The sequence below is a fragment of the Ursus americanus genome, chromosome 21 (assembly GCF_024610735.1).
Source record: "Ursus americanus isolate L20-20 chromosome 21, mUrsAme1.1.p, whole genome shotgun sequence".
In the NCBI taxonomy this organism is placed as follows: domain Eukaryota; kingdom Metazoa; phylum Chordata; class Mammalia; order Carnivora; family Ursidae; genus Ursus; species Ursus americanus.
In genome coordinates this window covers 40099582-40235716 of record NC_142147.1, presented here as the reverse complement: position 1 = coordinate 40235716, position 136135 = coordinate 40099582, and the positions used below count along the sequence as shown (strand labels likewise).

The window sequence follows — 136135 nt, the reverse complement described above, 5'->3', positions numbered from 1 at the left end:
ACTATGCGGTGAACAAAAGTATGCAAGTCCTCCAAAGTCACGGAGGCGAGACGCGAACAAAGGAGAGAGGATCTGCTTACAGAAGCCAAGCTGCCCCTATGACTTTGATTGTGCCCCATCCCCCTCCACTCTCTTCTCAAGGGACCGTCCTCCACTCTGGACCTACTCACCACTTACAGTCAAGCCTCAACCAGGCAAGGCACATCACTCCTACTGGGCACCTAACTCCTGTGTACAGCACCACTTCTGGAGACGAGAAGAGGCTCAGCCTACACCCTCCTTTGTGGCATCTTTATTTTTCTATCCGGTACACGAACAAAGTGAACATGGTCAGAAAAATCAGCTGCACTGAAACCCTTCAGCCAATCGTAAAACAGAAGGCATGCGGACAGGGAAGGGCAGGGGTGGCAATTCCAGACCAGCTTCCCCCAAAGGGCTTGTGCTCCAAGCCCGCAACCAGAGGCGGCTCTGGGAAGGGCTGTGCAGTGCATCTCTGGTGAGGAGGGACAAGAAGGACCAGTCACAACAGGGACTGCAGCCGGGCATGAGTTTATTGGCTTCTGGCCTCACGCTCCTGCTTGATGAAGTTGATTAGCCCATTGGTGGAAGAGTCGTGAGAGGTCACTGGGCTACTGCCGTCAAGCTCAGGCTCGATTTTCTTGGCCAGCTGCTTTCCCAGCTCCACCCTGCCAGGACAAGGAGAAAGAATGGTAAGAGGAAGTTCCAGCACCGCGAGTCAAATCCACAAGCCAACCCACAGGCATTCTCCACCCTTCCCAGGAGAAGGAGCAACTCACCCCCACTGGTCAAAGCTGTTGATGTCCCAGATGACACCCTGAACGAAGATCTTGTGTTCATACATGGCTGCAGAGGTGGCAGATGGGGCACATTAGGGCTTTACCGGCCCAATCCAACCTACCCCAGGCCAGGTCCTTCCCTGCTCACTCACCAATCAAGGCTCCCAGAATGAATGGCGTGAGCTTGGTGAACACAATAGAGTTGGTTGGGCGATTTCCTTCAAAGACCTTTAGAAAACACCCAGGAATGTCCCCTAGTTAGTTATAACCCCTAAATCCCCAGAACGGATGTGCACCCTACCCCCAAAAGCTGGGATATGCCTATCTGTAAGGACAGTCCCTCCTACTGGGTAGGACAAGCCAGGCACTCATGAATCCCTACCCTGACCCCACAATTTTATCCTTCCAACTCCAGGATGCCAGCCAAAGCCCCCTTCAGGAGAAGTGCTGACCTTGTGTGGCAACAGCTTCTCCAAGGCCTCTGGACTCTTCCCCGCGGCCTGCAGCTCCTTGCGGGCCTCCTCTTTCGACTTCCCCTTCATCAGGGCCTCAGTCTGGGCCAAAAAGTTGGCCAGGAGGATCTGACAAGAGAGACACCCAGTTCCACTTGGAAGTCCTGTGTGAGCTTCATGCAGAGGGGCAAGACTGCCCGGCACATCCCTGGTGGAGCTAGTCCCAACCTACGTCAGGCTGCCAGCCCCTAATGTAGAGTTCAGGTGGAGCGAGAGGGGGACTGCAGGGCGCATCTGACGACACAGCAAAGTACGTGACAACAGTAACTGCCCTTGAAGGGATGGATACGCATGACTTGCCAAAGACCCTGCTAGGAACTTAGCAATATCTACCTTTTTCTTTTTCTTTTTTTTTTTTTAAGATTTATTTATTTATTTATTTGAGAGAGAGAGACAGAGACAGAGAATACCAAAAAGACTCCCCGCTGAGTGCGGAGCCTGACTCAGGGCTCCATCTCACGACCCTGAGATCATGACCCAAGCCAAAACCAAGAGTCAGATGCTCAACTGACTGAGCCACCCAGGCACCCCAGCAATATCTATCTTATCGTCTCGTGTGCTGCTGTGGTAAGCACGAGTTTGGCTCCATGACCTTTGCCCCCTCCCTGCTGTTACACCTCTGTGGGTTACATTACATGGCAAAAGGCATCTTACAGATGGAATGAAGGTAACAGACCTTGAGACAGGGATAGGTGGGCCTAACGGAATCACATAGGCCCTCAGAAGTGGAAGTCAAGACAACTGTGTCAGAGAGATGCAACGGAAGGGGCAGGACAGAACTGAGGCTGGAGCGGGACTCAACCCACCACTGCTGGCTCTGAGATGGACAGCACCACAGGCCAAGGTGGCTTCTTGAAGCTGAGAATGACCCCCAGCTGCCGTCAAGGAAATTGGACCTTGGTCCTACCCTGAGCAGACACCCAGTGGAGCCTGCTGGACTTTAGACCCACAGAACTGAGATAAAAATCGGGTGTTGTTTTAAGCCACTAAGTTTGTGTAATTTATTACGGCAGGAATAGAAAACTGGCATAAGTGCCCACTAATGCATCAGCTCTTAAGTAGCCTGGGCGTAAAGTGAACCTGAGAAAGTGTGAGGAGAGGCTGGTCAGGGCCCTTACCTTGTGATGCAAACCCTTCCTTATCGGGTGCTGGGTCTGGACTGGGATGAGGAAGTCACAAGGTATCATCTTGGTGCCTGCAAAGACCACAGTGATCAGCCAAGCACCTACCCCAGCCCACGGGAGCCACCCGAGGGAGAAGTCTCTGCTGGTGGGCCCTCCACGTCCACAGCAGCCCCCGCCCAGGCCAGAGGGCCCCTACCTTGGTGGATGAGCTGGTAGAAGGCATGCTGGCCGTTGGTCCCTGGCTCCCCCCACACAATGGGGCCCGTCTGGTGGTCCACGCGAGTGCCGGACTTGGTGATATACTTCCCGTTGGACTCCATGTCACCCTGGAGCAGGGACAGAGACCCAGCCCTCTAGCTGCAAGCCTTGCTTTTCTTCATGCACTGTGCCTAGATCCTGCCTGGGATGCACCACGCGTACCTGCCCTGCCCTGTGTGGTGTCCACAGGCAGGACCCCTGTATCTCCCCTCACCTGTGAGGACACAGGCTCTTAGCTTTCTGGCTTAGACCACTGCAGGAAGGACCCACGACCAGGAGAAGGTGGGTATGGAGGTCTGAGGAGGACCTCTGTAAGAGCAGAAATCAGTCACAGTATCTTTAACTGATACCTTTTTTTTTAAAGTTTATTTATTTAAGTAATCTCTACACCCCACATGGGGTTCGAACTCATGGCCCCAAGATCAAGAGTCCTGTGCTCTTCTGACCGAGCCAGCCAGGTGCCCCTCTTTAACTGACGTCTTAACAGAAAGGCTGGCTGGGGTCCAGGGCTGGTACAACCTTTGAGGTCTGTCACCTCAACCAGATGCTGGGCTGTGGGGGAGCCCTGGCCCCTTCTTTAATCAGCTTCAGGTGTTGGTGAAAGTCGACTGTGCCTGCCCAAGGGCTGCAGGCCAAAAACTAGGATCATGCTGAACAAACCAGGGACAGATGTGGAAGGGCTGCATGGAATAGAATCGGGACTCGAGAAGGGCTGCTTGGTCCCCAGGGGTTCTGGGAGATCTGCGGGGGTGCAGAGGGGCGTGAACAGCCCAAAGGGGCACCACAGACTGGGTGTGAACTTGCTTTCCTGGAGGGACAAAGGCAGTACAAGCCAGAGGGGTCCCAGCTGGTGGCCCCACCCTCTGGCAGGCACACAGGGTGATGGCCAAGGAAGAAATGACCCAGGGAAGACACATGCCCTGAGGGTCTGACTGGCCACCACGATAACTAGTCATGCCCTCCCATGGTGGTCAAACTCAGCTAACACGCACCAAATGGACCCTGGTAACAGAGATTCACCCTGAGACTGGAACACAAGTAGGCCTTGGCTGTGCCCAAGGGCAGTTGGGGGAAAAAGCCACTAGAGGGGCAGGAACCTGGGCTCCTGGGCCTCCCAGGCCCCCCACAGGCTGACCCCAAGTTCTGGCCTGGCCTACCTGCTGGAAGTAGGCAGCAAAGCGGTGCAGATACTGGTCATAGGGCAGCATGGCCTGCGTCTCACACCCAAAGCAGTTGATGTACCAGATACCCAGCAGAGCCAGCAGGACAGGGACATTCTTCTCCAGGGGTGTCGTACGGAAGTGCTCGTCCTGAAACGAGAGCAGGGTGGGTGGGAGCTGAGCAGCTGCCCAGGAGGGAAGGAAGATGGGAGCTGGACCAACCAAATGTCTCTGACAGAGAACACAAGCCTCAGCACTTACCATCCAGTGAGCCCCTGAGAGCAGCTGCTCAAAGTTGTCAAATCCTGCGACACAAAAGCAGCGTCAACAGAAATGGTCATGTCCAGTGCCCTCGTGGCAGTGGACACAGCTTCTTCTGGAACCAAGGAAAAGCTGATGTGCAGCCAGAAGAAACAGGACCTGGGAAGACTTGGGCCCACAGAAAGCCTCTCTAACCAGAGTCAGCCTTGAGCGCAAAGGCCGATCTAACTTCACCTTCCATGGGAAACAACAGGACGGCAGTTGTGAGGGGTAGAGAGAAAGGCCAACCTGCAAATCCCAGAGAAAAGTCAGGCCTGCCCTCCTGACCAGAAAGAAATGTTCCAGCCAAGGGGGCAGAGGCCAACGGCCTGTGGGGTCAGAAAGGTGTTCAGGGACATGCGACCCCCACCCCTGACCGCAGACTACAACATGGTCTCCCACAACTAAAACACACACTCACCCACATGCAGTGCAATGGAGAGTCCAATGGCTGACCACAGCGAGTAGCGTCCTCCTACCCACTAGGAGAGACAGGAAAACGTGCTGAAGAAGGGTTGGCACACCCCGCCCCCCTCCCTCCTGCCACAAAATTTGCCCCGAGAGCAATGTTCTTCCACAGGAGCAGCATGGAGGGCCTGGGCCCAACCCACCTCTGGGAAGCAAGACAGCAGGCCAGGCGCTGGCAACTCTGTGCTGACCAACAGGGAAGACTACATGAGACTGATCAGAACCACAAGACTCAACTGAAGACCTTACCATGGCTGGCCCTGTCTCCTCAGACACAGACAGACCCAGTGCGTCATACTTGCACCAGGCCCGGCCTCCTCCTCACACAGACAGACCCAGAGCCTCATACCCACAACAGGCCCAGGCTCCGCCTCTGACAGACAAACAGACAGACCCAGTACCTCATACCTGCGCCAGACCCCACCTCCTCCTCAGACACACAGACCCAGTGCCTCATACCTGTGCCAGGCCCAGGCTCCTCCTCAGACAGACAGACAGACCCAGCGCCTCATACCTGCGCCAGACCCCACCTTCTCCTCAGACACACAGACCCAGTGCCTCGTACCTGTGCCAGGCCCAGGCTCCTCCTCTGACAGACAGACAGACCCAGGGCCTCATACCTGTGCCAAGCCCAGGCTCCTCCTCTGACAGACAGACAGACTCAGTGCCTCATACCCACGCCAGGCCCAGGCTCCGCCTCTGACAGACAGACAGACCCAGCGCCTCATACCTGTGCCAGACCCCACCTCCTCCTCACACACAGACCCAGTGCCTCATACCTGTGCCAGGCCCAGGCTCCTCCTCTGACAGACCGACCGACCCAGCGCCTCATACCTGTGCCAAACCCCACCTCCCCCTCAGACACACAGACCCAGCGCCTCATACCTGTGCCAGGCCCAAGCTCCTCCTCTGACAGACAGACAGACCCAGCGCCTCATACCTGTGCCAGGCCCAGGCTCCGCCTCTGACAGACGGACAGACCCAGCGCCTCATACCTGCACCAGACCCCACCTCCTCCTCACACAAAGACCCAGCGCCTCATACCTGTGCCAGACCCCACCTCCCCCTCAGACACACAGACCCAGTGCCTCATACCTGTGCCAGGCCCAGGCTCCTCCTCTGACAGACAGACAGACCCAGGGCCTCATACCTGTGCCAGGCCCAGGATCCACCTCAGACACACAGACCCAATGCCTCATACCTGTGCCATGCCCAGGCCCCTCCTCTGACAGACAGACTGACCCAGGGTCTCATACCTGTGCCAGGCCCAGGCTCCTCCTCTGACAGACACACAGACCCAGCACCTCATACCTGCACCAGGCCTGGCCTCCTCCTCAGACAGACAGAAAGACACACAGACCCAGCGTCTCATACCTTTACCAGGCCTGGCCTCCTCCTCAGACAGACCCAGTGCCTTATACCTGTGCCAGGCACCATTTCCTCAGACACCAACAGACCCACTGCCTCATACCTGTGCCAGACCTGGCCTCCTCAGACACAGATAGACCCAGAGCCTCATACCTGGTACCAGGCTGTTTCCTCAGACAGAGACCCAGTGCCTCATACCTGTGCCAGGACCAGTTTCCTTAGAAACAGACCCAGTGCTTCCTACCTGGTACCAGGCCCCACTTCCTCAGACACCAGCAGACCAGCATCTCATACCTTGCCAGGTCCAGCCCCCTCAGACACTGAGAGATCCAGTGCTTCATACCTGTGCCAAAGTGTCTTCAAATACTGACAGAGCCAGTACCTCATACCTGTGTTTGGTTGTGCCTCATGGGACAATGACAGAACCGATGCCTCCTACTTGTGCCAGGACCCACCTCCTCAGTCACTGACAGACCTAGTACCTCATATCTATATCCAGACTCTCTAAACACTGACAGCCCCAGCATCTCGTACTTGTGACTAGCCCACCTACCTGGCCGGTAACAGGTCAGAATCTGCTGGCACAGGTATGAGGTCCTATTCCTCATACAAGGAAAGATACAGTACCTTCTATCTGGGTCTCAGCCCGGCCTCCTCAGATACCAATAAACCTGGGTTTGGCCTGCACCAGACAGACCCAGTGCCTCCCGGGACAGTGCCAGGCCCAGGGCTCATACCTGATAGATCTTCTCAGCCTCAGCCCCAAGACCCACCTAGTCACACTTGCAGACTCCACTCTGTATCACTTAAATCCTCAGACATCCATTCACATCTTCCTAACAGCTTTTTATGGAGCACCTACCATATTCAACAGAAGCAGCCCAGGGGGGCTCCCCAGAGATGTAATAATCATGCCAAAAAATGTGAAATGAAATACAAGTGCTTGGGAGAATGGAAATACAGCAATGAAATCAATTGTAAAAGGAATCTGAGGAGTGCTTAAGCTTGGATCTAAAGAATGACCAGGCATTACCCAGGAAAGCACTGAGGGGGGAGAAGCATTCCAGCAGCCAGTACAGCATATGCGAAGGTCCTGTGGCAAGAACAGCCTTTCTCAACTGAGAGAATTAAGCCCCACAGAAAACACTTTCAATGTCTTCACTTCTCAACTCTCCCAAGGATGGTCCAAGGCTAATACCCTCCTAGAAGCAAGGAAGAAATGCTAATTCATGACATCTCCTGGAAGCCTTGGGGTATGAGGGCTTAATTCTCTACTGGAAGCCCACTGAGACAGGCTGGGCAAGAGGAACCACAGCACAGTCTAGATGAAGGAAGGCGTGGGAGCTGGAGGGTAGAAGCTGAGAGGCAATGCCGGAGGATGAAGCAGGGAGCCCCAGTGGTCATCAGGAACACGACTCGACCCTGGATGGGGAAGGCAGAGGGCTCATTCAGGAGCTTCAATCAAACAGGATGAATTGAAAAGAAGAGAGAATCAAGTGTGACCCAGAGGTTTCTGGCTTGGGTAATGAGATGAATGGTTGGAGCCCTTCACCTGGAAAGAGTCCAGGTCTGGGAGAACCTTACCAGACAGACACAGTCCCAGGAGCCACACTACGCCTGACACAGGCTCCCAGATCTCACTGAACAGACTCAATTCTAGAAACTGCACGGCCAAGCTGCTGATTTTGGCTGTCCCGGGTCATTACACCTCACTTTTGGGAGTCCAGCAATGCCAGCGTCTGACCTCCACCTACAGACACGATCTCGAGAACTCACTTTACCTGCAGTGGCCCTTTCAGATCGCACCTCACAGAGGTAGTTCCTCATTGGTTTGGCATTCTGTGCCTCCCCTGTCCCAGCCCCCAGCCCCTCACTTTATCTAACCACTTATAATCTACTTTTTTCCCATGTGAGTAACTCAGCCCCTATGCCCATCAGACCACACCTTGGCCTGGCTATAGATCCTCGGGCCTCTGCAATACCATGAGCTCTGCCCATCATGCCTGACCAGGGTACTGAGAACAGGAGTTCTGGTTCAAGGCATTCTATCTGTCCTACGTGATCCTAAGGGTTCCCGAGACCTCCCCAGGCCAACCGTAGGGACATATACCTATGATGACTCTGGCTTTCCTGTGAGGAGAGCCCATGCCTGATCCTACCACCGAGGGCCCCACCTGCACCTGACCCACATTCTCAGGCCTCACCAGCCACACCGGTTATGCGTTCCTGGGCTAGATCATGCCTACTCATTTCACCTAACAAGCCCAGGGACGCCAACTTGTCCCTGAATCCAGAGGACAAGAACCAACCGAAGATCACATTGATAGACCTCTGTCCATGGACTCATGACAAAGCCAACACAGATGGACGGAAGCAATGGCTTTGCCCACGAGCTCAGTTCTGCCTACCCAGGTCCTCCTCCAGGACTCACACCACAGGGTCAGACCCCTGCGGAGCCAGGCCCCACGCAGCTGTGCAGACGCGCCGGCTCCACATCTGTCTGTGCCGGACCCGGACTCTTCACATCTCAACCGACAGACCCAGGCCCACCTTCCCAAGCCTAACTCAGACTCCTCACGCCTTCCTGAGAGACCCAGCTCTGTCTAAACAGGCCTGACCTGAACGCCTCCAGGCCTAACTTGAAAAACCCAGCTCTCTATCCTTGTCTGACATGGCTCTTCGCATCTTGCAGCCAGAGCCAACGCTAACCACCGCTGCGTGACCCGGCACCAACGCCTCACTGATGAGCCTCAGCTCACAGGACACAAATCTCTCTGCAGACCTGTGCTCTAGAGACCGCCCCACCCACCCCTGCAAGATGTGGTTCTCCCTCCCTGTGACTAACCCATGCTCTCCAAGCCTCCCCTCTAACTCTAAGACCTGGGTCAGCACACCTGAGCCAGAACCATGTTCCAAAGACGTCACCAACAAGCCCCAGGCAGGTATCTCTGGCTCCAAAGCCTTTGCTTGAAAGAGCCACGTCCACCTGCTCACGTCTGAGGGCTTGCAGACCTCCTCTGAGCCCCAAGGTGGTCTGTTTACCTTAAGACCCCAGAGCTGCGGGACTCACCTGTGGCCACTCCACCCACCCAAGCTTCGCCTTCCTTCTTCAGGCCTCACCACAAAAACCCAAGGATACGGACCCTTGCCTGAATCCAACACCAGAAAGTCAATCTACCTACCTCACTGACCTCCTCAGGCCACACCTGGCAGGCCGGCTCTATCTATGCTGGACCTTAGTTCCTCAGTTCAACCCCAACTCTTCGGGCCTCCTCAAGACATTACACTTGGTAGACAGGCTTTGCCTTCCTGCCTCTGACCCTGGCTCCTCAGACCACATCTGTCAGGCCAGCTCCACTGACCTGTGCTCGACTCTGGGTCCGGAGACCATCCCTGGCAGGGCGGTTCAGCCAACCTTACATGCCTGTGGCTCCTTACACTGCAGCTGCTGGGCCGGTTCTACTGAGCTACACTGGACCCTGGCTCCTTATACTGCACCTAGCAGGCCAGTTCTGCCAACCTGTGCTACCCTGACTCCTCGGACCATATCTAGTGGGCCAGTTCTGCCTACAGTGCACGACCCTGGGTCCGGAGACCATGCCTGGCAGGCCAGATCTGTCTACCTTACGTGCCCAAGTCCTTACACTGCGGCTAGTAAGGCAGCTCTACCCACCCTGTATGTATGTCCTGGGCTCCTCCTACTGTACCCAGTGGGCCAGCTCTGCCTACCTGTGCTTGACCCCAGTTCCTCAGGCTTCACCTGACCGGTTGGTTCAACCTACCTATGCTCGACCTTGGCTCCTCAGACCATACCCAGCGGTCCAGTTCTACCTACCTGTGCTTGACCCTGGCTTCTCAGACCTTGCTTGACAAGTCAGATCTGCCTACCTGTGCTTGACCCTGGCTCCTCACAGCTCACCCAGCAAGCCAATCTGCCTACCTGTGCATGACTCCAGTTCCTCAGACTTACCTGATAGGTTACTTCTACCTACCTCTGCTTGATCTTGGCTCTTCAAACCTTACTGGTGAGCCAGTCCTACCTACCTGTGCTTGACCCTGACTCCTCAGTCCTCACCTGGCAAGCCAAATCTGCCTCCCTGTGCTTGACTCTACTTCCTCAGACTTCACCTGATAGGCTAAGTTCTACCTACCTATGCTCGACATTGGCCCCTCAGATCATACCTGGCAGTACAGTTCTCCCTACCTGGGCTTGACCTTGGCTCTTCAAACCTTATCTGGAGGGCCAGCTCTACCTACCTGTGCTTGACCCTGGTTCTTCAGACCTCACCTAGCAAGCCTACCTGGACTTGACTCCAAATCCTCAAACTTTACCTGATAGGCTAATTCTACCTACCTGGGCTTGACCCTGGCTCCTCAGACCATACCTGGTGGGCCAGTTCTACCTACCTGTGCTTGACCCTGGCTCCTCAGACCTTACCTGTCAGGCCAGTTCTACCTACCTGTGCTTGACCCTGGCTCCTCAGACCTTACCTGTCAGGCCAGTTCTACCTACCTGTGCTTGACCCTGGCTCCTCAGACCATACCTGGTGGGCGAGTTCTACCTACCTGTGCTTGACCCTGGCTCCTCAGACCTTACCTGATGGGCCAGTTCTACCTACCTGTGCTTGACCCTGGCTCCTCAGACCTTACCTGTCAGGCCAGTTCTACCTACCTGTGCTTGACCTTGGCTCCTCAGACCTTACCTGGTGGGCCAGCTCTACCTACCTGTGCTTGACCCTGGCTCCTCAGACCTTACCTGTCAGGCCAGTTCTACCTACCTGTGCTTGACCTTGGCTCCTCAGACCTTACCTGGTGGGCCAGCTCTACCTACCTGTGCTTGACCCTGGCTCCTCAGACCTTACTTGGCAGACCAACTCTACCTACCTGTGCTTGACCCTGGCTCCTGAGAACTTACCTGGCGGGCCAGCTCTACCTACCTGTGCTTGACCCTGGCTCCTCAGACCTTACCTGGCAAACCAGTTCTACCTACCTGTGCTTGACCCTGGCTCCTCAGACCATACCTGGTGGGCCAGGTCTACCTACCTGTGCTTGACTCTGGCTCCTCAGACCTTACCTGGCAGACCAGTTCTACCTACCTCTGCTTGACCTTGCTTCTTCAGACCATACCTGGAGGGCCAGCTCTACCTACCTGGGCTTGACCCTGGCTCCTCAGACCTCACCTAGCAAGCCTACCTGGACTTGACTCCAATTCCTCGAACTTTATCTGATAGGCTAATTCTACCTACCTATACTTGACCTTGGCTCCTCAGATGATACCTGGCAGTCCAGTTCTACCTACCTATGCTTGATCCGGTTCCCCAGACCTCACCTGGTGGGCCAGTTTTACCTACCTGTGTTTGATCCCAGTTTCTCAGACCTCACCTGGTGGGCCAGTTCTGCCTACCTGGGCTTGAACCTGGTTCTTCAGACCTCACCTAGCAAGCCTACCTGGACTTGACTCCAATTCCTCAAACGTTACCTGATAGGTTAATTCTACCTACCTGTACTTGACTCTAGCTCCTCAGACCATACCTGGTGGACCAGTTCTACCTACCTGTGTTTGACCCTGGCTCCCCAGACCTTACCTGGCGGGCCAGTTCACCCTACCTGGGCTTGACCTTGGCTCTTCAGACCTCACCTGGTGGGCCAGCTATACCTACCTGGGCTTGACCCTGGTTCTTCAGACCTCACCTAGCAAGCCTACCTGGACTTGACTCCAACTCCTCAAACGTTACCTGATAGGCTAATTCTACCTACCTGTACTTGACCCTGGCTCCTCAGACCATACCTCGTGGGCCAGTTCTACCTACCTGTGCTTGACCCTGGCTCCTCAGACCATACCTGGTGGGCCAGTTCTACCTACCTGTGCTTGACCCTAGCTCCTCAGACCTTACCTGGCAGACCAGTTCTACCTACCTGTGCTTGACCCTGGCTCCTCAGACCTTACCTGGCAGACCAGCTCTACCTACCTGTGCTTGACCCTGGCTCCTCAGACCATACCTGGTGGGCCAGGTCTACCTACCTGTGCTTGACCCTGGCTCCTCAGACCTTACCTGGCAGACCAGTTCTACCTACCTGTGCTTGACCTTGCTTCTTCAGACCATACCTGGAGGGCCAACTCTACCTACCTGGGCTTGACCCTGGTCCCTCAGACCTCACCTAGCAAGCCTACCTGGACCTGACTCCAATTCCTCGAACTTTATCTGATAGGCTAATTCTACCTACCTATACTTGATCTTGACTCCTCATATGATACCTGGCAGTCCAGTTCTACCTACCTATGCTTAATTCCGGTTCCCCAGACCTCACCTGGTGGGCCAGTTCTGCCTACCTGGGCTTGACCCTCGCTCCTCAGGACTTACATGGCAGACCACCTCTACCTACCTGTGCTTGACCCTGCCTCCTCAGATCTCACCTGGTGGGCCAGCTCTACCTACCTGTGCTTGATCCTGGTTCTTCAGACCTCACCTGGTGGGCCAGTTTTACCTACCTGGGCTTGACCCTCGCTCCTCAGGCCTTACATGGCGGACCACCTCTACCTACCTGTGCTTGACCCTGGTTCTTCAGACCTCACCTGGTGGGCCAGTTTTACCTACCTGGGCTTGACCCTGGCTCCTCAGACCATACCTGGTGGGCCAGTTTTACCTACCTGGGCTTGACCCTGGCTCCTCAGACCATACCTGGTGGGCCAGTTCTGCCTACCTGGGCTTGACCCTGGCTCCTCAGAACTCACCTGGCAGGCCAGATCTATCTCCCCATGCTTGCTCCTGGTTCCTGACACTGTACATAGTGGGCGAGCTCTGCCTACCTGTACCTCCTCTCAGTTGCTTACATCTAAGACATTCGATTCTTACCTGGACTCAACTGTGACTTTTTAGATCTCACTGGACAGACCTAGTATTATGAACCTGCCCTCATCTTGGCAGCATAGACCTTACCTGACAAACCCTGCTGTACTCACCCATGCTTAACTCATATGGATAGTCCCAAGGATACAAACCCATGCCAGATACGGACCTCGTAGACCTTACCTGAGAAACTCAATTCCACATTATCTGTATCTGACCACAACTTGTCAGCCTTGCAAGACAACGCTACAAGATAGGTAGAGGTGCAATTCTATCTGCCTACGTTGACCTTAACTTAGAAGATCCAGATCTAGTCACTTACACTCAATCCTGGCTCCTGAGATCTCACCTGAGAGACTGAGCCCTATCCTCCCGACTGTCACTTCATTACTGCAGAGATCACCTAAGAGATAGAGTTCTTTCTAGATAAGCCTAACACGGCCTCCTTAGGCCTTACCTGACAGATCCAGTCTACCTACCTATACCTAAACTCAGTGGGAAGACAGAGTTGAATAAATCTAACCGTGGCTCTTCAGGTCAACCTACCTCTGCTTACCCTTGGCTTCAAAGATGTTACCCAAAAAACTCAGCTCTACCCACCTATGCTTGGCCCCAGCTCCTCAGGTTCAGAATACAAACCAGGGCCTGACCTCAGCAACTTAGACCTTACCTATTTGAGACCCAAAAGTACAAACTTGAAACTCACCTGCCCTCTCAAGCCCCACCTGACAGACCTGTTCTACATATCTGAGCCAGACCCAGAATTCATACACCTTCCGGATGCATGCCTCTGGGATGTTCCCCATCCCTCTGCCTGACTCCAGCTTCTGTCTTTCCCCAGGCGACCCAGGACCACCTCCAGGATCATCAACCTGCGCATCACCAGAACCGCTAGGTACCACCCGAGGGCACAGTTCTCACCTGGACCCGATCTTGGGTTTCTAGTCCTCACTTGTCAGACTCAGCGACGTCAGCCCGTCTTCGGCTCCAGTGTCCTTACCTGAGTAACCCACTTCTTCCTATACGTGCCTCATCTTGGCCCCCGAGGCCTCCCTAAGAAACCTAGTCATACACACCTTGTCTGCTTTCAGCTCCTGTGACCTCAGACAGACGAGGTTCTCCAGCCCTCCCACGCCGGCAGACTCCACTGTACAAACCTAACCCGAACGGACTCTTCCCTCAGGCCAGACTGCTCCTGGCTGCTTACCTCAGCCTGAGGGAAAACTGGTGAGAGCCTGTTGGTGCTGAGAGACTTGGCCCTAGACATCTCACCCCATAGATGTGGCTCTCTAGGCCTTCGTCCACCACGAGCTTCTCAGACTACACCTTACCGACATAGCTCCTGTCTGTTCTTCCCCTGCCCCCATGCCCCAGTCCTCACCTTTTATAACTCAGTGTATTCCTACCTTTTACTCCTCTGGGCCCCTTGAGCCCCACCCCAGCCAGAACCCAGTGCCAGAACCTTGGGCTGGTTGCGGGTCCTCAGAGGCCTCTGCAACCCGAGCTCTGCTTATCACACCTGTCAGGATGCCAAGAGCCAGGTAGCTAATGTGGCTCGGGGCACTTACCTAGGTTTGCCTAATTCTGAGTTTTTATCACTTCATTTGAGTGATCAGACACTCATTACCTGATATTCACTTTGCAGGACCAGTCGGACAGACCCCTATGTATATACCTGTCCCATGCCAGGGACTTCAACTCACAGACCCAGGTTAAAGTACCTGTATGTGACTCTGGCTCCTCAGACCTCACTTGACAGAACCATCCTGAAATAACCTGTGTCTCCCAGAATTCACAGACCTCATCAGTACCTTTACTTGTCCTGGCTCCTCCTCAGAACTCACCTGTGCCTATCCTGGTGCCTCTTTAGACGCCACCAGCCAAAGTTAGCTCTCCAATGTGTGCTAACTCCGGCTGAGCCCTGAGAAACCCCACAATGTACCACCGTATCTCTGCCTGATCCTGACATGAAGCTACCCCATAACTGACCCTAACTGATGAGCCCCCACCACTTACACATCCCCCTACCAGACTGGCCTCTTCTGATCTTACTTCAGAGCCAGCACAATATCCCTATGCCTGTCCTGACCCTCCATCTCACCTAAGAGATACTAGCTTCAGAAATTTCACCTGTCCCTGGCTCCTCAGATGTCACCTTCTTGATTCAAAACAATAATACACCCTTAGCGACCCAGGCAGGTCCCTCTTCCAGCCACTGTGTATGTGGTTTGCCGGGCCCGGCCCAAGAGGCCTTCACTGTGCCCACCTCGGCCACTCAGGCCTCACTACCCGGCCCCGGCCCCACGCTGGTGTGCCCAACTGTCATTCCCAGGCCTTACCTGGGAGGCCTGGGCCTTGCCCTGAGCCGCCGCCCCCCGCCCCATCACCTCTCCATGCTGGGCAGTCATGGGCAGTGAAAACCCACATAGGGCTTTGGCTAGCAGAAGACCCTCTTGCCCCTGACCACCACCTGTTGAGGCTCCGGATCCCAGAGAAGAGGCAGCAGGTGCCTCCCCTACTTTATCAGACATGCAACGTTTGTTAGAAGCTGCCCGATCTCTCTCGACCGGGGTTCCTCCTCTGAGCCACAGGATGCAGAAAATGATTTGAGTGACTTCTCAATTCTCACAAGGATGGTACATAATTAGTCCCATTCTAGAAAGAAGTTAACTCATGACACACAACAGATGCCTCAGGACATTAGGGCTTAATGTTCTCCCAGACTCCAAGGCCTTTAGACTTTTCAAAGGAGATTCCATCTGTGGATGCTGCCACCCAGCAAACAGCTTCCAGTCTGAAGGCCTGGAAACAGACCCAATAGGAAAACCCCCAACTGGACAATGCCCTCCTTGAAGCGCCTGCTACAGTCCCGTGTTAGCACAGCGCCCCCTGCGTTCACAGCGCCCACACTGCACCCCACAGACAGAGCCCTTCTCCCAAGGCCACGCGCAGGCCAGCCACAAGGCCAGGTCCCGCTCGCTGCCTGGCACCAGCCGTGGCTGTGGCAGAGAGGAGTCCGTGACCCCCGCTGCTAGGTTAGCCCGCAGCTCGGCCTCTCAGGCACAGTCTGCTCTGCAAGCTGCCTGACAAGGGCCCAGGCGGGCCCCAGGCCTGGCGCCTCCTCTCTGCTACCTTCCAGCTGTTCCTGTACCTCCTGACCAGGCCTGCCCAGTCACACCTCCTGCCTCACCCTGCCCTGTGGCCTTTACGGACTGTGGCTGCAAGTTCGGAGAAAGGTCATCACTGAGAATAACTCACAACCTCAGTTTAGTGAGGGGGGGTAGGGGTGGCTCCAGTTACCCCCCAGTGGGTGCTGCTGGCAGACAGCCAGGGGAGTGTTAGCCTGGCCCTGCAAGCTCAGCCCGCCCCGGTGGAAGTGGAGCCCTCATCCCAATGGGGCTGCTCCTGCCCCACAAGCCTCCCTGAGGGCCTCTCAGCCCTTCCCAAAGCCAGGCATGCAGCAGGTGCTCAATAAATGTTGACCTGACCTCACAGGCCCCTCATCTGTGTCACGGTGGTCATGCCTTGACCACGGACACATAATTCACCCAGCGCAAGGAAGTGCCTTTACTTACATCCCAGAACTCGAACATGTTTTGTGGGTCAATCCCAAACTCCTTCACTTTGGCCTAAGAAGGGGCAAAGAGAGAGAAGGAAGAAAACCTACGTTAGCTAGATAAGAATAGGAGCTCCAGGGTGCCCGGTGTCCCACTGTCCAAGCTGGGGACGGACGGGGTGAGCCTAGAGCAGCCTGTCAGTCCAGGGCAGGAACCGGCAGCAGCCACCCCCAGAATTGGACACGAGGCCAGCTCCCATCCAGCAACACCCGAGGCCCGGTGCCTGTGAAGCCCTCCGGCTGAGGGAAGCTGCCCAGCCCATGCAAGGGCCTGGCCCCACACACTGCCCTGTAAGAGCCGCTGCCTGGACCTGTCGGGGTACAGAGACTGGCCCATCCAGGACACATGGAAACTGAGCCCAGGGCTGGAACCCGAGCAGAGCAGGGGCCACCTCCCAGGCCAGGTGTCCCACAGCCAGGATACCTGTCCAGCCCTTCCAGTATCAGAGATGGTGACTCTGTCCCTGGAAGCCTTGAGGCGATAACCAGACCCACCCCACGGGTGCTCTGTCCCCTGGGCAGACAGGGTTAGCAAACCCTTATGCAGTCCCAAAGGAGGAGGCGCTCTACCGACCAGTGAGCTCTGCCAGCAGGAAGACAGTGGTGCCGTGGTGAGCCAGCCTGAAGATGTCTCCTGTCTCCCCACTATGGGCAGGTCAGCACTGGAGGCAGGGGTGGGGGACGGACAACAGGGGCGGAGGTGGTGGGAAGGGGTGCTCAGGACAATCTGAGTGTGGTTCCAGCTCTGACACGGCCCCATACAAAGCCCACCACACGGCAAGTGCTCACCTGGTTTGGTACTTCCGGCACACAGCTCCACCCTCCCCACCCCATACCTCGCACAGCCTCAGGCCAGGCGGACTGGGACAACTGGCAGGTAGGAGACCGCATTCTCATCCCAGCACCACTGACTCATGCAGTCACTCGGCAAAAATCCTTCACTGGGGCTTAACCTCCTTATGTAAGAAATGGGATGCACCCCCACCCCATGCATCCCATGCGGGGAGAGGGCCCGTGGCAGGCTGGCAGAGGCCAAAGGAGGTCATGTGTGTGGTGTTCTGGACATCAGTCAGGCCTGGGAGGTGGATGCAGCCAACCAGATCCCTTTGGAGCTACAGAGATTTGATGAGAGGATGCAAAAGGGATGGCTTGCAGCTCACATACCCACAGGCAACCCAGCCTTCCATCCCATCAGCCAAGCCAAGATCCCCAGACCTGTGAACCACACCTTCACTTGAGGATTCCCATTGGCTGTGACCTTGACGTGACCTGGGCCCTCCCAGGGAAGGAAGTCTGGGAGCCCACATGGGCACTTACCGTGTTAGTAGACAGGGCAACAAAGTGCTTTGCAACTGCAGAAGGCTACAAGAGACAGAGCCAGGTTACACCAAACCCATCCCAGGGGCCACCCGAGGGCAGCAAGCCTCCCATCCCTGGAGAAACCGAGGCCCTGGGAGGGACTGGCTATTCCCAGTCCTTGCCTCTGAGGCTGTTAAGAGGAGCCCCATGTCAAGGTCAAGAGGACAGAGGAGTGAGGCCCATCCTACCTCACAGGCCCTCACAGGCCCAGGTTTCCTCCCCTGTAAAGTGGGTGTGGCCATGGGTAGAGAGGATCCCTCCTGGGCCAAGGGACCTTGAAGTGCCTTCAGCTAGTTAGGGCAGGTTCTAGCTCATCTGACCTGTCTGGGCCTGGCAAAGCCCAATGTCTAAACTGGAAAAAGCAGGCACCACGAGAGGCTGCCTCCCGCTGCCAACTTAGGGAGAAACAGGGCGACGGCATTAGGCTTGGCCACTCAGGTGCACGGGCCCGCCCACCCTGTCCTTCCCAGTGCCCACCGCCCACGCCAACACTCACATCCTTGGCCGAGAGGAGAAACCACTCCTTCGCTGTCTCCGCATTCGTGATGGTCTCCTGGGTGGTAAAGGTCTGAAGCCAGAAAGTACAGCAGTCGGTCTCCAGCTCAGGCTCAGTGTGGCCTGGAACCAGGGCCCAGCAGCAGAGGCCATGTAGGTGCCCAGTGATCACGAGCAGGGACAGTCACCCCACATAACCCCTACCCACCTATCCACAAAGCCACAGTAAGTGTCTGTATCTGGGGCAAAGGCCTGGAAGGAGTAGTGCCATCATCCTGGGATCCCAGAACTTCATAGGCAGAGGAAAAGGAATCCTAGTAAAAGCCACAACCCCCACCCCACACCCCACTCCTCCACCACAGGTCAAAGGCCAGAGCATCTGTCAGGAAAGGGGCTGTGGCCATGCCTGGGGCTCCCTTCAGCCCAGGCTAGGCTCTGATCTCAGAATTCATATGGAATTCTTAATATTTTATGTGCACCGATGTGAGTAAACAGGGTAAATGACAACAGACAAAACCCTTACGTTATCTGGGCATGGCTCTGGGATCGGAAAGGCACAGACATTAAGCACAGGGGTCTCAGAAAGACAAGAACAGTCCCAGGCTGGGCACAGATCCCATAAAGCAAACAGATGTGGCTTTAAGATGAAGGTTCTGACTAGTCTGGGCTTCCATCAGGAAACTGTGTTTGCCGCCTGCCAAGGAACAGTCTGAGGGCGGCGGTGCTGACCCGATCCATAAAGCACAGTGCGCTCAGGAGGGTCCAATGCCCGGGACAGTGGCAAGGCATCCTCCACCACCCCCACCACCCCCACAGGGCTGGGGAGCCAGGCCAGGACCAAGACCCATACCTTGGAGGCAATGATGAACAGGGACGACTCAGGGTTCAGGGTGGCCAGAGTTTTGGCAATGTGGGTCCCGTCGATATTGGAGACAAACCAGACCCGGGGACCTCCTGAAGAGTAGGGCTTAAGGGCTTCGGTCACCATGAGGGGTCCCTGTGGGGAGCCGCAGCATCAGAAAACAAGATTCCAGGGCCCACAGAGGTGGGGAAGCCAGGTCTCACCCTGGAAAAACCAAGACTCTGGGTGGGCCCCCTTGCCCCATCCCCAGGGAATCCTCCTCACCAGGTCAGAGCCGCCAATGCCGATGTTAATGACGTCCGTGATGGGCTTGCCCGAGTACCCCTTCCAGTCGCCGCTCCGGACGCGCTGGCACAGAGCAGGGGAGATGCAATCAGCCCAAAGCCCCAGGTATAAACTGCTGCTCAATAGCATCCTCGTACCTCAGGCCCAACGTCCAGGTGCTCGTAGGCGCCTCCTGAGACCGCACTGGGAGCTCCCTGCGACACTCACCCCCCAGCTAGACCCTTCTTCATCATCAGCTAAGTGAGGGACACCCCCACCTCTCAGAATTCACAAAACAAAGGTGAACTCTCAGCAGAACCTAACGTATAAGAGAGCGAGAAGTGTGAAATGCCAACTATCGGGACTGGTCTGTGCCAAGGGACAGGACCATCAGACATGCAGGCAGCCCCTACATGGACCCCACCGATTCCCATCTCCTATCATTTACAACTCTGTACAGCACCCCCAAGCTGAGTAAGGAGGACCTATGCACCCACTGGGATACAATAACCCATTAGTCATGTTAAAGGAACCACCTGGCTTCTTGGTGCTTACAATAAAATGCAAGAAAAGAGAAATAAACTAAAGAACTTTCAAACAAACAAACAAACCCGGAATTGTTGGGTTTAGAATTCCCAGCTTCTGCAGGCAACAACAGATGCTAAAATTAAGAGATGGCTCCTTGGCAAAGATCAAACGCAAGACACTGTAACAAAAAGCACAGTATGAAGGAGAAGCAGAGAGTGTGGCTGTAAAACCTTCTTTTGTTTGGACCTCCCTCCGAAAGACCGAAGGTGATAACACAGAAAACATTTTGGTCAAAGATAAGGCTTCTGAGAAAATCTGCTCCGAAAGACAATGGTAGAAAAGGCCTTGTCCTGAAGAAACCTGTAGGTATGGCTTTTGCCTGATGGAGCGAACCTCCGTCCCCCAGTAAGCTTCATAGGAGACCTACAAAGCTGTTAAGATCACTGAACTGTCAGCAACACGACCAGCTTGGACTGGAAGGGACAGAGACATTATGAAAGGAAACGAGGGCTTTGGATACCCACATTTCCACAGGCAGTCAGCAGGCTGGGAAAACCGCACAGGTACAAACACAAAATACCTTGCAGGTAACAAGAATGAAGGAGGGCAAAGCCAAAAACCTTGAGAAATGATTCCGAGGCCTTGAGTCCTAACCAAGCAACTGCCAACATATGTCCTATTGGATTTCAGAATTGTTCAGACCAAGGACTCCTGTATGCCTCCAATGATCCCCCTCTTTTTGAAAAGGAAATTTTCCTACATCAATTACTCTACGCCTACCTCACCATTGTTCGTTAGGTGTGTGACATGTAAATAAACTGTTTAATTCTCAGGTCTTCAAATCAAAAGGAAGAGTGTCTGCGTTGTATTAGAAGAAACGCAGGAACTACTATACCTGCACCCAATTCACATGATGAGGCTCTTGACCTCTGGCTGATACTGTAATGGGATACGGCGTTAGGAGAAGGAGGAGGCCATTTCCATGTGGAAAGAACATGAACCACTGGGAGCCTGAAGGCAGACTATGCAGCCAGATGGGTCCCAGTGGTCCTCACCTCTTGGCATTACATTCATGTCCTTGTGCTGTCCCCTCCTACTTTGATCAGAGGTGACCTATACAACCAACAGGGTATTACGGAAATGACAGACATAATTTCTGATGCTAGCTCAAGGTAAGAAAGGACCTTGAGGCACTCTGCCTTGCTCTCTCTTGGGTCACTCATTTGGGGAAGTCAGCTGTCTTGTGAGGAGGACACTCAGCCTATAGAAGATGCACACGGTAAGGAACTGAAGCCTCCCAAAAGCCAGCACTAATGGCGAGTGAGTCATCTTGGAAGCAGATCCTCCAGGCTCCATCCGTCAAGCCTTCAGAGAAGTGCTACCCTTGGCCAACATCTCGTCTACAACCAGCCAGCACCACCACCGCAAATCCTGATCCACAGAAATGTCGACTGTTGTTTACAGACACTAAGCTGTGGAGCCATTTGTTATACATCAATAGAAAACTAGTATATATATCTTTCCCAAAACCAGTAACACCCAGCAACTTGGTTTTTTGGGGGTTGTTGTTGTTTTTTTTTAAATAAGGCAATCAGTTGCCATGGGAAATTTTCCATCAGTACAGAAATAAAGTTGCTCAGCTTCTCAACCCTTAACCTCACCATTAAACTTTTGTTACAATAAAGCATCCTGGAGAAGAAAATTGTAGGTCTTTAATATGATTACACACACCCTTTATTTGACCGGATGGGGTTTTACGACACATGCCAGTTCTGCAACTTCCATTTTCAACTTCATGGCATGGTGCCTGGGACTGCGATACACAAACACACGCTGAGCTCACTAATCAGTCCTCTGATAAATGGGCTTGGGTTCTTTATGTAATTTTTTAATAAAAAAATTTTAAAGATTTTATGTTTAAGTAATCTCTACACCTGACATAGGGCTCGAACTCATGACCCTGCGGTCAAGAGTCATGCTCCACCAACTGAGCCAGCCAGGAGCCCCAAGCTTAGACTGTTTCTGATTTTTGCCACTACAATCAAGATCATGGTGAACATCCTCAACCCAACCTTGGCGGACTTCTAAGAGCACATCCATGGGGAATGTTCCTTACGTGCAATGGCTGCCACTCAGCAGCATTTTCTGAGCTATAAATACCCTGTCCGTCTGAGTCAGGTATCCCGCAGCCAGTGGTAAGGGAAGGCTTTCCTGGAAATAGCTTCCCAGACAGCCAGGACCACGCTGTCCGCAGCAGACCTGAACACGCACAGGCTCGTCGAACACAGCAGCGGGCTTCCGACGCCTGTCAGCTCCACCACTCGCCACCAATGGCTGGAAAGGCCCATCCCTACACCCAAGGCCCATCACAAGTATCGACCACTGTTAAGGGGCATTCTGGAATCCAGATTCCCAACAGGATGCCAACCTTTCCTCACCCTAGGAAGTCCCACTCACCTGGCTATCAGGCCTCCAGGACTGATGGCCACATCACTCCTGCCATCCAAGGTCTGAAGTGGCTCTCAGCCAAAGCCACCAGACTTGGACCAGCGACAGACAGGGGCCGCTGGTCTCAGGGACAAGCTGACCAGAGCCCAGATTATCACTCCCAGAGCACGCATAGCCCATACATATGATGTGCACACACACATACACACACATCAGCCCTGTACCCCAGGCTTGAGGATGGCCACTAACCCTTGCAGAATCGCCCCTGGGACAGACACTGAGGTAACAGTGGTTGACGTGGGGAAATCTCTAGCTGGTTTGAGGCAACCCCTACACCCTCCTCCCCCACAGGAAAAGGGGGCGTGGTTATGAGCATCGACACAGACCCAGGGACATTTCTGACTTAGTTTAAGTACAAATAAGCTGAAGAGTAGGTAAAAATGAACCCGCATGTGTGAAAGTGTGTGCACGTGTGTTTCAAAGAGGAGGAGGCAGACGTACACATACACACAGAGCACACGCACAGGAAGCTCAGAAGATCTCGAAGGAACGTTGGAAACGATGCCTCTGGAGAGCTGGCTGGGGGTATGGCCAATCAAATGTTAGAACATTGATTTTATCTAGTTCCAGCCTAGAAAAGGAGGGCATATCGCTAAAGAGATTAGAAAAAGCAAGTCTCTCCTGTACCATCCCACCCCTCGGGGCCCTCGCTTTTCAGATCTCCACCCTGGCCACACTGTCACCACAAGCCCACAGGTGTCTGGAGTTCAGCAGGAGGCTGCTCTGTGGCCCCCCACAGGTACGTTCCCTCCCCACAGGGGCAGGGGAATCCCCTCAGAACACGGGGCTATCCCGCAGATCAGCTCCATGTCAGGCTGCGGTGAGGCCGTGGATCCTCTCCAAGCAGAGTGGAGGGGCGGCCCATCAGGGCCCCCAGACTCCCAGACCCACACACATACACGGCCAAGGGCACGTCCAGGGCCGCGCTGCCTACCTGGCAGAAAGACTTCATCTTCTCCAGGACCCTGTTGACCTCTGGCATGACATCCTTGCCATCCACCAGAATGGGTGTGTTTGACCGGTTCCGCAAGGCCACGTGCAGCACTGCCCGATCCTGGGGACGACAGGCAGTGCGTGAAGACCCCCCACCCCAGGGCCGCCACGCCGGCTGGGGCGGTGAGGGCACGGTGCAACATGGCCCAGGAGTCGGCTCAGCCCTTTCTCTGCTGGACGTGCAGGCCCCGAGGTCTGTTAGTACCACAGTCTACGGACAGTCACAGGGGGAGGGAGACCAGGAGAAGCCCAGGACAAGCCGAGAGGGCCCCTAGCTGGTCAGGGCATGAAAAGCCAGGGAAAGAGGAACAGAATGAGCAAAGGCAGACAACTAGGGGACAAATGGGGACAATACAGATCAGAGACAAGCAATCAACAGCTTCAGAGGACCGGGGCTCATTAAAGCTGATCTCATCGCCTCCCTGAAACTTCAGGGTGTCTTTGCCGGCACCTTCTAAAAAGCACCCCCAGCCCCTTGGATATGGAGCAAAGCAGACAACTCAAACGTCCCTCACCAAGCAGCCCCCTCACACTAACTGCCAGAAACCAAATGGAACTGTAGCCTGTGACAGGTGCCAAGAAGCTGGCCTTGTCACGTGAGAGCAACAGTCCCATCAAGCTGAAGCTGGCGGAGGAGTCCTTGAAGCAAACAGGTCTAAAGACCCCAGGTGGGCAGGAAAGGGGTGGTCACTGGGCTCCAAAGCAGGGAGAGGCCCTTTAAGGTGGAGGACTTTTTTTCTTTTTTTCTTTTTAAAGGTCTTTTTTTTTTTTTTTTTTAGATTTTATTTATTTATTTAACAGAGAGAGAGAGAGACAGCCAGTGAGAGAGGGAACACAGGTGGGGGGGCGGGGAGGGAAGAAGCAGACTCCCAGCGGAGGAGCCCGATATGGGGCTTGATCCCAGGACTCCGGGATCATGCCCTGAGCCGAAGGCAGACGCTTAACATGCCCTGAGCCACCCAGGCGCCCCTAAGGTGGAGAACTTCATGCCATGCCACTCTGCCCTCACTCTGCCCAACCTCACTCCTGTCCCCCATTCCACAGGAAAATGCACTCCTCCAGGAAGCCCCCCTTGACTGCGGCCTCCCTCAGCCTAGCCCAGCCGCGAGACAGGTTGAGTTTAAAACCTCTGTCTCTTACAGATGTGAGGTCTTGGATAAGCGATTTGCCTTCCGAACCTCAGCTTCCGGGAGTGTAAAAGGAGGATGCTAACCCTGTAAGGAAGAGACTCCGATCACTTAGTGATTATTATGCCTCCAGGCTGCCACTGCGATTCAGGAACAGGGCCCCCAAGCCCTGGCCTTATCGCTGCTTCTTACTGACGCCTATCACGGAGGAGGCTGAGCTTCTGTCCTCAGATTCCTCTTTTCACCAACAAATCTTGCAGCAAAGATAGACCAGAGTTACGTTCTCGGTGCATGCTGTGAGGAGCCGTCTCCCTGCAGGCCTGAGACGTGCTCTCCCTAGGCAGACACTGGCAGCCATTCCACGCTCACCAGATTGAGATGGCCAGTCCCGGGGAAGACGCACCCCAGGGCCCTGCAACCCGCGCAAAGAAACAGGCTGTCATGCCCCTCGTTAAGCAAAAACATTGCTTAAGAGGAAAGGTGAAGACAGTGTGAGGCTATCAGTCAGATGAACCCCAAAGGGAAGGAAGAGGCCCTGAAGGGTATGCAGCATCTGCTGTCCACAGGCCAGCTCACCTCTGTGAAGTTGATCTTCTCACCGCTGAACATGTGCTCCCGGGCAGCCTCTACACCCCTGGACTTGGCCTGAGAAGAGAAGATACTAAGGCCTGATCCCATCCACGCTGGCGACAAGAGCCCAAGCCACCAAGCTCTGGGCTTGATGGAGCCCCCAGTGGGGCTGACAGATGGCTGCAGCCTGGTGCCCTCCCCCGCTGCCTGTGAGGGGTCTGCCTGGGTCCCCTGAGATGCTGCTCAGAACCCGAGCCAGGGGGCAGGAGCTCAGAGCCCTACGTCGGCACAGAGGCAGTGACCCAGGTCCACCGAGGGAAGGGAATAAAGCTGCTCAAGGAGCCCAGCTCGCTTGCCAAGCTGTGGGTCACAGGTCAAGCCCCCCACAGCAGATCATTACCAGGTCCACCAGCATCTGCATCACAGTGTCGTTCACAAGGTTCTTTGAGTAATCCACCAGAATATGCCCATGGTTCGTGTTCAGGTTCAAGCTGCAAAAGGATGGCAGAAGCCAATGACCACACCCCAGTTCTCCCCAGCCTATTCCCTGACCAAAGCTGCATCCAGAAAAAAACATCCTCCCTGAGCCACACCCCAACAAGCCTCAGCTGCCCAGCACAGTGGCGCTGTCACCTGTCTGCCCATCAGGCTGAGCAGCAGCAGCAGCAGCACCGTGAAAGCGGCCATTCTCGCAGAAGGGAGGTGGCGACCCCTCCTGAGAAGCCATTCCTCCGCTGGACCAGCGAAGGCAAACAGCTGGGTGCACCGCTCCTGCCCAGCCAAGGGAGCGACCATTCCCTCCCAGAGCTTCCACGCTGCGACTCTCTCACGGAAGGACTCAGCAGGCAGGGCTGGCCATGGGGACTTCCAGTCCTGAGCCCCAGACCTCCCCTGCCCAACACACCTGCACCAGTCACCGGAGCACCCCGAGATTCCTGCCCCCCAAGATTTCCTCCAACAGACTCCTTTCCATTTTCTGATCGTTCATAGGTCTCCACACCGAGCCTCTTTCGCAGAAATCACTGTCCCCTCATCTCCCCCCTTCCTCCGCGGCTCCCTGCAAATCCCCCAGACCTGCCCACCCTGATCGCACCCCGCGGATGTCCCCACCCGTTCTGGGCCAGGAGCGGGGGGAAGGCGACAGCCCTTTCCTCGCCTGCTGCGTCAGCGAAGGCCCCTGCCCACAACTGCGGAAGGAGTCCCTTCTCAAATGGCAGAGGCTGGGAGGGCGGGGGGGGGGCAACAGGAGGTGGAGAGAGAGATGCGTGCCACTGCAGAGACGCAGCCGCGGAGGGGCCTGGTTCTCATGACTAAGCAGCTCGGGTTCTGAGACCACCGGCGAGCCCGCGAGCCCCCAAAGAACCTCCTTCAAGGAGGCGTCAAGGACGAACTGAGGCCTAGGCCTGGGCCCCGATCCAAGGCCGGGGGCGGTCGAGGACCCCCGGGGACCGCCGGGGACCGCCGGCCCGGCCGTCCCGACCCCCGGCCCGCACACCTGACCCGGTGCACCGCGCCCGGCGCGCCCTGATCCAGCTCCGGCCTGTCCGCGCCCCGCCTGCGGCCCCGCGCGCGCACCTGAAGTGGCTGAAGCGTTCCTTGTCCCCCTCGAAAAGGCGGCGCAAGTTGAGGTCAGAGCCGTGCTCGCGATACCATTTCTGCAGCTTCTGGAACTGCGGATTCTGGGTGAGCGCGGCCATGGCGAGAGCACTGGGGTACACGGGCTCGGACGAGCTTGCAGGAGGAAGACGAGGTGGGCGGCGCGCAGCTAGCGGAGACCGGGTACGCGCAGCGGCCTTTATGGCGCAGGCGCAGCGCCGCCCCGCCCCGCTCCCCGCCTCGCCCCGCCCCTCCCGCTATCCGCGCCCTCCGGGCGACCTTGACAGCATCTGCTGCTATGGGGCCTTACCTTTTCTCTCCCTGCGACAGGTCAGCCACTTGGTCTGCCAGCCTATGCCTGGAAGTGACTGGGGTGAAGAGGCCGAGCTCCCCATGCCCCGGCCTGCTTCCTTGGTCCATTCATTTATTCAGCACCTTCCACATCCCGGGTCGTGTTCCAGGTGTTGAGGATACAAAGCGATAAATAAAATGTATGGGGGGAGGGGGGCGGTCAGAGGCTGGTAGGTGCTGCTGACAAAAGGAAAGCTGGAAAGGGTGCTGGGAATTGGGGTTGCAATTTTGATGGCCAAGGGAAATGACTAGTGAGGTGACTTTTTGAGCAAAAGCCTGAAGAAGGTGAGGAAGACAGTCAATTAGATGTCTGGGGGGAAAGTGTTCAGGCAAAGGGAAGAACTGGAAAATCCCCCGGCGAACATGCTTAGGCGGAAGGAGGCATATGTGGCTGGAGTGCAGTGAATGAAGCAAAGAGACAGAAAGAAGTTGAGGTCAGAGAGGAAAGGAAGAAACAAAACCACATAGAACTTGTAAGTCCAGGTTGCCTGGGTGGCTAGTTGGTTAAGCGTCTGCCTTCAGCTCAGGTCGTGATCCCAGGGTCCTGGCTCCTTGCTCAGTGGGGAGCCTACTTCTCCCTCTGCCTGCTGCTCCCCCTGCTTGTGCTCACTCTCTCTCTCTGTGTCAAATAAATAAAATCTTAAAAAAAAAAAAAAAAGAACTTGTAAGTCCTTGTGAAAGCTTTTGTTTTCTGAGAGAGCTCCGAAGCCATCAAAGTGTTCTAAGCAGTGGAAGGACATCATTTAACAAGCTTTACAAAGGATCAGACCCACAATATAGCAGGAATGGAAGTAAGGACAACAGATAGGAGGCTACTGCATCAATGCAGGCCGGGGATGAAGGTGACTCGGGTCAAGGTAGCAGGAGTTAGGCATGGTGATCTAGACACACTGCATGAAGAACTGAGAGACAAAAAAGAACAGTCAAGGTAGCATCCAGTTTGTTTGTTTTTTAAAGATTTTATTTATTTATTCGATAGAGACAGCCAGCGAGAGAGGGAACACAAGCAGGGGGAGTGGGAGAGGAAGAAGCAGGCTCATAGCGGAGGAGCCTGATGTGGGGCTCGATCCCAGAACGCCGGGATCACGCCCTGAGCCGAAGGCAGATGCTTAACCGCTGTGCCACCCAGGCGCCCCTCCAGCATCTAGTTTTTAACCCAAGTTCCTGGAAAAATGGAATTGTCCTCACATCTTGGAGAGATTAAAGTTTTAGGGGGGAAGATCACAAACCCTATTAGACATCTAAGTGTAGGTGTTGAGTTGGGTATTCCTGACTGGAGTATGGGGAGAGAAGGTTTGAGCTGGAGGAAAAACTATCCATCAGTGGATAGATTGCATTTGAAGTCATGAGCTTAGGTGAGAGTCTGGAAGAGACAGTACATATGGCCACAGAGGAGAAGAGGTCCAAGAACTGAGCACCCAAATTGAGCTTCTCCATTGCCTGCTTCCCTTAGAGAGGCCAGCCATCCAGGAACATGCCCTGTCCTACTGCCACTCCAGCCACCTCCCAGTTCCATGCAGTTGCTACCCCCTCTGGCCTCTGCAAATGGCTTTTCCCTTCCTGCCCAGGAATATCTGGGGGTCCTAAAGATGCAGAAGGAAAACAGGGAAAGGCTGAAGACTGAAGAAATGAGTGGTCAATAGGACTTTAGAGGGAGCCACCCTGTCCACATGGGCCCTTACCCAGAGTTTTGGTGTTTTTTTTTAAGATTTTATTTACTCATTTGAGAGAGAGACAGAGATAGAGAGAGCACAAGCAGGCGGAGAGGGAGAGGGAGAGGGAGAACCAGGCTCCCTGCTGAGCTGGGAGCCCGACATAGAGCTTGATCCCAGGACCTGGAGATCATGACCTGAGCTGAAGGCAGACGCTCAACCATCTGAGCCACCCAGGCACCCAACTCACCCAGAGTTTTGGGTCAACTGTCAACTCTGAGATGTAACTGAACTTCCCATACTTGGCACTACCCTGACAGCACTGAATGGCATCTGTTCTCCTAAAGTCCTGAGAAATACTTCAACCAGAGTTTCCCATGCAAGCCAGTTACTTGTCTACACAGAATAACACTTCCACCCCTAAGTCCTGTGTTTCATAACCTCATCCAAAAAGAAGGCCAGCCTTAGTAGTCATCACCCCATCACTTGCCCTGTGATTCCTCAGATGGAGCTAGCCCAACCGTAGCCAGTGACTGCCTTTTTCTAGTAGGTTCTTTCTGGTGACCACAGTGGACGTCTGTTGTCTTTATCCGCTGCATCCCACTCCCGTGTCTCTTCCTTTGCCTCCCCGATTGCATCAGAGAAGAGCCCATGACCTAAGCCAGCCAAAAAGTGCCAGCAGGAGAAACTCAGTTTTGTATAGTGTTAAGTTGCCCCTTCTAGAAAAGTAAACTGAGGATCGGTCCCTGGTCTGAAGGAAAACAATGCAGAGAGTGACCCCCAGATACATGCCAGAGTCAACCTCCCAGGGCCCAAATTCCTGGTGCCAGGCCACCTCTGTTTGCTGCTGGAACATAAATCAGTGATTTCTCTTAATGTTGATGTTGTTTGGAGCTGGGCTATCATTTAACTGTAAGTCTTTCCAAAGGTTTTCTGGGTGATCACCTAAGTACTGCCACACTGCTTCTCTAATGTTGTCTCCTGGCCACTTGAAACCCACAGGTGCTGCTTTGGTTCCTGAAGAAGAGGCTGGAGGTAAGGCCTGATGATTGCCTTTCTGAAGGCTTCATCTTCTCTTTGACATTTTCTAATATGCACTTCCGACAGTTTGGCCTCTGTGATTCCCAGCAGGTCTACTCCAGATTTCCCAATGATATTTTAAGTTTGACATTGTGCTTTGAAAAACCCAGTTACATGCATTTTCTTTTTTTTTTTTTTTAAGATTTTATTTATTTATTTTTGCAAGGCACACAACCACACCAGTGGGGTGGAGAATGGGGGGGGGGGAACAAAGGAAGAAGCAGACTCCCTGCTGAACAGGGAGCCCAATGCAGAACTCGATCCCAGAACCCTGGGATCGTGACCTTAGCCAAAGGCAGACGCTTAACTGACTGAGCCACCCAGGAGCCCTGTATTTTATTAGCAGAAAACTATATTGCTATCTGGAGGGCCATAAGTCACAGTTGCTAAAGAGAGAAAACAAATAGGAAGAGACAAAGGAGATCATTATTACTTAAAGGTCATTCATCATCCAAGTAGTAGCATCGTAACGACTTCCGCTAGTTTACTAGTGTTTGGAGCTCTGCGCCAAATGCTCTCCCATGTAATCCTCACAGCAGCCTTGTCATCCTGCTGTCCTCCCCATTTAACAGACAGCTTAAGAAATCTGAAAATAGCCACTCTGTTGCTAAGGGGAGAATCGGTCCAAGGCTGCCTGATTTCTGAGCCCTGTTCTTGATCACAACCCCTGTCCTGCCTGCCACTTTCTGGCGATTCCCCATCATCTCAGTTGTTTTAACTTCAATTAGGCCTCTATGATATTAATTCCAATTGACAGGGTAGAATTTTACAAGTGGAAAAGGCCAAGAACGGCATCTCAGAAAGGGCAGGAGCTTAATCATGGAAACAAACTGAGGGTCGCTGGAGGAAGGGGGAGGGTGATGGACATTGGGAGGGTATGTGTTGTAATGAGCGCTGGGTATTATATAAGACTGATTAATCACAGACCTGTACCCCAGAAACAAATGATACATTATATGTAAATTAACTGAATTTAAATAAAATAAAAAGAAACCACAGGAGCATGGAAAAAGTCAGAGAGGTAGGAAAATCCAACCATTGTGTTGGTCCCTTTGTACCAGATCCAAGGATTTGTGTAGGCAAACAGGGAAAAACTGTCCAGGAAGGGTGCAGTTTGTGGGAGGGCGCTCAGTTGCTGGAGTGTGAGTTAGCATCCCGGATCAAATCTCCAGGGATGGTTTGGGATTTGGAGTTTGGAAATGTTTCAGTGTAAGGTAGTTTTACATTCTCACAAGAGTTAAACCCTACTGTTTTCTACCCCCATGACCACCAAATGTTGTGCCAAACCCTGTCTGCAACTACCTACAGTGTAGGGTGCAGATACCTGAGGATCCTGGGGGCGCTGAAGGTTGGAGGGCTGGACTAAGCCACAACCAAAAGAAAACCTGGCTCAGAGCCTATTGCAGCCTTGGAAAACCCGCTGGGTCCCACTAAGTATTTGTGAAACTAGCACTTCGTGAGCCTGTGGCGAGCGAGCAGAGTTCCTAACAAGAGCCCTGTTCTGTAGATGGGGAAACTGAGGCATGGGCATTTAGATAAGTCAGGCCTTAATTTGGGACCGCTGGACAGGAGTCAGGCAGGATCTGGAGGTTAGGAATCACCCGCTAAGGTCTGAGACCGTGCAAGGGGAGGAGAGGGGAGAGGGGAGAGGGGAGAGGCAGCTCTGCTGCTGAGCTGAAGGAGCCCACGGGAGGTCGGGCACGGGGCGATCCACGCCGAGGGATTTTCGCCAGCTGTTCCGGGGAAGCGCACCCACGGGGATGCTGAGTCATGGCGACCTGGCGAAGGCGAGAACTGCGCCTCCACGGAGACCCACGCAGCTCCTAACGCAGAAACCACCCTCGGGAGAGGGCGGTGCGCACGAGGCTACGCGCAGGCTAGGCGGGATCGGCGCGGGTTGGGGGCCGGGGCGCGCACGCGTCTGCGTGTGGGCTCGCACGTCCGGGGTGCACGTGTGCGCATGTCCCTGCGCCGGCTGGGGAGTTGGGGTGCTGAAAGAACTAGCAAACGCCTCCGTCCGCACGTCTGGGATGGACGTGCGCGCGCATGTGCGCAAAGTCCGAGTGGGGCGGATGTGCGCGTGCGCAAACCGGCAGAAAAGCGAGTGGGGTCGTCAGCGCCCCCCGCAGGCCGCGAGCTCGTCCTGCGTCGCGGTGTTTGCCTGCGCGGCAGAGATTTGTCTCTTTGGGATGTCGCCCCCAGATTTTCCCTGTGACTCCATTGTTAGGTGCTTAAAAAAAGTTCCTTACTGCATAAAGGCTTGGGTTTCCACGAGAATAGAAAACTATAGTTACTAAAAAGCTGCATAATCCTGCCTGCAGTTCCTAATGTCAATCTCACCTCACAGTTCTGGTACAAACTCTGGTCATCGTGCTTATCTTTTAGTTTGATGTGAGAGTTAAAGTCATTTTTTAAAAATTTATTGATTGTCATTAGAATTTGCTCAATAACTTGCCCATCAACACCTCGTTTGGTCTGTCTTCTCTGGAATTGCTTCCTGCTGTTCTGCACCCTGGCCATGTGGCCATGAACAAGACTTGCTCCTTTCTCGCAGGAGGCCTTCGTTCTAGTGAGAGGGACAAAGGCAAACTCGATTCCAGGGGAGCACTAAGTGCTATAACGAAAAACAAAGTGAGTAGAGGCTGGGCCCTGGCCCAAGGGAACAGATGGAGGCAGAAGCAGGGAGCACTGGTGGGAGCAGCAGGCAGGTGGGCACTGGGGGAGGGACACTGAGGTTAGCAGAAGTGTATGGGAAACCCTGAGGCCAGAGAGGCAGAGGCAGGAGCCAGGTGAGCACCAGGTTGTCGGTAGCATTTTTAAGAACACGATGGAATTCAAATGTGCTTGCAGATAGACTTACAAGATCTGCTAAATGAGCAGAGTAAAGAAAAGAAGTAAGAATGTCTTCTAAGATTTCTGCCAGAGCAGCTGGGTGGATGGATGTTGGCACCTCTTTGCAAGGATGGGAAAGATGGGGTCGTCTCCCCTAAAGACTGAGTTTTCTTCTCCAAAGAAGACATACGGGTGGCCAACAGACAGATGAAAAAATGCTTAGTACCACTGATCATCGGGGAAATGGAAATCAAAACTGCAATGAGATATCACCTCACACCTGTCAGAATGGCTAAGATCAGGGGTGCCTGGGTGGCTCAGTCGGTTAAGTGTCTGCCTTCGGCTCAGGTCATGATCCCAGGGTCCTGGGATCAAGCCCCACATCAGGCTCCCTGCTCAGCAGGAAGCCTGCTTCTCCCTCTCCCACTCCCATTCCCCCTGCTGGTGTTCCCTCTCTCACGGTGTCTCTCTGTCCAATCAATAAATAAAATCTTAAAACAAAAAAACAAAAAAAGAATGGCTAAAATAAAAACAAAAAACAAGTGCTGGCAAGGATGTGGAGAAATAGAAACCCTTGAGCACTGTTGGTGGGAATGCAAACTGGTACAGCTACTGTGGAAAACAGTATGGAGGTTCCTCACAAAATTAAAAATAGACCTACTCTATGATCAAATAATTGCACTAGTGGGTCTTTACTTAAAGAATAAAAAACTCGAATTCAAAGGGATTCTGGCACCCCTATGTGTTTATTGCAGCATTACTTACAACAGCCAGATTATGGAAGCAACATAAGTGTCCATTGATAGATGAATGGATAAGGAAAAAGTGGTATAGACAGACAATGGAATATTATTCAGCCACAAAAAAGAATGAAATCTTGCCATTTGCAACAACATGGATGGAGCCAGAGTATACCACTAAGAGAAATAAGCCAGAGAAAGACAAATACCATATGATTTCACTCATATGTGGTATTTAAGAAACAAAGAAAAAAAAAAGGACAAACCAAAAAATGGTCTCTTAACCATAGAGAACTAACTGATGGTTCCCAGAGGGGAGGTGGGTGGGGGAGAAGCCCCCTGCATCTTCCTTTCAGCCCTGGCCCCTAGCAAGGAGTCATCCCAGGTGACTTTAGATGTTGAAAGGAACATGACACTCCTGAAACAATCCTTCCTCCTCACTTAAGCCTGCATCCTGAACTCAGTCCCAGCACTAGCCACAGCCAGTCCCCCCACAAGCCACGCAGAGGCCTGAGCCCAGCCAGCTTACCCTTGTGGAATCAGAAGGCCAGCTGTGTTACTTCCAGGAGCCTGCCCCTGGACATTCCTCAGCATATGTGGCTGGGAGGCAGCCAGTCATGTTTTCATGGCTTTTTGGCATTTGAGGAGCTGGCCATCGGAAGGGTTATTTCCTGTTTCCAGATCAGGAAGCAGGTCACAGCAGTGGCCATACAATGCATGAAGGGCCATCCCCTCGGAGTGCCACGGTTGGCATGCTGTGTTTTAGCAACACGCCTTGAGCTGGATGCCCTACTTTGCCAGGATCCCCCAGGTGACAAAGGAGGGGTCCCCCGCATCACAGGGACCCTCCTGTAGCTCAGGTGTAACATTTATCTGTTCAGGTTTCCACGCTCACCCATCTGGGACTCCTCTTCTGTCTCCACCGCTGCTGAGAACTGAAGTCAGTGAACAGCATCACGTACTGGTGTTGAACAGGAACATGCTTGAATAAAAGGCTAGCATTTTAATATGTACTTCTAGTGTATTTCCTAGCACTCATGCAACATAGCTGTTACTAAGTAGCCTTGTCCTGGGGTGCACTTAGAAGGCTCTGGGTCTTGGTCCCCATGCTCAGCTTCTGGGCATTTCAGCAGAAAGAAGCCTGAATGGTACTTACACTGGTAGGTTCTAGATTAATGCTCATAACTGTTTTCCTGAGTTCATGAAAAAAAGTTTTGCATCAAGTACTGTCTTGTTGTAAGTGAAAAGAAGTTGAAATTCCCCTGTAATTCACCCTCCCTCTGTGGTTCCCACTGAACCAGCTTTCCTTTTGCAGAGCAGGATGACATCACCTAATGAGACTAGTCCTTGTCCCTGAAAGGTATGGTCTCTTTGTCAGATGTGGGGTCCCTGACAGAGCAGGGGGAGAGCTCATCATCCCTGGGTCTGCTCCTTGGAAAGGCTGGCTGGCAGTTCACAGTGCCCGTGGTTGGTGGAACGTGGGGGTTGGCAGACCACAACCCAAGGAGAGAACCTGCATCCTTTCAGGTGGTCTCCTTCACCATGACATTGGCTCTGCCCCCACAGAGACTTCTCCTAGCTTTGGCTTTAGGGAAGCAGACTGGAGAGGTGTGGTAGGTTGTCTGCTTTTCTGCCCACCCACCCCAGCTCATCCTAATACTCCCAGTGGTCTTTCCTCCGGCAAGGTCTCAGAACCAGAGGATGAGCTGACCTAAAACGCCAATGTGGGTGCAGCTTTTCAAAGTCATGAATCAGGCAGGGCTTCCGACGTGTCTGCTGCAGTTCATTTCAAACAGCGATACAAAATATTATTAAATGTATATTTTTAATAAAGCCAATAGTTATTTTACTTATAGGAGCTTTAAAAGTAAGATACAAAATGTAGAGTTCCAGTTTGGAAGCGTTGTAACTATTCACACGATGTCCTGCTGATGCCCGAGCAAGGCAGTCACGCCCGGCCATGCAAAGGACACACACACTCACACACGCACACACATGCGCTTTGGCAAGACCCCTCTGCCGAGCGCAGCACCTGGAATTACCAGTGTTCAGAGCAAGGCGGTGCCGAGAACACAGCACCTACAACAAGGAGACCACACAAACAGCTTCACACAGTCTCACAGCCCATGGAGATGCGATTACAAAATGTCCTGCTCAATCGAGAAAAACAGACTGGGAAGTGAAAATGTAGCGGTGCCAAGGTCACCAGCACTGGGGCATCAAGGGCTGACCTCTGTCCGGGGTGAGGTCTTTGGGGAGGCACTATGAAAACAAGAGTACTTCAGTATAATCGAACTTGAAATACAAGGTACTGTGGACACGTTACGGAAGGAAAACAGAAAACTATCTTACAAGGAAAACAGCCACAAACAACTCGGACAGATTACTGCACACACTGGGACAGCGAACAGAGACAAGAGCCACGCAGGGTCGGTGCAAAGCACGTGCCTGAAGAAGTCTATGTACAAAACAGTTCTCTGTAAACATGGTGAGGTGAATGTTCGGAACCCACGGTGAAAGGATCATAAGTACAGGCAGCAACGGCATCCCCGCACAGCACAAAAGACGACACCCGAGGCCTGGAAACAGCCTGGCAACACAGTACTAAAAATTCAGATGGCTGGGCTCAGACACCCTAGGGGGCCTCTCTCATTAGTGTGTATACATACATATACATATATATATTTTTCTTTTTGGTATTTTTAAATATAAATTTACTTATATCCGTAGAAAAATGAGAACATAAATGTGTTATTACAATCTCTGCTGGAAAAGCTTATATGGAGTTAGAAAGAATAAACCATTTATTAGTAGTTAACATATATATTAAAATGGTTTAATGATTTAAGAAAATATAAAAAAAATATTAATACTGTCAAACTTTCATACCAGAAAATATTATGGATTTTTCTCAATTAGACTTTTTCAAAGATGAAATATGAAAAATTTAAATAAGTTTTATATAAAGAACTTCTGTAACCTCAATTAATATACAGTGGGATATGTCTACTCTATAGAGATATATGTATCATTATTTCTCAATTTAAGCACCATTCAATTCTTCTGGATCCATTCTGGCTGGAAAATATCCCTAAATCCACAGGATGTTATCTCTTTAATGGCACATGTTAACTGAAAATGAGGTGGTTTTTTTGTTCTTGGGTTTTTTTTTTTTAAAGAAAAGACTTTAAATTAATTTCTATCTACATCTTAATTGGTTTGTCTTGAGCCAGCTCACAAATGTTACTGCAAGTTCAAGTGCAGGTGTCTCTGTGCAGCCTCTTGACCACACCCCCATGTTTGGAGACTGTGTCAAAGCCTCTGGCCATGTGTGGATAGGAGGGCAGCAGGTGCAACGTTATCCCGCACACGGACAGCAGCCAGCTGGCTCATCTCCATGCACCATCAGGAATATCCCTCTGACATCAGTTTTACGATCCTGGTTTTGTAAATCTGGTCAGGACTGCACCCCTTGGGTGCTGCTTGGGGTGGTGAGGGGCTGCCCACCCACAGAAAACCCAGGTGATTGCTTCCAATCACAAATATTCTATACTTTGCCCGTTTCGTATAAGCTTAAATAAAGATAGTGTTTAACAAACCTCCAGCCTGTATATTTGTTATCTTAAAATAGTCAATGCATTTTAGGCGGGAGATGTTTTAACTAAAAACCTATATGAAAAATAGCTATAAAATACAGTGATTGATGTGGTCATCACTCAATGTGTTAAGAAGGGGGAGGGGGAGGGTTTCAGAAGAATGGTCAGTTTTGCTCTCAGCCTTCAGGCCTGATGCCTTCCCAACACACACAGTAGGACTACAAACTTGAGAGCTGTGTTTCTCAAAGTGCAGCCTGTGGCCCACCTGCATGAGAATCACTGGGGGAGCTTATTAAACTCGAAGATCCCCCAGCATCTCCCTGAGGGTCAGAAACCTGTTTCCAGCTGGCCCTCCAGGGCTCTGATGCTTCTAAAGTTAGAGAAGCCAGGCCTTAAAGGCTTGGAGCTGCCAACTACCCCCATCCCCAAGGATCCCTGCCTGGGACAGGGGTGCACTGGTCCTCTGGGGGGCTGGTGCCAGCTAGTCAGCCCTGGGGTGGGGACACTGGCCCCAACAGCTCTAGGCAGGCGGGCAGGCAGGCCGGCCTCGGGTCAGTACTGGGGCAAGTAGGCCGGCCTGCGCTCAGCCTTCCCGGGGAAGGCCTTAAAGCCCTTGGGTGCTGCCTTGTGTGCTGGTGGGGGCGGGGGCTGTGGTGGGGTCTGCACATAGGTAAAGGAGGCGGCGCTGCAGTCGCTGGTCGCAGCCCACACTGGCGACTGCAGCATCTGCATGGTGTCATTCCACTGGCTGCCAGGGCCGGCAACTGCGTAGAGTGGTGCGTTCGGGCTAGGCAGTGTGCTGGGCAGCGGGGAAGGGTGTTGCCAGGGTGCTTTGGGTGGCCACGTTTTGGTTTTGTTATCCTGAGAGACAGAAGAGGGTTCTTAGTGGCATTTCTGGCAATTCATCATCTTTTCCCACCTCCCCAGGTCTCTGGTCCTTATTCCCACCTGGGAGACAGGGTAGGAGCCCCAGCCCTCTCCACAGCCCTGGAGCAGCACTGTCTAGCTGAACTGACAATGACAGAAGGGCTCTGTATCTGTGCTGTTCAATGCAGTAGCCACTCACCGCATGTGGCCAGTGCCACTAAGGAACTCAATCTGTATTTACATTTGATTCATTCCAATTTAAACAGCCACGTGTGGCTACTGGCTATCACAGTGGATGGCACAACCCCAGGCATCCTCTACATTTGGCTCTGAGTCAGAGGGATGGCTAATCATGGGGAAAAAAAGTTGTTCACCACAAAGAACCTGTCATTGCTTTGAAGCCCTCTTAAAACTTCAGCTCTGGAACCTCGCTTGTGGTCTGTACCCCATACAGCTGGCCCTTCGTGGCCAGAGCAGGGCCCACGGTACCTGGTTCATGTCCTCCACTGTGGTAAGAAGAGGTGGTGAGGGCAGTGTGCTGGTCTCCTGCTCTCCACTGCTGTGTTTCCTGAAAGAACCAAGAGCTCAGGGCAGTGGGTGCCTGGCTTGCTGCCCTGCTGACCTCGAACCGCTAGCCACCTGGTTCTGGGCGCTGGTTCTGGGTGGGGAAACCTTGGGTCCACTGCATGCTGGGGACTCGGTGGGTGGAGCACTCCCAGAAGCCATAACCAGGCTTGGGGAGGGGCGGGGTTGACAGGCAGGGGGGAGGGGCGGGGCTGACAGGCAGAAGGACAGGTGCTGGCTTTGGGTCTACCGGCTCTGGCTTTTGTTAATGTATTCAACAGTTTACCGTGCCCTGGGGAAGTGGGACTTAAAAGACTGTTAGTTTTAATGACAAACATGAAAAATTTCTATTATAATGTGGAATGAAAAAGGCCGGACAGAGCAGGCTCAGAGCCAAGTAAATCAGTCTACCCGAGCTCCCGCCTGCAGACAGCAATCTCTGGAGGACTGCAATCTCTGGAGGAGGGGCTTCCTCGACATCTGCTCGGCCTCTCCGATTTCCCTTGTCTAAAACAGACATCTTAAATGCTACCCCTGGCTCAATCCTGCTCCTCCTGCATCCTCCGGTCTCAGTTCATTGGCACCCCCTTTTATATAGCTGTTCCAGCCAAAACCTCACATATCATCCCTGACTCTTCTCTCTCACACATACCCCCTTGCCAATCTCTCACTAGTTCCTCCCTCATTTTGCTCAGCTGTCTGCTCATCAGAGGCCTCCCTGACTCCCATATATATATATTTTTTTAAATAGGCTCCCCACCCAGTGTGGAGCGCAATGTGGGGCCTGAACTCATGACTCCGAGATTAAAACCTGAGCTGATATCAAGAGTCAGATGTTTGAGCAACTGAGCCACCCAGGAATCCCCCCATATTTTTCTTCATAGCAACTAACCCAACCGGACATGTTTGGCTTTTTCTTTTCCTTTTTCCTTTCCTTTCTTTTTCTTTTTTTTTCTTTTCTTTTCCTTTCCTTTCTTTTCTTTCTTTTTCTTCTTTCTCTTTCTTTCTTTCTTTCTTTCTTTCTTTCTTTCTTTCTTTCTTTCTTTCTTTCTTTCTTTCTTTTTCTTTTCTTTCTCCTTCCTTCCTCTTTCTTTCTTTCCCTTTCTTTCTTTTCTTTTCTTTTTTCCTTTTTTCCTTCCTTCCTTCCTTCTTTCTCTCTCTCTCTTTCTTTCTGAGTAGCCTCCATGCCCAATGTGGGGGTTGAACTCATGACCCTGAGACCAGGAGTCTCATGCTCTACCAAATGAGCCAGCCAGGGACCCCTACTTTTAAAAACTTCTTAGACCTGAATATACTCTATTATGTTTTCTTTTCAACTTTGACGAAGAAACTAAGGATCAGAGAGGGCCAGGCCCTTGTCTGGAGTTGCAAAGCCTATTGGTGAGTCCTGATTAGAACCTAGTCGTCCTGATCTCCTCCCACAGAAAGGGCTGCCTCTTGTAAGGCACAGATCAGTATCAGCAGACCTCATCTCCAGAACCCTCCCTTGCCTTATATTGGTATTTTTGGCTACCACTTGCATGAGACTGTTCTGCCAGCAAAGCCTCAACCCAATGTTAAGTCACCTGGGCTACAAGCAAGCCTGCATGGTAGCCACAGAAGACTCAGCAAGGCTATGCTAGCAGAGGCCCTCTGCCTCTCTCACACCAGGCTGATGGGGAGCCATGGGGTTCCTGATCTTTCTGGAGCTGTTCATGCGCCCCTCTGCCTTTTATTTGCATTTAGAAAGCTCCTCATACCTTCTTTGCTTGACAGCAGCCACGAGGTCAGGACCTGAAAACATGGAGAACAAGCTGTCCCCATTGGCAGAGGATGTCTCATCACTTGAGCTGGCAGAGTCCCCCTGAGCACCCGACCAGCCGCTGTGCAGGCCGTCCCTGAAAGGCAGAGAGAGAAGTTGGCCCAGGCCTCCCGCAGCCAGCCCGAACACCAGCCGGACAAGCCCGAGGCTGCCCCCTCGCCCTCGGCCCTAAAGGAACCATCTTTACCCCGCACTCATCTAACAACCAGATCATGGTCTCTCGTCTCCCCTTCTAAAAACCTGAGCTTTTCTTCCTGTCCCTTATTTAGAAAGTAACATGTACTCTTTGCTGCCCTTTATTCTTCTCGGAAGTCTGTGCTTTGCATATGAAATTCACGTTAGAGCAAAAAGCTGAAATGGTCTTTAGCTGTCCAGATTTATTAACTGGGTAGCAGCAAGAGACATGAAAAATCAACCTCCCGTTGTCTGTGGGACGCAAATCTGCAGTTCTCTTGATACACTGGCATCTGAACCATACACCTGTGCTTCCTGGAGGCCACAAGGATCGCATTCCACGAATCGCATGGGTTTCACAGCCATGCGCATTTCAGCACGGAGACCGTGTTAAACATTCAGTGACCTCACAAACACCGTCAAGTAAGTTCCCGGTTCAGGGCAGAAGAGTATGTGTTGAAAATCATCAATTTCCACCAATGGTGTGTTCACAGGGACACATCATGCTACTCGGCATGTTTGAGTCTGTCACAAAACTCTGCCCACCTGAAGACTTGACCAGATGTCACTCTCTCACAGGGAGCCTTGGAATCGAGTTGCCTGGTAAGAGTGCAGGAGGGCCCCCTGGGGGATACCCAGGCCCCAAACTCTGCTTCCCTGACACAGCCAGCACTCACCCTTCTGTGAAGAACTCTGGGAAAGGCCAGGTCCGATGGGCATCATCCATGGGTGGCCAGTGGCCCCGGGGGTGGCCTGGGCGGCGGCCGTGTTGCACTTGCCGCTTCTGCTGCATTGCCTGGCTCACCCCTGCCACGTAGCGAGCAAACTCAGGGTCCGAACCCACTGTGTTAAGACAAAGGGACAGAGAGGGGTTGGGGCCACACTGGCCTCTCGTTTCCTTCCCTGCCTCCCGAGCACATGCTGGTCACACACACAGTGAAAAGTGGGGAGGTGCTGCCAGGCTTGTGGCCCCGAGAACCAGAGAGCTGGCTGAAGGACTGGGGCTGTCAGCCGGATGTCTGACACTGGGGTATGGGGTATGCACAGGGACTGTCAAGAAGGGTTATGCCTAGGACAGAGGCAGGCTGAATGGGACCGAAGACAGAGAGAGAGAACACAAAAGGATCATGATTAAAGCTTAAAGACAAATACCAGATACTTAAAAATGTTCCAGTGTCTGGTGCTACATACATAACAACTTAGGAAATCACAAGATTGATGTCTTTAAGTGAACTGATAACCTGAGAGTTATTAAAGCATCAGGGTCAGCCAGATAGAGGTATGGCATTTCCACTTGGCCCAACTCGAATCCAGGATTTCCCTGGATGTTGGATGGCAGACCTAGTTATGCAGTGTGAAGATAGTGAGAGTGGTAATGAATGAGATGAAATTTCAGAATTTCAGAGGTATTAAGAGGGGACTGGAAACATACTGGACAGAGCTGAGTAAGGGTGGGCAGGGCAGTATAAGCGGGAGAAAAAACAGCATAGAGGACATTGAGAGAAAAAGTCAAACGAAGATATGGCAGGGGGGCACCTGGGTGGCTCAGTTGGTTAAGCATCTGCTTTCAGCTCAGGACATGAACCCAGGGTCTTGGGATCGAGCCCCACGTCGGGCTTCCTGCTCAGTGGGGAGCCTGCTTCTCCCTCTCCTCCCACCTCATGCTCTCTCTCGCTATCTGTATCTCTCTCTCTCTCAAATAAATAAATAAAATCTTAAAAAAAAAAAGACAATATGGCAGGGAAGTATCTATGGCTCACAAATTGAATATGACTCAGCAGTGTGTACTTTTCAGCTTCAAGTTGGGAAAGATACTAGGGCAAAATCTCACTCTTAGCTCATCCTCAGGGCACCGCCCCAGCATTGCTGGTGAGACTGCGCACTGCACAAAGATGTCCACACCGGGGGGGGGGGGGGGACCGAAACCGAGGCCCCCTTCTCAGTGAGTCAAGCCATGCCTCCAGGGGTAAGCATGCCCTGTCTAGAGGGGGCACTCTGCTCTCACTGGCCCTGTCCAAGAGGGTGCCTTCTGTAATTCATCTAACCTGAGGACTGCCCTTCTTCATTTGGGGAAAGGGTGATATAGATCTTATGCCCTCAGGGCGGGGTCTGCAGGAAGGTACATTAAGGACCTGTAGGTCAGAAAGGAACAAGCGGAAGATAAAGCTAATAGGATTTGGGGTGCCTGGGTGGCTCAGTCATTAAGCATCTGCCTTCGGCTCAGGGCGTGATCCCAGAGTCCTGGGACCGAGCCCCGCATCGGGCTCCTCCGCTGGGAGCCTGCTTCTTTTCCTCTCCCACTCCCCCTATTGTGTTCCCTCTCTCCTTGGCTATCTCCCTCTCTGTCAAATAAATAAATAAACTCTTAAAAAAAAAAAAAAGCTAATAGGATTTGTAGCTTAAAGACATAGAGTCCATCCAGGCCTCAACAAAGATCAAAGATAGTAAAATTCTGCCAAACACTGTTTATACTCTTTATACTCTGTAATTAATTACATGACTATTAAAAGATATACAGACTGTTTAATAGCAGCTGAAAAAATGCACTGCACCCACCCCAGTCAGTGGCAGCCAGGTGGGGCCTGCTCTTCTGGAGTGGGGCGGAACCGTTTGCCCTTCCTGGGCTCCAGGGTTCAAGGTTGCCCGCATCTACCACCCAAGGGGAGCCAGAACAAGAAAGCGTGAGCAGCAGTAGCAGGGATTTTTAGAGGACCTAAGAAAACAATTTCCTTCCATTCGTAGCCAATGCTGGGTTGTTTTAGCAGGGAATTCCTCTTCTGCTGGTTATTTATATAAATATTTGCTATAGTTATTTATATATTTCACAGTATTCTCCTTGTAAATGAAATATATTTTCCACTCTGTATACCTTTCAGTAAATTAGAGAAAAGAGTAACAGATTTCTATGTATTTATCTTGCATCTACCCACCTTACCAGACTCGCTTACTAATTCTCCTTTTTTTATTGAGGGTTTCCCCCCCTCCAATTCTATTGCCTGCCAAGAGATGTGCTTTTCAATGTATCGTTTTCTAAAGCTTACGCGTCTTGCTGTATTTGCTAGGAAGTCCAAGACAAAGTTACATGCTATTGGTAGTAACAGCTGCCACCCTATCTGGGTCTTGATTTTAATAGTAATTTTGTTTCACTATACAGAGTTATACTTGCTACTGGCTTTTGGTAGAGTCTTTAATATTCAAGAAATTTCTATTCATGTCTTACTTGGAGGTTTTTTGGAATCACTAGTGTCTTTTATCGAATGTCTCTACAGCATCTACTGTTTCATGACTTCTCACGTAGTGGGCTGATACCACGGATTCCTGAGCAGTAGCAGAGTCCCTGATGCTGCCCCACCTGCCACCCCTGCAGTTTGCCGACTGTAGAAATGGGGAGCTGCTCTTCCGAGCGCGCCTCCGTTGTCCAGCCTCTATCCACACTCCTAAAGAGAGGACGACGGTTTGCTTTTTAAATAACCCTTATAAAGTTTTTATGGTAAAAACACGGCTTCATAATTACTGTTCCATTTTCTTCCACTGAAACAGATCTTGGCAGGTTTTCCAGTTTTTGGTACAATTTTGGTGATGTATATTTTATTAAGAACGAGCCCATTTTTCCACTCAGTTCTCAAATATGTTGTCATTGAGTCGTATGTAGTAACATCTTAAACTTCTCTTAATCTCTCCTATTTCTGGAGTGATATCTCTTTTCTCTTTCCTTTTTTTTTGGTTAAAGATTTTATTTATTTATTTATTTTAAAGTTTTATTTATTTGTCAGAGAGAGAGAACACAAGCAGGGGAAACAGCAGGCAGAGGGAGAAGCAGGCTCCCCGCTGAGCAAGGAGCCCGATGCAGGACTTGATCCCAGGACCCTGGGATCATGACCTGAGCTGAAGGCAGATGCTTAACTGACTGAGCCACCCAGGCGCCCCTCCTTTCTCTTCCCTTATCTTGTTTCTCTTTGCTCTCTCTTATTGAGGCTTACAACAAACTGGTTTATCTATTCTGCTGGGCTTTAAGAGACCCTTCTTTTAGATTTTATTTACAATTTCTACTATATTTTTCTTCTAAATTTAATTAATCTTGGCTTTTCTCCTTAATGAATTCCTCCTCCTAGTTTATTTTTGTTTGTTTCTAAGTTCTTTTTCTAATTTCCTAAGATAACTCTGGTGGTATTTTCACACTGTTCAGGCCAGGAGAAGCCATATTCTCTGAAGGCAGAAAGTACTCTAACACCTTTCATGGGTCCTAGAGTTTAAGCAAAAAAGAATCACAGGACAGGTTATGTAATCAGAAAAAGAGCAGCTCACAAGAGGCCTGCCATCTTGGCTCTCGTGACTAGGAGGGCCCAGACTCGAGCCCACTGGAACTATGGGACATGGAGCCATTCAAGCAACTTCTCTTAGCCTCAATCCCAGCCTCTGCACAGTGAGAAAAATAGTGGTCCTTACCTTCTTAGCCTCATTCTCACGACAGCTGCCTACCTTTGCTGGATGTGTCCCATACTTGCCATCCCACAGCGACAGAGGTCTTTAAAGGGAAATTAGGTCACTTGCCCTCACAAGTGAGGCTGTGTTGGATGGACCCTGTGAAGTCCTCAGTGATTACATTTATGTGAAAACCCCAAGTGTGGGGGGGTCCACATACCTGCAGGATCAAAAGGCAGAATCTCTCCCAACATCCCAAAGACTCCATCACTTTGGTCACGGTTTGGCCAGGTGTTATTTCTAGGTCCCTGTGGCTTCTGTCCCAAAACCTCCGACATCACATTATCCATATAGCTGCTCACCAGACCCAAGCTGTACAAGTCAGAACTGAGATCGGATATGCCCGGCCATTGGCCAAGAGGAGACAGACCTGCTCCAACAGGCTGTGCTGGCTGCTGGGCTGAGCCATGCACCCACTTCCCAGGGGCCCGAGGCTGGGGCGGGGGCTGCTGAGGTCCAATGGGTTGGAGCAGGTGTTGGTAATACTGGACCTGGGGCTGTTGCTGCTTTGGGGATTGCTGCTGAGGTGCCAGGCCTGGCTGGGGGGTCAGAGGTGTGTGGGCCCCAGCCTGGGATGGCCGTGGTGGAGGGGGCGCCGACAGTGGTTGCTGCTGTGGCTGCATGGCTCCTGCCTTCTGTTCAGTCGCCATGGCTGTGGCAGCAGAATTACGCCTTGTCACCAACGGGGAGCCCTGATGTGACTGGCCCATGTTAAAGCCCGAAAGAAAATCGATCACCTCCTGCATCTCCTGATCGGTTGGTAAGTTCATGCCCTTCTCATCCTTGCCATCATCCCCTTGCAGGAAGTTGTCACGCCTCTCCATGAGAAAACCATTGGCCATTTGATTACTGGAATTCTGCACTGACTGTGAAGGGTCTGTAGTCCTAGGGAAATTACCAATGTTCAAAATGCTTTGTAATCTTGAGTCAATATTGCTGGGCATTTTGGCCTTCTCTTCCGAACACCCAGCTATGAAGAGGTTTTTGGAAGGGGTATTTGGGATGGAATAATTTGTGCTGCTGCTAGAGCTGGCACATGAAGCTTTCTTGGTGAACCGGGATGTCAGTTTGGAGAACGTCTTCTGCAGGCCACCTGAAGATTTGTTTCCATTCCCAGAAGGCAGGTCAGCCTGATTCCCAAAATCGCAGATCTCCCTTTGAAGCTGGATCTGTATGCAGGGTAAAGCTTGTTCCCTATTAAACAGAAACGAAAAATTAAAAAAAGACAAAAATACAAATTGGACAAATGAAATGGATCTCTCTTCATCTAAGAAAGACTTTAAGGACAAAGACAGTCCCTAGTTGGTTGGCATCAGGCTCACCTATTTTATAGATAAATAAAATGAACACCCAAGACTTTTAAGTGTGTGTAAGAATGAAGCAGCAGAGGGACGTGGGTAAATCCACACGGGGGGGGGGGGGGTGGCGGCGAGTGGGACTCAGTGACACCATGCAGCACTGCTGTCTTTGGAAGGAACTTACAGACAGTGCCAACAACAGAAGATTGTTACCTCCAAGGTTTTCCGAGCACTTTCCTAGTACAGAAAGAGAGCCCCAGAGATGGAAAGAGTATGGGGCTGAGGCAGGCGATGGCTGCAGTGACCCAGGACAAGCTACTCAGTGTTCTGGGCCTTGGTGCTCATGAGTTAAGAAAGGGGGCACACGGCTAGATGTTCACGGTCCCTACCATTCTGAAGTTCATAATTCCCAGAGACAGTCTTGCGACTGTCAGCTGCTTTCAGAGATAAATAAATTTCATGTAGGATATAAGTAAATTTTCCACACATTTCTCTGGTCTTCGTTCCTAAGGAGAATAAGAGTTGGGCTAAAATCCTCTTGATGGACTTACTCTCAAATGATAAAACAAATGAAGGCAAACATGTTAAGTAACCGAGGAATCTGGGTAAAGGGCAGAGAGTAATTCTTGGTACTACCGCAACTTTTCTGTCAGTTTAAAATGATTTCAAAATTAAGTGACCAAAGAATTCTCTTTCTCGCCTTACTTCCTCACATACAATCAGTGATGTGAGCACACAGGAGACTGTCCGTGGGCACACTGTCCCTGAGTATGGGCCTGAATGTAAGCTACTACACCCACCTCCCTGCCCTCCAGCGGCTGAGGTCCAGCACGGCCGTGTAGAGCACGTCCACCAGCCCCAGGGTCTTCTCGGGATCAAGGCTTCTCTGCAGCAGGGACATGGTGGCAGGGTCTTCTTTCAGGCACCTAGGAAGGAAGCAGGTGTCAGTCTGGGCTGCACTGCTCTGAAAAAGTGTCTCAAGCAAGCCTCATACAAAAGGCTACAATGTTTACATGCTTTTGGCACCAAATAAAAATTCAGTAATTAAAGACCACTTAGAGAATGACAAGACTAACACTGGAATTTACTGCTCTGCAAAAGGAGGAGGAAGCAACAGGGGCCGGGATCTCCCTGGATTTCTAATCATCTAGAGTCTGTTTGGTAGGAAGAGAAGGGTTCAGTGGAAGGGTGGCCTTCTCGGGGCGCTGAGGCCCTCTCACTGTCCACCCCAGCTCTGGCCTTGACTTTCTGTCCTACTGTGTTCAGATTCTGGGATCTGACACAGCATCTACTCCTCTGCAAACCCTTTCCAATGTGCCCCTGCCCTGACTTCCTCCACAGCGCTTCACACCTGCAACCAAGAAACTAAAGGTCAATGGAGGAAAAACCCAGACTCACTGCAAATTTGAGGTAAGCAGCGAACACGGCCTTCCCATAAGTGAATGTTTTCCCTTTCCAAGCTGACCACTTCAGCTTGCAACCCTGACGCTTCTCCCCTTCTTTCCCACCACAACTCTCAAGTCACTGAGAGGAGATCTGCTCCCTCTCCTCACCACTAATCCACCAGCTTGAGTGCCGTGCCTGCACTCCCGGCCTGCCCCTCCAGTCATGGTCAAGGCAGAAGACAAGCCCTGCTGTGCCACTGGTTGACCCTCTAGCCGAGCGCTGCATGCTCCGTATCCTCCTGCTTTCCTGAGGACCCTGCTCATCTAATCACCCCCTCTCTCCCCGTGACATTCCCCTCCAGATACTGCCAAGTCCTCTGCTCCCCCTTTTAACAAAACACTGTCTCCTCCTCTTCCTGACCTCCTAATCTCCCCTCACCCCACTCCCGCTGGGCTTTGGTCCCCATAACTGCACTAGAATAGCTTTTATCAAACAAGTTTGGTCTCGCCAGTGTCAAAGGTCAATTACCTGTCTCCATCTTACTCAATCTCTTAGCAACGTTGTGCAATGCTTCCTTCCTCCCAGAGCATTATCTTCTGTAGCTCAGTGACCCCAAACTCGCTCACCTTTCCTCCCCCCTGGCAGGCAAGCTGCTCCCTGGTCTCCTCTGCTGACTTCTCCAGCTCTGCTTCCCCACCTCTGTATGGCGGCGTGTCCTAGGCTCCGTCCTTTCTCCCCACAGTGCTGCATTTGGTCCTGCAGCTCAGCTGTACAGACCATCCTCTGGTGAAGACTCAAATTCCCTTCACCAGCCAACCCCCTCCTCCCGAATCCCCCTCCTGTATCTAACTGCACACCTGACATCTCTTGGGCACACCTAACAGGCAACTTGGTCAGCACAACTGCTTCCTCTCCTCTCCAACAAAAACCACTCTGAACCCTATACACTTCCTCCATAAGTACCCAACACAGCCGTCTACCCCAAACCTATATGTCATCTCTGGCTACCTACAGCCCACACCAACCCATCAGCACACCAAGCACTTCTCGTCACCTCTCTTGTTATGGCTCTGCTTTTGTTGCCTCTGCCCAGACTGCTCTCCCAAGAGCTGCTTCCCACCATTCAGGTCCTCACTGCCCATTCAGGGTACCTCCACCAAGAGGCCTCTTCTGAGAGGCAGAACTGGGAAGATGTTGTCTGTCTGCTGTTAGCCACTCTGGGAGTTAAATGGTGAAATCAACACTTGCAAAGCCATCCGAAGGAGGCAGCAGCACTCCCCAGCATGACTTCGGGCTTGAGAAGAAATACGCCTGTGAGGATATGAGCCAGCCAGCCTCAGAAACACTGCTAAAGGCAAGCTTTGCCAGTGCCCAACCAGGCCCTGGACTCCTGGGAGAGAACCTTGGCCAGCAAACTTGGCCAGGGTTCATGTACCCGATTCTCTCAGCCTGGAATTGCCGACTATTAGGACATCCTTGCTCTGTGCTCCCAAGCCACTCCTGGGTGTGATTTGGCTGGTCACATATGTTTGCCCACTAGGAGAGCATTTGCTGGTCATGCGGAAAGAAGTACTACACTTGCTAATGAGAATAATTTCTCTTTCTGAAAATCAACAAATCTGTACTTTTATTTAATTCATCAGTCCTGAGAGTTGATCAAAAGAATCGCCTTTAGAGACTAAACCCATTCTTTTGGCAAATCACGTAGACTCGCTTAAAACCCTCTACCTGTTCTTAGATAAAAATCCAAGCCCCTCTGGGATCCGCAAGTCCTGGCTTTTATGACTCTCTTTCTTCACGACCACTTACCACATCTCCAGCCATGCCAGTTCACCCCCCAGAAATCCTTTCCCCATCTGCTCTCTGCATGGCTGGCTCCTCTCAAACGTCGTATCTTCAAGGAAGGACCCTTCACAACTGACCTCCTCATCCTAAACAGCCTCCCCTCTCCAGCACCACTCCTGTTAGTCTCCATCATATGACATCATTCAGCTCTTGTCCCCTCATATATGTGCTGGGGTTTGACCTGAACTCTTATGCTTGCTAGCTGTCCTCTCCACGCTCCCTCCCATTACAAAGTTGACTCTATTAGGGGCAGAGATGCCGTTTGTCTTGCTCATACTTAAATTTCCAGAGCCCAGGGAGTGTCTGCCACGTAGTAGGTATTTAGTAAGTATTTGCTGAAAGAAAGAATGGATGGACAACTTCAATAAGACAGTTAAAAAAAATCTAAATAAGGTATTACTTCGGGAAAAAAAAAACATAACTGGCAGTGGGACACTCCATTTTATTAAAATCATATAATAAATTCTTGACTGTCTGTGCTAACAGTTTCATTTTTCTGAAGGTGGAGTAAAGCAATCACTTCTGTTTGCATTCTTCATAACAATTGTGTAGTTTACACTTTGAAAGAAACAAAAACGTGTATTTTGAAAACTTTGTATTTTTACCAAAGCAACCAGCAGAGGGAGCCTCTCCAAGAAATTATAGTCCATAAGGTCTTTTGTGGAGGTTCAATGAATTAAAAAAGAAATCAATCATACATGGAGAGTTCCGGAAATAAACTGCAGTGTTAACCATTTTAGTACTAGTCGTTTATAGTTACCCAATTATTCAAAAGTTCAAACTATTTTCTCTAAATGAGAATCCTGGTTAAGTTATAAGAACCTGAATTGGAAAACAAATGAAGAATTCAGGGACACAGAAATCTTACAGAAAAGTGAGCTTCTGGTTTATTATTTGATAGGAGTGAAGATATGTATATAAATTAACAGTATGCCATCTCAATAATCCAATAAAAAACTTAGGGGGCGGGGAGGAAACTCAAAGAAGGGAGGTTTTGGGATATGAAGTGAACTGCCCACCTTACTTGATATATCAAGTCCTAAACTTTTTGGCAGTCTACCACTGGACCCTCCCATTTCAAGGAGAAATGGTTTAAATACAACTTAAATGCATTATCCAGCTGCCATTTCAGTCCACACAGGCACCAGGACTGCCATCATGCCTTACTATCTCTCTCTTCCTACCAAAACATTTCAAAATTTTTCTATATGGTTAAATACTCATTCATATCATAATCTTAACAACAGAAGTCTTCTGACATATGCCCAATTTTTGCTATTTATTAATAAAGTTATGATGCTGCTCCTTTAGCTGGATTTCTATGCACATCACAAGGATAAATCCCCAGAGGTGGAACTCTGAACTCCTGAGGTCAGACCTCTTATTTTAGGCTTTTGATACACTGAACTGCCCTTCAGAAAGGCTGTGTGATTTATCCACCTCCTGTGCCCATTTTTGTACAGTCTGGCCGAAATCTTTATTTTTTATTTATTTTTTAGAAATTTATTTATTATTCTGAAAACAGTTTAACAACATCTGGGCAAAATGATATCATATTGTTTCTTTATTCTGCCTTTATTAGGTGAGGTTACACATTTTCTTCATCTATTTGTTGACAGCTGTGTTGTTTACGATTATTTTTTGGTTACCTATTTATTCCCCTCCCCATTTTCCTACTAATTTGTAGGAGCTTCTTTTTTTCTTTTCCTTTTTTTTTAAGATTTTATTTATTTATTGGACAGAGAGAGACACAGCGAGAGAGGGAACACAAGCAGGGGGAGTGGGAGAGGGAGAAGCAGGCTTCCCGATGCGGGGCTCAATCCCAGAACGCTGGGTTCACCACCTGAGCCGAAGGCAGACCTTTAACAACTGAGCCACCCAGACGCCCCAGGAGCTTCTGTTTTAATAAACTAAGAAGAATACTTTATCATTTTAAGTTTATAAATGTAATTAAATAATTAAAAATAAAAATGGCTCAGCCTGTCCCCACATTTGTAATGGCATGAGCTCAAGATCATCAGGGCTGTTACTCGAACAAAGGAGGAGAAGGGATTCTATGTTCTGTGCTCAGCTTTAGAGAAACACTGGTGACTTAGAGAAAATGATGTTCAAAAGCTGTGGACTCAGTAACCAAGAGAAGATAATATTGCTCATTATGATCCATGAGTACTTAACATTTTACTTACATTATTGGTCAAAAAGACTACTTTTCAGACATCCTGGCTTCCTTATCGTGGACCGATAACCAGGACATATCACTGCCCGTGTACCTGCAAGACCTGATGTACCACCTAACACAGAATTAGTCCAAAACAAAGCAATCTTTCCAAAGATGTGCAAACTTCAATCAGAGCCTAGGCTTGTGTTAATATAAGAGTCATATTACCATGTGGATGGGACTTGAACCACAATTCTGGAGCCCTCTAAACTGATCTGGGGGGCATAGGCTTCTTTATTCTCAATCTGTGCTGTGTCAACTACCACCTGAGAGAGAGAGAGAGAGAGAGAGAGAGAAAGAAACAACAGTCAGCTTTCCGAAAGGAAAACGGATCACAAACAAATCTAATACATGAGCCTACTGATGCTGAGTGACTCTGGCAAGAATGATTCCCATGGCAAGACAGCTGTGCAGGGGCCATCAAGAGCCCCATGAAGACAAATCCAAGTAATAAACACGACTGAAGACAGTAATACTTCAATGAACAGAAACCAAATTCTGGGTGCCGGATGTACTGAACTTTATAAGCACTTTCAGTACTTTTTCCAAACCATAAATATGTTAATTAGGAATTATTTTGTTTCCTCTATCTTAGTATTTTTTTTTTACTTTACGCACTTGAAAGAAGTAAAACCGTCATTAAAAATCTAACCACAGCTTCAGAAAAGTCCATTTGTAATGATTGAATACAAGCTAGAAGTGGATGAAGCTTTTTTTAAAGGATCATTTTATCTTCAGCCATCAATAAAAACAGAACTAGTTCAAGAAAGGTAAAGATGATTCTTCTCCCAATGGTTTCTTCTTTTCTTTTTTTCCCTTCTCTTCCCTTCTCTTCTCTTTTCTCTCCCTCTCTCTCTTTCTTTTTCTTTTTAAGAGAGAGAGAGAATGCATGAGCAGGGGGGAGGTAATGAGGGGCAGAGGGAGAGAGAGAATCCCAAACAGGCTCCACACCCAGCATGGAGCCCGACGTGGGGCTGGATCTCACAACCCTGAGATCATGACCTGAGCCAAAATCAAGAGTCAGAGGCTCAACTGACTAAGCCACCCAGGTGCCCCAATGATTTCTTCTTATTTGGAGTAGAGTCTTTAATATTACACAGATGATGTAGTAGTCTAGGTAATTTAGAGACTTTGACAAAATGATGAATGTATTTTCAAATAACTAAAAGAACTTAAGAAAATGACCATAAAGCACTTTTAAGATAAATCTGTCATGGGGCGCCTGGCTTGCTCAAGTCGGTAGAGCGTCTGACTCTTGATCTCAGGGTCATGAGTTTGAGCCCCACATTGAGTGTAGAGATTACTTACAAATAAATAAATAAATCTGTTAGATTTCAAAAGCCATGCAAAGCTGCTTATTTTGATTCCAAATTCAGCCTCTAATGGAGCTGATTTCCACTGCTGTAAACAGAGTTCCCACAGCTGCTCTGCAATGTCCTTTGGAAAAGACTTCCTGTCCAAGTAACAGCCATTGTTGGACCAGGCAGGTGTTTCCTCTCTCCGCCCATCTCCAGAGCCACATTCTAAAGGTTCTTTGTCAGTCACACACAAAGGTGCCCTGGGAGCAAGGAGTAAGGAACTGGAAGGAGTTTCTGCTCTCTCAATAACATGGGATTTTTTTTTTTTTTTTTTAACCTACAATGTTTTCCCAAAACAGCCTGTATGTCCTTCCGCCTTACTTCACTCACGCCTTTTTGGAGAACTTATGCTATGGTTATCCTAGTTTCAGCTAAAATGATCTTTGGAAATATGGATCAATTTCCTAGAGGCAGCAGGCTCTCACATAGTTCAGCAGGGAGTCTCCAGCTTACTCCTTCTCTTAGGGGTTCCTGTATTGAGAACTAGATCCTAAAGGAAGCATAACTCACCACTGTGGACAGGCCCTCACCTAGCCCTACACAAGGCAGCGCCACCCTGAGCTAGGCCACCTGAGCCCTCACCTGCATGAAACAAAAGGATAGCATCTTCCCCACAGTTCCATTCATGAATAAAGTAGGAATTAAAGTAAGAAACAGTTTTTTAAAATTTCTTAATCTCGAATTAGTTTCCTTTAACCTCCGACTAAAATGCTGTAGCTTTTAAAAAAGCAGTCATTTAATTCTAGAAAGTGGGATCAAGTATGTAAGGTTATATGGGTCTTAGATGCCAAACAAAAAGCTAAATGGTGATTTCAGATGTTGATTTCCTGATCCCACCCAACTCTGGCAAAAGTTACTCTTCACTCCAAAGGTGAAAAGACAAAACTTATTTCTGAGTTGATGTTGTTATTTTATGACTCGGAAGAAGATAAACTGAGAACTGGGATACCAAGTGACTGGTGGGGGGACTACTTATACCATGGAGGTTTCTCAGAGGAGGTGGTATTTGAACTGACATCAGGGAGCTAAGGAGTGAGTCACATATAGACTAGAGAGGAGTATTCTCAGGTAAAAGGAGCAGCCAAGTGCAAAGGCCTGAGACAGGAAGAAGCCTGGCACCTTTGAGATTCAGAAAGACATCCACTGTCGCTCCAGGGTAGGCAAGCGAGGCAAAGGGGCCCTCCCCACGAAATTGTTACTAATGTATAGGTTTCTTTAAAATGAGGAAAACCTGCAACATCATTTTGCAACTAGGATCCCAGCAAATACATATTAACCCTCTATGCAAGAAAACAAAAAGGCTTTTTGATGCTGCTGTTCCTTTACCGTCTCCATGTGGTCTGCACCTGGCAGTACCAAAGAGCTTTTAAAATTACTCAGTATTTCCACACCTGTGCCCACACCACATGCTCCCCTGCTGGAAACTCGGCTCCCGGCTCTCTGTCTCCCGTGCACCCCACATGTTCACTCACCAGTCCAGCCTGGCCAAACAGCAGCTGCACGGCAGTCTTGCAGGCGCCCCGCCACGTGGACGGGCACACCTGGTTCAGTACTTCAGTCACAGGAAGATCGTCCCTGGGTGTGATTCCATTGTAGCAGCCCGCCTCCTTGATCAGCTGCAACATTGTATGCTATGGATTGAGAAGACGAGAGCTCACCCCTCAAGATAAAGCTCTACGAGATTCTAAAATGTGTCAAACTGAATTTACAGGTACATAGTAGTCCTCGAGAAAAAAACATTTTGTTTCAGTCCCCACCCCCCAAATCACGTTATTTTAATGTCTCAAGTAATTATCCTCAGATACCCTCAGAGAATACGGATACACGTACATTAATACATACAAGTGATTTCTATGCTGGCACAAATACAGCATCATATAGCCATTTGCTGATGCAAATTGGTTGAGGAATTTTGAAATTCTGAATCTCTCTAAATAAGGAGACAAAATCATCTGGTAAAAACAAATACCAATGAAAACCTCAACTTTATTTTGGATGACCAAGTGGTCAGGTATGCAGGCTCTGGAAACAGACTGCATAACCTCAAATTCCAGTCTCCTCCTTTCTGGCTTTCGAGCTTGGGCCTTAGTTCCTCTATCCATCAAACAGAGAACCGAGCAGCGCCCACCTCATGGGTGAGCATTAACGCACGTGGAGCCCTTGGCGCCATGCCTGGCACACGTGATGCCCCACGAATCGTCATAGTTACTGCAGTAGTATGACAAGACTTATTTAATTCGCGGAAGTCCACTAAAACATCAATCATAAATAGTATTTTATAGTGTACTTCCACACTTTAGGTTAAACGTTTAACAAAACTATGAATAAAACCTGGCAAATGTCTCATTAAGATAAGTCACCACAGTCTGCTTTTAGATGCCAATTTACTAATATCTCCTGCTTTTGACTTCAGTCTGGTTTTTAAATCTATATTCTTCAAAAGCCCTTAGGTTTCCCTGCAGAACTGCTTCCCTGCTCACACCGGTTGCTGAAACCCCACGGAAAGCTACCGTCTTAAGCTTCAGGTTGTCGGCGGCCGATTCGTTGAAGGAGACGCCCTTCAGGAAGTGCGATCCTATCTGCACAGGGACGGTGGGAAGCTCGCACTGCATGGGCTGCGGGGGGGTCTGCCGCCGCCCCGTCTGCTGCGCCTCGGCCTCGCTGCAGCAGCCCTGCGAGAGGTTTGGAGAGGAGAGGAGAGGTGACCCACGGCACACCTGCCCAGACACCTGGTTCGCTTGGGGTGGCGAATCTGCCGCACCACAGCTCCCGACAGCTCCCGGAGGGAAAAGTGTACCTGTAAACTGGCTTCAATTGCCTTTGGGTTCAGGTGGAAACCAGCTTTCATTGCATATTCACAGTGGCCTAAGCTTTCCAGAGCTATTTTATAAGCCTGCAAAGAAATTGTTTTGTCATAATCAAGATTATACAGCAGATCATAAAATGACAACGTCCAGTGACGATAGAAATTTAAAATTTCTATAGTTAATTAAAAGACCTCAGGCCAACTACCATCTTACTATTCTTTCCAACTGGTTCAACATCACAACTTGAACTCACTCCCGTGTTTCTGTCCTCGGGTCACTATGTGCCCATTCTAAAATGCTTACTTGCAAAGCACTGTCGATTTTCACATTCAGCTCCTTGAGCTGGTGCTCAGGAATCGCCACGCTCTGAGAACAGAAGAGCTGCTGAACCTCAATGCCTGCGAGGCGGCCGTCACAGCCTCTCTCCCTCAGTCTGGACGTCGCCTGCAACAATGAACGGTGGCCGGGAGGTGACAGAGAATGTGACCGACATCAGCAACACACAGAAAACAAGAAACAAAGAACTAAAACAACTCAATTAAAGCGAGAAACTGTCTAAGCCTTAGATGTACAGCAGACATTCTGGATTGTCTGTATTACCAAATGAGCAGCCAGAAATTTAGGAAGATGAAATTGAGCATCTTGAAGAGACAGCAAAGCTGACACAGCACCACTGTACTTAAGGAACCCTGGGAAGAAGACAAACCCGCCTGTTATTAATTTTTGTTTTATGTCAAATCTTCACATTTTTTATTTCTCGGCTTTAAAAGACAGAGAAGCTAGAATATTGGCACTTGGGAGTTTCTAGAATAATAATAATAAAAAAGCACACATAAGGTTGGGTGCTCCTCGACACCAAAGTAAAAAGCCACACCCACACCGAACAGGAAAAAAATGTACATTGGAATGTTAAAGGAAAAACAGGACTTCTAAAATCTGCAAGAAAAAATTAAATACTTCTTGTTTGGTCATTAAATGTTTATGAAGAGTACATAAACAAGACACAGAAACAAGAGAAAACGAATCAATGTCTTGTAGTGATGAAATGTAAGTTACCTATCCATATGCATCAGGACCAGAGAATACAGCAAAAAATATATTTAATTTCTTTGATGAAATTGAAGAAGAATTCAGGATGAACTCTTTCAATTTTTAAATGTCTATTTTTGTTGCAACAATATTTGTGCAACAAATAACATCTTTTAACAGCTAATTTTTTGTTCTTCTTTTGTTCTTCTGGTGTAGGAGTTGTAGTACTTACCAAAACTGCAGGAGGGTACTTCGCAGCTATAATGTTATATAGTTCCCAAAGCTCCACAGATTTCCTATGACTACCATTCCATCCAGTCCCTGAACCCTAACAGTCTCACAGTTTAAAACCATTTGACTTCTCTTTGTAAGTAAGACTCTTTCACTCAAATATTTAATCCACAAGGTCCTGTGTTGGGTGTCACTGGATAGACAGTTAAGCCCACAACCTGGTCCCTACCATCTTGGAACTGACAGCCTCATGGGCCAAACAAAACATTTAAAACATTTAAAATGGAGGAAAACACACCAAGGAAAACAGAACTTTAACAGGGAGCACCCTAGACACTGAGAAATCAGCATTTAGGTTATGAGTTTATGGAGGAGGAGGCAGTCAGCAGAAGTGTGGGATAGATAAGCAGACATGTCAGCGAAGAAACCAGAACCCAATGAGCAAGGGGGAGACTGGCCACAGGCAAGGCTGCTGATCAAGGCAGGAACCAGACTATGTGGGATGAGGCAGGTCATGGTGAAGGGACTATACTTTACCTTAAAGAAATAGCAACATCATCCACTTTTAATTGGAGAGTGATGAAGGATGGCAAGACAGGGAGGAGAGAAGGGAGATCATTTACTGCAGGTGTCAGGGGAGAGCAGTGATTCCTTAAAACTACGGCAGTGACAGAAAGGGACAGATCTGGGATAATACTTTGGGGGTAGGACCTTCATGACTTATGGACTGGATGTAGATATGATGCAAAGATAGGAAGATAAATCTCAAGTTTTTTGCCTGAAGGATCCAGTTTGGGATGGCAGCATTTGTTAGCATGGTGAAAATCTGGGGAACCCCAGGGGTGTGGGGAAAAGCTAAGCCTGAAAAGCTAAGCCTGAGCCACCTGGATACCTGAGGTAAGGAAGAGCTGAATACAGGGGCCTGGTGCTCACAGAAGTGGACCGGTCACACATATTTGAGGGCCCCCAGCGACAGGCAGTTCTAAGTCCCAAGGCTAGAGGAGATCCTATAGGAAGAAGGGCACCCAGAACTGAGCCTTGACAAACTGACATCCGTAAGCTGTGTTGAAGAGGGGAGGCTAGCGAAGTAGATGGAGAGGATGGCCCAAGAGGTTAATGCCTGGTTCAGGGATGCCACAGGAAGAGAGGATCTCCAAGGGCCCATGCTGCCTTGAGTGCTGAATGGAGTCCAACGGTTCCCTCGATTTGGCCACACAGAAGGTACCAGTGACCTTGACAAGAGAATGCCTGTTCTTGTGTAGGAGTGAACGCCAGATTTCACTGAGTTGAATGATGCCATTTATATAATGTTTCGTACTGTGCAAAATAAGGACTTACATTATCAACGAATACACGGATACAGAGTAAAAATACAGAAATATGCATAGGACTCACAAACTCCTAATTCAAAAGAGGTTGTCACTACAAAGGAAGGGATGTGAGTAAGACTGTAAAAAGGTACACAGGGAACTCAACTGCATTTGTAAATAATATTATTTTCTGTTAAAAATAGAAGGCAGGAAAGAGGCACCTGTCTGACTCAGTTGGTAGAGCACGCGACTCTTCATCTCATGGTTGTGAGGTCAAGCCCCATGCTGGGCATGGAGCCTACTTAAAAATAAGTGAGTGAGTGAGTAAGTAAATACAAGGCATAAAGCAACTGGTGAAAAGTTAAGATTCACTTGACGAAGCTAAAAGGAAGACAATAGGGTATATGGGACGTTTCCTAAATGCTTAAAGTGTTTCATAATAATCGTTTTTAGAACGACTCAAAGGGGAGGTGGACAATTCTTCCAAGAGGTTGGCTGTGAAAAGAGGAGAGAAACAGGGCAGGACATCTCTGGACACCAAGGAGTACTAAAACGCCTACAAGAAGTGCGTCGTCACTGACCACACCCCGACCTGGCTGCCGGGCTAAGCACTTATCCTCCGGAGCCAGCTCCAGCCTCTTCTCCCTGGCCCCTTCCTTGAAGCTCTGCTGCACTGCCCCTTAGTTGGAGGCAGGGCCCTTTCTCGGGGCTCCTGCACAGCTCTTTCACCCTGTTTTTGTAGGCCCTTCCTCATAGGAGGCTGTGAGTAGAGGCCATCACCCCAGTGCCTGACCCACGCCCGGCACGTGGTGGGCATTCACCAAGGCGTTTGCTGTCAAATGAATGAACAAGCGAACGGTAACTGCTTAAAACTAAACGTTTCTAAACAAAACTCCTCTTTTAGGAACCAATAGGCAAGCTGGAGCCTGCTGGAGCCTCTGCTATTTGAACACAGGGCACCCATCTCCCCCAGGTCAGGGTTACCTCGGCAGCACCCCGCCAGGAGCGCACGGCTTCCTCCAATTCGGGTGTGGGGCTCATGCCGGAGAAGCCACCGCCACTGCTGTTCTTTTTCTCTGGCACAACCACCTCGGCAAAGCAAGAGTGAGCCACGGGCTGGACCTTCTGTAAGGCCTGGGTCAAAAACTGGAAATGGACCTGCACCACCGTCAAGAAACATCGCCCTAACACCTGTGAAAACAAGAAAGCCAGGGGGGTTAGCCTGTGGGTCGCTGCTGCGTCAGTGAGATATGTCGTTAACTATCAATGTGAGCAGAAGGTAACAGTACCCGGAAATCTGAAATCACAGGAAGTTAGAAAGTCACCGTGCTTTAGAAGGTTTGTTCTCAAGTTTGCAACTGGGTGCCTGATGTCTACAACTCAAAATGTTTCAACCAAATAGCAAACCCCAAGATTCAAATGGGGCCTTCCCAGTTCCTACCCAACCCCCCACTCCTGTTCTCCACTCCCCTCACGTGCACTCTGGCGCTCACACTAACCCTGGTTGGCCCTGGGCTCCTAATGAACCAGAGGAACCCACAGTTCCAGTTACGTGCACACAGCATTCAGAAGGCAGAGTAAAAGCCATGTGACTGAAAATCTGAAAGGTCAGTTTGACCATCGGAATTCTATTAGAAATGGAATCCAAAGATATAAGTTATTTTGGTAACAGTGTTATTTTTTTTTTAAAGATTTTATTTATTTATTCGACAGAGATAGAGACAGCCAGCGAGAGAGGGAACACAAGCAGGGGGAGTGGGAGAGAAAGAAGCAGGCTCATAGCAGAAGAGCCTGATATGGGGCTCGATCCCATAACGCCGGGATCACGCCCTGAGCCGAAGGCAGACGCTTAACTGCTGTGCCACCCAGGCACCCCGGTAACAGTGTTATTAACATAGTTTTATCAGCCTGGCTGTATGTCATAATTCCAGTTCTTAGGAAACAAAGCGGACAGACCAGTCCTCTAGGAGTCAACAAAACATACTGGATAACTCTATTTGTCACAACAGTAGAAACTCAGTCTCCTGATATGTATCAGTAGTTAGCTGGTTGAGGGACTAGTCCATTAAAGTAGAGAATTCATTAAAAAAAAAATACTATTGGGGCGCCTGGGTGGCTTAGTCGTTAAGCGTCTGCCTTCGGCTCAGGTCATGATCCCAGGGTTCTAGGATCGAGTCCCACATCAGGCTCCCTGCTCAGCAGGGAGTCTGCATCTCCTTCTGCCCCTGTCCCTGCTCTCTTACAAATAAATAAATAAATACATAAATACATAAATAAAAATTTTAAAAACTTCTCTAAAAAAATTCAAAATAAAAAAAAAATAAGAGAGTAAGAACTTGTCACTCACAAAGCAACTTGAGCAGAGAACTTCCAGATTATTGACATCTTCCCCTAAACTTTTATGGTTGTTTTGCCCATAGATTTTGCCCAATCTGACAACCATAACAAAACTATCTGCATGGGGCGCCTGGGTGGCACAGCGGTTGAGCGTCTTCGGCTCAGGGCGTGATCCCAGCGTTATGGGATCGAGCCCCACATCAGGCTCCTCTGCTATGAGTCTGCTTCTTCCTCTCCCACTCCCCCTGCTTGTGTTCCCTCTATCTCTGGCAAATAAATAAATAAAATCTTAAAAAAAAAACAAACCTATCTGCAACTCTTTTATTATGTTCCATAACATTCACATTTTTTCCATGGAGGATCTATCATATTTCATTGGTTCACACAGTAGATTACTTACTCAAGAAATTACTTTCTTTATTAAGTTTGCAAATTATTCAACTGGTAGGAGCACAGCTGAGAGGCCCCACTTGCTGCCAGCACTCAGTGCACTGCCTTGGGGAGGTGGTGAAGCTTGGGGAACTCTTTCCATCTCCTTTATTTTTTTATTTTTTAAAAGATTTTATTATTTATTTGACAGAGAGAGACACAGCGAGAGAGGGAACACAAGCAGGGGGAGTGGGAGAGGGAGAAGCAGGTTTCCCACTGAGCAGGGAGCCCGATGTGGGACTTTATCCCAGGGGCCTGGGATCATGTCCTGAGCCAAACGCAGACGCTTAATGACTGAGCCACCCAGGTGGCCCTCCATTGCCTTTATAAGGAACTAAAATCGGACCCCAGTGCCCACCCTCTGGCCCAGTCCTATCCATGGAAGCACCTAAAAATAAGACTCTAGTCGGGCCCTCTCACCTCCCAGGACACATTTTAGATGCTGTCCTTTTCCATCCCCTCTGTTCAGAGCTCTGCTTCCTGGAGAAAGAGTCAGGCAAGTCTCAGTGGTAACACTTGTTCCCTCTGATATTCCCCTGTGGAAGTCACCAGGGCTAAACTAAAACAAACAAACTCACGCAAATCTCACACCAAAGCATCAGCCCTCTATGGAGAACAATTAGAATTAGAGGCTGAACTCCCACCTAAACCTCCTGGGTTTCTACTCATACCTGTCTCAAAGCTCCTCCCCATCAATGGTCTGTGCCAGATAGGGCAGGGTGAGGGACACAGAGGAAGCGGCCCTAGCAACCTAGAGTCACGTGACAGGAACAGAATAAACAGCATATATTTAGTCTTGTACATCCTAGCAGCCAGCCTTAATTGAACACTCCGCACGCTACAGATCTACCACAGATTATCTCAATTCATCCCAGGAACAACTGTATGAAGTCATTCCCATTTTATGGACGACAAGACCGAGGCACAGGAAGGTTATGAAACTTTGTGACGGGAACACAAACTGGATGTAACAGAGTGGTCACCTGGGTCAAGTGTCTGTGCCCCACTGCCTCCAACAGGCTCGAAACAGCTAGATACAGCTGTGCGCTGGTAGCACGGAGACCAGGCACATCACATACTCAACCTTAACCGGCCTAGGCCAGAATGAGGGTATCCTGAAGCCCCCCACACTGCAAACACAGGAGGAGTGGAGCTGGCTTCTCAGACACACAAACTCTTCCTCCTCCTCCGTCCCCAGCCTCTTGGCAGGCTATAGGGAAGAGGGAAGAGCGGGCAAGTGGAGATGCCAGGTACCCTTTGCTCTGGGGTCACATTCTTACAGCTTTTGACCAATACAATTAAGTCATTCATTTGTTCAATAAATATGTACTATGTGAATACCTGATATGTACAAAGCACAACAAAAGGCCAAAGGATACTACAAGAAAGACAATGAGCAAGTCCTTGTCCTCATGAGGGTTTCTTTGTTTTTTTTTTAAAGATTGATTGATTGATTGATTGATTTATGGGAGAGGGTGAGGGAGAGAAGCAGACTCCCTGCTGAGCATGGAGTCAGATGCAGGACTCAATGGAGGACTCAATCTCACAGCCCTGGATCATGACCCGAGCTGAAATCAAGAGTTGGATGCTCAACCAAGCCATCCAGGTGCCTCATGAGGGTTACTTTCTCATGATGGGGAATAAACTGCTAAGTCAATATGCTAAGTCAGGGGCTACTGGAGAAGGCACACAAAGGGGCGAGGTGGGAAGGAAAAGGCTCTCTGAGGGAAGGACTAAGGGAACAGGAAACCACCCGTCCCCCTTCTAAAAGGGAAAATTCTGGGAAAAGCCTGATGCAGGGTCCCCGGGTCCAGAATAGGACACTGCTGCTTGATGGGAGGATGGGGGTGGGAAGCGTGCCACTCTTGGTAGGATAGTGAAAGGAGGAGGAGTATGCTGCAGGAAAAAGTGGAGGAAAGATGATGCAGGACAGTTTAAAAGGCAGACATTCGGTATGTTGTCTCTACCATTTTTACATGTTTGACCTTGGATGAGTTATTTATTTATTTATCTATCTATCTATCTATTTATTTATTTATTTATTTTAAAGATTTTATTTTACTTGACACAGAGAGAGACAGCCAGGGAGAGAGGGAACACAAGCAGCAGGAGTGGGAGAGGAAGAAGCAGGCTCCCAGCAGAGCAGGGAGCCCGATGCGGGGCTCGATCCCAGGATCCTGGGATCATGCCCTGGGCCGAAGGCAGACTCTTGACAACTGAGCCACCCAGGAGCCCCTTGGATGAATCATTTAATCTAAATTTCTTCCCTGTAAACAAGGAATGATGAGAACCAGAGCTTGGCACCCTCCACCCCCACCCCATGATACATGGAGCATCAGTCCTAATTAGAGCTACAACAAAATATCTGTGTTGTGAACAATTCAGTAAAAGCCAATCAAATCAATGGCTACCCTGGACTTTGGAAAAGGTATTTCACAGGATATCTGCTCTAAAGGCTTAAAGCAACAAATGCATAAACACGACCATCTCGAGAGAGGACAGAGCTCCACTTTCAGCCTGCCTCTGCTCATCTCCTGTCACAGCCCAGGTCTCCTCCTGAAACAGATCCCACTGGCCTCCACCTAGACCCGGGCCAGTCCTTGGGTCTTCCTGACAAACCTGGAAGGAAATACAGACTCTAATGTTGTGAATTTGAAAGCATGTGACCTCAGGGCCGTGGGCAGCTATTTTGTCCTTCATGTGGAGAACGTTGCCTGGACTACAGGATTCCATGAGGCTACAGAACAGATGTGACAACCTGGGGACCGGGTGAACGGGGCAGTCAGAGACACTGGAGTTTAAAATGTCAGTGGACAGACACCTGCAGCTCTATCAGCAGCTGTTTATTGAGTGCTTAACCCATACCAAACACTTTACTTGCAGTGAAGCAACGAAATGCATCCATTTTACAGATGATAACACTGAAGCTTCGAGAAAGAAGCCTGCTCCAAGAGCTGGAGCAGAGACCTGATGCCAGGTATGTTCGACTCCAAAAGCTATGTTCCTAACCACCAGGCCACTCCGTCTCCCTAGGATAAGATCTAGGACGCAGCCATAATAGTGGTGGCTACTAAGAAAAGGGGAGGAGCCCTGTGCAGGAACCCTGACTTCTCCTGCGTGGTGTCAGGCCCTGGGGTGGGAACAGAGACTGAGAGGCATGGCTCTGTCATCTCTGGCAGTAGAAAAGGGACTGGGGCAAAAGTATCAAGTGGCGTAGCCTGTGGCACTCCTAGATAGCATGAGTTTCAAAGTTTATGATTCCACAGCAGAAAGAGCTGCTAAGACTGGCTGGAAATAGCAATGTGAAACAGGGAGAGTGTACAAGGGGCTTAGGAGAAAGAGCAGCTTCTCCCACCTCTTGAGGAATTCCAAACCCAAAAACACCTGTTCAGAACTTCAACACATCAGTCTCATTTAAGAATTACAAATAAAGCAACTGGAATTAATCGGCATTTGCATTTTTTAAAGATTAATCTAGGGGCACCTGGGTGGCTCTGTTGGAGAAGCATGGGACTCTTGATCTCCGGGTCATGAGTTCGAGCCCCAGGTTGGGTGTAGAGATTACTTAAATAAATAAAACTAAAAAAAAAAAAAAAAAAAAAATTAAATAAATAACAAATTTTAAAAAGGTTAATCTATTCAAGGCATCCCAAGTTGATGGAATTTCAGGCCAATTTCAGACTTCTGCATTAAGAGAAACCTTTTAACGTGACTTAAATTCCTCATAAAGGCCCGATTCCTGAATAGAGACCACCAGCGACCTTGCCACTCCTGCCTCTCAATGTCCACAGAGCATTCTGGATTATGAACAGCCACCAAGGATCTACCAAAAGGAAACCTTGTTTTCTGGAACTCCCTGATGGCGGCGGGAAAGGGTATGAGTTCACTTTCTCATATCCATGTACACATACCACATCTGCTGCTACGTGTGTTGTGTTGATAGAAAACCAGAAATCCTTTTCTTTTTGGTGATGTTTACATTTTATCGATTAAAACAGATTTTAGTGTAAGGGCACCCTATTTTGAATCCCAAAAGACCACGCTTTCTGATGCTGAGGATTAATGAAACTCTACCTTCCTAGACTATTTCAAAATTTGGTTTTAGTTATTGTTGTTCTAGGGCCAAGCAAGGCCTGACTCAGCCCTGAATATATCCCTGTGTTGGGATGATGGAATACCCAAATCTACTCCATCTCCCAACATGCCTTGTGATTTTCATGTTAAAACACACAGTGTCTCACCAAGTTCATTTTCTACTCAACCTCACTTAACAATCTGTCTTTCTCACATCCCTGGAGAGAAGAACAAATAAAACTGTCACATATACCACACTGTCAAACATTCCCAGGAATTCTAGCATTTATTTCTGACCAGTTTAAAAGTCTAGAGTGAATGAAATAGTCGATCTGGATTGGCTGTTTTTATTAGAAATTCCAAAGTCATTCAATCATTTCTTTTTCTGCAATATTTACTTTTACCTTAAACGTAACAGTTGGTTCCAAGTAGCCTCAACCTCGCTCTTTTGTTCATATGATAATTCCAGAGTTATTACATAATGACCTAACCAACAGACCAGAATGTGATATAGAGACCTAAATGTGTCTCTAGAGGAATAGAGAATGCAGTGGACCATGCCCAGGCTATGGAAAGTGCTCTGCAAAGATTAGATTACAGTATAAAAATGCAAAAAGCAAACTTACTGAAACTATGTGCAGTCTGACCTAAAAACCGATTACAGTGAGTGTTTAAATATTTAAAAATTTAAAAAACGGCAACTAACAAATGAAGAAAGATCTCTGTAGTCCGTATTAACCTAGAGCAAGCTGCCATACTATGTACAGGAGAGAGAACAAGGAAAGGAAAGAAAAGCTAACACGTGCCCGAGGGTGACTGAATCAACACCAAACACTAATTATTCATACAAGATTATATTCTGCCTCTGGACATGCTGCTGCTCTTGCCTGCTGGTGAAAAGATCAACAGAGACAGTTTCTGAACTCCTACTTCATGGGCTAAGCACTCTGGTGCACAAAATCTTTTATATCAGTAATACATAATCATTGCAAACAAATTAGGGGAAAAAAGATCAGCTAAATAAAAATTTACCAAATATCACTAAATAGATATACCACTGATTACATGTTTCCTATACAGCCTATATTTGTACCTGTAGATTAAAAAAAAAAAACTAGATTATGTTTATATGTTCTGTTTTATAGCCTGCTTTCCAAAAGAAAATATATCAAGAATTTATTACTATGCCAACACACATAGGAAGTTTTATATTTTAGCTACATTGCTGTAAATCTTAGCATAACTAATTAGGATAATTATAAAATATCATTCAGGACATGAAAACGTGAAAGGCTACTCAAGGTAACTAAGTCCACATTAATTATGGTAAACAAAGGACTCTGCTCTTCTAGTAATTTTTCCATTGAAAATGCAAGTTTCCTCCATAAACAAGCAAAGTAATATTGTGGGTTTCTATAGGGCACAGATAAAATATATTTAAGTCACCTAGACAAGCCTATGGCCTGGGAGCCTATTAGAGTTGAGGAAATTCTTTTTGTTGATATGAGTGTATTTTTCATTAAAAGTTGTCACTTCTGGGATGCCTGGGTGGCTCAGTAGGTTAAGCGTCTGTCTTCGGCTCAGGTCATGATCCCAGGGTCCCGGGATCGAGTCCTGTGTCAGGCTCCCTGCTTAGCGGAGTGTCTGCTTCTCCCTCTGCCTCAGCCTCTCCCCCTGCTTGTGCTCTTTCTCTCTCAAATAAATAAATAAAATCTTTAAAAAAAAAAAGTTGTCACTTCAATCAAGAAGAAAATATTATCATTGGGACATCCGAGTGGTTAAGGCACTGGACTTAAGAAGAAAATACTAAACTATCTCGACTGGGGGCGCCTGGGTGGCTCCATTGGTTAGGCATCCGACTCTTGGTTTCCGCTCAGATCATGATCCTGGGGTCCTGGGATTGAGCCCTGCGTTGGGCTCTGCGCTTGAGAGTCTCTCTCCTTCTCCCTCTGCCCCTCTTGCTCACGCTGTCTCTCTCTCTAAAATAAATAAGTTAAAAAAAATAACTATCTCAATGGAAGAGATGATTAAAAAAACAGATGGGGAATTCACAAGTGGAAATCCACTCCATCAACATTATCTCCACCATACCACACTGAGGAGAAGCCTCTGCATCCCAGATGACATGGCAGTACATGCCTCACCTGGGATTCTTCACTGAGCTAGGATTCACCAAGCCCATCTGACTGACAGTCTTTGTTACTCATATGGTATTCCTACTGGTGAGAGCTGTGCCAAGTCTTGGGCTGAGGTGGGGAAGGGGGTCTTCCACCTCCTCCCAGCAGCATCTGAGACAGTGGGACCCCCCTCTTCTTCCTGAAACACTTGCTTCTCTTGGCTTCCAAGACACTGCACTTGGTCCATCTCTCCCTCATGCTCTGGCTGCTCCCTCAGCAGACTCCTAGGCTGCTTTTGAGTCATCTCCTCACCTCTAAATACTGTGGTGCCTTAGGGCTTACTCATCCTTGGATTTTCCCTCTGGTTCTCTAGTTATACTCACTTCCAGTTTTACAGTAAGCTTAAATACCATCTTTTGACTCAACTGTTCCCAAGTTCCTATCTCCTATCTGAACCTCAGCCTTGAACTCCCAATCTGTATATCTGACTATCTACTTGACACTGCCCCTGGGATGTCTAATAGGCACTGCAGACCTATTATTCCAACCTACTCTTGCCCCACCGCTCCCCATCTCAGTAAAGAGCATGACCAGGGGTCCAAGTACTCATGTGGTAAACCCTGGAGTCATTTTCACCCTTCCTTCTCTCTCTCATGCATGCACACACATGTTCCACAGTGCTACAGTCAAATAAAACTGCTAGAATATCAATCAGCTTTAAAAAGGATGCTACAATATGGATGAGCCTTAAAGACACAATGGTAAATGAAAGCAGCCGGTCACAAAAAGACAAATATTGTACCATCCCACTTACATGAGGTACCTAGAATAGGCAAATTCATCGAGACATAAGGTAGAAAGGTGGTTTCCTGGGGTTGGGGGGAGGGTGGGATGGAAGTTATTGTTTAACAGGAACAGGGTTTCAGTTTGGGAAGATGAGACGTTCTGGAGATGGATGGCGGTGAAGGTTGCACAACAGTGTGAATGTACCTAATGCCTCTGAGCCGTACACTTAAAAACAAGTCCAGCCGCTTCCAGTCACCGCCTCTGCTCGCAATCTGTTCCCAAGCTACGATCATCTCTTGCTGGGATTAACTACTATAATAGCCTCTTAACTGACCTTCCTGTTCCATTCAATTAGGATTAGGTATGTCTACATACAACAACAACAAACGCAGCGGCTTAAGCAAGAGTGATGTTTACTTCTTTCTGAGGTAAAAAATAAATCTAGGATTCGGCAGTGCAGAGCTGGGGTGGGGTCTCCCAGGTACCACGAGGAAACCAGGTCCCGTCTTTCTGCTCTGCATCCTCACCAGAGGCCGACATTCTTCAATTGCCTCACAGGACTAAAGGGCTAAATGGCCTTCGGCCATTCACCTGCATTCTAGAGAGCAGCAAACTGGGGCAGTAGACTCATCCCAAGCCTCTAGTTACATCTTCACAGACCAGAACTTATTCAAGCGACCCCTGGATGGTGAGGAAGGATGGAAATATCCTCCCTTTTCCGGGCACAATATGCCTGAAAACAAAACAAAACACAAACAAACCCAGAGTTTTGTTGCTAAGGAAGAAGGGGAGACTGGATTTTGGGAGGCAACTAGCAGCATCTCCTCTCTCCCCCAGAGTCTACTTTCCGCACAGGAAACAGATTATTATAAAACAGAAATCAGATTATCGCACTCCCCTGCTCAAAATCTCCCAATGGCTTTTCACCACAATCAGAAGAAAGTCCATAGTCTTCGTTCTGTCCTACAATCCCTACATGATCTGGCCCCCAACTATTCTCTGAACTTATTTCCTATCCTTCTCTCAGCTCTGGCCACCCCGCTTTCTTGCTGTTCCTCAGAAATTGAGCACAGCTCCTGTCTCAAGTCTTTTGCACAAGCCAGTTCCCACTACCTCAGGGTTTCTCAACATCAACACTACTGACATTTGGGGCCAGAGACATCACTGTTGTGGGGGGCTGTCCTATGCAGGGTCGTGGGTTGTCAGCAGCATTCCTGGTCTTTACTTATGAGATGTCAGCAGCACTGGTTGGAGGTGCAGTAACCAAAACCTCTCAGATCATATTGTTTTGAATACATTTTCAAATCTTTTTTGTTTTTTGTTTAAAGCAAAAAGCAGAGGGAGATCCCTTCCTTCTAGGGTGACTTCTGAGAGACCAAGAGCTGCAGAAGAGCACGAATGTGACAGCAGAGGGGAGCTTTGGAGGATCCACACTTCTGCTGCAGGACTGAAATACAACCTGACGGGCTATAAGGAGAGAAATACCAAGATTCCACCTTCTCCAAATATATTTGAATTGAAAATCAGATCAACTGAAGAGCTTTGTGCTCCTGCAAACTTACGTCTTTCAGAATCTGGGGCCTGAGTCTGGTTACCTAATGTTCCATACTTCCTGCAGAAACACCATCCCACCATGGGTGTATATGTGTGGGATAGGAAGGATGGGATATTGGTCAGAAGCAGAGAGGGAAACTGAGGTCTTAGAAGATGGCAACAATTTGTCCCCCAAATATACAGTGAGTCAGTGAAACTCTGACTCCCTACCACATAAATTCAAACCTGTTCCTTCAAATTATTCTGGGTCCTCTGGGGTAACAGTCAACTTCTTCTCAGTGAGTAAGACTCCTCTTACCCTACCCCTAGCATGGAAAAAAATGGGAGATGTCATTTTTATGACAATTGAAAATACTTCTAGACATTGCCAAGTGTCCTCTGAGGGAGAGCCCACCCTGACCCACTGGCGAATGAACCACTATTCTATCTGGAGCATCTTTGCCCCTGGAATTCATATGGTTATCCCTCTGATGGTCTTTGCTCAAATGTCCCATCCTTGGCCTTTCCTCTACCTCTCTCTTCCCCCTTCTTCTTTTTCTTCTTCATCTCTCTCCGCAGCACCCCCCACTACCTGACATTACCTTTGCATGTGCTTTTTTTTTTTTTTTGGTCTATTTTCCCACCTAGGAGCTAAGCTGGATAAGGGTAGGGTCTTTGTTTTGCTCTCCGTCGCATTCTCAGTGCCTGGAGCATAGTAGACAATCCCTCCTATGTATTTGTTGAAAGAAGAGAAGAAAGCAGTTGCTACTGTCCACATAAAAGTGCCAAGCCAAGGGGCACCTGGGTGGCTCAGCTGGTTGAGCTTCCGACTTTTGATTTCAGCTCAGGTCATGATCTTGGGGTCCTGGGATCAAGCCCTGCATTGGGCTCTGCACTCAGTGGGGAATCTGCTTGAGGATTCTCTCTCTCTCCCTCTGCCTCTCCCCCTGCTCACACACTCTCTCTCTCAAGTAAATAAATCAATCTTAAACAAACAACAAAAAAAGTGCCAAGCCAGGAGCAGCATGATAACTACAGGGCTGAGGGCAGGGCATCAAAAATGTCAGTATCTTTGTGCAAATGACATCTGATTCTTCCCCCCAAAACTCTTCCTGCTTTCTTTCCCTGGAGAGCTCTTCAGCAACCAGTCTGCCACAGACATCAGCCGTAAACTTTGAGATGACTTTGAGGGTGACATCACCAATAGGAATAGGGGAGATCACAACTATTGTGCAGAAAGGAAGTCTATAAACCATGCAAGGCTTTCCTGTAAGCAACACACTCATCCATGAATGAACAATCAGGTATAACATTTGTTATGGCTTGGAACTGTATGCTTATTCTTTCAAACTAAGAGCCAATACATAACTAATGGGTTTAGAGATATGTGTAAGGGAATAAAAGATGTATTTTCCCTATATGTTTCTGTGCGCGTATTTACTTGCTGCTACCTGCATAGATACATAAGACAATTGTAGTTGTATCTGGGACTGGCATGGAGTTGGAAGGGAGAGTCAGTATTTTTGGGGAAGTTGACTTAGGTCATTCAGAAATGTTTGAATTTTTTACCATTGGCACGTACGATGTATAAGAAAAACTAATTTGTTAAAATCAATAATCGACAGTGGTATAGCCAAAGCATTCCCATTAAAATAAGGACCAGGGCACCTGGGTGGCTCAGATGGTTAAGCATCCACCTTCAGCTCGGGTCATGATCCCAGGGTCCTGGGATCAAGTCCTGCATCAGGCTCCCTGTTCAGTGGGGAACCTGCTTCTCCCTCTGCTTCTGCCTCTCTCACTCTCTGTCTCTCGTGAATAAATAAATAAAATCTTAAAAAAAAAAAAGAAATTAAAAAAATAAAATAAAATGAGGACCAAAACAAAGATGCTCACTCTTAAAGCTGATTATTTAATATATTAAAACTTATTGTCCGGGCACCTGGGTGGCTCAGTCAGTTGAGCGGCTGGCTCTTGATTTCAGCTCAGGTCATGATCTCAGGCTCCTGAGACTGAGCCCCACCTGTGTTGGGATCCACGCTCTGCACTTAGCAGGGAGTCTGCTTCTCTCCTTCTCCCTCTCCCCCTGCCCCACCCCAGCTCGTGTGTACGTGCTCTCTCTCTCTCTCAAATAAATAAATAAATCTTAAAAAAAATTATGGGGATGCCGGGTGGCTCAGGTCATGATCCCACGGTCCTGGGATCGAGTCCGGCATCTGGCTCCTTGCTCAGTGGGGAGCCTGCTTCTCTCTCTGCCTGGTGCTCCCCAACTTGTGCGCTCTCTCTCTCACAAATGAATAAATAAAATCTTTAAAAATTATGGTCGACACACAAGATATATAACTATTGAAAGGGAAGAGACATATGCAGATGGCATAACTACATATATCAAAAATCCCCAAGTAAACTAATTGAAACATCAGAATGATTGTATTCAGTCACGTGGAAGGAGACAAAAATCAATGGTGTCTCCATATTACAGAAAAAAAGCTTTAAAATATTATTTCATTCATTATAGCTACGAAATATAAATTACTTTAGAATTTTTTATTTTAAAGATTTTACTTATTTGTCAGAGAGAGAGAAAGAGCACAAGCAGGGGGAGCAGCAGAGGCAGAGGGAGAAGCAGACTCCCTGCTGAGCAAGGAGCCCAATGCTGGACTCGATCCCAGGACCCTGAGATCATGACCTGAGCTGAGGCAGATGCTTAACCGACTGAGCCACTCAGGTGCCCCATAAAAATCCCATATCATTCTCTATAAAATCTAAATTCTTACCAAGGCCTACCTGGTTCTCTGCTCTGCCCTAACCTCTTCAGGGCTGGGTAGGAAGTTCTGCGGTGGGGGGCTGGGTCCTGTCAGGGTGAGTGGAGTGTGAGAACACTGAACCAACAGTCAGGCTTGAGGCTATTCTTCACCTGCATCCCACAGCATCACACCTCATGTTTCAGTCTACACATTAATCTATCTTGCCCACAAGGCACAGAGCATTTTTTTTAAGATTTAATTTATTTATTTGAGAGAGAATGAGAGAAAGCTCAAGCAGGGAAGGGGCAGAGGGAGAGGGAGAAGCAGACTCCCTGCTGAGAAGGGAGCCAGATTTGGGGCTCGATCCCAGGACCCCGAGATCATGACCTGAGCTGAAGGCAAATGCTTAACCAACTGAGCCACCCAGGCACGCCCAGCCTAAAGCACTTTTGACTGTTCTCATTCATCTCTGCCAGCTCACAGCCAGCTGTGTGTATTTTCTCCAGGAGGGTGCGTGGTAGCAGCCAGGTGAAGAGGAAAGCAGACCAGGGGACTGAGGCCTTCTCCAGGGGCTGGTGAGGCCTCAGGAGGGGTCCTGGAGTAAGCCCGAACTCAACGAGGGTTCCTCCACATCTATTTCTACTTGCCTGGCTCTGGATATGTCAGCGTTAGCTAGAGGGCCAGGAAATGCATTCTCACAGAAGAATGGACATGGCAAGCGAGCCCCTGTGCTCAAAGACCGCACTGGCCTGAGGCATTGGAGGGGCAAGGACACAAGCCCTGTCTGTGCTGGTCCCAGGATTGTAGGCAAATGTCATTTTACATACCTTCAGAATCCTGATTTGTAAAAATGGGGGAGGCTGCCAAAACAGGCTGCTCTCCATTCCTGTGAGATCTCACAAGCTGACCAGTAACCATAAACATTTAGAATAAAGAATAATTCAGGAAAGCCAGTTCTATGTAAAATTATACTCCACGAGCTCTTTTGTTTCTGTCTCCTTTTAATTCACCCACCAAATCTAGTATTTCCCTTATGTTCACTCAAACCTTTTTAGCAACTATGAAATTTTAAATCGTATCCTCCTAAAAAAAAGCAACATTGCCATTTTAGTCACCAAAATTAGGAGCACACCTTGACTTCTACCTGCTCTTGGGGTCCTGCCAAGGGGATGGGTGGATTCTCTGTTCTCATTTTCTCCCTTGATTCACTTTTATTTTCTTCATTTTTCTGAAAAGTACCTGCTTTTCATCACAACAACTGACTCAATAATACTCTCTGTGATATTGTGATTTATAGCAAGAAATATCTATTTTGGTCTTTTTCCAACGTTCCCGGCACAGAGCTCCTAAAACCCTTGGAATTTTCTCTGTGATAAGAAAAATAAAGTGTATTTTGTTATTCATAACAAGCCTCTCTAAACCAAACCTGAGTTTATGTTAATGAGGTGACTTTTGAAGAGCCCCTAAGAGTGGGGGCTGGTTGTCAGGGGAACCAACCACTGATTAGAGGTTTGGAACTTTCAGCCCTACTACCCCTTTGGGGACGGGAGAGGTTAGGGGGTCGAATCAATCACCAATGGACAATGACTGAATCAATCGCAGCCACATAATGAAGCCTCAAGAAAGCCCAAAGGATAGGAGGTTCAGAGAGCTTCTGGATGGGTAAACACGTGGAGGTGCCAGGACGGTGGTTTATCTAGAGGGCACAGAAGCTGCCGCCCCTTCCCATATACCTGGCCCTATTCATCGTCTTTCACCTGGCTGTCTCTGAGTTATATCCTTTTATAATTTAGTAAGTAAAATGTTACTTCTGAGTTCTGTGAGCTGCTCTAGCAAATTAACGGAACCCATGTTGGGTCGTGAGAACCTCTGCTTTACTGCCAGTTGGTAAGAAGCATGGGTAATAACACCCTGGGCCTTGCCACTGGTGTCTAAAGGGGAGGAGGCCACTCCTGTGGGACTTGGCCCTTAAACTGTGGGGTCTGATGCTAGTGTCAAAACTGACCCAGGGGTGCCTGGGTGGCTCAGCCGTTAGGCGTCTGCCTGCCGCTCAGCTCATGATCCTACGACCCTGGGATGGAGACCCGCATCTGGCTCCCTGCTCAGCGGGAGCCTGCTTCTCCCTCTCACTCCCCTTGCTTGTGTTCCCTCTCTCGCTGTCTCTGTCAAATAAATAAATAAAATCTTAAAAACAAAAAACAAAAAACTGACCCAGAACTGCCTGGCGTGGGAAAACCGCCCCCCCCCACATTTGGTGATCAGAAGTGCCAGAAAGGAACTATTCTGTGAGTAGATAGGAAAGAGAAGAGTCGTTCTAAACACTCCCCTTTCTGTTACGAGACCACTTCATATGCACAAATCCTCCAGAGAACGGAATCATTTACAGGCTATTCCTGATACACTACTCCTAACGTAAGTTCCTCGCTCCCTTTTTTAAACTTGGGCAATATCCAAACAAACACAAAAGAAGAGTATAATAAACCCTCAGAAACCCATCAAAAAGCTTCATTAATCACCAATATTTTGTCATTTTTTTTTTCACCCTTTCCCCCAACACCACCTTTTATTGCTGGAATGTTTTGAAGCAAATCCCAATCAACCAAGACCCAGTACATGTTCAAACATCCCAAATAATCTTTAAAAATGTATTTTTTTGTTTGTCTCTTTGAATCTCAAACCCCAAAATGCTCATTTTATTTGGTTGTCATATCTCTTTTATTTTTATTTATATATAAATATATATAATTATAAAATTATAAATTATAAATATATATGTATATATATTTAAAATATTTATTTTTTAAGTAATCTCTACATCCAACATGGGGCTCGAACTTACAACCCTGAGATCGAATCACATGCTCTTCTGACTGAGCCAGCCAGGTGTCCCTGGTTGTCGTATCTCTAAACTCTGTTTTTAGATGCCTTCTACCTACCTTTTTTTTTCATGCTACTTGACTTTGTTAAACAAATGAGGTCAACTGCCTATAGAATATGCTACATTCTGATTTGTCTAATGGCTTCCTTGTCGTATTATATAATTTGCTCCACCACAGCCCACAGTTTATGTAGACTGTGAATTCGTTCTAGAGGATTGATGAGATTGTTTCAGGTGCCCTCCCACCCTGTGGAGAGGGGAGAAATGCCAGAATCTACTATGGGGGTACTGTGTGGTTCTTAGGATTCATGATCAACTAACTGGCTGTCTCATTTTCAGTGATGCTGAGGTGGACCAATGGATTTAGGTGGGAAAGGCCTGATCTTTCCCTTATGAAGTTCCCCAATGACCTTTTATCAACTGGTTTTATCCTCCACTGTTGACCACTTGCCTGAGTCAGTTAATTCATAATGGTGTGCAAAATGGTGATTTTCCTAATTGTATCATTCCTTTTACACAGAAGAATATGGAGATTCTTCTAAACAGAAGAAACTTCCCCCATCCATTGGGGCTATTTGGTTACCCTGAAAAACCGATGTACTGGAGAAGCAGGAAATTTGCTTAATTCCTTATTTTTCTTTTAATTAGCAATTTTCAGAATAATGAGGTGGTTGCACAGTGTGTCTTGGCCAATCAAAATCAAAGGATCCGGTGCCTCCAGAGTGGCAGATGCCCTCTGGCCCCAGTGGCTTCCACCCACACAGAGTGGGCTGGGCAGACAGACAGTAAATCTAATTGTTCCACAATGAAGTTTACAAAATCACTCAAATTCCAACTGCTTAAATTAATTATAGGTTCTTCTAAAGGCTAAAATCTGAAGACAATTTAGATAATAGAAGACGCACCTCAATAAAAGAATAAGCCAAAAAGAGTGGCTAGAAATTAGTAACAGCCTGAAAACTAGAACTATATAAGCTTTTTAAGAAGTGAACTTCAGTTTCTGATTAATAGCAGCAATCTGGATTTTCATTTGGCGCATACGGTTAGGAAATATTTACTCCACAATCTGTTATGGAAGATCTACTAGTCAAAACAAGAAAGGAAAGAAAGAAGTAACACTGAATTTTACCTTTAGGCAAAAAAAAAAAAAAAAAAAAAAAAAAAGGAACATGCAAATTTAATTCCATTCAGGTTAATGAAAATCGTATTTTGAAACCAGTCCCTAATATTTTCCGTTACTGTTGCTCTACAGTATTTTTGGCATATATCTACCCAAAATAGATTATGATTTGGTTCTTATGAATTAAGGGTCTTAAGAGTCAGTGCTCCCAAATGAATTATTTCAAACAGATTCACGGGTAATCACACAGTACACAAAAGACATTTGTCAGTGCATCAAACCGAAAGCCAAGGTTCAATTACATAAAGATTTGATTTAAAGTCTGCCTGCCCATTTACAAGGTGATGATCCTTGGAAAGCCACTGAAATTGCCAGAAGATGTAAAATACAGTCCCCTTAAAGAACTACAACTCCTAGGATCCCTACAGCTGCCTTGGGCTTCTGGAATGCACAGCACCTGCCCAGAGGGCCACACCCTCCCAACACTGAGGCCCCAGTGTGAGACCAGAGCCCTGGAGCAGTTAAGCTGCGAAGGAGGCCAGGGGAGAAGTGACAACACTGCTCACTTACTGCACAAAGATCCGCCCTCCATCTTCCCTTCAAAGGCTGACCTCATGACCTTTCCGACCCCGAGCCTAGTACTCTTCCTTTTGCTGTTTCAGCCACGATAGGTCCTCTCTGCTCTCCACACACTCGGGTTCATCCTGCCTCAGAAACTACACAGTAGCTGTTCCCTCTGCCCGGAATCCTCTGTTCCTGGTTATCAACAGGGTTTATTCCTTCACCTCCTTCAAGTCTTTATTCAAAAAAAGAAACAAGAAGCCCCAGATGGAGTCACCTGTGCTAAGCTCCACATCAGCAAACCAAGATTTAATTCTTAACCTAACTGCAATTTCAGTCTCTCCCAGGAATGAAACCTATAACCTGGCAATCTGGAATGACCTAGGGAGGTAATCTACTGGAGAGACCCCTTCTGTCTCCTATATGAAGGTGGCCTTGACCGAACCAATCCACTCTGCTCGAAACTTTCTTTTCCTGCTCCCTTCTGCCTATAAAAGCCTTTTATTCTGTACAGCTCTTTGGAGCTCCTTTCTGTCTGCTAGATGGGATGCCGCCCGACTCATGAATAGTTGAATAGAGCCAATAAAATCTTTAAAATTTACTCAGCTGAATTTTAGTTTTTAATAACTCAGATGTCACCTTAGTGATGCCTTAGTGAACCCTCTTATCTAAGATTGCAGTCTCTTTTATCTACCTGAAGGGAGGAATGTCTATCTTGTTCACTACTGTATCTCTGGTGCCTGGAACAGTACCTGGTACAGTAAAGTGTGCAATAAATACCTGTGGAATGAAGGCGTGAATCACAAGTCGATCTGATTCTTTTACTTACATTTCCACTGAAAAAAGAATTTCATTTAAGACAAGTGACTGACGCTTGTATAGAGAGGTGGACATGTGTGACTTTCTAATAAATAGAAAACCATGTTACAGGGCTGTCTATACTGCTTTAATACGAACTACATGGTTTAATTGCAAAGGGTAACAGATTTCTCTGACAAATGATACTGAGGCAGATAAAATGTAAGAGAAATTAGCCACTCAATTCAGCTAGCCTGGCATTTTACAGGAACACTGGAATTAACACAATCCTAACGACCACCAGTGGAGATGCTCCTAGACTCAGAGAGCAGAGAAATAGCAGGTCCCATTACGTCTACTTCCAGAAAATGTGTGGGTGAGATATCCAAAGCTTTGTATAAAGAACAAATTCAGTATGGGAAACCACAGTTTTCCTGAATTCACATTCTGGCTGGACAGACAGTTTGAGACTTATACAAAGGAATTCCTATGAAGCACTTAATTGTGATCACATTTCCTATTTTGACAAAATCCCCGTTCATATACAATGTAAACTATGTATTTTCTTTTTAAAAAAAGATTTGTTTATATGACAGCGAGCAAGCAAGTGCATGAGTGGGAGGGGCAGAGGGAGAGTGAGAGAGAATCTCCAGCAGACCCCGTCCTCAGAGTGGAGTCCGACGCAGGGTTCAATCCCAGGACCCTGAGATCATGACCTGAGCAGAAACCAAGACTCAGATGCTTCACCAATGGCACTACCCAGGTGCCCCTATTTTCTATAAATCTAGAGCAAAAATCCTACCTAAACTGTCACCTGGCTTATCCAAAGGGTATTGGGTACTGCAAGTGTATTTGCTGGATACCCCACCCCATCCTAATGTCCCATTCTAGGCACAAGGCAAACAGCAATGACGACTGGTATAAGAGGTCCCCTTGGGCTTTTACGATGAAAAGGCCCTGGCAGTTGCTACCTAAGGCGGGTAATACTGCCGCTGCCTTACAAGGGAGGCACCTACTTCAAGAACCAGGAAAGAAATGAGCAGAGCAAATGTTCTGGGGGTGCCAACTTTTTCCACCTAAAAGGGTTTCAGTTAGAAAAATAACTTGCTGGGGTGCCTGGGTGGCTCAGTCGGTTAGACATGTGACTCTTGATTTCAGCTGAGGTCTTGATCTCAGGGTGGTGAGATTGGGCCCTGCCTCAGGCTCTGCACTCAGCATGGAGTCTCCTTGAGATTCTCTCCTCCTTCTGCCCCTCCACATCCTCACACCACCTCGCACTAGCGCGCTCTCGCTTAAAAAATAAATAAATAACTTGCCCAACATTTCTCTCTGATGTTGGGTTTGTACATAATTGTGCTCTGCACTTCAGAGAAGGGCTCGTAGCACCTTTCAAGCCATGTTGGAAGCAATAAGAATGATGATGGCAACTAACCTGGTACAGCCTTTCAGACACTAACCACGTCAGATTATCACAAGAACTCTGGACGGTGGGTGGCAATTCCAATTTATTTATTTTTATTTTTATTTAATTTTATTTCTTAAAGATTTTTTTAAAAGTAATCTCTACATGGGGCTCGAAGGATCCCCAGATCCCCAATCCCAAGATCAAGAGTCTCAAGCTCTTCCAACTGAAACAGCCAGAAGCCCTAATAATTCCATTTTATATATGGGCAAAGTGAGGCTTAGAGATGTTGGGAGATTTGCTCAAGGCCATACAGACGGTAAGAAGCAGAGTCATTTTCTAAACCCAGATCTTCTGACTCCATGCCCCATAACAGTGTCATAGGCGCCCGTTACCTAGTGAAACATCATGGTCACAGCTCATCTCTCTGAGAGTGAGATTTTAACAGTGAGACTGTGAGGGTGAAGCAGCAGGGTAAGGGGCAAAGTCACTGACAAGTACAGACAAGACAGGACCCATGTACACCCTGCCTGCCCCAGAGCACAGAGTGAGCAAATGAAGTTCCTAAAGATAGGCACCAGGATCAATGAGCATATCCCAAACCTGGCTGTAAGTAAGGGAACATGAGAAGCATCTTTGGCCTCCCTTCAGGGGTGGGCCAGCGGGATCAGTACTTTCTCTTAGGTTTAAAATGGTCAAGCATTCGAGAGGCACTTGGTGGCTCAGTTGGTTAAGCGTCTGCCATAGGCTGGGGGTTGAGCCCTGTGTCGGGCTCCCTGCTGAGCAGGGGGTCTGCTTCTCCCTCTCCCTCTGTCCCTCCCCTCTGCTCCTGCTCTCTTTCTCTTTCTCTCCCTAATAAATAAATAATATCTTAAAAAAAAAAAAAAAGGGTCAAGCATTTGAACACAGAGTTCAGGGTTTTCCACACTTACATCCCGGACTAAGCTCCTCAGCAGAGGTCCTTACCTAGGCGGTCAAGTTCAGCATTGTTAGGCCCCAGGGATGAATGTTAAAGAGCCTCTCAGGGTCCTTCTGATAAAACCCTAAAATGACCAACACGAAAAAACCCAAATGCCCATCTGAACTGGTGAATATTCTGAGAGTGAGACCCTTATTGGCCCAGGGCAGCACATAAGTTCCAGAAACAACAAATACTACTCTGTGGAAAAGGCAAAATGTTAAGTCTGCAGGCCTACAGTTGGCAATCACATTTTAGAATTTACTTATAAGTCAGCTGTTTGAAATTCAGAAAACACCCATAGATTCTAAAACCCATCAACAGCACTGAATTTCCAGTCTAGCCTCCAAAGCCTGTTTAGCTTATTATGTACAAAAACACAGTAGTATTCCAGCTATCCTAATCACATTTCAATGGGAAAAGCCAAGTCAAAATTCCAAACCACAATGATTAGAAATATTCTCCTTCTCAGCTCAAGTAGTCCATGCTGGTCTCAAGAAAGCAGAAGGGCCAAGAGAGGTGCAACTTCAGCCCAGTGGCTTCCTAAACCCCCAGTCCTCAGGGTTGGTTCATCCTGCTCTAGGGGTCCTGACCTGGGGAATGAGGGCACTTGCTAGGCAGGGCTGGAGTGCAAACAGCCATGCATGTCTAGCTCTGTCTCCGCCAGCACCTGGAGGCATGGCCTGAAAAAGAGCTTAATGATGTTCAGGTTAAAATAAAAGCATTTGGCCTTATTTTTCAAACCACTCTTGCCTGAAATTTTAAATAAAGCTAAAAATGCTGATGTCACGACAGGACGAGAGCTGTAACAGGCTGGGTCTAAGACGGTAGAACCCTTTCTGAGAGGGCAGAGTCCCTAACTGCTCTCTCGCCACATCTCTGCAAAGCAGCGAGCAGGCACACTGGTGGTTGAACAACGTGGTCCTTTCTATAAAACAAACAAAAGCTAAAGCTGTCCATTTGTGCATGCGCACATATGTATCCAGACAGCAGTCTGGGATGGCACACGCTGGCCAGCTAACAGCGGCCACTTCTGGGAAACAGAACAGGATGGGAGAGTAAATCAGCAGTTTTGGAAAAGAGAACAGGATGGGAGAGTAAGTCAGCAGTTTTACGTTTCACCCTTTGAATTTCCTTTGAGAAGTACATTTTTTAAAAAAAGTGCTTTATGTATGCTTTACGTGTGTAACTCAAAAAATACTTTAAACTATGACAAGCCATTTTAAAAATACTTCAAAACGGTTATTTCCCTAAATATAGAATGTGATCATAGAAATAATCAGAAATTTAAAATATACCTGGATTAGATTAAAAATAGAATGACCCAAGGAGGCTATTATACATTTATTCCAGCAGGTTCAGTAAACGACAGCCCCTGGGCCAAATCCAGGTCAACAGACAGGTACACAGGTAAGACTGATTTTTCCATTTTTAAAGGGTTATTTAAAAAAAAAAAAGAAGAAGAAGATGTGACAGAGACCACATGTGGTCCACAATTCCTAGAATCTACTATTTTTTTCTATACAGAAAAAATCTGATGATCCCCAATTTACACCAATAATACTGTGTCTTTTCAAGTACAGTTCTTTCCTTTCTTCCTTTCCTTCTTTCTTTCTTCTTTTTAGTAGGCTTTGTGCCCAACGTGGGGCTTGAACTCATGACCTTGGGATGGAGAACTGCATGTTCTAGTGATTGAGCCAACCACATGCCCCTCAAATATAGTTCTGAATTCTCTTGGAAATGCCTTCAAAATCACTTTTCAACACGATAAAAATTAGACATATTACTTAGTAGCCTACCTTTTTCCTGCCTAAGCCCACAGCAGTATAAATTAGCTTGTTTAGCTACCCCAGCCATCAGAATTGGCTCAAAAATGTGATTTCCTAAAATCAAATTCAGCCCCAGCATGGAAAAGGGACATTCTCTCTCCTAGCATCCAAGAATCTAATCTCTGATGTGCTGCTAAAATGTGCAAGGACTCAAGACGTCAAACACAGAAGAACTCTCTGAGCAGATAACAATAATTTTTAAAATGTATCAGTTACACTAGTAACACTAATCTGGCAGATCAGTTGAATAAATGATTTCCTAAATGAAGGAAGGAAAAAGGTCATCTTTATTCTGAATGAAATCTGTATTCCAATCTTACATTCTAATCTAGAGCCCTTAAAGAGGGAGGATATTTCATTTTGATTATCAAAGACCCTAAGAAATATATTGAGCAAGAATCAAACACATTCAAATGGGAACAACTATGAATGTAGAACTAGCAAAATAATTTATCCTGAACATGTATGAACTTTCTACATTAACCCAATGGTTCTATAGAATGACACTCACAAATAAAGTTCATAATCATATTTAGAAATCTCAGTCCCCACTAGGTACTTTTAGCAGGATGTTATCCGGAAATTTTCAACTTCAAAATGTAAAGAACATAAAATACAGGCTGATTTGCTTGTTTGTCTCACAGTCTTTGAACCTACTTAATTAGAAATAAAAGCAATTCTGCACCAATTTTTTACAAGGACGGAGTATCAACAGAAAGAAGATGGAGATCAACATTGTGGTAATTTGGGAAAACACGAAGATGACAATCTCACTTACCTCTGGGACGCATTTTCCTACCCAAGTATGACAGAGAAGATACTCTACCTCAATGTCCTGGAGGCTGAATTCCTTCTGGTCTGTAAAGTTTGCAGCCCCGGCACTGAGTTCCATCAGCATCTTGGCGATCTCGGGCTTTATGGCTGATGTCAGCCGACTGGCTGCTTCCATGACGTGCTCCTGCACATCTTTAAGCTGCATGGCAGCCTTGGAGTAGTGAGAGTTCCTGAACACAGTGCTGAAGAGATCTGTGAGGAAGGTGCTGGCCCGGCAGAAGACGTTGAGGGCATCCAGGTACTTGGAGATACCCTGCTGGATGTCAGCGATGGGAGTGGAGTGGGGCATGGCATGGTGGCAGCTGCCTGCAGCGGTCAGACTGCCCAGGGGGGCCGCGGTGGCCGTCGACGCCAGGGGAGCACTCAGCGCTCGGCCCAGCTCAGGCATCGGGTACTGCTGGTGCTGCTGCACCTTCTGCTTGGACCCGCCAAGCAGGAAGCGCCGCTTGTAGTCCATTTTACTGTCCTGGGCGCTGCAGCAATACATGCGGGAGGGGGCTGTCCCAGTGACCGTGGGCGGGTCAGGGTTCTGATTCTTCTTTTTCCCCCCGAAACTGTAGCTAGGTATAAAAATAGTGGAGTTCTGCAAATCTAAGTCTTGCAAAAGGCATTTCCATGAGGCAGGTGACCATGTGATCCAACGTCGATGGGAGAACAACAGGTTTATATAATTAGTATTTCAGGGTAGGTGGGATCTCTGACAAAAAAATAAAAGTGTGTCCAAAATGCTGTATAAGAACTGTTAGCATTCCACTCTCTTAATAGAAAGATATGTTTGCGGAGAAAAATGTTTAGCTATCATTGCGTTGCAAGAATATTTTGAGATTTGTATTTACAATGGCAGAAAAATAACTTAACTTTAAAAAATGTAATATAATGTAATATCATGTATCTTCAATATACCAGAAAAATTAGACCCCCAAAACCCACAAGCTGATCAACAGCGATTTAAAAAGCAGTACAGTTACTTCATACTAAGTCCTTAGGAAGGAAGATCAAACCGCTGCGGAAGTTTGACAGAGCCCGCCTGCCAAATCCATTCACCTGCAAATCTTATTCTCAATGTGAAAGTTTCCAAATTTCCTTTAATATTTTCTGAAAACAAGTGTTTTTCTAAAAAATGGCATTTGTTATTATAAGTCTTCTCCTTTCCTTCTGTTTGCTGAGGTAGCAGTTTCCTTGTAACAGTAATAAGAGGTGCTTCCAAGACTGGGTTGGCCCTCAATTGTAAAGTCTGAAGCAAGAATGCACAGATGTATTTGTAAGGCCTCTAAGTCATTTCCTGTGAGGGGGGAAAATAAGATAAAGTTAGGAAAGTTACAGGATGATGAGCAATTCCGAAACATTAACTCCTGAAATGCTATAATCCACAAAGGCGGGCTTGAAGTAAGAAATCATATGTAATGTTACCAAAGCAGGTGCGACAGTGAGAGTTTATGACATTATGACGACTAGAAAATTCCTCAAGTCGTACAAAAATAGTGCAACCAAAAAAGTTTGATTCCACACCAACCGCTCCAAAGCTGAGGCTGACAGGGCCTGGACTTGTGTTTGTGTTCGGTCTGCCCTTGATTCCTCCTCAAAGAACTCATAAATGCACAAGAGAATCAGGAAAGTACCCAGAACGTGGGGAGGGCTGTCAACAACTACAGCACCCCAAGATGTTAAGGGAGACTGGAAAAGAGAGGGAGAGAACGGGAAGGTTGTGATAAAGCAAATGTTACTTTGAGGTAGGCCTTGGCCATAGGATAGGTTTTCACAAGTGCAAAAGGGATGGGTGGGTCTCACCAGGTCAAAGAACCACCACAGACAGCAAGGCCTTGAAGTAGCATGGCATGGGGTCTGCTCAGGATTCCCAGCTCGGCCAAAGTGCAGCGCACGGACAGAGCCTGGAATGGTGAGCAGCTGACAGGAGGTCTGCAGGCAGGATTCTTCTCCCCCTCACCCGGATGTTCAAAGAGAAGCCTGGCAGGGTATGCCCGTTCTTACACCCGGGGGTAGCTCCTATAGAACCCCTGACTCTGGGGGCGCCTGGGTGGCTCAGTCGTTAAGCGTCTGCCTTCGGCTCAGGGCGTGATCCCGGCGTTCGGGGATTGAGTCCCACATCGGGCTCCTCCGCTGGGAGCCTTCTTCTTCTTCTCCCACTCCCCTGCTGTGTTCCTTCTCTCACTGGCTGTCTCTCTGTCACATAAATAAATAAAATCTTTAAAAAAAAAAAAATAAAGGACCCCTGACTCTGGATAGGTTCAAAGCGCAATGTCTGGACATCTCCGGTTATAAATGTTTCTGATACCTTCAACAGTGGAGTAGTGGGATTCTTCTCACAGAGCTACTGTTGGGGTTCCCATTTGCCTGAACTCTCTGCTCTCCCAAACATAACATGAAATCAAGTCTATTTTACTGAGTGTTAATATTTAGTCTACATTGAACTTCAAACCACGTGATATCTGGATGTAGTTTGGCCTACGTTTTGATAACTAAGTTTTCTTTCTTTCCATCTCCCTTTTTGGTTGATTAAAAAAAAAGTCACACTTTGTCACTCATCATGGCCAACTACCATGCCTCTACAATCGCACGAGGAACCCAGGAAGGTAGAGGGGTTAAAAGAGCAAGAGATAAGAGATACAAACACATACTCTAAAAGTGTAGCAACCCTACATGTTGGGTAGGGTGTAGCTACCCAACAGCTAGCATGTAAATGCAACTAAACTGGCTACCATCTGCAGCTCTGTGTTCAAGAGAATCTTGACTCAAAAAAAATCTCATAAACTTTTCAAGAAACAACATATCAAATGGCTACTTGTAAGAAATCTGTTCCCAAAAGGTCTTTTTTCAAATTTATGACAATAAAGAAATCTTATCTATGCCTACCCAAATGCTCTATTGTAATCAATGCAGCTTTACAAAATCTGATGTACAACAGAAGCCCTCAACAGGAATGTTGTTCGTACAGAAACTGTGGAGTCTGTGAAAGAAAACCACTGCCCTGAGCTGGCTGGAGTGAGCAACTTGAGCAGTCCTGAGGAGCACTCTTCCTTCCTTCTGTGTCCACACGGCTGCCTCTGGCCCTCACGGTCCACTCCCACTGCTCTGTTAGCTGGTCCTAGAAGGCCAAGACCCACATACTTACCTAATTTTAAAGAAAGCATCATAACATTATACTTTTTTCACTTTACATATTTCCAAAATTTATTCGAATGAAACTTACAATGCTTAAAAATATACGATATGTCACCAAATTCACCTACAAATTCAAAACCAAAATCTGAACCATCTTTTTTTAATAGAAATGGACAAGCTGATTCTAAAATTCATATGGGAATGCAAGGGACCCATGATGGCCAAAACATATATTGGGAAAAAAATATGTTGGAGGATTCACACCTCCTGATTTGAAAGCCTACTACAAAGCTATAATAATCAATGGAGTACTGACATCAGGAAAGATATATAAATCAACAGAATAGAAATGAGAGTCCAGGATAAACCATACAACTATGGTCAACTGATTTTAGACAAAGATGCCAAAACCACTCAGTGGGTAAAGAACAGTTTTTCAATAAATGGTGCTGGAAGAACTAGATATCCACATGCCAAAGAATGAATGTGGACCCCTACCTATATCATATGCAAAAATTAACTCAAAAATGAATCAGCCCTAAAAGTAAGAACTCAAACTATAAGACTCAGAAGAAAACAGGTGGAAATCTTTGTGATCTTGGATTAGGCAATGGTTTCTTAGACATGACATCTAAAGTACAAACAAACAAAAAAATAGGTAAGTTGAACTTCATCAAAATTAAGAATGTTTTGACGTGCCTGGGTAGCTCAGGTGCTTGGGCATCTGACCTCGGCTCAGATCACGATCTCGTGGTCCTGGGATGGAGCCCTGTGGTGGGCTCCGCACTCAGAAGGAGTCTGCTTGTCCCTCTGCCCCTCCCTCTGCTCGTGCTCTTTCTCACTCAAATAAATAAATAAAATCTTAAAAAAAAAATAAAAATGTTTGTGCATCAAAGGTCACTATCAAGGTAAAGGGATAACCCATAGTATGGACAAAAATATTTGAAAACGTGGGGTGCCTGGGTGGCTCAGTTGGTTAAGTGTCCGATGCTTGGTTTCAGCTCAGGTCATGATCTCAGGGTCCTAAGACTGAGCCCTACATCAGGCCCCGTGCTCAACGGGGAGTGTGCTTGAGATTCTCTTCCTCTCCCTCTCTCTGCCCCTCCCCTGCTTGCGCGCGCGCGCTCTCTCTCTCTCCCTCTAAAATAAATAAATAAATCTTAAAAGCAAACGAAAAGATGTGCAACATGGTTGGTCATCAAGAAAAGACAAATCAAAACCATTTCGCACATGCTAGGATGGCTGCAATAAAAACAAAAACACAAAATAAATGTGGGCAACGATGTGGAGAAACTGGAACTCTCATACATTGCTGACAGGAATGTGAAATGACACAGCCACTGCGAAAAGCAGTCTGGCAGTTCCTCGAAATGTTCAAGAGAGTTGCCATATGACCCCAAAATTCCACTCCTAAGTAGGTACCCAAGAAACCTGAAAACGTAAGTTCATATAAAAACTTGCACATGACAACTAAATAAAATCATAAGTGAAAAACTTGAACATGAATGTCCATAGTATTATTCATAATAGCCAAAAAGTGGAAACAACCCAAATGTCTATCAACTGATAAATGGATAAACAAAATGTGGTATAGCCATACAGCATTATTCAGTTATAACAAGGAATGAAGTACTGATTAATGCTACACTGTGGATGAACCTTGAAAATATATGGTAAATGAAAGAAGCCAGACACAGAAGGCCACATAATGTGAGATTCCACTGACATCAAACCTTCAGATAAAGCAAATCCACAGAGACAGATAAAAGTAGATTAATGACTGCCAGGAGTTAAGGAGAGGAAGGGAATGGGGAATTAACATAGTTTCTTCTTGGGGTGATAAGGATGTTCTGGAACTAGATGGTGGTAACGGTCATACAATTTTGTTAACACACTAAAGCCCACTGAATTTCACACTTCAAAATGGTAAATTTTTAAAAAAGATTTTATTGATATATTTGAGAGAGCGAGCAAACGCACAAGCGGGGTGGGGGAGAGGGGCATAGGGAGAGGGAGAAGCAGACTCCTCCCTGCTTAGCAGGGAGCCCGATGCAGGGCTCGATCCCAGGACTCTGGGATCATGACCCGAGCCGAAGGCAGATGCTTAACTGATGGAGCCATCCAAGAGCCCCAAAATGGTAAATTTTATGGCATGTGTATTATGTATCAATAAAAGAAAAGAGAGAAATAGGAAAACATATATACTACTGACCTCCAGAAATGTTTATTTAGAATAGATGAATGAAGGTCTGATATGTTACTTCTAAAAAATGACCCACTGGTTACTGGGCAGATCTGCAGCATTGTGGGTAGCTATTGACTAACCAGTGTGGTGATTATCTGCATGTTTACTTGGAGGTAAAAAAGCAAACACTGTTAGTATAATTTGTGCACTTTCCTATGTTATTCTTCAGTAAAAAAAAATTAAAGGAAAAAACAAAGAGTTAACTAGCACATAAAGGAGGGAAGCTTAGGTAGGGAAACTGTCACTTCAAGTGGAATGACACTGGGGGTGGGGGGTACCTGAGAGGAAGCAAGACAGAGATTACGGAATGGCCAGTCTCAATTAGATCTCCTTCCTTCTTTACAATAAGGCAGTGGGGCCAAGACTATCTGCACTGCACTACTCTGAAATGTATGTGCTTACATGACTAACTTGGGGTATAAGAAAAAGTCCTAGATTAAAAGCTTTGGCAAACTCTAAGATTCAGAACTAATCTAAACTGCAATTTCACTATTAGGAAGAGAGCAACAGATTCATGAAAATAAAAAACTGAAAAGGAAGGGGAGGGGAATGATGTCATCAAAAATGGCAGAGTAAAGACATCCAAAAATTCTCTTCTCCATAAAAACAAGAAGAAAATGGGCAAAAATGGTCAGAGTCAATTTTTTCCAAACTCTGGAAATTAGCAGACTTGCAACAATTTGGGGGAATATATATTCTAGAAAAACAGCTGAATTTCAGTAAGAATAGTGAGCTTTGCAGCATTTTAACTTGACCTAGATCCATTCCCTGTTCTCTAACTCTGCCGAAGCCTTGAAAACTAACAGCCGCATTTGCGGTGAAAACCAGAAGCAGGCAGCCACCAGAGGGAGAACTGGGCTAGAGCTCCTTCAGAGTTTCATTCCCAGGAAATTACCATTATTTGACCTATCTGGTGGTTCCCTGGAAGATCCCACTTCTCCATTTGAATGGACATGGAACTCCCTTGGAAAGGGGAGAAAATCTGCTTTCCAGAGTTCCCCCATTATATCATTTAAAATGTTCAATTTTCAAGTAAAATTTACAAGACATGCAAAGAAACAAGAAAATATGGCCCATACACAGGGAAAACAAACGAGAGAAACAATTCGTAAGGAAGCTGGATTTACTAGACAAAGACTTAAAATCAGCTACTTAAAAATGTTGAAAGAACATAGGTAAACACATGTGGCAGATGTAAAGAACTAAAGGAAAGTATGACAGTGCTGTCTCAGCTAATACAGAATACTAATAAAAGATAAAAATTGTATTTAAAAAAATAGAACCAAATAGAAATTCTGGAGTGGAAAAATATAACTGATAGAAAAAACACACTAAGTGGTTCAACAGCAGATTTGAGCAGGAGTCAGCAAACCTGAACTTAAATCGAGATTATTCAGTTTAAGGCGCACAAAGAAAGAATGAAGAAAAAAGAAATGAGCCCCAGAGACCTGTGGGGCACCATCAGGCATATAATATGATTCCCATAAGGAGAGGAGAGAAAGGCACAATCACTGAACTCTACCTCTGAAACCAGTAATACGTTACATGTTAATTAATTCAATTCAAAGAAAACAAAAATTTTAAAAAGGGTACAGAAAGAATATTTGCAGAAATAATGGCCAAAAACTTCTCAAATTTGATGAAAAATATGAATCTACACATCCATGAAGCTCAACAACCTCCAAGTACGATAAACACAAATTACAATCAAATTGCCTAAAGTCAAAGAGAATTCTGAAAGCAGCAAGAAAGCAACTCATCACATACCACTGACCTCATTATTTACAGTAATTATATTATATAAGGTCGCCACACAAACTGTAATTTGCAAATACTGGATCAGTACTCTTAGAAGACATACAGAGTTAAATTCCTATGAGCCTCTGGGTCATAACATTTTCAACAAGCAATCAATACATAACCTTGTTTTATGTGTGTTTCTCTTCAAAGTTATCTTATTTAATATATAGTTGATTCATTAATATTCAACCCACAGCCAACAGCACTATACCTCATACCTGAATGAAGCTTATCTAACACGTGCATTTTCTCCATGTAGCACATTACCGCTTTCTTGAGCTTAGGAACACTTGGCAGTTCTTCAGCCCTATGCTGAGGGGCCATTTTAAACAGTGAAATTGCCAACATAAAGCATAAAAATGCAAAAAAAAAAAAAAAAAAAAAAAAACCCACCAAAAACCAAAAAAAAAAAAACCCGAACGTGGCACTAGAGAGACTATGGAAAGGATACTTGTTTATCATCTGAGAGTTGAAATACAAAGGCGGAACATCACCTTGTTTTGTTCTGTTTTGTTTTAAGATTTTATTTATTTATTTGACAGAGAGAGAGAAACAACCAGCGAGAGAGGGAACACAAGCAGGGGCAGTGGGAGAGGAAGAAGCAGGCTTCCCAGCAGAGCAGGGAGCCCAGTGCGGGGCTGGATCCCAGGACCCTGGGATCATGCCCTGAGCAGAAGGCAGATGCTTAATGACCGAGCCACCCAGGCGCCCCTGGAACATCACCTTGTTTGACCTCAGCTAGGGGTGTGCACATTGGGCAATTCAAAATTTTTTGCAGCCCTGAACATGTCCACAAATGACCACAAGAGCTTCACAAGTACTGATTTTGTGTTACAAATAAATTTTAGCCAGCAGGTAAATCCACAAATACAGAATCTGAGAACAATGAGGAGACTATATAAATACACTGCTTGAAATACTTGTATTCCTCAACATAATGGGGTATGTCTCTTCTTAAAAATCTTAAAAATATAGGGGTGCCTAGGTGGCTTGGTCGGTTGGATGTCTGACTCTTAATTTCGGCTTAGGTTGTGATCTCAGAATTGTGGGACAGAGCCCCACATCAGGCTCCGCGCTCAGCGCAAGTCTGCTTGTCCCTCTCCCCCCCACCCCTTCCTACTCTCTCTCTCTAAAATAAATGGATAAAGTCTTTAAAAAAAATCTAATATACAAAAACATCAACCTTTGAAACAAATAATCAAAGAGTTACTGAACATATTAAAAGATACACAGAGGTTGGTCTTTAAGTAGTGAACCCTAAGTATATTTAATGTAATATATCACAGTTCCATTATATGTAATCTGTCAGGATTTCATTGTGATTTTTAAAGGCTCAAGCCTATATATTTAAGGTACAGTCCATCTGATAATTTGGAAGTATATAGTTTACAAAGACAAATTTATGCTTTAAGAGAACAATTATATCTGGTGAATCATTCACTCCTCTTTTCCCTTTTGGAATGTATTGTTTTAATTTTTATTTATTTTTTAATTCAAGTATTAACATGCAGTGTTATAGTAGTTTCAGATATAAGGAGTATATTATTTTTTAAATAAAAATAACTTTTCTAGAAGCTAAACAAGTTGGGGCGCCTGGGTGGCTCAGCCCGTTAAGTGACTGACTTCAGCTCAGGTCATGATCTCAGGGTCCTGGGATTGAGGCCCATGTCAGGCTCTCTGCTCAGTGGGGAGTCTGCTTCTCCCTCTCCCTCTGCCTACTGCTCCCCCTGCTTGTGCTCTCTCCCTCTCTCTCTGTCAAATAAATAAGTAAAATCTTTTAAAAATAATAATAAAAAGATAAAAGCTAAACAAGTTGGGGGATTATGTTATTAGTCATTAAACTTTTTATTTTAGTGCTAAGCACACAGTGAAAATTTTTATAGACATGCCAATGGATATTACAACTGCTTAAAGAATCACTTAACAAGCTAAAATACGTATTCAAATCTCTTCACTGTTTGGTTTGCATATAGCTGCTTCGTCAAAAACTATCACTTCAAACAAAGAGACAATAATAAGTGTTGGTGAGGATGTGGAGAAACTGGGACCCTCACACATTGCTAGGAGGATTGTAAAATGGGACAGCACTTTTAAAAAACAGTTTGGCAGTTCCTCAAAATGTTAAATATAGTCTTATCCCATGACCCAGCAATTCCATTCCTATGTACATACCCAACAGAAATGAAACATGTATGTCCACATAAAAACCTGCACATAAATGTTCACAGCAGCATTATTCTTAGTGGCCAAAACACACAAACAATCTAAACGTCTACCCACTGATGAACAGACGTGGTGTATGTGTATATATCATATACTGTAAAGGAAAGAAGTATTAATACAAACTAAAATGGGGGCGCCTGGGTGGCACAGCGGTTAAGCGTCTGCCTTCGGCTCAGGGCGTGATCCCGGCGTTCTGGGATCGAGCCCCACATCAGGCTCCTCCGCTATGAGCCTGCTTCTTCCTCTCCCGCTCTTCCTGCTTGTGTTCCCTCTCTCGCTGGCTGTCTCTATCTCTGTCAAATAAATAAATAAAATCTTAAAAAAAAAAAAAAATACAAACTAAAATGGACGACCCTTGAAAACTGTGCTGAGTGAAAGAAGCCAGACACAAGAAGCCACATATTATATCATCCCACTGATAGGGAATGTCCAGAACAGGCAAATCCGGAGACAGAAAGCAGATCTGTAGAATGGGGAGTCACTGCTAATGGGTGGAGGGTGATGACAGAGTTCTGAAGTTAGATATTGCTGATGGTTGTGCAACTCTGACTATACTAAAACACATATGGTATGTGAACTGTATCTCAATAAAGCTATCATTTTTAAAAAATATTTCATCTTTCATTGCCATTTTCCTTTTTTTCTTTTTAAAATATTTTATTTATTTAAAAAAATATTTCATCTTTCATTGCCATTTTCCTTTTTTTTCTTTTTAAAATATTTTATTTATTTATTTGACAGAGAGAGACAGCCAGCGAGAGAGGGAACACAAGCAGGGGGAGTGGGAGAGGAAGAAGCAGGCTCCCAGCGGAGGAGCCTGATGTGGGGCTCGATCCCAGGACCCTGGGATCACGCCCTGAGCTGAAGGCAGATGCTTAACAACTGTGCCATCCAGGCGCCCCGACTGCCATTTTCCTTATGTAACTTGTCACTTAACAGCAAAAGGTACATAATAAAGAACAAGACTCCCAGGGACACCTTTAATGCCAGCCTTAGTCTCCTGTTCCTACTTCATCAGAAAGCTGTATTTAAGTGCTGCTAACTAGAATCTAGAAATGTCAGTGCCAAAAAGGCCCATCAGGATCATCTAATTGAAGCCCTCCAATTTACAGATGACAGGGATGGTCCCATGAAACAAGCGGCCTAACCTAACGGACTTCTCTCTCGCTTGCATGCATCTCAGTGTGGGTCTGGCAGCCCGTCTTCAGCTTGTCGTGACATGACTGGAACTTGTGTTTCCCAGTCACCTCAGCACAAAACAAGAAACTCATACCTACTCTTGACTACTTCCCATTGGAAGTGACGCCCATCACTTCCCCTCATGGCCCGCTAACCAGACTTAGCCACATGGTACCAACGTAAGGACGAGAGAGGCCGGGAAAGGTAGGGGCCCATATGGAATACTGGGTGAGCCCAGTGTGTTGCGGAGTTCTGCCCCGGCGGTGATGGCAGCTCTGATTCCACACGAGAGAGGCTGCTGACAGGGAATGCAGAGTCGGCGCAGCTGCTTTCCACAACTGGAAGCCAGGAGATTCTCACGTGGGCTGCTCCAGGCCATGGTTCTTTGTTGTGAGTATGCATGTACTGTGGGGTAGTGGCAGGCCGTGGGGGAGGGAAAGGTCATAGACTCTTTTGAGAAACTGAGGAAAAAACACTCCTGGTGAAACACATATCCAAAACACCAAAGTTTCCATTCCCTGAATTTTGGAATTGGAGCTCCAGCAAAGAACCACCTGCCCTCCATTCTCCCCGGGCTTTGGCGAAAATCTGTATGTATCCTAAGTGTGTCTAACGAGACCACTTCAGGCCCACGGTCAAGTGGGGTTCTTCTCCAGGATGAGAGAACACACAAGCCCCTTAAGAAGATGAAAACTGGTTTTTACTTACTCTTAACAGATATGTTTATTTCTGTGCTGATCTTTGCTGTAATAAAACTAGACCGTGTTGAAGTCAAGGGAATTTCATGGAATTGAAATACCATTCAAGTTCTATCATTTTCAAATGGGATTTTGCCAAGAAATAATAAGCAGGAAAGGTGGTGACATCCATTTAAGGTTGTCTTCATGGCAGTGATCATTTCCCCTGACAAAATACTGCTGGAAGCTGGGTGATGGGTACATGAGATCCATCTTATCATTTGCTCTACTGTTGTGTGTGCCTGAACATTTCCATAATAAAAAGACACAAACATGCACAGAAGCATCTGGACTTATTCCTTTTGTTATTTTTTTTTACATAGAATTCTTCTCAATGCTTAATGGTTTCCTAATGCTTTGCCCCCACATTTATCAGCCTGAAGGGCTAAAATGTGTTCAATCCATTTAAGGACATTTCTGTATTTTCTTAAAAAGAATTTTCACTGGGAAAATATTCATCGTGTATGAATCCATTATTCATATGCATTGTGGAATCAATATACATTTTGAAGACCTCAGAAGTTAGCTGTAGCCAAGACTTGTAAGATTTAAGTACTTTATTCATAAGTTTTAATGCTGCCCGAGAGTCAAAAACACATAGCTAAAAAGGACATTTTAGGAGATAAGTCACATTTTTCCATCACCACAGTAGTCTGCTAAAATTCTCAATAGATTAAAACTGAACTCAGACCTGATTATGTCATTTAAAACATTCCTTTCTGCAATCAAAGTCATCAGCAATCTCAATTTCACACAATAACAAAGAACATGCTTGAAACTAGACAAAGATTAAGTATAAAAGGGTTTTCTTATACCCATAACTGACCAGATACAAAAAGTGGTTTGATTAGCCTGAGAAAATCTGAAGAGCTTCCCTTTATAGAGAGTACCATGGATAAGAGAGTGACCTTGGGGGCCAACTAACTGGGTGGGATCCTGGCTCTGCCACTTACCCGCTATGTGACCTTGGGCAAGTTCTTTAACCTCTCTGTGCCTCAGTTTCATCGTCTGTAAAATAGGGATAATAACAGTAGCTACTGTTATTGAGTTCAATGAGTTTATACACATAAAGCACACAGAAAAATGTCTGGCATATACTGGGCACTGAGTATTTAATGATCTTGTTATTAACATTCTCACACGATAAGTGAAAGTAAGCAAGTCTTGTTAGCTCTGCTTCTCCGGAAAAAATTATAGACAAAGGTCCTGTAAAGTCATCCGATACCTGAACTGAGTAGAAATCTATGTATGCTAGTGTAGGAGGCAACACGTTTCAATGATGTGATAGCTATGACTTGTGAACACAGAGAATAATTTTAAATCCATTTCAGTCATTAAGCCAATGAGAAAATGGGAATGAAAAGCAGTCCTGTTGTCCACAATAGTATGGCACAAAGTAGCTTCATTTCAGGATGACAGGCTAGAGAAACAGGCACATGGACTCACTTTCCCAGTGGCCCCAAATCCTAAAGACGTAACAGTAAAGACATTCACAAGGGAATCACAACATAACAGTAATGAGAAAGGCTGAGGGATATAGTCTCTTTAAATGCTGCCTATTTTCTAGAAGATGAAGAGAAAACAGAGGGAACTGTATGATACGACAGACCACAGCAGAGCTGGACACTTCCCAGAACACGCAGAGCCAAAGGCAGGCAGAGAGGCAGAGCACTTTTTCCTGGAGGAGCTGGATAAACGCCCAGCTCTGAGTCAGCAGGTAGAGAAATCAGGAGTGGGAAATAGGTTCATCCACCTGATCTCTTCCACATTTCTCATTCCTGGTCACTCACCCAACCAACTCTTAACAAGGAAAAAGGACTGCTGGGAAAACAAGAATCTTTCTCAATTACCTGTATCATCAACCCACTTCTTCATTCATAAGGGTCACCAGACAGTAGGAAAAAAATCCCCAAAAACCAAAGGACAATAAAGGACACCTACAATGAAAAGCTGAAAAGATCAGACTCCAGAAGAAACATACATTTTAGGTCCCTTTAAAGAAATTTCAACTGGTATCCTTAGAGAGATACAAGATAATGTATCCTTAAAACAAAAGCAAACAAACCATAAAGGAAGCAGAAATCAAGAAAGAATTCTTGGAAATAAGAAATATGATTGCTACAGTAAAAAAGAAGGGAAAAAATAAAACGAGAGTGGAGTAGGGTGCACACACTTGTTTATATATTTTAAAATAAACAATGGAAGAATAAATAAAAAACCAATAAAAATGTTACCTATGTGGTATAGAGAAGAACAAAGGCATGGAAAGAAGCCATAATTCTCCCAATCTACCTTGCTTTATAGTTTTATCTTTATTTTTTATTTTTTTATTTTTATTTTTTTAAAGATTTTATTCTTTTATTTGACAGAGAGAGAGACAGCCAGTGAGAGAGGGAACACAAGCAGGCAGAGTGGGAGAGGAAGAAGCACGCTCCCAGCAGAGGAGCCTGATGCGGGGCTTGATCCCAGAACACCGGGATCACGCCCTGGGCCGAAGGCAGATGCTTAACGACTGAGCCACCCAGGCGCCCCAATAGTTTTATCTTTAGAACCAAGTAAATATTTTATACAATTAAAATACAAAAGTAAATAAAAAAGAAAACAATTCCTAAAAAAAAAAAAAAAAAAAAAAGAACCTAAACTATTTATCAAGTTGGTGGCGTAACCACACAGAGAGGATTACTTGAAGTTGACACGGTGTTTTTATTATACCTCTCTGGTGCTACTGTCAACAAAGGAGAACAGACACAAATATAAAACCAAAGAAATAAAAATCCTTTAACCCTTCATTTAAATTTGAAATATTAGTCTGAAATCATGATTTACCTTTTAATTTCTTTGTACATATTAACTTTACTGAAAAGACCTAGGAGGATTCAAATTCCAGTTGTAATGAATGCCCCTAATTTTTTCCCACCAAAAAACCAGAGCTCCTTATAGAAATGGCTGATTCTAGATCTGGGGTCAGAAACAAAAACGATAAGCCAGGAATTCTTAATCAGGTCAGAAAGCAAGGAACCTCTCTAATCTGGCTTGTGTCAAAAGGACTCAGAGTGAACCTGAAGAGTAAGTTGTATTAATGACCAATAATGGGACAATTTTAGCATACAAACAAAACAAAACAAAAAACCTCCCCTGAAGCACAAACCATTAAATACATAAAAATTAATGAGTTTGGGGTGCCTGGTTGGCTCAATCAGTTAAGCGTATGACAGGGCCTGATCTCATGGGTTGTAGGATCGATCCCCTTATCTGGCTCTGCTCGGTCAGAGTCTGCCTGGATATTTTCTCCCTCTGCCCCTTCCCCCACTTGTTCTCTCTCTCTCTCTGCCTCTCTCAAATAAATAAATAAAACCTTTTAAAAAATTAATGAATTTGGACTTGGCAATGATTTCCTAGATAAACCACCAAAGCTCATGGACGCCTGGGTGGCTAAGTTGGTTAAGTGTCTGCCTTCAGCTCAGGTCAAGATCCTGTGGTCCTGGAATCGAGTCCCGCACTGGGCTCCTTGCTCAGCAGGGAGCCTATTTTTCCCTCTGCCTGCCACTCCCCCTGCTTGTGCGTGCACACACTCTCTCTCTCAGACAAACAAATAAAATCTTTAAAAAACACCCAAAAACCAAAAACCAAAGCATAGGCAACAAGAGGAAAAAACAAACTGGACTTCATCAAAATTAAAACTTTTGTGTGTCAAAAGATACTATCAATAGAGTGAAAAGGCAACACACAGAATGGGAGAAGATAAATGTAAATCGTACCTCTGAAAAGGGATTAATATTCAGAATATATAAAGAACTATATACAACTCAAAAACAAAAAAACCAAACAATCCAATTTTAAAATGGGCAAAGGACCTGAATAGACATTTGTCCAAAGAAATACACAAATGGCCAATAAACACATGGAAAGATGCTCAAGGTCACTAATCATTAGGGAACTGCTGACCAAAACCACAATGAGAAACCACTACAAATCCATGAGGTTGGGTATTATAAAAGCAAAAAAAAAAAAAAAAAAAAAAATGCAGAGAAAATAACATGTTGGCAAGAATGTGGAAAAACTGGAACCCTGGGCATCACTGGTGGGAATATAAAATGGTACTGCCACTGAAGATTACAGTGTGACAGTGCTTCAAAAATTTAAAAATATAATTACCATATGATCTAACTAATCACTTCTCAGTACATACACAAAAGAAGTGAAAGCAAAACTTGAACAGGTATTTGTACACCAATGTTCACTGCAACACTATTCATAATAGCCAGAAGGTGGAAATAAAACAAATGTCCACCGATGGATGAACGGATAAACAAAATGTGGTAAAACCATAAAATGGTATATTCTTAAGCCTAGAAAGGAAAGACATTCTGATACCTGGTTCAAGATGGTGGCGATATCTGTGGACTTAAGAAGGCAGAGATCATGGTCTCTACTTCCAAAGTTACAGCTAGGTAACAGGATCATCAAGCACCCTGTCTCTCAAGCTCAGGTGGAGTGAAGAGTACAGGTGGGTGGAGAGTGCTGGCTATTTCCCTGGGGCAGCCTGTCCTTTATCTTTTACATCCGTTTATAGCATCTTTCACTACGTGCGTGCACACATGCACACACACACATCATTTCTCTAGTCAAATATGTTCATCTGTTTTTTTTCAGTTTCAGGTTTTGCAACTTAATTTACGATGCCAAAATTAATGACCAAATGTAGATGAACCTTTCAAAAATGATATATAAATGGCCAATAAGCCCACAAAAGATGCTCAACATCATTAGCCACCAGGGAGATGTAAGTTAAGACCACGAGATACCACTTCACAACCACTGAGATGGCTTTAATAAAAGAGACAGACAGTACCAGATGCTGGGGAGGGTGTGGAGATACTGCCCGTGGGAATGCAAAATGGTGCAGAGACTCTGGAAAACAGTCTGCCAGACTTCAAAAGGTCAAACATAGAAGTACCATATAACCAAGCAATTCCACACCTACGTATACCCCACAGAGAAATGAAAAACACGTCTACACAAAAGCCTGTGTATGAAGTTTACTATTCATAATTGTAAAAGAAGTGGAAACAACCCAAATGTCTATCAACTGATAAATGAATACACTAGATGTAGTAGAGCCATGCAATGGAATATTATTCAGGCATAAAAAGGAGCGAAACACTGATCCATCCTACAACATGTACAAGCCTTGAAAACACTGTGCTGAGTGAAAGAAGCCAGACACAAAAGGTCACATATTATACATGATTCCGTTAATAAGAAGTATCCAGGACAGGCAAATCCGCTGAAATAGAAAGTAGATGAACGGTTGCCTAGGGCTTAGGTGGATGAGAAGATTGGGGAATGACTGCTAATGGATACAGGGTTTCTTTCTGGAGTGATAAAAATATCCTAAAATTGATTGTGGTGGTGGTGGCTGTAGAATTCTGAATATACTAAAAAGCACTGAATCATATACTTTAGACGGATGTATTGTATGGTATGTGAGTTACGTTTCAATAAAGCTGTTAAAAAAAAAATAAAGATGAGCCACTCCATAAACAATTACCTCTTCAGAGAAAAAAACAGAAAAATTTTTTCTCCCTCCAGTCCATAACAATGTAAATCTAAATCTACCCTTGATAATATGGAGACGCCACAGGAAATTCTTTAGGGAGATTAGTGAAGTTATTGTCTGTGAAGTTCAAAGCCCAACCATTTCCATGTTTTTTTGTCAGTTCAGAATGACACGGGCCATATTTAGAAATGCACTCCAGAAAAATGCTTTGAAGAATTTTATTCTCAACATTCATGAATTTAAAATATCTATCCAGGCAAGAGAAAATGCCTGAAAGATTTAGTTCTTTGTTCTCTTAGTCCTAGGACTCTACTTTTTTGGCTCCCTTTATAATATGTTATCACACTAAAAAGAGTGAGGCAATTCGTTATGGGAAGATGCCTGTCCTCCTAGCTCTCCTGCGGCCCCTCTGGCCATTCTTAGATGCCTCTGGGAGCCACTCCTCCTCTGACCTGAAGCACCGTGGTCCCCCAGAGCTCTCTGCTTCTATGATCAACATGGTCTCCCTGGGAGGATCCCCAAATCCATCTCTCTAGCCCTGATCTTTCTCCTGTGCGCCACATCCCAAATATTCAACTGCCTACTGGACAGGTCCCCCAGTCAACGGCCCACTATCAACTCTCCCCAGGCTCTCACTGTTCCTTTCCTGCCTTGGTGAACAGCATTGCCACTTACCTACTTGATCTACCATCTACCTGTAAGCTGGAAACCCGGCAGTCATCCTCTACTCCTCACTCTCCTTTATAGCCACTTAATCATTTAGCTGTACCCCTCTTGCCTCCTTACTATCTCTCAAGTCTTTTCCTTTCTCTCTACCTTCACTTCCAATCTAAAGCTCAGACCTTCTTTTCCTCTTGCCGGAATTGCAACAGGAGCCTCCTGAGTGATCTTCCAGACTCCTGGACTGCTCCCTTCTGATTGTTGTGTGATTGTTCTAGAGTCAATTTAATCACACACTCTGCTGCTTCATATCTGTTATGGCTCTCCACTACCCTTACCAACCGTCTTCCCCCACCCCTCTGCCCACCCCTACCCACTTCTTGCTGCTGCCGTCTTCCCACTTACCATCTACGTGCTCAGTTCCCTCCACCTGGATGTCTAACCTAGAAATCACCTCCTCTGGGATGCCACCTTGGCAAAAAGTGAGCTAGGAGCCCCTGTGTGCTCCCGGAACACCCTGTTTTTGGCCCCATCTTTGCCGAATCGTTGCTGTTTTGTAAAATACTGTATCACACGGCCAGTTTCCGTGTTTCCCCGTCACCTCCAGCCCTCGCGATCACCGACCTCATTCAAGATGGTCAAGGGTGCTAAGCACACTGTAAACATTCAACAGGTATTTGTTGAATGATTAGCTCATCCCCAGTATTTATTTAATGCTCGTTTTTACAGCATTCATTCAGTCAGTTGCCATCCACAGAAGCAGTAGTTAAGTGCTAGAAATGAGCCTCTGCTTAAAAAATAAATAAATAAAGCGACTGACAACAGGCCATGTTCACTCCTCAACAAAAGAGACCGTTTATTAAGGGCCGACAACCTGTCATGCATTAAGCTGAGCTTTAGATACATAAGCTTGTTTAATCCTTGCTAGAACCCTCAAATAAAAACAGCTGACATTAACCGAATGGGTACTTGGGGCCAGGCTCTGTGCTATGCACCTCGTGTATTATCGAATTCATTTCTCACAAAGACCCTGTGAGGGGTCTATTCCCTACGCTATTCCGCCTCTGTCAAATATCTAGACCTTGGCATTCTGTTCATCACTCTTAATGGTGATGGCTGAAAGCTGCGGTCTTCTCGGAATTGACAGGAAGTTGAGCTGGAGTAATGAAAAGTAACGTGATCTCTGTTTAGAAGATTATACCCATACCCACTGCTTATGACACCCAAATTCGACTTTTTGGTCAAGACCTCTCCCTGCTAGGACTAGACTCCTGAGACACCTCCTCAGGTCCTCCAATCTTTACCTAGTCACCATTCCATTCCCTGCTCCTCCTGCTATATGTTCTATTTCGGCTAAAAGCATTACCAACCCTGAGCCTAAACCAAAGATGCTGTCCCAGGTGGTTCCTGTCCCGTACCTTTGGCTTTCTATCCCTTACATTCAATCCCACCCGTTCTGGTCACCTGGTCTACAGCAACTGCTCCATGAATGTCAGCTACTGGGATTGTGACATTCTGGATGCCTTTCATTTTCTCCTTTATACCCACAGTGTTCAGCTTCCCAGGAACTAGCCTTCTGGAGCAAGCAAGATCAAGATTGAGAGAGAATGCTTTCTGTGAGGACCAGAAGCCAGGCTGTCAGATGCTCAGGCCCCAGCTCTTTCGATGGAAGCACACAGAAGGGAAGATATACTTCAAAGCTGGCTGATAGACAACAGCAAAATCTAAGTGGCAAACCAAAAATGTATGAGAATGTCAGATATTGGAACAGAAACTAACAAATGGCTCCAATCCCAAGGAACCAAACATTCTTTTTTATTCCATTTTACAAAATTAGAAGTCAGCCTTCAATCCTTTAACATAGCGGTTCTCAACAAGTAGAGGAGAGGATGCTTCGACACACACATACACACACGCCCAGCTCAGGGGACACTTGGCAATGTCTGGAAACACTTTTTGGTTGTCACAACTGGGGGAGTAGGGGAGTGCTAGCGGGTAGAGGCCAGAATTGCTGCTAACTGTGCTACGATGCACAGGACAGCTCCCTTGTTCATCCACAGCCAAAGAATTATCCAGCCCAAGATGTCAATGGTGCCACTATTGAGAAACTCTGCTAAACAAATGCTTTGAGCAGCTTCCATATTCAAGTTACCTAATGTGTTAAAAAGTTACTTCTTTCTGAGAAGATGATACAAACTTCTCCCTAAGTGAAGCTCCCAATGCTTAATAGCGGTTTAGAAGACAAATGCCATGAGTTCAGAGGAAGGAGAGCACCACAAAGGCAGAGGTCCTCTTCAAAGACCTCGGAGAGCAGACAGGGCCCCTCGGTCCACTCCCAGTGCCAGTCAAGGCTCTCACCTTGGGAGGACCAGCGTCCACCTTTCCAGCCTTACTTAGAACAGGTCCCTTCAACCCACCCTTTGCTTTTGCCAAACTGTTCACCTATGACAGCGGCTGGGCCATAAGCCCACGATGTCCCACTTCTACTGTTATAATGGAGAAAACCTCTCACCTACTACTTCACCGAAGCGCTGTCCTCCAACTGAGCAGCACCCCATCCCACAAGGGTGAGGGGAACATGCCATCGTCTCAACCCAATCACAAAATCGTGTTCCTATGATTCCTACAGGAAGGAGGCAGTGAAAAGACCATGGAGGAAAATGTTTTAAATGGCTCAGGCCCTTGTCCTCTGCCACCTAAAATCAGTGCCTAGCAGCAGCCAGCCAGGAGCTGCCTCATTTCCTGTAGTTGCTCGGTAAAAATAGGAAGTGGGGGAGGAAGTTCACAAAGCAGAAACAAAAGTAATCACTGCCTAGCTTCCTGAACACAAATCACCGAGCAGGGAGGGTATCATTAAAACATCAAAATGGAAAGGCAGGCATGGAGAGCCAAAGCCAGAGCAAAGGAAGTGACACTTCTGGGTCCACCAAGCCCAGATGATTTCTGCGCCCAGAGACTGCCCCCAAAGAAAAATATGTACAAAACTGAACACTAGCCTATTACATAGAAACAGTTTCCAAAGAATTAATACTAAGCATGTTAAAGAATTGTGCAAAAACTCAGGAAACATTAAAGTTCTATCAGAGTAAAAAATGCCAATGAAAAAGTTTTAAGGAGGCCAAGATTATTTTTTTTTCTGTTCAAGAAATGACTATTAAAACTGCTGTTAATACAAAAAAACTTACCGAATAACTGATCAGTTGACAAAATCTGAAGCCCATTTATCCTAAACTGATCTCTGAAAACTCAAGTATATAGAAAAAAACCCAAAAACCCTACTAAATAAAAATTCTGATCAAAGTTCGAATCTACCACAGTTAAAATGAAGATGTTTCTATATGCATTCTTCAGCAACACGGTCAACCCTGTGAAGTGGTGCCTGAATGCTCTGAATGCTTGGAGCACCCAAGGATGCAGAGGGAGGGTATCAGTGCCTGCCCTCAAGGGGCTTCTGGTCTAATGGGGGAACAAACTGCCCCACATGGTGACACCTGACCGCCTCGTCCTTACACTTGCTCTGTAACGTTTATCACCACAAAATAGGGCATTCCTCTATAATAACAAAGCAAGATATTCGTGGATCTGAAAAGCTTTTTTATTTAGTAATCTACAAACAAGTGATAATTTAATTTAAGAAGGAAAAAAAATGTTCTAACCATAAAGTCAACAGAGTTGAAATTTAGTTTCAAATTAGCACAGGTTAAAAAAAAACAAAAGGCCAAATGTGTTAAACAGTCATACAGATGAAGGGCAATTTTGTTTAAATTGAGGGTATTTTGGGGGTGGGGAGAGAAAAAGGAAGATCAAAGGCTAGTTTATTTTTTAAATAGCACATTAATAAGTAGAAAAGTAAATGAAATGGATGGTAATCACCATATATTCAGTTTCATACCAACAAAAATGGTAAACATTTAGTGGGAAAAAAAAATCCATTACTGGTTCTGCTGAAGGCAGATCTAGCTACCTGCCGAATTTTCTGGTGATAAATCAACCGGCTGTATTCTAAGACTTGTGTTTAGTTTTCTTATAAAATCAAAAGAGTAACTCAAAACCTGTTGCCTTTAAAACAAGTATTAGAACTTTTGAAAGAATTTTATTAGAGGAACACTGTGAGCCAAAAAACTTTATTAAACAGAAATCTTCAAAAGAAGTTAAAGTGGGCAGCGGGGGGGGGGGGGGTGGAGGGGTGCGGTTGGCAAAGCCTTGCCAAGAAAAGGTTTATCTACCTTTATCTAATGACTACCACACATCACCAAATGATAAATAAAGCTGGCTCTGAAACTTCTGAAACAGTTTGCTCAGGTAAAACCAGGCTTTTGATAAACTAAAATGGTGTTGGACCATTAGAAGTTTTCACATCCAATACAGCCGAGCATGATGAAAACATTCACAACAAATTGTGCTGCTGATGGAAATTCAGGTATAAATTAAGGAGAATGACTTAACGTAAATCTTTTTTTGTTTTAACTGAAGTATAGTCGACTAAGGAAAATCATTTTTTAAAAGTCACAAGCATTGATGTAATTTTTTGAAACCCAAATTGTTAAAACATTCCAAAAAATCTACATCTATTAAAAACCACTAGTTTTATTTTTGTCAGTATGTTACAGCATGAAAAGGCCTTGATCCACTCAGCTCTGTTTGAGCCTAGTTTCAGCCTTCATTATTCAAAGTTTCCAAACATAAAAGCAAGTTGAACTAATGAAAACTAATGTATCCATTAGAAAGTTATTTAAGAAAACTTAATTGTACTCTTCATTCTTAACAATTTGCACTATGGAACCTGTCCAAAATTAACCTCGAATGGGGAAAAACAAGTATTTATCAAGAAGCTTATACAGAAATGGGTAAATCAAACTGTAATGTATAAATTATTTCTCTTACTGTGGAGAAGAATTATATAAATATTAGATAAATGCACTTCAGATTTGGGATCATTTCTGAAAATTTAAAGCACCCTTGAAAAATTTGATCAATGGATAATTACAGCAGCTCCTGCCTCCAGAATGGGAACACTGACTCTAATTCTGTGCACCCAGCAAGCCTTTCCATCTCTCAGAAAGAACAGCAAGTCAGAGTCAAGGTGAGGCACCCCGTTCTTCCCCATGGAACATCCCAGCAGGTCAGGTATTTAGCAGTGAGGATACTCAAGAAGCCTCCCCCCCCCCATCCCTCCCATTATTCCCCAGGCAGGGAAGACAGCCCTACAGAGCAGGCCTGCAGTGGCTTACCACCACACTGACTTCCAGGCTCTGCCGCTTCTCCACACCATGAGCCTTCATGTACTCAAGCATTTGCTGAGGTCCTACTATGTGCACAACACTGCTCCAGGCACTGGGTGAATGAAACAGACACACTCCCTGCTCTCTGGGAGCTTACAACCTCATGGGAGAAAAAGCTCATGCTTTTACCTTGTAGGTAAGATGCCACACAGTACATTGGGCGCCTGGGTGGCTCAGTCAGTTAAGCGTCTGCCTTCGGCTCAGGTCATGATCTCAGGGTCCAGGGATCGAGTTCTGCATCAGGCTCCCTGCTCCGCGGGGAGCCTGCGTCTCCCTCTTCCTCCACCTGCCACTCCCCCTGCTTGTGCTCTCTCTCTCTTTCTCTCTCTCTGGCAAATAAATAAATAAATAAAATCTTAAAAAAAAAAAAAAAGATGCTACACAGTACAAAGAGATTTCCTGGAAACAGGCACTGACAAAGTGCAGTAGGTATGAGTTTGGGAGTCAGACTGACCTAGATATGAATCCCAGTTCTCAGTAATTACCAATTAAATCAATGGCACTTATTAACTCTCCACCTCTGTTTTTGAACTCTGTGCCTCAGTTTCTTCAGTACAGTGGTGAGGCTTAAACCTATAAACCACAGCACTTGGCACACCTGGAGTCTTACTCAGAAACTGGAGCTATCTGCTCTGAAAGAAGCTGGACACTAGTCAGAGAAAAGCAGTTTATCTTCTAATGAAATATTTCATGCCAGCCTACTATCAGGGGAGAAAAACCCCCAAACTCTGCCTCCTCAACATACCACACAGCTACCAGATTTTTCAAAAATATACTTACCTTCCTGCTGCTCTGGCCCCAACTCTCAAGGTCCTGGCAACAGACTAAAAGGAGGGCTGCCCTCCTCCAGAGGGGAAGGAGGTCATGGCTCCTCCCATTTCCCTACCCAGCACTCCCTTCCCTTTCAGCCCCAAGCTGAAGGAAGACAGGCAAGGACAAGGACAAGGCTCAGGAAGGGATCACCTCCCACTGTAAAGTACAAAGCTACCGAAGCACAGGTATGTGGCTGCATTCTCTGCTACCTTGAGACCGAGGGGTGGGACAGGTCTTTGGGACCTGGGGAGAGGGACCGCTCTTGCCTCCCCTGCCCAGGTTACCACATAGCCTGCAGCACTCAGCTCTGGGAGCTGAATCTGGGAGCTGAGCCAGCTTTCCCCTGCCTCTTTTCTCAGGCATACACACCCACCTCTGGAACCTGGGGGTGGGGTGGGGGAAGACTCAGGTATTCCCAGGCTCCCCGTTGTAAAGACCATCTCATTGGCACCTAATCCCAAAATTATTTCTAATAAGAAAATTAGATTTTTTTCCCCAGATAATCTCTAGCTCTAATTCTGCACTGGAAAACTATCCCATTATGGGGCGCCTGGGTGGCGCAGTTGTTAAGCGTCTGCCTTCGGCTCAGGGCGTGATCCCGGCGTTATGGGATCGAGCCCCACATCAGGCTCCTCTGCTAGGAGCCTGCTTCTTCCTCTCCCACTCCCCCTGCCTGTGTTCCCTCTCTCGCTGGCTGTCTGTCTCTGTCAAATAAATAAATAAAATCTTAAAAAAAAAAAACCCAAACTATCCCATTAAGATTCTTTGCAACTACCAATTTGAAAAAGCACATATCGGACAGCAACCCAGACACATGGAACATAGTCAAAACAGTGTTAAAAAAAAAAAAAAGGTGATACCATCTAGGAATGAATGCTAGAAATAGACCCAGTAGGGGCGCCTGGGTGGCACAGCGGTTGAGCGTCTGCCTTCGGCTCAGGGCGTGATCCTGGCGTTCTGGGATCGAGCCCCACATCGGGCTCCTCCGCTATGGGCCTGCTTCTTCCTCTCCCACTCCCCCTGCTTGTGTTCCCTCTCTCGCTGGCTGTCTCTATCTCTGTCGAATAAATAAATAAAATCTTAAAAAAAAAAAAAAAGAAACAGACCCAGTAAATGTGGAGGCCTGTATTAGAGATGCTCACTAGCAGCACTGTCTGCAAGCATCCACCTGCATGGAACCCACATGGGCCGCATTAAGGGACTCATCAAGTAAATTACACAGGAACACCTCAAGGCCATTTCAAAGATCAAGGTCCAGCTACCACATCTCATCAAGCCTAAGATGTCATTTATAAATCATATCATTATTTTATATAGGCTAAGAAAAACTCTGCCATATAATGATGACCTGTCATCACACGCTATATCCCAATTTTGGGCTCCCCTCAGGCTCTTTCCCGATCTCATTTCTCTGTCTGTCTGGGGCACACGTCACGCTTGGAACAAGTCCCTGGGTGGCCTTTTCTCCCCTTTCACTTTTTCTAAAAGTGACCCATATTTAAGATTCACTGTTTGGATGAAACCATCTGGGCCCCTTCAGTCCCCACTCAGGAGCCTGTCCTGAGCTCCTGCAGCCTTCACTGCATGCCCTGCCCCTCCCACAGGAACCGTAAGCACACAGAGACAGGCTGGACCCCTCCTCGCGTGCACTGTGGGGCGCAGCACCAGGCCATAATGACGCCGCCACCAACAAAAAAAACATACTGGTCAGGAACCGTTCTAAGGACTTCACAAATATTAAGTCATTGACACCTTGCTATAACTCCAGGCGGGAGCTTGTGTTACCTCCCCCATTTTCAGACAGGGTAAAATGAGGTAAAGAGAGGTTGGGTGACTGAGAGGTGAATGACTAGTAAGTGGCAGAGACAGAAGCTGAACCCAAGCAGTCTGGATAGAGTCCTGGCTCTTAATATCTGTGCTACATTCCCTCTCTAAATGACTGCTACATACATGGCAAACACTTAAAATTTTGTTTTTATTAACTCTGAATTGAAAATACAATACACATACATAGTGAAAAGAAAATCATCCTGTACAAAAGAGTATGCAAGACAAAAAGCTAGGTCAGTCTAACAGCCTAGATTTCTGGAACCTCATCCCAAAGGCAACCACTGTTTCTTTTCTATCATTCCAGAATTTCTTTTTCTACACATAGAAACCTATTTCATGTGCACCTCTCTCTCTGTTTTTCACACAAATGGGCTCATATACACATTGTTCTGCATCTTGCCTGTTTCACTGACTGACATTTCTCTGAGCTTGAGGCATATCTGCACCTATGCTGTGTTTACTCAATTCTAAGATACACATATTTTCACATTTTAACTCAAGATGGTTCCATAAAGCCGGAGGATCTTGGTGGGCTTGGACTTCACCAGGAAATAAGAGTCACAGAGGCTTTTAAACATACAAAAGAGGGGCGCCTGGGTGGCACAGCGGTTAAGCGTCTGCCTTCGGCTCAGGGCGTGATCCCAGCGTTCTGGGTTCGAGCCCCACATCAGGCTCCTCTGCTATGAGCCTGCTTCTTCCTCTCCCACTCCCCCTGTTTGTGTTCCCTCTCTCGCTGGCTGTCTCCATCTCTGTTAAGTAAATAAATAAAATCTTTAAAAAAAAAAATAAATAAATAAACATACAAAAGAGGGACGCCTGGGTGGCTCAGTCGGTTAAGCATCTGCCTTTGGCTCAAGTAATGATCCCAGGGTCCTGGGATCGAATTCCGCATCGGGCTCCTTACTCGGTGGGGAGTTTGCTTCTCCCTCTGCCTGCCGCTCACCCTGCTTGTGCTCTCTCACACTCTGACAAATGAATTAATCTCTAAAAAAAATAAAATTAAACAAACTGTACAAAAGGGGCACCTGGGTGACTTAGTCATTAAGCGTCTGCCTTCGGGTCAGGTCATGATTCCAGGGTCCTGGAATCGAGCCCCGCATCGGGCTCCCTGCTCAGCGGGAAGCCTGCTTCTCCCTCTCCCACTCCCCCTGCTTGTGTTCCCTCTCTCGCTGTGTCTCTGTCAAATAAATAAAAAATCTTAAAAAAAAATGTACAAAAGATATTACATGTTAACCTTGCAACAGTGTGCAAGCTGAATCACCAGGCAGAGAGACCTACCAGCTGACATGGGACACGTCACTTCTCCTTGTAATGGAAGCACCTACATCACAGGGTTGTTGTGAAGACGAAACAAGGTAATATACAGAAAGCACTTGGCACCAAACCTGGCTAGCACAGAGTCCAAGGGATTAACATCACACCTGACACATTGTTAGTGCCCAATCAGTTACATATTATCATTAATTATTTCTTCAAGATCTGGCCCTGCTTTCCTCTCCAATCTCATTTCCCTCTACTTCCATATTCATATCTGTCCACCCTTTACCCTAAAACTCCTACAGCTCACATACCTCATGCTTGCTCACCTACACCTTTGTTCCTGTCATGGCCTTTCCCCTTACTGTGGTGCTGTACTGATGTGCTCCCAGAGTACTTGGCTCAAGCCCGTCCTTCTCCAGGAAATCTTCCCTGACAACAGTGGTTGGATTCTCTGGAGGAGCAGTTTGGGAAGAGTGTATCTGTCATGACTTCCTCTCCGGTTCTCGGCTTTGTCAATGCATCCAGGAGCAAGCAGGTCTGGGGCAACTGAGGCAGGCCACCTAAACTCAAAGGTGACTATGTCCTAACCAGAAGGCCAGTTACGAAGTTTGTAAATACTGATGAGGGCTAATATTCATTGAGCACTTACCAGGTGCCAGGCAACAAAGAGGAAGGTACTGCCATTCTCCCCATTCTACAGAGGGGCAAACAAAGAGATTAGCCAGCACCCCAAGACCAGGATCTGATCCGAGCAGTCTGGACATGGAGCTCTTAACCATTCACATTCTCTGCTTGGCAGGAAATCTCCATGTCAAGCTACATTCTAATCAGAAGATATTAGGAGTGTGGAAGCAAAGCAAGGGAAAGATTCTTCTGACTAGAGGCCTCCACAGAGATGCACCTATCTGTTCGGAGGTGCAGAGGCTCGCTGGAGAACTGCACACAGCTCCTCTGTCCAGGGCCCCCAGGCAGTGCAACAGACACATCACCCAATTCCTCTCTTGGACCCGTCACTCCAATTTCCACAGACACCATCCTACCCCCCCTCCTAAAAATGCAGTCTTTCTTCTGAGAATACAAAATTAAGTTTAAGCATTCTGGCTAAGAGCACATTCCAGTCATGCTTTTCTGGGGTTATAGCTGGGTCATTTGGGTTGAACTTAAAGTTTTCTCTGAAATTCTCCAAACTATACTTACAAAATGTCTCTTGGTTTATATCTTTTCTATAGACAGCACTTTTATTCTTACTTCATTCTCAGATGATCACTGATTCATTCAACAAATACTTGATTACTCCCAGAACACTGTATTATTCTAGGATCTGGAGATAACAGCAATAACAGTGAACAGGCAAGATCTCTGAAACCTGGGGAGCTCATTATGTGTCCCCCACTTCTAGGCACTTACGATACTTTATGGCAATTGCTTTTTTGGCCTTCTTTTTCAGACTGTGCCTTTCAGCTCTGTATTTTAATTTTCCACTACAGTAACTGGCCCATACTGTGAGTACTCCATAAATGTGGGTTAACTAAATTAACGAATAAAATCACTGGGTCTCATCTTTCTCCTCCAGGGTGGGACCAGATTATGTCTGAAGTCCCTAAGAGCAAAGATACAAAGTCTAAATCAAGTTGTAGGGACAGAAAGCAAAAGGCAAGTCAACCCAAATCAAGAAGGAAAATGAGATGGGATAGGTCCTTATAGTTATGAAGGACAGGCCACCTTGGCAAGCAAAGAAGGGCTCCCTCAGCTGGAGAAAGCATGGCCTTGAGAACATGCCAGGGGTCAGCTGGAGATAAAGAAATGACTCGCAGCGAAGTCTGAACTGGGGTCACTGCATGGAGATAGGCGTGAGGGGGTGAAGAGGTTCTCTGCCTGGAAGTCATGTACTGGATGAGTTGGAAGGAGCATGTTTTTTTGGGAAAAGAGGTAGAGGCATGAAGCTAGGCCTTGGAAAATTCTCACAGGCAGATGTGGGAAGAGAAACAATAAACTCAAGGGAAAAAGCACAGTCACAAAGCTAAGAAAATGACCATTATAGCTCCAACTCAAGAAGGCCAACCAAGGAGACTGACAACAGCAAGAAAATCTGGCTCACCATGCCAAATATTTATGGTCAAGGTCAAGGGAAATGAGTAAGCAGCAGCCAGTACATCTATCAATTGGGCTTCAAGAGCAGTTTCAGTAGAGATAATGACATTTGAAGCACAACCCCTTACAAGTTCAGGCTCTCTGTGAACTTGTACTAAGAGGAAAAGGCATTTTTCCCCCTGTAACTCCAAAGTAAAGCAATTCCTTTTCAAACCAACATTCTTTGTCCACCGAGGAAGGTCATCATTTTCCACTAAGGACAACGTCTCAGGAGGGAAAGAGAGTGGACACCCAGCCCATGTGATGCCCCAGCCTACTAGCTCTTAGACTACAGACTTGGAAGACCCACTTGACATAAAGCTTCTGGTGTATTAGGCTCCAGGATTGAAACAGAATAAACATTTAGTAAGATTCGGCAGAATCATATGCAACTTGTTTAAAAAAAATTTTTTTAAAGGATGCTTAAAACATGCTGTCTTCCAAAAATCCAGAGATAATTTTAGATTGAAAAAATCTAGGCTTGCCAAGGGAATCTGAGAGCTTTTCTATCTTGGTCTCCAATGCTAACCTACGTATTCGTGTGCAAAAATAGAGGAAGATTAGAATCTCAAATGCCAGACTGAAAAGTTGCCACAACAAACCTGAACTCTTCATATGGAGTTTGTTATCTTGTCAGCAAGAAAGCAAATGAAACAATAAACTAACTTTTCACTTTAAAAGATAAAAAGAAAAAAAAAAAAAACCCCTCAAACATGAACTACTTCCTAGACTTGTAAAGGAAAATGATTAAGAAAAAAGATTTTTTGAAATTTAAAAACAGCATACACAAAATCTAAGTATCAAATTTTGTGAGTAGTCCCTTATAAACACATACTGAGAACTTCAGATCTAAAATATGACAAAATGGCAGTCATAGCTTATTCAATAAAACTGGGTCAACTAACCATTTGGAAAATATTTCGTATCTTACACCAAGACGAAATTTTAAGTAGAAATTTTTAAGCTGAAAGTTAAAATAATAATAATAATAATAAAGCCATGAAATGAGAAGCAAAAGTGAATGGAACTTTTTATAACATTGGGATGGAGAAGAGTTTTCCAAACATGTCAACAAAGGAAACAAATATAACCTATTTTTTAAATGAATGTTACATCTGACCTCATTTGTAAATTTATCCTAAAACAATCAGACAAATCCTTCTGGCAGAACTACCTTGTGACGAACTGGCAACAATCTACATGTTCATCTGTTACATGACGGTATAAAATGGTAACTATGAAGTAATATAAGTGAAACAGACTATTTACTGGTATTAACAAAATGTTAGCAATGATTGTCACGGAGTGGTAGGTTGGCGGATGACTGTCATTCGAAAAAGTATTGTCACGATACTTTCTGTGTTGTCTCGAATGTGAGGAGAATGAATTGCTTTTATAATGGGGGTGAAGGGGCGGGAACAAGCTACTTTCAAATTGGGGTCCCCCAACCTAAGTGTTCATCTGGCACGTTTTGTGAGGAGTATAAACAGAATTCTTATCGTGCCAACCAGGCATGCTTCTTTCCTCGCACCGCGCGGAGCAGGAAGACACACCCCTGACCCTGCACTCGCCCTACAGGCGTGGGTCCTTCATCCCCGGCCCCGGCCCTGCCGGGTCCCCGCAGAACCTCCCCCTGCCCGACTGCGCCAGCAGGCTCCTCAGGGCCGGAAAATCGTGTTCCTCGGCGGCCCCGCACGGCGGGGAAGGTGCGCGCAGCCGGCCCGGCAGCCGCGGGGCGGCGTGAGGGCCGCGTCGCCAGCCAGTCCCGGCGGACCCCGGCCGCCCACAGGCCGCCGTGCCTCCGCGGACTGCTCCGCCAGCTTCCGGGAGCGCGTGCCGGCGCCAGCCCGACCTCCGCGGCCCCGGCGGCCCGAGGGAGCGCCCCCGCCCCTCCCGTCCCGCGTCTGCGGGGTCTCCCGGCACCCCCGGTCCTGGACACGAGCCGGCAGGCCCCTCTGGGCTTCCGTCCGCCCGGCCAGCGCCCCCAGAGCCCGGCGTCCTCCACAGCGGACGGGCAAGGGGCGGGAGCCCACGGCCCCGCGCCCCGCGGCCCCAAGCGGAGCGGCGCCCCGCGAGCTCGTCCAGTCACCAGCCCCGGCCACCCCCTAGCCAGCCCGCCTGCCTGCGCCAGGGAGCGCCCGCTCGCGCCCGCTCCTCACCTGCGACGCGCCTCGGCCCCCAGCGCACCGCCCGGACCGGCTGTGTACACCGGAAGTGACGTCTCCGGGCCGGCCCCGCCTCCGCCCCAGGCGGACGCCGGAGTGGCTGCGGACTCAGGGCCTCGAAGCAGACCCCCCTCGCGCGAGCCGGGAGGGGGCGGCCCTGAGCTTCCTACCCCAGGTGACGAGGACCTCCCGGTGGTACAGCTAGGGCGGGGGTTGAGGACCGGCGTCCAGAGCCCACAGGGCCACCCCCATCCTCCACTATGGCTTGGCCCTAGGGCGAGCGGGGTTAGCTGCGTCCTCACGTATTTATTATTGAAATAGAATACTAAAATATTGAGTGCTTACTGGATGCCCGGTCCTGACAGGCACAGTAGGGACCGCGTAATGAATGCCCTCCCCCTCATAGGTTTATTCTCTAGTGGAAACACAATTAAAATTGTCACAAGTACACGTGATGAGATAGTGCCAGCTGTGGCAAGTGGTAGGAGGGGAAAGTGGAAGAGGCAGGGGGAGAGAGTCCCCTGACCTAGTGTAGGAGGGTGATCAGGGAATTCTTCGCCCAGGAAATAGAGCAGGAGTTGAGGTCGTAAAGAGGAGAAGGAAGAAAACAACTTGGAGAAGCAGAGAGGAAAGCATGGTTAGGACAGAAGAAACAGCAGCTGTCTTCAATGGAAGAAACTAGGGTAGTAAGATCTTGCCTGAGAGCTTTGGGGAACTAGTAAATTTTAAGCAAGGGGTGATCCTACCATACTTGCGGGCTTAAAGGGGTTACTTGGGCTACTGTTGCAGGGAAGGACTAGAGAGGGGGAGGCAAGAGTGGATGTAGATTTCTTTACCCATGTTCATAACAGCATTTATTCCTGAGAGTCAAAAAGGTGGAAGCAAGCCAGAGGTCCATTGATGGATGAGTGGATAAACAAAATATGGTCTATCCATGCATCGAAATATTATTCAGCCTTAAAAAGGAGGGAAATTCTGACACATGCTACAAATGTATGAACCATGAAACATTATGCTAAGTAATAAATAAGCCAGTCACAAAAGGACAAATATTCTACAATTCCACTTATATGAGATACCTAGAGTAGGCAAGCTCATAGAGACAGCAAGTAGAAGGCAGTTGTCAGGGAGTGGGGAGAGGGGAGCATGGGGAGTTTGTATTTAATAGGTATAGTGTCTCAGTGTGCGAAGATAAGTTCTGGAGATGAATGTAGTGCCGATGCACAACCACATCAAAACTATACCCTTAAAATGGCTAAAGTGGTGAGTTGTGTGTATAAAATATACGTCAGGGGGCTATTTTGATGGTCCAAGCAAAAAAGTGATTTAGACCAGGGCTCTCAAAATTTTGTTGTTGTTGTTGTTGTTGGACTTCTATTAGAAAACAAGTTTGAATATCACCTACATTTTATTAATAAATTACATACAAGCATGCCTCGTTTTAATGTTTCCTTTTATTGCAATTCGCAGGAACAGCATTTTTTACAAATTGAACATTCGTGGCAACTCTGCGTAGAGCAGTCTATGGGTGCCATTTTTCCAACAGCATTTGCTCAACTTTGTGTCTCTATGCACATTTTGGTCATTCTCCCAATATTTCAAACTTTTTCATTATTATTTTATTTGTTATGGTTATCTATGATCAGTGATTATGACTCAAAGAAAGCTCAGATGATGGTTGGCACTTTATTAAGTTTGGGCTAGTTTTTGTTGTTGTTGTTGTTCTTGTTTTGAGGAAGAGTGGGAGGGGAAGGGCAGAGAGAAGAGAGAGGGAGTCTCCATGCCCCTGACCTGAGATTGTGACCTGAGCCGAAATCAAGAGTTGGACACTTAACTGAGCCACCCAGGCACCCCAGCAATAAAGTATTTTTTAATTAAGTAATACATATTGTTTTCTTAGACATAATGTTATTCCACACTTAGCTATAGTCTTGTGTAAACATAACTTTCATATGCACTAGAACAAACAAAAAATTCATTTGACTCACTTTATTGCAATATTGGCTTAATTATGGTGGTCTGGAACCAAATCTGGAAATGTTCAGGTGTGCCCATATATCCACTACACTATTCATATACTATTTACATTATGTAACAGAAATAAAGAATTTTAAAAGACTAAAAAGAAAGCAGTCTATATAGAATTTCTAATATTTTCTTCCTGTACTCTAATAGATGGCTTTCTTACACTAGTGGGTATCCACTCACAGACTATGGTGGTGACAGTAGGGAGTAAAGCCAATGCAAGTCAGTGATGAAATAGATATGGAGGGTCAGGAAGAGAAGGGAATCCTGGATTTCTCCTCTCTGGGACAAACCATTGTAGTGGTAATACTCAGTGCTGGGAAGTTCCTGAAGACCACATCTGGAAGGGTGGAAGATAGAAAGAAGGCCATGAGTTCTGCTGTGAACATGACATCAAGGAGGATGCCCCAAGGAGGCACTTCGGGAAGAGGGTCTGGAGCTTAGGAGAGTGCGGGGTTTGTCACTGGGGCTTAGGTGGGTGACGAAGCTGTGGGGAGGAGCTGAACATGAGTTTAGGTCGAGGGGAGATTTTTTAGTGCTTTTGTTTCCTTTTAAGTAAGCTCTACGCCCAATATGGGGCTTGAACTCAGGACCCTGAGATCAAGAGTCTCATGCTCCACCAGCTGAACCAGGCAGGTGCCCGTTTGGAGATTGGCTTTTTAAAGTGGAAGAAATTTAAACACATTTCAATGTCAGAGAAGAGGATCCCATTAACAGAAAGAGGCTGAGTATACAGTAGAGACATATGGTCATTTTGTGAGGTTCTGAAAAGGCTCCAGAGGGTCTAAGATGCTTTGCAGCAGGGGCATCTGCGAAGCTTAGTCAGTTGAGTGTCCAACTCTTGGTTTTGGCTGAGGTCGTGATCTCAGGGTCGTGGGTTCAGGCCCCATCAGGCTCTGTGCTGCTAGGCATGGAGCCTGCTTGAGATTCTCTCTCTCCTTCTCTCAAAAAAAATTGCTTTGCAGCAGAGAGGGGAGCTTGAGGATAGAGGTGTGAGTAGAGTGAGAAAGGTCTGAAGGCAGAAAGGGGAGTAGAAGGGGAAATGTGGTCAAAGTTACAACTTGCACTGAGGATCTATTTCAGGTGGATAGTCATTAATTCAGAGTAGAGCCGTCTTCCCTAGGAAGTGACTTCCCTCAGCAGCCTTCAGGTCAAAGGGAAGAAGGTGGAGTGAGGATTCATCTGGCAGTTGAATACAGAGAGTGGAGCAAAGTGTTACAGACGTGATGGGCTTGGAACCCAAGCTACAAGAGGAGAGACGTGAGGCGGGAGAATACAGCTGGGTTGGAGGAAGTGTCTCTGGGTGCTGGGGTCATCTTACCTGTGGAGGCCTCTATGTGGGCCAACTGTGGTTCCTGCAGTCTCAGGACAAGCCTGTCCACCATTTGGAGGTCCTCCTAGCTCCTAACAGAGGCCCCAGCCGCCTCCAGTGGCTGTGTCAGAAGCACGTGGCAAACGCTGCCTGGGACTTTAGGAGGCTCCCTCCACACGTGGCAGGCTCTGATGCATGTGCTTAACCACTGCTGTTCTCTTCACTCCAAGCCTCATGGTCCCAGAGTGACGTGCTGGAAACTCCTTGTGCCCGGCTCCATCTGGGCCCCTCCTATAGACTTCCATTCGGGACCAGGAGGTTCTAGAGACCCATTCTGCCATGTATGTGGTTCTTTTTTCTTGTCTTTGTTTTCTTTTCATTGAAGTATAATCAACGTAGTGTTATATTCGGTTTGGGTCATACATGCAGTTCTTATTTGGGCTCGGTGTGAATGTTGTCAACCTTGGGGCCCTTCTGTGGTGCTCTGAGTGCCAGGCCATCTTGGACTTTTCAAGCTTACCTGAGGACATTTTGTACTGTGCGCATCTCAACTCTGCTTTGCGAGTACATCTATGGCTATCATACCTACCTCCTAGAGGTTTGAAGGATTTGTTTTCCTTCATCAAATACACATACATATGGAGAAGGAGGGAAAAAACATCCACGTACCCACACACAGGTCTGAGACATTGGTCATGTCATGTCACCTCTTCATTCCAATCTCCCGTACACAGGAGTGCCAAGAAAAGAGGATGGAGCCCACAGGGTCTAGAGATGGAGACCAGGCCCTCCTGGGGCCCCCATGTTTTCAGGGACAGAAGCTGTGATCCTTCAGCTCTGCAGAGAGGTCTGTGATTGGACCCTTAACACGCACAATGGGATAGGATAGCATCCCAGAGACCACCAGACCAGCACCTCAATTTGCCACTTAGGAGGCCAAGAAGGCACAGGCCGGGAACAGGGTCTCTTCCTGAATCCACCTGACCCCCTGTGTATCTGGTTAGAGGCACAGTTGGTGGGAGCCAGATCCCATGGAAGGAATGAGAGCCTCGGAGGTCATCACTGTGGGAAGTGAGAACAAAATTTCAGGAGTTCCTCAGTGACAGAAAAGCTCTGTGTTAGGGAGATGGGCCAGAGATGCACCTTGACCTTGGTATGAGATGCCTCTCTTTGCTGAGGAAAAAAAGAAAAGCAGAGTCACATTCCTAACATGAAAGGCTGCAGAATACAGACATCCACACAGAGGGGCTCATGAGGAATGAGAGAACTAATTTCTTAAACAGCCAAGGTTATTACTGTTGGCTTGTGCATTCTTCGTGGCAGTAGAAGCCAGGACTCCCAGGCTGGGCTTTTACATGTTAGTTTTAGTGGGCATGTCTGAAAGAAGAGCCTTCAGGGAAGGGATTATCCTAGCCAAGTTTTGGAGGGTGGGGCAGGGGGCAATGAGGTTGGTTTGGAGAGAGTACCTTTTCTCCTCTACCTTACTGGTCTCCCCTGGGCAGAGTGTGAAAGCTGCAATATGGACCAGGAGCCCCGGGAAGGGTAGCTGCATTCCAGAATCCACAGGATTGGGGAGCAAGTCTGGAGAGGGCGGGCCAGACGTTCTGGACACGGAGCAACCGGCTGTCTGCTGGGCATGGAGAGAGGCTGGGGCGAGGCCAGTCTAGTCTAGCTTGAGTGGAGTGGCCCAAGCAGGAAAGGGGGAGAGGGCGGCATGAGTCATATGCTGAAGGGGAAACTTCTCCCCCAGTCTCCAGACTGCCTCCCTGAGGAAGTCACTCCCCACCCCTCCCTTTCCCCTGTGTGTAAGCATCTGAGCATCCTGGTCTTTCTTCACTGGCTGGAAATGGTCATGCTGTGGCCAAGAGGCCCTTGCCAGGAAGAGCCATCTGCTTCTGTCCACCCACACCTCTAAGATCCCAGGTTGCTTTTCATTGTTCTGCGGGGCTGGGGCCAGCCAGCATCCTGGAAGATCCCTGATGGGGGGGCTGGACCCCAGGAGTCCAGGCCCCTTCCCCTGTAGCCAGGACAGGAGGCCTGGGAACATGCGAGATATAGGCAGGACGAGCTGCCGGAGGCTCCCGGGGGCTCTTTGGGGCTGGGTGAAACAGGTGTCTGGGTTATGTGGAGGGGTGGGAGGGGGAGCTGCTGGAGGGACTAGGGACCACCCTGGTGGCTATGCCCACCACAGTGATCAGCTGTGAAGGTCTCACAGTGGAGAGGCATATATTCCAGGCTGCAGACTTCCAAGGGGTCCAAGGGCTCATGGGCAGGAAAGGACGGTATGCTGGGGAGGGAACCAGGCAAGCTTCTGGTACTGGTGAAGCCTTAGGTGCTATGGCCTTCGGGTCAAGTTATTCTGAAAGCCAGGGGCAGCTCCGGTCCATCTCATAGCCAACAGAGCCAAGGCCCTACTCTCCTCAGGTTCCTGTATGTGAACCGGCCATGGACACTGCCCTTGCTCAGAAGGTCTCTGCCGTGGTTCTGGTCCGGCAAGACGTGTCTCCCAAGAACTGCGAGAGAAGAGTTGCGGAGTAGATTCCATGGCCTTGTGGAAAGTTCGGTCTCGAACACTTGTTGGGAGTTCTGAACAATTACGTTGATGAAAATCCCCCTCAGATGTGTACAGCCATCAGGGGGCCAAGATGGAGGGGCCTGAGAGACCTTCTCGGGTCCATCCAGTTGAAGAAAGCAGAACTCTGTCCCCTTTCCTGAGTGCAGGCGACTTTCTTTTGGTTATCGAAACGTAATAACCCCAACTCCTTGTCACGGAAACAAGAGGGGATTTATTAGCCCTAACAAAAAGGGCACTGTGGCCACTAGAATGGCCGTCCTTGGCCGCCGTCCTGATGCCCGGGAGTAACTCACAGACTGCTACCCTGCCGCTTGCATGCACCCTCGGACCCCGTGGCAAGGACGGCCTCGGGAGCTGGGTCTTCATTTCTGCAACACATTGTGCCGGAGCCCTCCAGCCTGACAACCCTGACGGTCCTGTCTGGCCCCACTTAGAGATCTCTACGTGTGGTTGCCCCTAGTTACGGTCCAGTTAGGGCGTTTCAAGTGGGTCTTCAAGCGCTAGCAAGCAGGGGCAGTGAACTGCCATGGGCTGAATTTCTAGTGGTGATGGTGATGTGTGAGACCTTAGTGGCTGGCCGCAGAACCCCGACTCCCTTCCAAAGAGTTGTGGCATGATGTAGGTGCTGGAGGGCAGGGGCACATAAACTTCAGACAAGCTGGCTGCTTCTCACGTGCAGTTTGGACAAGCAGGTGCTCCAGCCAGGTCAGAAAGCAGTGGATGTTTGAGTGATGAGATACGAGAGGGGGAGTTCTCCCCCCACCCTGCCAACCCCCACTCACTCCATGGGGAGAGATGGGCTCAGGGCCCAGACCCCCAGGCTTCTCACTGCCGGGCAATGGGGCACCTAACCTTAACCCTAACCCGCACAGCTGCCAAGTACTCGTGCCTTCCATTTAGGGGCAAAGCTGGGCAGAACCAAATCACTTTTTTAAGCCAAGTTATTAGAAATATCTGGGGAAAGGCTGAGTTGATATGCTACGATTTGGCTCTTAACCTAGAATGATTTCTCGACCATGAAACATTGCTGGTAAAGTGCAAAACAATGAAACACAGTCACTCTGAGGGTTCAGTAGCATCCAGTTCTGAGCCAACAGTGAGGACTGAGGAGGGAGCCGACAAAAATAAAAGCCACCTTTCACTTGCCATAGTTCTGAGCTTCGACCAGAATCACCAAGGAGATTGGGCTGATTGAAAGGGAGCCAGGTAGCCCTCAGCATATATGGAGAAACCCTGGAAGTAAAAAAACATCACCTCACACAAAGCCTATCAGATCAGTAAAAAGAAATGAGATTACCCGTGATCTCATAAAACTGGCAATTCAAGCTGATTCCACATCTCCCCAGGTGCAGTGACAGGCAAATCCAAGAGAACCGCAAGTCCAGAAGCTGTCACAAGTTTGGCCCCCTCCCAGAACAGGCCTCTGGTCATGGGGGTCTTTAAAGCATGACCTCACGGGCCTCCTCCTCCTCCTCCAGGAAGCCTGCTCTGAAATCCCCAGCTGTCTACTTTCCCCGTTACAGTATTTATCCCACAAAACTGTAAGTTTTGCCCTTTCAGGGCTGTGAGCTTAGACAACATTCATCTCATACTCAGCCAACTCTCCAGCACTGGGTGCTGCATATAGCAAACAGCAGGCGTTCACGAAGTGGCTTCCTCATTTAGTCACCATGTTTCTGAGCACCTACTATGGGCCAGGCACTGTGCCCGGTACTGGGGATGGAGTGGTGAATAAGACAAAAGCGATCCTTCCGCTCATTTGAGGGGGAAGACTGAGTTGAACAAACAAGAGCCACAAAGAGCAACCTAACACAAACATGCAAGCACAATGAGAACATGTTGCAGTGAAGAAAAAAATGCCAGGAGACTTGCAAGGAGAGCTTAACAGATTCTGGAAGGTCCTGGAAAGCATCCCTGAAAATGTAATATTTAAACTGGCATTTGAAGAATGAGAAGCAATTACAGTTGACCCTTGAACAGCACAGGTTTGAACTGTGTGGGCCCACTTACAGGTGAATTTTTTACAACACGGTTCTGGATTTTCTCTTATGATTCCTTTTTTTAAAAAAAAGATTTTATTTATTTATTTGAGACAGAGAGAGCCCGAGCGGTGGGGGAGGGGCAGAGGGAGAGAGGGAGAAGCAGGCACCTTGCTGAGCAGGAAGCCCAATGCGGGCTTGATCCCAGGACCCTGGGATCATGACCTGAGCCGAAGGCAGATGCTTAACCATCTGAGCCACCCAGGCGCCCCCTGTTATGATTTTTTTTTTAAAAGATTTTATTTATTTATGTGACAGAGAGACAGCCAGCGAGAGAGGGAACACAAGCAGGGGAAGTGGGAGAGGAAGAAGCAGGCTCCCAGCGGAGGAGCCCGATGTGGGACTCGATTCCGGAACGCCGGGATCACGCCCTGAGCCGAAGGCAGAGGCTTTAACGACTGCGCTATCCAGGCGCCCCCTGTTATGATTTTCTTAATGACATTCTTTTCTCCAGCTGTATTGAAAGAATACATTATATAATACATATAACATACAAACTACATGTTAATCAACTGTTTACGTTACTGGTAAGGCTTTTGGTCAACCGTAGGCTATTAAGTTTTAGGGGAGTCAAAAGTTATACGTGGATTTTTTTACTGTGTGTGGGTGGTCACCACCCCAAATCTCCGCAATGTTCCAGGGTCAACTGTAGTTGGGGAAAACCTCCAGGTGAAAGGAACTGCCTGTACAAGGGCCCTGAAGCAAGGAATTTGGCTCATTTTAGGAACCAAGGGAAGGCAAAGGGAATTCCCTGGGGACTAGATCATACAAGACAGGCTGGGCAGGATGGCTCTTAAGAGAAACAGGAAGTCACTGGAGAGTTTGATGCAAAAATTTGTTTCCATAGCACCGGCAGGGGTGGGAGGGGGAGAGACAGAGGTGAAGGGAGTTAGCAAGGCTCTCAGGGGCCTGTATATGGTATCAAAGGGCAAGGGCAAGGGAGAGAATACAAGGTCCCCTTCCATGGATCTTCTATACTGATGTTCAATTTACATCAAGTACATAAATCTTAAGGGCACAGCTTAAACTTTCACTCATGTATACACATGGTAATCAACATCCCAATCAAGATATAAGACTTGAGCAGGCCCTGCCTCCACCAAAGATAACTGTTACTTCATCTCTACCATTATAGATTAGTTTTGCCCGTTTTGAGTTTCCCGTAGATGAAATCAGGTAGTATGTACTCTCTGTACCTGGCTTCTTTCACTCATCATGATGTCTGTAAGATTCATTTATGTTGTGTAGAACAAGTTTTAATTTTTTTTCACTGTATTCCATTGATGAACATACCACTCCTCGTTCTATTGTTGTTGAACATTTGTGTTATTTCCAGGTTTTGGCTATTATGATTACTACGAACATTCCTGTCTTTCGGTGGACATAAGCCGATCACTGCTACTGGGTACATACCCAACAGCGAAACTGCTGGATCATAACCACACATATATTTAGTTTTAGTAGACACTACCCATTAGCTTTCCAAAATGGTTGTACCAATTTACACTGCCACCATCAAAGTGTGTCCATCCCAGCTCTTCCACTTCCTCACCAACACTTGACATTCTGGTCTTCAAAAAAGTCTGTCATTTTTGTGGGGGTAGAATGGTAGCTCTCTGTGGTTTGCCTTTGCATTTCTTTGATGACGAAATGTCAAGAATGTTTTTACATGTTGGGGCGCCTGGGTGGCACAGCGGTTAAGCGTCTGCCTTCCGCTCAGGGCGTGATCCCAGCGTTGTGGGATCGAGCCCCACATCAGGCTCCTCCGCTATGAGCCTGCTTCTTCCTCTCCCACTCCCCCTGCTTGTGTTCCCTCTCTAGCTGGCTGTCTCTATCTCTGTCGAATAAATAAATAAAATCTTTTAAAAAAATGTTTTTACATGTTAATTAGATATCTGAATATTCTTATTGTCTGTTCAAGATTTTAAAAATTGAATTGTTGGTTTTTTGTGTTTTTTTTTTTTAAATAAAGCAGCCTTGTAGTTCTTTATATATTCTGGTTATGAGCTCTTTGATGACTAGTATTACATGATGTAAATATCTCCTCCTAAGCTGTGGCTCCCATTTTCACTTTCTTTTGATAATTTTTACTCTAATGAAGTCACTTATCAACATTTTTTTCTCTTTTATGGTTATCACTTTTTGCTTGGTGTCTTCTTTGCCTAGTCCAGTGTCTTAAAGATAGGACCCTATTTTTCTCTTGGAAATGTTCTGTAATTTGCAGTGTCCTTTTTTTTTTTTTTTAAAGATTTTGTTCATTTGACAGAGAGACACAGCAGAGAGAGGGAACACAAGCAGGGGGAGAGACAGAGGGAGAAGCAGGCTTCCCGCTGAGCAGGGAGCCTGATGCGGGGCTCGATCCCAGGACCCTGGGATCATGACCCGAGCAGAAGGCAGACCTTAATGACTGAGCCACTCAGGCGCCCCAGCAGTGTAAAGGTCTTGCACATCTTTTGTTAGATTACTAGGTATTTGATTTTTTGGGGTAGGGTACTATTATAAATGGTAATATTTTAACTTATCATTTTCTAATTACTTGGTGCTTATTTATAAAAACAAATGACTTTTGTATATGTTGATAATTCACTTACTAATTATAGTAGTTTGGATATAGGTTTGGATTTTGTACATATCCCATCAGGTCATGTTACAAATAATAGTTTTCTCTTTTTCCCAATCTTTGTTCCATTATTTTTTTTCATACCTTATTGCACTAGCCAGGATGGCCAATACAGTGCTAAATAAAGTGGTGATAGTTGACACCAGTTTCAAGACAAGAGTTCAATATTTCACCATTACATGTAATATTGCCTAACATTTTTGGTAAATATCCTTTATTAGATTAAGTTTCCATCTATTCCTAATTTGCTGAATTAGAGAAAAAAATCTCTTTCCTTTTGAAAAGGCTGAAGACTATGTGCATACCCAGTTTGTTCACAGCAGAAGGGGGTGGGGAATCAAATGTGAAAAGATGTCAGCCTGCTCCAGAAGGCACCCTGGGGCTCATGCCAGCAATTGCTGGGGTACTGCCAGCCTTTCCACCAACAGTCTGTGTGGGCTCATCCTTGCCAGGTCATCTGTAGCTGGCTGTCCTTTTCTGGTAGTTGGCTGTGACAGACATTACTTGTGCTAATATTTGGTTCTATACTTCCCTGCCTCCTTAAGTTAAGCAAGAACAAGGTAAGTTCAATTCGGGATAATGCAAAAATGAGCATGTCTGACAACTCCTTTCCATTCCTGGGAAAAGAAAAAGCAGCCATCTTCTGACTGCTAGGGATAGACACCAGGACAGTGGCCCATCTCAGTTCCATGGAAGGCTGAAGTCTCCGGGACTTCCACATTTAAACCAAGTATCAGCTGGAAGAGAAAAGCAAGCCGGCCCAGACACTGGGTAGGTTTTGAGCATAAGTCAACATCTGGGTTGACGAAAGCTACAGAGCAAACCCACTGAGTCTGGAAACCAAAGAACAGAGAGGCCTCTGACTCAGACTCATTCAGGGAGATGTTAAAGTATGGGCTGGCCCGGCATTTCTTGTTTTGTCAAGAAACTCTTTAGACACTTGCAGAGAATAGGTCTGAGGTTCTGGTCACTCACAACTTTAAGATAAGTCCAGAGCAAGTTTACAGGCAGCTCGGAGGCCCAGTCCCTGGGGGAGCTGAGCCGAATTTCCAGGCTGTCTGGAGCAGTAGCAGTGCTGGACAAGGGGACTCACTGCTGCGGAACACCACTGAGCCAGAGAACCAGAGGTGTGCAGCGGGCCGCTAGCTCATAGCCTTGTGCCTTATTTTTAGATCTGTGACTCAGAGGCCTAAACCAGGACTGAGGCCTTGCGGAGAGAAGAGGCCCCGCTCAGGGGCTGGCTCTTGTGAATTGCATGGGTCTGGCTGCTTGACACCATGACCACGTCCATATCAGACCGTACATAGTTGCGGTGACAGAATTTCCAGTAGGATACAGTCTCTTGAGGCCTTCCTCTAAGACATGGGATATAATTTGATGATCAGATGTGAGTTCCCAAAAATTCATCCCGGCTGTTGCATAGAAAATGAATTGGAGGAGTGCAGTGTGGATGGAAGGGGACTGATGAAGAAGTTACTGCAGTAATACATGCAAGAGTTGGAGGTGCTTCACACCAGAGTAGAGGTCAACGGATTTCTGGCTCAAGATGGTAAACCAACTATAAATGTTTTTTCTTTCTTTCTTTCTTTCTTTCTTTCTTTCTTTCTTTCTTTCTTTCTTTCTTTCTTTCTTTCTTTCTTTCCTTTCTTTTCTTTCTTCCTTCCTTCCTTCCTTTTTCTTTTCTATCTTTCTTTTCTTTCTTTCTTTCTTTCTTTCTTTCTTTCTTTCTTTCTTTCTTCCTTTTCTTTCTTTTTCTTTCTTTCTTTCTTTCTCTTTCTTTTCTTTCTCTTTCTTTCTTTCTTTCTTTCTTTCTTTCTTTCTTTCTTTCTTTCTTTCTTTCAAGATTTTATTTATTTGAGAGAGAGCACAAGCAGGGGGAGCCGCTTCTCCCTCTCCCTCTGCCTGCTGCTCCCCCTGCTTGTGCTCTCTCTCAAATAAATAAATAAAATCTAAAAAAAAAAAAAAAAAAAAAAAGAAACTACATTAAAAGGTCATTACATGAGTAAAATACTGTTTGTAATATAAACAGAATTGGGCAGAAAGGAATCTGTAAGGTATTTTTCAACAAATCTCTAGACTGGTTAGAGCATCAGGAGTAAGCTTGGTGACCCAGGGCAGAGCAGAGGGTGCAGCCGCCTGGACCATGCCTGAAGGTGCTTCTGTGCAGGAGGGGCCACCTGTCTGGACTCCGAAATGCTTCAGACTCTGAGGCGGCAGGTACTGACAAGAGGGTAAGAGTGAGAAGGAGGTCTGAAGACAGAAAAACTAATTTTAGGTCTGTCTGCACAAAAGCAGTGAATAATCCTCTCACTCCTGAAAGTAGAATGACCTGTAATTAGGGAACAAATTGCTCGGAAAAACAAACAAACAAAAGGAAGATTCTTCTCTGCAGCTATCTGTGGGATCTGTGAATATCATGGGCACCTCTGGACAAAGCCTTCTGGAATTCAGAGATCTCAAGGATAAAGAGCACTCATTCTCACTACTTTAAAGCAAACCCTGCCAGAAGACCATTCTGAAAACAAAAGGAGCTCCTGGCAACAACTCTGCCTCTTTCTAATGAGATACAACCAAGAGTCCTCAGATATTTGAATGAAGTATGTTATAGGAAGGAAACCAAGATTGACAATCAGTAAGGAAAGAAAATATGAGAAAAAAAACCACACAAAAAACCAAGACACAGAGGATGCATTTGAAGCTCTTACATCTAAGAGGGAGATTTACTGAAAGAACAGTGTGGGTGGCATTAATAAGACATTACCCAAGAAGTAGTAAGAGAAAGAGTTAAAGGAGAGACACAAATCTTTAAATCCAAGAGTCTACGAACTGGTCAGGATAACACTGGGATAAACCAAAAAAGACCCAGACCCAGAGAAGTCATTATAAAGTCTCTAAACACAAAGGACAATGATAAGTTTCCAGAGAGGAAAAAGAACATGTCATCTATAATGAAAAAGAATCAGATTGGCATTGCACTTAGCACTACTGCATATTAGAACAAGGGTCAGCAATTGAGCTAAGAATGGTCTTTACATTCTTGAAGGGTTGTTAAATTAAAAAAAAATGAGGATGTAACAAAGACCATACTATCTGGCCCTTTACATATACTTTCTTAGAAAGCTCCCTAAGGAAGAATTCTAACAAACAAGGGAATGGAAAACGTGGCATCCATGAAACTCTGACTCTCATCCAGGAGAGCAACGAAAAGAAATCCCAGAATCATCACTTTGCTGAAGATCTCGAAAGCAGTGTTTGGATTTTAGTAGGATGGCAGAAAGTTATAGAACAGCCTCTAGGAGAAAAAGACGACTTCATAGACCAAATTGGAATTGTAGTATGGCTGAAGGTTTAGAAAAACTTTATTATATGATAAAAGCAACAAATACAAGCAAAGAAGAAGGCCATTCAGCAATTCCAGGAAAAACAAAAAGCTGTAGAGAAAGTAATGGTCCAAGGAAAAAACTGTCTAAAGTATATTAGAAAATTGTTGAGCTCAAGAAGAATGAAATAGATTCCAAGCAACAGAGAATACAAGAGGCAGTCAGAGAGAAAATTAGAGAGAGAGCGAGAGAGAATATTTGCAAAACCAACGAGAAATTCTAGGGACAAACACTGTACACATAACGCCAACCCAGACAATAATACATATAAAATTCAGAATAGTGGTTTCCTTTTGTGTGAAGCACAAAAGAACAGGGGAGCTGTAATACATAGATGCAGGTGGTTGGTAACACTAGTTTTTGTGTTAAATAACAGACTTAGAGTTCCTCATGATATTACAATTACATATTCTTTTGTGTACATTAAATGTGAAAAGGGAAAAAGATAAAGGAAAAACAATTTAAAAATTGGTGAAGAGGGGCGCCTGGGTGGCTCAGTTGTTAAGCGTCTGCCTTCAGCTCAGGGCATGATCCCAGGGTCCTGGGATCGAGCCCCGCATCAGGCTCCCTGCTCTGCTGGGAGCCTGCTTCTTCCTCTCCCACTCCTGCTGCTTGTGTTCCCTCTCTCACTGTTTCTCTCTCTCTCTCTCTCTCTCTGTTAAATAAATAAATAAATCTTTTAAAAAAATTGGTGAAGAAAGGCAAAGTCCAATCATGAAGCAAATTAAAATGTGGATGATTTATTTTTTAATTTTTATTATTTTAAAGATTTCACTTTATTATTTGAGAGAGAGAGAGAGATTGAGAGAACGAGTGGGAGGAGGGGCAGAGGGAGAAGCAGACTCCCTATGGAGCAGGGAGCCTGACACAGGATTGGATCCCAGGACCCTGAGATCACGACCTGAGCTGAAGGCAGATGATTAACCGACTGAGCCACCCAGGCGCCCCTAAAATGTGGATGATTTTAAGAAACTGGTGGAATCTAAGAAAAGACAACCCATTTAATCTTGGTAATAGTAATATATTTTCTTGGAGAGGTACAGTATTTTTGAAACTAGAATTGTAGGGAAGGCATACACCACTTGGCTCTATACTGAAGAATTCTTACAAAATCATAGCAGGATACCACTTATTTGTTTCTAGCTTTTGAAGTGAACCAACAGGGGCACCTGGGTGGCAGAGTTGGTTAAATATCTGCGTTCAGCTCAGGTCATGATCTCGGGGTCCTGGGATCGAGCCCCATGTTGGGCTCCCTGTGCCACAGGGAGTCTGCTTCCTCTCTCCCCCACTTGTGCATGTGTATGCTTTCTCTCAAATAAATAAATAAAATCTTTAAAAATATTTTAATTCATTTGAGAGAGAGAGAGAAAGAGACAGAGAGAGCACGAGCAGAGGGAGAGGCAGAGGGAGAGGGAGAGGGAGAAGCAGACTCCCCACTAAGCTGCGAGCCTCACATGGGGCTTTATCCCAGGACCCCGAGATCATGACCTGAGCTGAAGGCAGACGCTTAACCATCTGAACAGGTGCCCCATAAATAAATAAAATCTTAAAAAAAATAAAGTCAACCAACACGTGAAAGTAAGGTAATTTTTAGTGCCAGGAAGAATAAAAGATTTGTAAGAAAGGAAATACAGATGAGGTTTATACACTTGTCTCATTCATAAATGATATTTACTTAGTTATAGTATTACTAAGTATTTATCTTAATCAAATATTATGATAAATATGTTGAAGGTACTGAGGAAGGTTATGTGAATCTCTGGGTGAAGGGTTAAGAGAGTAAATCTTCCAATCAGGAGGTCCATAGTTGATAAACAGGTGAAAAAGCAAAACAAAGTAAAAAACAGTTAATGCAGGCTCTTCCTACTGATGTATTAATAAAAGGCGAGATATGGGTAGTGTATACACACACACACACACACACACACACACACAAATTTGAAGGAGGACACTATTTAGAAGAATACAGAGAAACAGTATTTGCCTCTAAGGAAGAAAAGCACTTATTATAAGGTACTTTGTTTCATTTGTAGTAACTATATACAGGTATTACTTTCAACAAGATCTTTTTTCCTAATAAAAAAGAACTCCTGTAAATAACTAAGAAAAAGTCTAATATCTGAAAAGAAAAATAATCAGAGAATATTTATAAATTTATTAAAAAAGGAAGTACTAATAACTTACTTAAAAAATATCCAACCACACACCAAGTAAAATGCATGGGGTACTGAAAAAACATTTTTCATTTATCAAACAGACTGGCAAAAGTTTTCGAAAGTGTGGTAACCCCGTCCTGGTGACCATATGGGTAACAGGCACCCTCAAAAACCAGCTGAGGTGTAAATTGCTATCATCTCATATGGAGGGGAACACAGGAATATTTATAAGAATTATAAAGCTACATCTCCTGTTACCCAGAATTTTCAGTTATTGGATTTATCTTACCTATTTGTGAAATAATTCATGGAGGTCCTTCACTGCAGCACTTTCTGTACGAGCAAAAATTGGAAACAACCCACCTCCATGCGGAAAGGGTAAATTTTAAGTCTGAGGGATAGTACGAAGAGGAAAACTTTTGACTCTAAATCCTCTTTTTGAATTGTGTGAAAGCATACACGAAAGCCTTGGTCAGAGAAATAATCTGAGGCCACTGTGCTGGCCCCCACACCACAGGACTCTGCCACGAAGGCCTCGGCAGCAGGGAGAACATTCTGGATTACGGCCCTGGCCTCCTAACTGGTCTTCCTGCTTCTCGCCCTGCTACTTTATTCTCAACACAATAGTCAGAGGTTCTCCTTAAGTTAGGTTGTCAGTCTACTGTTCAAAACCCTATACTTGCTTCTACCTCAGAATAAATGACAATCATTACACCGGACTCTTGCTTCCTCCTCTCTAACCTCATATTCTTTCTTTTTAAAAATATTTTATTTATTTATTTGTCAGAGAGAGAGTGAGGACACAAGCAGGGGGAGGGGCACGCAGAGGGAGAAGCAGGCTCCCTGCTAAGCAAGGAGCCAGATGCAGGACTCGATCCCAGGACCCTGAGATCATGACCTGAGCTGAAGGCAGATGCTCAATGACTGAGACACTCAGGCACCCCCTTTCTAACCTATTTTAAATTGGAAGCAGAAATCCATCCTCCAGTCCATATACCCTTTCTTGTCCCCCCTTTCCTTCATAGCACTCAATGATTTTCTTAACATATTACATATTTTACTCATTTATTTTGTCTCCTCTCAGTAGAAAACAAGCCCCAATAAGGGCCAGGTTTGTTTTGTTCACTGCTGCTTACCCTGCAATTGCAACCATACCTCTTCCACAGTAAGGGCTCTCTCTCTCTCTCTCTCTCTATATATATATATATATATATTTTTTTTAAAGATTTTATTTATTTATTCGACAGAGATAGAGACAGCCAGCGAGAGAGGGAACACAAGCAGGGGGAGTGGGAGAGGAAGAAGCAGGCTCATAGCGGAGGAGCCTGATGTGGGGCTCGATCCCATAACGCCGGGATCACGCCCTGAGCCAAAGGCAGACGCTTAACCGCTGTGCCACCCAGGCGCCCCAATATCTGTTGAATAAACATACTCTTTCCCTTTTTCCATAGAAAATCAGCAAAACTAAAAACAGAAGACTAGGGGTAGGAAGGGATAAGATTGTGAGCATGACTACTGCCTTTCACTAAAATCCTTTCTGATTTAGGGGCGCCTGGCTGGCCCAGTCAGTAAAGTGTCTGCCTTCGGCTCAGGCCCCGATCCCAGGGTCCTGGGATCAAGCCCTGCATGGGACACTCTGCTCAACGAGTAGTCTGCTTCTCCCTCTGCCTTTGCCTTTCCCTTCTACTCGTGCTCTCTCTCAAATGAACACTTAAAAAAAAAAATCTTTGATTTAAATGAAAACACATATGTACAAACACATATATCTCCTATCAAAACTTTTTTTTTTTTTTTTTTTTTAAGAAAAAGAGGTATCAGAAACACTTAGGAAGTAGATTTGATGGAACTTGGTAACAAGTGTGATGCTGGTACAGAATGGAAGGAAAACGGAGTGTCAAAGAGTGACTGCCAGATTTCTGGTATACTCAGCTGGCACTCCTCCATTCTGGGATTAAGAATGCTGAAGAGGGGTGCCTGGGTGGCTCAGTTGGTTAGGCATCTGCCTCTGGCTCAGGTCATGATCCTGGGATCGAGTCCCGCGTTGGGCTCCCTGATGAGCGGGGAGCCTGCTTCTCCCTCTCCTCCCCCCTTATGCTTTCTCTCACGATCTGTCTCTCTCTCTCTCAAATAAATAAAATCTTAAAAAAAAAAATAAAAGGAGTGCTGGAAGAAAAGTAGAGGGGAGATCACTTCAGTTTGGGGACATTGAATGTGACAGGTTACTGTTAAGACCTTCAAGGACAGGTAACAAGAAGTCAGGTCTAGACTCAGAAAAGAGACCTGTGGTAGGTATGTGAATCTGAGAATAACCCCATATAGTTAAGGCCATTGAAGTTGAGGCCAGAGAGTACGCAGCTTTAAAAAAGAGAAAAAAGCTAAAGTAAAACTCTAAGGAGCACTATTATTTCAAAATGGGGTGGTGAAGGATCAGGTTAGAAGACTGAGGAGTAGCAGCTGGAAAAGGTAAGAGGACCAGATGAATATGGCAGCCAGGAAGATGAGAATATTTCAAGGAAGAGGTCAATTGTATGGAACACTTCTGTAAAGCAAGAATGACAGGAAAACTGGAAAGGCTCACTCAAGATCAATGGTGACCTTACCAAAAATTTGGTGGAGTAGATCAAGTGGGTTAAGTGAAAGGGAGACTGGGCATTTTGCCAGAGGTAGGTAGGGGCTGGTAGGATGTAGGATTCGAGCACCATTTTCTTTTCTTTAAAGATTATTTATTTGACAGAGAGAGGGAGAGGGTGGGGGAGAGAGAGCGAGAGCACAAGCAGGGTGAGGGGCAGGGGGAGAAGGTGAAGGAGACTCCCCCCTGAGCAGGGAGCCCGATGCAGGGATCGATCCCAGGACCCCGAGATCATGACCTGAGCTGAAGGCAGACACTTAACAACTGAGCCACCCAGACGCCCCAAGTATCATTTTCTTAAAAAAGGAGTTTGTAACATAATAAATATGCTACATACTTACAATTATATATTAATATGTATTAACACAATAGGATATAGTATGCCAGCATAATTAAATGCAAGTGAAAGGATTCCTTATCAAGAAAGATGTTGAAGATACAGGCAGGGAGAGGTAAATCAGTATTTTATGTCTGGGAATGGTGGGAGTTTTTGTTTTTTTCTTTATAGGGCCACCAGGAAAAGGCTGGATGCAGATGGGGTTGGTTTAGAGTGTGGTTAAGTATTGGGAGTAGTTTCCATCCAATGTCCTCTAGTTCTCTTTGAAATAGATGGCGAGGCCTTTTGACAACCGTAAAGAGGTGATTAAAGGAAAGTACTCAGTTTTGCAGGCCATGTTGAGGGCCCAGTAGAGAGCAGTAATCAGATTTACAGTGGTACTAATTTACTCAATTGTGATTCTCTTTTGCAGGATCAAACCCTCTGGGTGAATACTGACAGTGTGAAAGGATGGATGCTTTTACAGTTGAAGTTTCTCTAGGCAGGAGCAGAAGCAGCTCAAGAGACCTTATAAGGGGGTTCAGGGTAATTGCAAGATAAATGATGGACCATGGAGTCTAGGCTGGTGGAAGATGGTGGTGGGGAAAGCAAAAGAAAGGTGGGAGCTAAATGAGTCCAAAGCAGAAAGATCCTTGACCTGGAGATTTGCACCAGGCTAAGAACAGTTACTGAGCAAGGGAGTCGTTAGGTCACTATCATTTTTTCTTATTAAAGATTTTATTTTTATTTTATTATTTTAAAGATTGTATCTATTTGAGAGAGTGAGTGAGTACACGGGAGCGAGCAGGGGGAGGAGCAGAGGGACAAGCAGACTCCGTGCTGAGCCTGGAGTCGGACGTGGGGCTCGATCCCATTACCCTGAGATCGTGACCCGAGCTGAAATCAGGAGTTGGACGCTTAACCGACCGAGCCCCCCAGGTGCCCCTTATTTATTACTATTATTTATTTTTGAAGATTTTATTTGACAGAGAGAAAGAGGGCACAAGCAGGGGGAGCAGGAGAGGGAGAAGCAGGCTCCCTCAGCCACCCAGGCTCCCCTCCTTTTTTATTTTTAAAAGATTTTATTTAAGTAATCTCTAAACCCAATGTGGGGCTCGAAGTCACAATTCGGGAGATCAAGGGTCACATGCTCCACTAACTGGGTCAGCCAGGCGCCCTCTAGGGTTATTTCTTGAGTAAGCCAGTTGGAAGATGAGTGTGGGATGTCTAGATCCACAATTCATAAGTGATGCAATTGATGCTGATCATGTGCAGGGTCCAGGTGTGTCCACAGCTTTGGGTAGGAGATGGAGGGTAAGAGGAAAAGGTCCCAGGACAAGGAACAGGAACTAGTGTGTGGGACGCGCCCAGAAGAGTTAACACATCAGGACTGACTGCTAGCCTTTAAAATTCCTGCTTACAAGTTTGGTCCTTGGCTGGTATCTGGAAACTTGGATTTCAGGAGGGTTTCTACCATTCCCAGAACTGGTAAGAGTGGCTCACTGCTTGAATGGTTTGATCAATCAATATGGTTTAATTGTGCTTTACTTCTGGAACTCTGGGATTTTCAGATGTGCCAAGCAGACGGTGCCTACATAGCCAGCCCCCAATCAAAACCCTGGGCACTAAGTCTCTAATGAGATTCCCTGGTAGACAACATTCCACACGTGTTGTAACAACTTGTTGCTGGGGGAATGAAATACATCCTGTGTTATTCCACTTCAAAGTCCCCTCAGAAAGTTTGGGCCTGGTTTCCTCCAGACTTTGCCTGTGTCTCTTCTCGTTGCTAACTTTGTTTTGTATCCTTTGCTATGAGATATCATAGCCTTGATTAGGATTATCCCGGGGTCTCTCAATGCAGATGGGTAAACCACACAGAAGCTGGACACTCGGAAGGACAGAAGTGGGGAGGAAGAGAAAGGCAGGTATCAGACTTTTTAAGAGTGGGTAGTAATGAGATGATTAGATGATCAAAACCAGGAGAGTGAGGGGCGCCTGGGTAGCGCAGTCGTTAAAGTGTCTGCCTTCGGCTCAGGGCGTGATCCCGGCGTGCGGGGATCGAGTCCCACATCGGGCTCCTCCGCTGTGAGCCTGCTTCTTCCTCTGCCACTCCCCCTGCTGTGTTCCCTCTCTCGCTGGCTGTCTCTCCGTCACATAAATAAATAAAATCTTAAAAAACAAAACAAAACAAAACAAAACCAGGAGAGTGAGAGGATCACATGAGCCTCAACAAAGTAAGTAGGGGTTTCACCAGGAGGGGCAGGAACAAGGACATCAAGCCCACATCCTGAACACAGGTTTGCAGGGAAAGAAATACTCTAGTGTTCCTACTGGAAGGGTGGTGGGGGGAGCATGTACAGGGGAGGATTAACTGTGTGTCTGCTCTAATCTATACATCTCTGTCTACATCTATAGTACACCAGGGTTTTCTAGTACTTTATGGTCAGTAATAAATTACTTGCAGTAGCATGCTGGTGTGGAGTGGCACCATAGCTGGGCACTACCACCTTTCACACTAAGTCCTCAAGAGGTGTAAATCAGTGCTCCTCTCACCTATTCCAGCTCTGGCTTCTCTTGCAGAGGAAAAAACAGTGCTAGCATTGTTTTGACAGCCAAAAGGTAGAAACTACCTAAATGTGGCATCAACAGTAGAATGGCTAAACTGTGGGCTATTAACACAATGGAATATTACGGTGCAATGAAAACAGTTCACAGCCAAATGCAACAACATGGACTAATCCCACAAACAGTGTTGAACAAAGCTAAGCACCAAAAGAGTATATAGTGTATAATTCAATTTATATAAAGACCAACAAAAAGCAAAAGCCATCTACGCTATTATGAGGCAGGAGAGTAATTTTCCCTGAGGGGCAAGGGGCTACTGGAAGGGAGTTATAGAGGGGTTTCTGGGGTACTGTTAATAACCTGAATCCCAAACTGGGTGCTGTTTACAATTATGATACATGTACTTCTCTGTATATGTTATACTTCAAAACTAAAACGGTGCTACTCAATACATTAAGTGACAAGAGCAAGTTTCACCATAGTACATATACCGTGAATCCATTTTTGCTGAAAAGCACACAGCTGTACAGAACAATGCCAGGCAGAATATACCCAAATAGTGTTGACAATGGTTAGCTTGGGGTGGTGGGACTGTAAATTTCCTTTTCCTCTTATCTGTTTTTAAAGACTATTCCCGGACACCTGGGTGGCTCAGTCAGTTAAGCGTCTGCCTTCAGTTCAGGTCATAATCCCAGGGCCCTGGGATTGAGTCCCACATCGGGCTCCTTGCAGGGAGCCTG

The 136135-nt window shown here is 46.7% G+C and overlaps 2 protein-coding genes across 8 annotated transcripts; both read right to left on the bottom strand.

The window, feature by feature from the left end:
* Positions 1-277: 277 nt before the first annotated feature.
* Positions 278-26939, bottom strand: GPI (glucose-6-phosphate isomerase). The gene is made up of 18 exons (XM_045796196.2): positions 26733-26939; positions 25558-25648; positions 25164-25232; positions 23402-23521; positions 19432-19515; positions 19156-19302; positions 18307-18378; positions 17769-17813; positions 16411-16464; positions 4573-4633; positions 4113-4156; positions 3849-4001; positions 2630-2759; positions 2428-2504; positions 1250-1378; positions 950-1025; positions 798-864; positions 278-686 (listed from the first exon to the last, which is right to left on the bottom strand). The coding sequence occupies exons 1-18, from the start codon at positions 26852-26854 to the stop codon at positions 551-553; spliced, it is 1677 nt and encodes a 558-aa protein (XP_045652152.1). The 5' UTR covers positions 26855-26939; the 3' UTR covers positions 278-550.
* An 8275-nt stretch (positions 26940-35214) lies between these two features.
* GARRE1 (granule associated Rac and RHOG effector 1) lies at positions 35215-113857 on the bottom strand. Of its 7 annotated transcripts, XM_045796193.2 has the most exons (16): positions 106361-106523; positions 105710-105909; positions 95032-95086; positions 82767-84056; positions 59359-59565; positions 56108-56248; positions 55795-55890; positions 55508-55669; positions 54470-54628; positions 51808-51905; positions 46991-47116; positions 45053-46086; positions 41088-41253; positions 40175-40312; positions 38361-38439; positions 35215-37865 (listed from the first exon to the last, which is right to left on the bottom strand). In XM_045796193.2, the coding sequence occupies exons 4-16, from the start codon at positions 83259-83261 to the stop codon at positions 37557-37559; spliced, it is 3210 nt and encodes a 1069-aa protein (XP_045652149.2). In that variant the 5' UTR covers positions 83262-84056; positions 95032-95086; positions 105710-105909; positions 106361-106523; the 3' UTR covers positions 35215-37556. The 7 variants fall into 7 exon arrangements, with proteins under 7 accessions (XP_045652149.2, XP_045652148.2, XP_087726807.1 ...); XM_045796192.2 differs by lacking the exons at positions 105710-105909; positions 106361-106523 and adding an exon at positions 113773-113822; XM_087870681.1 differs by lacking the exon at positions 95032-95086.
* Positions 113858-136135: the final 22278 nt, after the last annotated feature.

Bases quoted from the DNA above. Each gene is read 5' to 3' on its own strand.
- GPI (XM_045796196.2), bottom strand. From the start codon at position 26,854: ATGGCCGCGCTCACCCAGAATCCGCAGTTCCAGAAGCTGCAGAAATGG. The intron at 16,465-17,768 runs GTAAGTGCCCAT...GCCCCTTCTTAG, and splicing joins TTGCCCTGTCTACTAACACG to GCCAAAGTGAAGGAGTTTGG. The intron at 865-949 runs GTGAGTGAGCAG...CCACCTCTGCAG, and splicing joins CATTCTGGGAGCCTTGATTG to CCATGTATGAACACAAGATC.
- GARRE1 (XM_045796189.2), bottom strand. From the start codon at position 83,261: ATGTATTGCTGCAGCGCCCAGGACAGTAAAATGGACTACAAGCGGCGC. The intron at 56,249-59,358 runs GTAACCCTGACC...TCATTGTTGCAG, and splicing joins CCTGGCGGGGTGCTGCCGAG to GCGACGTCCAGACTGAGGGA. The intron at 55,670-55,794 runs GTACACTTTTCC...AACCTCTCGCAG, and splicing joins CAATTGAAGCCAGTTTACAG to GGCTGCTGCAGCGAGGCCGA.